This window comes from Antedon bifida, chromosome 1, assembly GCF_963402885.1.
Source record: "Antedon bifida chromosome 1, ecAntBifi1.1, whole genome shotgun sequence".
Taxonomy (NCBI): Eukaryota; Metazoa; Echinodermata; class Crinoidea; order Comatulida; family Antedonidae; genus Antedon; species Antedon bifida.
Window position 1 is genome coordinate 21,288,524 of NC_136226.1, and position 125,229 is coordinate 21,413,752.

General features: G+C 34.6%; 3 protein-coding genes across 4 annotated transcripts; 1 reads left to right on the top strand and 2 right to left on the bottom strand.

Annotated features, from left to right (window-relative positions):
• Positions 1–10,057: 10,057 nt before the first annotated feature.
• Positions 10,058–106,499, bottom strand: LOC144845843 (large ribosomal subunit protein mL45-like). Of its 2 annotated transcripts, none has more exons than XM_078703313.1 (7): positions 106,359–106,447; positions 92,048–92,243; positions 84,313–84,377; positions 45,821–45,972; positions 23,349–23,397; positions 11,912–12,061; positions 10,058–10,482 (listed from the first exon to the last, which is right to left on the bottom strand). In XM_078703313.1, exons 1-7 carry the CDS (start codon positions 106,404–106,406, stop codon positions 10,258–10,260), a joined length of 885 nt encoding a protein of 294 aa, XP_078559439.1. In that variant the 5' UTR covers positions 106,407–106,447; the 3' UTR covers positions 10,058–10,257. The 2 variants fall into 2 exon arrangements, with proteins under 2 accessions (XP_078559439.1, XP_078559430.1); XM_078703304.1 differs by having other exon boundaries at positions 10,059–10,482; positions 106,329–106,499.
• Positions 67,563–70,150, bottom strand: LOC144852923 (zinc finger protein 862-like). The gene is made up of 3 exons (XM_078710980.1): positions 69,916–70,150; positions 69,476–69,677; positions 67,563–69,177 (listed from the first exon to the last, which is right to left on the bottom strand). The coding sequence occupies exons 1-3, from the start codon at positions 70,148–70,150 to the stop codon at positions 67,563–67,565; spliced, it is 2,052 nt and encodes a 683-aa protein (XP_078567106.1).
• A 105-nt stretch (positions 106,500–106,604) lies between the features above and the next one.
• Positions 106,605–107,469, top strand: LOC144835340 (uncharacterized). The gene is made up of 3 exons (XM_078690429.1): positions 106,605–106,626; positions 107,018–107,241; positions 107,329–107,469. The coding sequence occupies exons 1-3, from the start codon at positions 106,605–106,607 to the stop codon at positions 107,467–107,469; spliced, it is 387 nt and encodes a 128-aa protein (XP_078546555.1).
• The last annotated feature ends 17,760 nt before the right edge of the window (positions 107,470–125,229 follow it).

A 125,229-nucleotide genomic window follows, 5' to 3' on the forward strand; every position in this document is an offset into this window, starting at 1 on the left:
TTGAATCTTTTTAATACAAATAAACAAAAATATGTAAATTAGTTGCATAGTGATCTTTATTCACAAACCTATATTTAGTATACTAGTTTTAATAAAATCACATGCGAACTGATGTAGTATGATGATTTACTATGCAATGTTCATTCATTTATTTGCTTCTTAAATTATTAGTAAATCCAACAAAAAGGAGGATGAGTAAATAACAATAATGTCCTTTATGATTATTATAACATAGTCATACTAGTAATGGTTTACTTTGATTTGTCTTTAGATTTTCATAATCCTAAATACAAGCAAGAAAGAAACTGGGTATAGTTTTAAAGTGAAATATCGCAAGAGTTTAAATTTGGTATTATAGCATAATGATTTGGGCAGTCTATGTGTGTGGAGACGGCGTGACTTTCCCTATCCATAAATTAAAAGTATACAGTACAAACAACATTAGTGTTAAAGAATTGAGAAGTTTGATACGATTGTACTAACTAAAAGGGCCATATTTCCATTTTCGTACCTCAGCCCCAACCATGACGGGACTTAGGTGGTGCAGAAGACCCCTTCACTTAAGCGCCCCTACCATTGAAATTGTCTCGACTTATGTGTATTTCAGATTCAACTATCTTTTTAAGGTTGCATACAATTGACTCCAAGCTGAAACTTTGATACGATTTTTACAGGCTGAGGTTGAGAATTCCCTTCTAATCGCCACCTCTTCCACTGAAAACCATCATCCACAGAGCCGGTGTATTTGAAATTGAATACACATACAAATTAATCGTAATTGGTTGGTCTATCAAAGGCTTCCAAATTCGAACCCCTCTATAAAAACTAGTTTACGGGCCTGGAGTAGCCTGCCGTATGGTGTATCGTGGGCAACGCATTTCAATTCATCATGTGATACCTGAAAAGAAAGGCTCCACTTTTTGATAACTTGTTATTTCGTTTTTAAACATATTCATTCCTAGTCTTTTGATTTTGACTTTTTGACCTGGTTGCTAAATATTTCTATGGTCATTTTCTTGATCAGTGGTCATGATATGTCTTTTGGCACTTGTTCATTAGAGTGATATCAATATTAGGCTATGGCAATCTATCATTTTGAGTGAAAGAAATTGCAAACAGAGATTTTCTTTTTCTTTTTTAAATGGTTACATATGATGAGGAGATCAAAATCTGAGCATCACACCTCTGTCACTCATCCCGATGATATGCAAATTAGCTTAAAAATGCAAATTAGGGTGAAATTACAGGGATACCATATCTCAGAAACTACTAGTCCGAGAGAGTTGATTATTTCACTGATTTATTCAACATGTATATATTTATATTTACTCTAGAAACATTTTACGAAAAAATGACCGGAAGTATTACATTTGACCCTCGACCTCATTTCTCAATATTGCATATATAATGAAACTAAAATGTCTGTAGAGACTTTGTTTTGCCTTCAAATGACTCGGATACAGGTTTCTAATAGCCAACATAGGACTGTATTAGTAAATCTCAAAATCACACCTGTATCACTCACCTTCAAAGTATGCAAATTATTAGTACAAGTCACATGAAATATGCAAATTAGTGGGTGAAATTACAGGTTCCTATATATCGACCACCATGGCTAGAGGGTCGAGGGTCAAATGTTATAATTCCGACAATTTTTGCGTAAAATGTTTTATTAGAGCAAATATAAATATTTACATTCTGAATAAGGCTTTGAAAAAATCAACTCTCTGGCATTAATGGTTTTCGAGATATGGGAAGACTGTAATTTCACCCCCTAATTTGCATATTTCATGTAATGTGTACTAATAATTTGCATACTTTGAAGGTGAGTGATACAGGTGTGATTTTGAGATTTACTAAACAGTCCTATGTTGGCTATTAGAAACCTGTATTTATCATTTGAGGCCAAAACAAAGTCTCTACAGACATTTTAGTTTCATTATATAAGCAATATTGAGAAATGGGGTCGAGGGTCAAATGTCATACTTCCGGTAATTATTTTGTAAAATGTTTCATTGGAGCAAAATATGTACATTCTGAATACGGCTGTGAAAAAATCAACTCTCTAGCATTAGTAGTTTTCGAGATACAGGACAACTGTAATTTCACCCCCTTATTTGCATATTTTATTTAAATTGTACTACTAATTTGCATACTTTCGAGCTGTGTGACAAAGGTGTGATTTTGGAAATTACAAAGTGGTCCTATTCTGGCTATTAGGAACCTATGTCTAGGTCATTTGAGGGCAAAATAAAGTCTCTACAGACATTTTAGTCACATTGTGTATGCAAACATTGAGAAATGGGGTCGATGGTCAAATGTTGTACTTCCGGTCATTTTTTCGTAAAATGTTTCATTTGAGTAAATATAAATATATACATTTTGAATAAATCAGTAAAAAAATCAACTCTCTCGGACTAGTAGTTTTTGAGATATGGCAACACTGTAATTTCACATTAATTTGCATATTTAAGCAAATTTGCATATCATCGGGATGAGTGACAGAGGTGTGATGCTCAAATTTTAATCTACGCATCATATATGACCATTTAAAAAAGAAAAACCTCTATTTGCAATTTGTTTCACTTTGGGCTGTTTTTTTTTATAGATTGCCTAGCCTATATGAGTGTATTTTGATATTAAGCAAAGACAACATTCGCTAGTTATTAAATGTATATATATATATTTCTTTTCCGAGGTTGTGGGATACCCTCCCAATTGAAGTTAAAGTTGAAGTTTTCCCTTTTTTGTTCGTCTAAGTTTTTCCCTGCCTTATTTAATGTCATTTGCTGTTAACTTTATTGTTTTTGTCTGCACCAGAAGGAGAGTATTTTGACTTCGTCACTTTTCTACAATCCGCCAGACTGGTGTCAGTTTTTTTAGTGTTTGTATTTTTGATTGTATTATATGTCTTCTGGAAAATAAATGAATTGAATTGAATTGTAAGTGTGCTCCGCGCACAAATGTTTGTACCAGCTATAGGTTAAATGTCAAAATAAGGTGTTTTTTAACATTTTGTGTATTTCTGTAGTATTAGAGCAAATATAAATATATGATATTTTGCGAGTAATTTGAGATTAAAATTATAACTTTCTGACTAGTGGTTGCTGAGATATTGATATGGCTATTTTCTTGACCAATGGTCAAAAATAAAATTTCATTGTCATTTTTGGCAAAAGTTGTCCATCAAAGTGAATAGAAATATGTATCTTCAGAGTATTTTGACACCAACTACGACCATATCCGCCCAACAATTTCCGAGATATGAAAAATGTGCTCCAAGCCAAAAATATTTGTGCCGGCTATATGTCATTGTCAAAGGTCAAAATTAGGGGTTTATTGACAGTTTTATGATCTTTATTACATTAGAACAAATACAAACATATACTTTGCGAGTAATTTGAGACCACAATTATCACTTTCTGATCAGTAGTTGATGAGATATTCATATGGCCAATTTCTTGACCAGTGGTCAGATAAGGGTTTCTGTCCACTTTTGGCAAAAGTTTGCCATTAGAATAGAAATATGGATCTTCTGAGTAGTTTGGCACAAAAAATATTTCAATACACCCAGTAGTTACCAAGTTATGCACAGTCCTAACTTTGACCATATTGACCTTTTGGCCCCTGTACTGACCAAGCATCTTTATTTTTTTTCGGCCAACAGCAAAAAATTGATTTGTATTGATATAAGGAAGCGCAGCTAGCATTAATTGGCTGGGCCATCAATGGGAGCCGCATCCAGAAGTTCCGACAATATTATACCAGTAAAGGTTTTACTCACTTTTAAAAATGAAAATCCTTGAAACAGTACTCAATGGGGTATTGTTTTATATTAGGAAATATCATCATATTGTCTACATATACTCCCGAAAATAGCCAATTGGGGAGAGGGGATGGGGGGCCGGACAGACTCCCTCACCCATCCCATATGATCTCCTATCCCTATACCCCTCCCCACTGGCACCACCAATGTTGTAATATATTGCTATAACAGTACAAATGTAAATGAACTGATTTATTATTGGACACCGTAATCCTATGCATTAAGCATAGGAAGGACTGCGTTTTATATATTATTATAACAATAGGGATATATCTAGATACTTAAACATTTGTTTTGCGGTCATTTTCTAATTAACAGCACATAAAATAATGTGTATATTGTAGTTCAGATCTTTGAAACTGTAAAGAAATATAAAAATCATTGTAAAACCCGCTATAAAGTGGTAATTAGATCTACTATTTATGTTTTTTGTCCTTTTTTAGGCATTTTCGCCATTGGCGGCCATTTTGTTTAAAAACACCTATTTCCCCTACCTGGATTTTTCTAGACTTTTAATATGTTCATATAGGGACCTTATAGAAATGCATTGTGGTGAAATAAATTCTGTTGCAATTTTTTCAACCATATTTCATAGTTTTCCTGTACTATTTTGGTTACCCGCCCTTGACATCTTTTTTTCAATCTTATTCTTTCTTTCCACAAATGTTGTTGCAGCTGTATCTCTAACTCTTGTCAACCTAACATTTATTGCTTAACTTTGTCAGAAGATTAACCTCTAAATGTAGATGTGCAAGAACCTTCGTTATATGACGTTAGAGTCGCGCAGCGTCATTTACGAGCGGTTTTATGAAATTTTATGGTTGATCATAAATTCTGAAAGTTTACAAAAGTATACTTCATAATTTGGAGCAATTTTTTGAAAAATAGCAGGTACGCGTATTTAAAATTTTAAAATACGCAAAATTAATTTCTAATGAATTTCCTGTAGAAAAATGGTTTTTGCAATTGACTTTTTGTTTTTCATAGCCTCTGTAGTAGATTTAATTTTGTGCAAAAATATATGTATGTTTAATCAATTATAGCTCCTTAGGATGGCTGGTGACCCCCATTTTTTAAAACTTATAATGGAAGCTGATTAGTTGTACAATTCAATTCATGTAAAATTTGTACTCTATCAGATGTTCTGACATCACCTCATGCAACACTCATCACTTTTGTAACAATCTAGACTTATCAAACGAAACAAGACACAGTATCCAAATACAGTATACTTTTTATTTAAACTTCAAAATTCAAAACAATTCCTGAATGAAATTAGACCAGACAATAAGAAATACACCAAATATTGCCACTATTGACATGAAGATTAATTACGCAAAAGCACACTTCGCCATAAGTTAATCATCTTTGCACTTGACCATCAAATTTGTATTAGTATAGGTTAAAGATATATTGTCTCTCTGAAAAAATAATTGTTTCAACGTTTTTTTGTTGAATATGCCATTTGCTATATAAGGGCTACCTACCAGTAACCTATTAGTAGACTATAAACAAACTGATAATAAACTATTAATAAACTATTTATTTTATATACTTAGGCCTACTAAGAATTATTTCAAATAGATAGATATAGACTAGATACTGCATTAGAAATCTATTATTAATATCAAAGTTGTAATATCTATCAACTGCTTACTTACAATAGCTATACTAGGGCTACCAATAATAACCTATTAATAGACTAGGCTTAGGCAGGCCCGTAGCCAGGGGGATTTTTATGGTTCGGGCGAATCCTCCCCCCCCCCCCCCCTCCACCCCTTTTACAGCGAACCCCCCTTAACCGACTGCGAACCCCATCCCCGACACGGCCAATACCTCACCCCCATCTCTGAAAATCCTCCAAATACGTGGCCCACAGTACAAAAGGTTATTCGTAAATTGAACAAATTCGTAAACTCGTTCGTGGATAACTCGATACCTTCAAGTGGGCAGGCAGTAGTGCTGCAAACATCACAGGTTTGATTTCACGCAGGCTGGGGAAAACACAATTAATAGAAGGGCATTTGCTTACGTTGCGTAGATTGCGTTACGTTGCGTCGCTAGTGGGAACCACGCTTCACAGGTGGGAACCGACGACGCAACAGCGCTACAAACATCGCAGGTTTGATTTCACACAGGCGGGGGCAAACACAATATTGGAATGGCATTTTCTTACGTTACGTAGGTTGCGTCGCTAGTGGGAACCAAGCTTAATGCTTGGTTCCCACTTGAGACGTAAGACAAGGACGTAACGCAACGTAAGTGAGTTGACCAATCACAAGCAATGTATTATTCTAACGGTCGCTTGGCATTGGTCAACACGTTTGCGTTGCGTTTACGTCCTTGCGTTACGTCCTAGTGAGAATCAAGCTTTAGCGTACTCGAGGGATACATGTCTGTAAATTTCAAAGAGTTGCAAATGAATTGCCGATTTTCACCTGAAATCCCTGGATGTAACACGGGATATAACATGATATTGACGCGTGTATCGTAGTCATACAGCGAGCTGGCGCACGAAAGATTCGTACGAAAGACACCGCCAGACAACCGCGTACCTATATTATTTAAGCTTGGTTCCCACTAGCGACGCAACGTAACGCAATCTACGCAACGTAAGAAAATGCCCTTCTAATAATTGTTTGCCCCTGCCTGCGTGAAATCAAACCTGCGACGTTTGCAGCACTAGCGTCGTCGATTCCCACTTGTGATTACGCAAACAGCACTTTGCGTCAATACGTGACGTGTTCTAGTGAGAACAACGCTTTAGATCACGGCAGTCAGCATGCATAAAGTATATAGCCCTCCGACGAACATACAAAATGGGACGCCGCGGTTACCTACAGTATTTATGTGTGGCTATGAAATATGTGTGTCATCATCATAGAGGATTAATATAGTGAATGTTAATATTACACTATATACTATCTATGGTATCATGTACTGTAGTTTACATTATAGCATCCGAGTATTTTTCCAGGGCTACCAGGCGATACGTACTCTATTTGGGGAAAATAATAAATTTGCTTTAATCGTCAATAATTATCTAACTAAACTTAATTAGTAGGCCTAATGGTTTTCAATTTTTTTTTAGAGCCAATTCATACTTAAGTTGGTTACTACCCACCAAAGTTTTCTGCGTTTAGGGCATGTGATCCTTTGTACTGGTAGGCTTATCCTCTACTGGCTTTACAACGCTACTCATGTCAGTGACAGGGAGGGTGGTAGTGTGGGTGGTGGTTTAACTGCAATAGCTCATTATCAGTTTAAAAAAAAATACATATAGGCCTATCCAACCTCTGCAGCACAGATTGGAAAAAAAATGGATTGAATTTCTGTTAGGAGTGTACTTGCCTTTACAATGCCTGAGAGAATAGACACTTGTGGAACAGAGATTGGAATGTTCCATTTATTGCAAATCAATACATTTGTAAAAACGTATATTAAATCTATCAAAATAGTATTTTTTAAAGAAAATTATTAAACATTATGATGCTGTACTCGAGCTGTACAACCGGTTTTCAGCTATTAAAAACAATTATCGTAGGAGGAGATAGTAAAATGCGAAGCATCCTCGTATTATTGTGTGTGTTTTTCAAGATGGACTTCCATTAGACAGTGTATACCACGATCGGAAAACGCTCCTATTTGGGGCAAATCGTTGAACCTAAATTCGTTTTAATTGTCAATAACTAATTATCTAACTCAATTTAATTAGTAAACAGGGTTACATCATAATCATAATAAAATCAGTACCGAAAGTACGAACCAACTTTATATTCCATCGATTAAAAATTCTAGAAGTAAGGCGCGATTTACCGAATTTTTCCCTTACATAAATTTATATATAACGATATCTTCAAATATTCTTGTTTCTTCAGAATAGGAAATTATTGTAACAAAGATAGTTACTTTGTTATTTTTTGCTAAATTAATTTAGTCAATCATTCAATCAAGCTAGGACGCAGAATTAACAGTTTTATGATATTCATTAATGTTGATCGTTCTCAATGCATGTACAGTTCAGATTTATATTGTATCTGCTGTAGTGTTTAATAGTTAAGAGCTTGAGTTTTTTACTGTAAAGTATTGTAGCGACTTTGACAATTGTTTTTAACCAGAAAAATACAGATTGTTTCAAGAGGGCTAACCTAATATTTAATTAGATTACGCAGTGATGCAATCAATTACAATCTCGTTGTGCTATCACTTTTAATATAACGTAGTAATTGAAATTTGCCTTGACTAATTAACAAATTCATAGCCTGTGGGTGCTCATAATGTATAGCACACAAGGGAGTAATGATCAATGATCAATTTTTTTGGTCAATTGCTGTAAAACTGTCCAAAAAGCAATTTTCTAATTAAGTAATTAATTTGAAGGTAAACATTACAAATTACAAAATTTAGATTAACCATATGTCTACATGACATTAGTATTTTGCATTAAATTGGTATGTTAATTCTATATTAAGCCTAATCATCAGGGGCGGATACGGCATCGTAGTGAGCAAATACACTGAGGAAAAAATATGTTTTATGGTGTTCTAGAAGATCACTAATGTACTCTGTGCATAGCCACGTGAAAACAAAACATTGATGTACGATTGATTTGCCGGCTTGAACATGTGTGAAAGACCCCTTAAATAGACACTTTTAAGACCCTTTATACAAATCCCCAATGATAATAAAGACAATCATCATTTTAGCAAAAACATTGCAATATAGCCTAAAATACAGTAATAATTATAAAAGTAGTACATGATAGTAAAACTAAGGAATATAATTACTACGTTACTGCCGGGTTATCACTATCAGCTGAAAAGTGTGTCAGCGCAGTGGTGCCACTTGTCCACGATGAGAGGCGTGTAAATCAAACTTGTTAGTTGTTACACATGCTTAATTACGCCGTATACTTAAAGATGTATTATCCCTTGAAAGACAAAAAATGAAGGTCAAAATATTCTAAACTTAAATTGGCCATATCAAAGTCGAAAAATTCGAGCCAAAAACAACAAGTTTACGTAATTAACAGGTAAATTAATTTGATTACATTTCGTCTGGAAAATCGTCGCGAGCGAAAGTAAACAAAGATTTCAAACCACGAGTATGCATTATGCTATTAGGATTGTTTACAACTCGTCACGGTTGAGAAGGTGTTTTCAAACAGATCGCGAGGAAGTTTTATGATTATGCATACTAGCAAAACAAGCGCGTTGCATTATGAGATATGTTTTAACAAAAAACGTCTGTATTTCAGTTAAATGAATTTTTTGGGACTAATTTTTGGTGAAAGTTAATAACTATTATGATGCTTCAAATGATCCACTTTTTGTCAAAATCTTTATTTTCTATTTTTTTGGAATTAGTGAAAGGGACAATACATGTCTCTAGAAGTAGTAGTGCCAGTGCAATGTTTATTGAACATGGTGTCCCTTCCTTTAATGAGTACATGCGAAAATCTACCTAAGGTTTCATGCAACGTATGTTGAATAGTGGTAACATCCTTGTTGCTTGTGTTTGCAAACATATGCTCCATAACTCCAAAATGTATTGTAGATGGAGAAGCATTCTATATACTTAAGTTTAGAGTTTACAGTTTATAAGTTTATTAATATGGATGATATTTCCGAAATAAAAAGAAAATAATTGATTAGCAATAGTTCGCACTGGTTGTTGGATATGTCTGTACATACAACACGTGTTTGGTTGTCTAGACAATGATGTGTCTCGTTCAGATAACTTGCATTTCGGCAATTAAACCAGACTGACAGTACCCAGCCCCTGTGTTTAATAAGTTGCATGGATTGAGAAAATGGTTCAATAGAACAAAATGGTTTATTTTAATTGTTTTGCAATTGCTCAAAATATTTAATTTCTGACATTTGAAAAATAATTTATTTTCATGAAATTGAGTTCATGACAATGATTCTTCAAGCTCAAATGTTTGTTTTCAGTCTCAAGACATTTTTTAAACCAATAAGACGCTTATACACCAAAATCTGCATGATCTGTAGTATTTGTATGAACTAGGAGTGTAGCTCTCATACCATTAACGCCAACCATCAATAGTATTATGTTTGTCATTTTTAATGCAGTGAAGTGCACATATTATCGTAAGCAGGGCCATCCACAGAACCTCAATTACTTCAAGTGCATTTTTAATAATGTGCTTTAACATTTATCTTACGACAGAAAACCCAATAATATTTTCCTTTCTTAACATCAGTTTAGATATTCAATTTAATGGAAACACTGGATGGTTCAATGTTAACATAATTTAAGAAGATAAGATGTATCCTTAAACTTGAAAAATTAAAAAACTAATAATGCATAGTAATCTCTGCAGTTAGTAGTAACTGATTTATTTTTAGTTTAAACAAATGTTACTTATAATTCAGTCATAATAATTCGTAATATATAATTAAATAATTTCACATATTGTGCACCGATTTAAACTCTTCCTCATTTGCAAGAAGTGTTCTCAAAATTGGTTCATGTGAATTTACCAACCAACTCGGGATTATTTTTCCATGGATACGCCAACTACCATATATATTAACTAAGTGTTTTTCAAAGACTATGTATTCAAGAATGTCTTTTGAAACTCTTTCACTACCAATCATCAACCTTCCAAAACGATCATAAATAGCAAGTGTCTGAAAAATATAAACATACTTTATTAAAATCTTGAAATAAACCTGATTTTGATTTGTCAGTTTGATAAATTATAGATGATCTTTCTGATTGAAGATCAAAAGAAATAATATAATATTAGGCTATTTATGCAAACAGAAGTGCACTATAAGTTGATGTACGCCAACCAATGACCTGAAGTATACTATAGGGCCTGTTAGGATGGGTTGAAAATGACAGCTTATTCACACTGTGCAGTAATGTGTGGCAATTCACTTTTGCCCTAGGCTAAAAGAAAATTGAAAAACGATAAAAATGTGAAATATAAGTCGATCTTAATAATTCAAGTGGCCCACTATAAATACCAGCATGCATTGCGTGCAAATTAATATTTTCGAGTTGCTTCTGTGATGCAGAACTTTTGATCAATTGTGAAGGCAAAACAAATGGAAGAACCTTAAAATTTTCAGCGTGTCGTATCTTCCCCAATTTGTATTAATGTATTCTGCTAAAAAAAAGAGACAATACAGCAACTAGACAAAGCCAGGCTAGGTTTATAGCTAGCATAGGATGTTCACACTTTACCGATGTTTACCAGCTATGCCTGCAAAACTAAGCCAAGCTAGGTTAGGCCTAAGACCATCTTAGGAGATTTGACGTGATCTACTTAGGTAGTGCAATGTTTTTCTCTATTGTAATAACCATAAAATATACATTTAAGACAAGGAATGACCTGGTTTGTATTAATGTTTTTTAAAGTAATACATATGCATTATATTACAAAACATCAATAATTTTCTTTAAAATCAAATAACAGCAGGAAAATAATACAGATGGAGTAGGCATGGTATAGGAATGAATATTGGTATAATCCTTATAAGGTGAATTATATTATGTGAATGTAAAAGTTACGCACAATTTAAAATAGCCCAAAGATGTTGTTTCGCAATTTTAATCTGCACAATAACATTATATGATATGAATTGAATTTATTTTTTTACTTGCATTTTATTTTTTAGAAATATGTGTAACAGATTTACCAATGAGCTTTGATTTTATCAAATACTGAAAATACATTGATGGAGTATTTTGATACAATTTGCACACAGAAATCCTCGCAATTTAAAATTGCATACGCTAAATTGTTTAAATCTTGCACAACACAAAAATGCCCTTTATATAAAATGTAGAACATTTTAACTAGGCCTATATGCCTAAACTTATTTTGGTTGAAGAAATTTATTTGCACATTTGTAGAATGCACATTTAATTTAATTAACTGATCAATTTTACATTTAGCGACATTTGCACATTAGTGGATTATGAATGTTGACACAGATTTGCACATTTGAGGGTGCCATGCACAAATGTGATTTTTTGCACATTTCACAGCTCAACAAGGGTTTTAAAATCTTTGGAAGGATTAATAATGATATAGGTTTAGTGTTTTACCTGTTTTGTGTGCATTCGTACAGTAACTTGACCATACAAGTTTCCCTTTGACAGCATGTCTGTTGTTCGAACATGTACAACTTTTGGTTTCTCAATTGATTCCATTAAGTTCCAGCGAATTGTTTTGTACCTGAAGCCTGAAATCATGTCCTAAATTAAGAATTGAGATGTTATAATAATAGAAATAGAAAAACTATTATAGTAAACTGTAATATTATACTCATCACTCATGTTTCCAGAACAAGATAATTGATTAAATTTAATTGAATGTTCAATTCAAAAGTCATAGAAATTGGCGCAGACCTGTTTGGGGAGACAAAATAAGATCTATATAATTATATATATATTTACACAATTTGCATTAAATTGTCTATTTTCAAGCGCATGATTTTTAAAGATTGACGTGCATGTGTGTCATTAGTTTGCATTTGAAGTTCATGAAAATGAATAGAATTGAACACCAAAAATATGCAGAACATAAATCAAGGGGGAAAATGGTCCTTCTATATTACTTGCATGTAGTGCGCGATGCAAAACGCAAAAACATTTCTGAATTTTGAAATTGTCAAAATGATCTGAAACATGTGAAAAGTTTAGATATTAGCATATTTAATTTTTAAATGCACATGTGCACGTAATCACCTTTAATCTACAAGAAGATGACACTTGATATGAATTATAATTTTATTAATTTGTAATAAAAAAGCTTTTTGGTTTTTAAATTATGATAAATCATATTGCCCACGAGCAACAGAAAATCTCCTGTCAGCCTTTAAGAAGATTACAAAATATGATTACAGACCGCCGTGCAACTATGCACCAGCGTATATAACTTTTATAGAATGTTGACCTTTGATATGGAGTATACCAATGAAAATTATTTGTTGGGTTTGACTTAAATGATTAATTATACGAAAGCATAAAAGTGTATGCTTTGGAAAATTAAGAAACCTAGAAAATAATTTGACACTCTGATATAATGACAATTGGACACTATTGTATTATTTGGTGGTCTTAAGACCTCATTATAAACTTGTAGGTATACAATACATAGCTGGCATTATGTTACTTATGGGAAGGAGCTTTTTAAAATTTATTAGTAAAATTATTCTATTAATCTTGTTAATTTCATCACAAAACTTAAAAACATATAGTATAAAGTGTGCTTCAGTTTCGAATTCAGATGAATTGGTTTATGTACTTAGTTTCAGTTTTTATATTACTCTTTCCATTATTAGCTTAACTGAGATCTTGTCTCTTAAACATTCAAATTTAAGATTGTTCTAAAATTATATGATGTACAATTTCCAATAAAAGCTGTCTTCTTGCTACACAGCATTTTTTCAATGGAGCCATAAATCAAAAGAGACATGTAAACTAGGAAATTGCAGTAATAAAGAAAGATTGCACAATTAATGTTATCAATAACAATGCTGGCAACCTACCTACATAGTGACCAAAAGAAAAATGATCAAAACAAATCTTTGTTTTTATTTTCTTCTAGTTCCAAGCAAAAGTATATTAAAAGATTAATAATGATAAGATAATTTGATAATACTTGAGGGTGAATGAGCGAAGACAATGGTTCTCTGAATGTGTAATAATGGCTCAGGTAAAAACCTACAGGTTGTAGAAGGATGTTCTGGCAACCGTTTCGGCAACTGGTTTTGGCCCATTTTCAGGGGTCGGCTATATCATATGATTTTTTTTTAAATGCTTTTATGAGATATTCAATTTGTAAATACACTGGATATTTATTGGTCAAATAAACCTAATAAAGCATGAATCTTTGTACATTACCTGATGAGTGTAGCCAGCTTAACTGGTCATATAAAACAAATTTGTACCATGAAGTACCAAGTTTTTATTTTATTGTATATATTATTTATATATATAAACTCATCAGGCAATGAACATTAATTCTAAACCGCCCGGTGATATACTGAAATTGAATTAATTAATTTGAAACGATAAAGATGAGGAAATCTGTGAGAATGAGAAAAAGTCGCCCCAACCGAGACTCGAACTCGGACCGCCTGCTTGATATGCAGATGTCCTAACCATTAGACCACTGGGGCTTTCATGGTATTGTTCGAACTCCATTGGATAGCGACTCTTTAAAGCATAATGTATGTTTTATGTCATCAGCATACATAGGTGCAAAAATGTGGAATGAAATTAATGATGATCTTAAAAATTTATTTAAAAAACAGATTATGACAACTTTGTAAATGTGTATTTTAATGGAAACATTATATCTCTGTCAGTTATATTTTTAATCTATTCAGTAGTTATTTTTAAGCATAAATGAACATTAAAAACAGTAGTTAAGATTGTTTATTAGTATTTATAATTCAGTATAATGTATTGTAGTTACGATTTTTGTTTGTGAACTTTTTGTTTTTATATTTTCCGGCCATCTTGGAGTGCCAGTGAACTAAATTCGCTTCATCACAGGCCTACATGAGGGGGCTGTTCTGTTTTGGCTGCCACAGCAGAACATCTGCAATGATTTCTTCATTGTGACGACATTGTCCTGCAAATGTCAGTCTTCACAGCACCAACATCACTAGCATCAATCATTAACAAGAACAAATTGCGGATACAGATTGAGGAACCTCAGCAAAAACGTCTATAAAACCCAGCCATTTCCAGAAAATGCTTACTCTTTGGAACTGGGAAATTAGACTGCCTTTATCTTGGCAATTAATGGTTACACTTTTCCGCCAACTTATGTCCCGAGCATACAATTTCTGCACAGGAAAATTTGTTTTTAATCAAATTTACTGTCAACTTTGCAGCCGATAACCTATCAAACAATGCCTTAAAATGGATATGAAAGGGTTCCTAGCAATATTATTGGCTAAACGTGTAGATCAATCAGTTTTAAGCTTGCCGTAGTCATACTAAATGTTTTGGACAACAGCAACCCCTTCAAAACACAATTTTGATAGTGGACAAACAAGTACATGATATTAATAAAGACGGCTAGCAGAACCATGTTACTTTGGGGCTAGAAAAGATCGTCTTAGTTGAAACCTAAACTATGGTGAGAAAGCCATAGTATTGGAAATGTGGCAGGGGAAAGTCAGAGATTAAAATTGTCCAGCAAAGAGTTAAAATGTCATCGATGTGGAATCACGGGACATTTTGAAATTGTTTGTAGAAGTAAAAATAAATCACCTGTTAGAAAGAAGAAGGGACACACTAATAGAAAGGTTAGGAGTCAGTTGGGAAAATTAGATGAATATGAAGATTGTAAATACGATAGCTTTACCAACTAGTAAAGTTTGTAATGACATATACCATGAATTGTTTACTACCATCTAGGTCGTGCCCACAGATGGACGTTACGTCCATGTTCTCGAATACACAGTAATTTCAGCGTAAAAAAACTGGCGATTTCAAATGTACGTACCGCAGGACTAATACATTGTCGTTTACAGAAACGAATAAATAGACACGATGATTAATGCAGTCAACTAAAATTAACACACTGTGAATTACTTCCGAAAGAGGAACCAATTTTTTTTATTTTTGGGCTCATTTAAACAAACCCAATTTGTGTTTTGTATGTAACATTAAGGTTGAGGGAAGGTACAAAGAGGAACCATTTAAAATATATTCTTTATCCACTCAGCAACGAAATATTGTTTGTAAAACATTTGCGACTGTCACAGTCGATTGAAATAGTAAAGTACATGTGACGATACACCACTACAACGTTTATAACGTTAAAGATAGACCCATAATTAAACCATCTGATGCTAAATTGAAAACATACACTGGAGAAGAAATTGAAGTAGTTGGTGTTTGTCATGTAAAAGTGAAATGTACGGAGGGTAGGCCTATTATTAAAATTAAAGATGTATGTCTATACAATGGCATGGCGAATGCAAATTCCAATGAAAACTAGGTGTAGGCCTGGACCTACTTTTAGATCTGACATTTATCACTGTGTCTATTTGTAGCATCTAGCTCACACAGAACTTCTTCTCCGATGATGAAATTGTATTTATATATATGGTGTCCTTCAATTTTTTACTTTAAACTTCCTATTTTTGTTACAGACATTACGTACGCAGAAGGCTGCCAAAAGATAATTTAGGTATTTGGATCAAAATTTCAAAAGTTTTCGTCAATGTCTCTATCAATAATTTCTGTTACGGAAACATGGCTGGACTCTACTATACCATCTACTTTAATTTTGGATACCGATAGTTACGCAGACAGAAATCGTCATGGAGGTGGTGTGATGCTAGCTGTCGCTTATGGACTTTCACCTTCCATTATAGATCTTCCACCAGATGTATACAACCAAAGTAGTTTTTGTTCCAATAAAAATTGAGAAAAGTGGATTTGTGGAGCTTACTATAGACCCTGTTCGACACTGGTAGTATCGATAGCCTAGAGGATATCCTCAATAATCTTGATTTGGACTCCTACGCAGGCGTCATCTTGTTGGGTGATTTTAATATCGACTTTTCGCCTAATATTACTACGAAACTAAAGTCTATCTGAAGCGCTATGTTTTGATCAACTTGTTTGTGACGTTACTCGATCATCCGACGATTTCAACGATGTTAGAGCTGAGGCTGGTATTGGCAACTCACAATATGGTGTCATTTAGAATATGTGCGACTCTTCTGGAAAGCTTCCAAAGATGAATTCTATCAGTACCATAAAGCTGATATTAAGCATTACCATAGCCTTATTTCATTGACTCCATGGGAATTAATCGACTTCAGTGACATCAATTCAGCATGGGATCAATTCGCAGATTTCTTTTTTGCATGTGTCCATGATAGCATTCCTGTCCGTCATTCCCGTAAAAAGGCAAAACCTTGGATTTCGCCTGATATTCATAAACTTATCCTTCAGAAGCGTGCATGGAATAAATATAAGATTATACGTAATAAAGTTTGTAATGTCTCCAAACGGGCATACGGTGATTCCATCACTAACTTATTCAAGAGGATCGGAAGTCATTTTAGGCCGTAAGCAGTAGCTCAAAAAAGTCCTAGAAAATGGATTTCATTCCAACGTTCGGGGTCTAGATTTTGAGATTTGATATTTTGAAATGAACATATTTCCCACACTATTATCAAAAGTTATGCCACAAAATATCCAGTCAATTACGAGCAATTGCCCCTAAAAGGTACCCCACTACTGCAAAAATAGCTTTTTGAGGTCTGGACCAATTTTGATGTAATAATAAATTTACAAATACTTCACCAAGTGTTATTAAATTTACCATTTGGTTAGTCAAGTGGATTGTAAACACATCTAAAATTCCAAATTTAAAATCTACGTATTCTGTATGTGAGAAAAACTGAAAAATTTAGATTATATAGTCAATTTGAGACTTTTTGGGATTTTTGAGATGCAGTATCTTCATAAATAATTCACATACCATGTTTATATTTTCTGTATGACTTCTTGAGAGGGTTGGTAAACAGCATATGAAATTTGGCATTGTAATCTTAAATAGGTTTTTATTGAGGAATTAGCTGCAAAAAGTGTGATTTTTTACAAATTGTATAGATAATTTTGAAGTTTGGTCATTTTTAAGGAGTGATCTTAGAAAATAGCTTACCATATGTCTTTATTACGCAATCAATTATTGTAACTGAAAAATTGCGTTTTTTTGGTTTTTAGTGTAAATTTAAAAACATAACAAATGAATCCCTTAGTAGCTAACCTGGTTGTAATTGTTACTGTCATGATAAACATTGGCCAAAATGTATTTAAATCATCATGGATGATAATTTTGTCTCAGATACTAAGGTAAAGGTTGTTATACAGTACATACATAAAGCCTATAGACATCCCCACACACACAAAGTGCAATAACATTTAACTATCTGGTAATGAATAATATGACATATTTTTTATTTTCCACAAATAAGACTGTCAAATCTACAAAGTATTTTAATTATTACAAAATGCTTTAAATATAATCAACCAATAATGAATTATAAATATTATAGAAAATATAGTATACAACTTTATACAACTGTTGCTTATGTCCAGTACTACAAACATAATATAACATTTAGAATATTGAATCAGCTTTAAAGCTCAGGTACAGGCATGAATTTTAAACATAATATCTGGTTATTGTACATAAATCAAATATTTGTAATAGAAATCTAGACGAAAAAACATTAATTTCCCTTAAAATGGTCAAATACAAAATTTGACAAAATTCTGCTATAAAAACCAGGAAGACTTTTTTTCAGTAGTTAGGTAGTTTAGCCTAATGTAATAACATGTCTTGTGACTCCCTAGAAGGTCAAAAAATGATGGTGGATATACAGTGGATAATTTTTGCTATAGCATAAAAATAAAACTCTGAAGTTGAATAAAAATACTAGAAACGTAAAATTCAAGTTATATTACCTATATTTAGTCATCTGATAAGATTTTTTACCACATCGTTTATTTTTTATAGCTTTTTAAAAATGCCTCTATATTTACAACAATTGTGTACAAAAGAATAGGGATTTTACCGTGTAATTTGAACTATCTACTGATAAGAAAGTGCTTATTTTCAACAAGCTTAGTGTAACAGAAATAAAATCCCAAAAATGATGAAACATAGGGAAACTATAGATCGATAATTATTAGAATGTATGATCAATAGAAACTTTTTGCCCGCACCTGGCCTTTAAAAACTATCTACCAAACAATATATATATATATACAATATAGCCCTAATACCGGATGTGAAAGGTTAGTTGCTCCAAAAGTTTTGAACTTGGCTGATTATTTTTCATTTGTATTTAGAGTTTTGCTTATTTATTATATCATCTCCAATGAGAGAGAGAAAACCAGCCGGTCACTGATATACCTACAGCATTGTCCGATCTGTTTTTCAGTAATTTTCGTATTGGATTTATGCAGTACTGTAAATGTAGAAACCTTTCACCATCAAAGAAACAACACAAAATATGTATAATTTTACTGTACTAATAAGCTGTATAATCATTTTGTAGGCCTGGTACCATTTCTGTAACAAATAATGTTCCATTATTATCTAAGTTGAATGAATATTTGGTTTATATAAAACATTATTAAAGTTTTAGGTTTTGAATCATCAATTAGAGAAACATTAACATTTCCAATGTGTGATATGCTTTTACTGTGCCAATGATTTTGATCAAACCATGGATACATAGATCAGATGATTTCGATCCAAGTCGGCCCTAAACCGTCTCGGCCAAAGTCAAGTCGGCCCCAAGTCAAGTCGGCCTTAAGTCAACTCGGCCTTAAGTCAACTCGGCCTCACGTCAACTCGGCCAAAAAATAATCGGTCAACTCGGCCCCATTAAAGTATGGAACGCAAAAAGTGCAAAGGAAGGGGATTGATATTTCTTCACATTTTTTTACCTATGACTTTTAATGAATATTAATATTTAGACAATGATACATTTAGCAACAAAAATAAGAATGATAAGCAATCATACTATTATAATTGATTACAATGAACATTTGGATAATAAATAGGAACACATTGTAGGCCCAATAATGATGATGCACGTACGTCGGCGCGTATGTTCGTTCGTGCGTCAAAATTCAATGTCCGATATGCAAGGACATGAATTATTAGGTGTAGTAAGATTGTTTGGTTGAATCATTGAGGTATAAAATATTAATGTTAACTCCATGGTTGAATCACGCGTAGATTTTTTTCAGTGTATGCATATCCATTTGATTAGGCGACATCTGAAACCAATTCGTAGCTGCGCCTCCCTGCGCCTTTGGTAGCTATTTCGATATCTACAACTGCTACGTGTTTTCACTGACCGGGGGATTCCCCTTTTTTAAAAACGAAAATCATGGACAAAAACGAGGCACGCCAAAACGATGTACGATCATTTTTTCTATGGCCAAATGGTGGAACGTAGGCATACGTCTTCGATTTACTAAAATGCGGTACCTGCACGTGTTTTTGTAACACGCGGGTACTTCTATTCATATCGGCAATGAGATCATTTTTTTATGAGTATTTTTCTTATTTCTTCATTTTTTTTTAAAGCGTGGATAGTAATAATCATAATAATATTAAGCACTTTTTGCGTTCCATACTTTATTGTGGCCGAGTTGACCGATTAGTTTTTGGCCGAGTTGACGTGAGGCCGAGTTGACTTGAGGCCGAGACGGTTTGGGGCCGACTTGACCTGCACCCGATCAGATATTCTCCATAGTCAAATACATCCATTCAAGACTTACCTCGTGCCTATTAGTTTCAAGAATATTTTTTATATTTTTTGTCAGTCAGTCTTTTCTGAAGGAGTAGTGGTAGATTTGTTTTGCATTTGTGTCTCCTCAACCTATACACAGTACAAAGAAGTAAAAATAATGACAATAAAGTACCAATCAGTAAAATCATATAAAATAATGGGAAAACAACTGTAATAAAACATCCTTTAATTACATTTAAGTATTAATTTCTAAGAAGAAAAAAGGCTGAAGTGTGTTATATTTCGTATGTTATGTTCATCTACTTTTTAATACTAAAAGTTTTTGTTGGGAAATAATAAAAGCTCATTGAAATTGAATTGAAAAATAGTGTGGTACACATATAATAGGCCCACATCCTAAGGATGACACCCAAACGTAGCCTGGTTTTGTTTAGCCTAACTAGGCCAACAAGCTGCATTGTCCACTAAATAGTAATAATACTACTATTAGCCTACAGTAGGCCTAGAAATACCATTAACTCTTTTTTTCTCAACAGGGGCCTAAAGCACTACTACTAACGAAGAGTTATATAGGCCTAGCCTATTGCTATTCTCACCTGTTTTGTATGGTTTTCTTGCAAATATTAATCATCTGTTTATAATTTTCGGTTTGACTGCTGTTATTAGACACCCAGCATTATTAGCCTAGAGTAGTATGCTGCTACCCTGTCAGTCCAAACCAGCTAGTAGGAAGTATATTGAAAGTCAGTAGCCTACTACACTAGCTATCTAGTTAGTCTAGGGCCAGGCTAGGACGTCGTGTGGATCTTTTATTTTAGGCTAGGCTAGCTATCTTTTGGCCTCTTATTTTCTCTAACAAACCATAATCATACACCATGTTGAGCAGGAAATAATTTTCATACAAGCATATTATCTTTTTTCGCTGAATGTTTGTTTAAGTAGCAAAAATAAACCAAACTTCCTTGACTCGCGAAGGATACATGTGTTGATTCTGTACACACTGCTTCACTTCGTGCATTTTGGGGGATTCCCCAATCTGTAATCATAATATGATTGGTAAAATACAATCACGTGGTACATATTTTTGGACGTTTCTGATAATTTTGAACATGTTTCCTTTGCGGGACCAAATCACCCACGGCGATACATCGCGATGTATATCAAAATAGAGTACCAAAATCAATCGAAAATTGACACGCACGATTCTGGAGAACTTGTTGTTATGTTGATAACTATAAAATTAACATTGTGAATACGTTAAGAAATTCTAGACCCCTAACTCTGGGACGAGATGAAACGATACGATTTACTGCTTACGGCCTATTTTGGTCCTTGGTGAAAAGCAAGCGTAAATCATCCGATAACATCAATTTGTTTGTGATTAATGGCTATCAAGGATCCTACTCTGATTGCAGTATCATGTCTCCCACTTTGGATATATCGTCGTTAATGCACTTCAGAGTCTCCTGTTGCCAGAATGAGGTGGAATCTGGTATTAAAAACTTTGCAGCAAATAAAGCATGTGGCCCTGATAGATTAAGCACTCGCATGCTAAAGCTAGAATGTCCAGTGATTACTAACTTTTTCAATCAATTGCTGTCTTGTGGTCAAATTCCTAGCATGTGAAAACGAGCGAACGTTCGTTGTTGCCGCGTGATTTGTGACTTCGACTTATATGATTATAAATCACTAAAGAATATGTGTATTCGGACCGCAAAAAGACGTCGACTTATAAAAATTCGACTTGCAAATAAAAATTACACAGTAATGTATAGGAAAGAATTGGGGCTTTCATAAAAATTTGACTTTCGCGATTTTTCGACTTACGCGAATTACTGTATAACCTTAGACCTGGTGGTTTCACATTTAGATAAGAAGGGAACTTAATGCTCAAGGGCTATTCATAGACTTTTCATCTGCATTTAACTTGATTCAGCCTCATATTTTAATGAATAAAATGTCTGAATGGAAGGTTAATCCTTACCTTGCTCTGTATGTTGGCGATTTTCTTACAAATCGGTTACAGTATGTTAAAGTTGGTAAATCTATCTCAGAGATGAGAAAGATCACCACTGGCGCACCCCAGGGGTGTTGTCTGTCACCAAGTTTATTTACAATATATACAGTACTAACGAATGTCGATCTTCATGTAGCATGTGTCATATAATTAAATACGCAGATGACATGGTACTGATTGGTCTGTTGAAAAATACTGTACGATTATACAGCCGAGATAATTAAAAAAGGTCACCAAAGGTTATATTTCCTCAGAAAGCTAAATAAATTTAATAGCTGTGTACTTTGAAATTATTCTATGAAACAGTTATTCAATCAGTAATAGTTATCTCTTTCATTGCCTGGTTCGGTAATTAAAATGAAACACACAAGAAAGGTCTCATTAGAATTAGATAGCATCAAATATAATTGGTTGTACGATTAATGATTTAAAATATCTTTATGAAAAACAGGTCCTAAGTAAATTAGGTAAAATTTTAGAAGATAAGAAACATCCATTACATATGAGATTTTATAAGAACAAGTCAGGCCGGCCATTGGCTCCTAGAGTTGATACATCAAGAAACCGACTGTCATTTGTACCAAATTCCATGCATATTTTTAACTCAAAGATTGTTAGATCATAATAGCACACATGCAATATATATTTAAAAGTTTTGCAGTTTTTTAAATGGGAATATAATTTTTAACCTAAATATAACATACTTTTAATTGTAATTTTGTTCTATGTATGATGTAATTGAATGTTTTACCATATTTTCTGTTGAGGAAAACAATTTTTCCATGTACACTTATAAGTGTAATAAATAAAGATTTGATTCAAATCGGTGGCATACGCTCATACTCATAAGAATACAAATACGAACAACAAACGGATACAATGGGATCATGTCCGGACCAATAAAATAATAATAATTATTTCTTCTTTAGCGTCTTTTATTTTTGTCTAAAGTTGCATATCCAGTAAGCAGTATTGCTTTCATTTTTTAGCTTACATATATTTCAAAGTGAAGGGATAGTGTATGACAAAATCAATGGCCGCAAATAGTTCCGAATTTTATTCTTGATACAATTTGTTTTTATTTTAATAATTTGTCAAAATACTTTTATCAGAGTACGCTTTTATTATATTGAGGCGGAAAAAGACCGCGCAGAGCACGGTTTACTGCTACTTATTATCATTTAGGTACAAGTCATTGATGTCTGCTACTTACAGGATAGCATTTCTCTGTAACAAGACTGTGTAGTTCAGCACGGTCAAACCTGCAAAAAATAATAAGATATTATTCTAGACAAAGTATATTGGCCATATAAATGAATGAAAACGGCTTTTGATAAACAGTAAATCACATTATTCTTCTCACTCAAGTTGTTATTAAATGTTTTGATTGATACATTGATATTTTATTTATAACACTTTATATAAACATCGCACAGCCTGTGTATACTGTATTTTTCTAGTTAAGCCTGCTAGCCTGGTCTAGATTAGTCTAGGAAAGGCCTAGCTAAGCTAGTGACCACCTGCATGCTATACAAAGTAGGCAAACACGGCAGCCTTTTTAGCTACTATCTACGTATTTGGGGGTCAATTTAAGGTCAACTTGGATTTTAGGAATCCCATGTTTTACGCACGCCTTTCGGTCTCGTACTGTACATAAAATAAAAGTTGTACTGTATACATATCCCGTTTGAAAAAAGTTTGATGTCGAACTAGCAGTTAGTTGCAGGCAGTAATTCAATAGCATTTAGACAATGCGTAGATACTATAGTACTTTGACGATATTAAACAATAGAAACATGCCAAGACTAATTGGATTTTTTTCTCGCCGTCACATAGGTGACTTTCCTTACCCACCTGATAAGGAGAAACGCTCACACAATGTGCCGTGTTGACCGACTATCATTTAATCGTCCGGTGTTATAATCTTTGCGCGAGTAATGACAGACAACAAACTTTGACCGTTCGACGGCCTGTGCAGAACTGACATTTTTTGTATATATACAAGTAGGCTTAGCTTGCCAAGTGCGTAGCCTATTTATTTATTCTTCTGCAGGCACTTTCAGTACTAGTGCACTGATTTTCAAAGTGGTACAGTAAATTGAAAATATCATAACATACTAAAGTAAAGACAAAGAGTAATCAAAAATATAAATAGAGACTAGATTTGAACTAAATATGAAACTGCTATTCTAATTAAGTTTTTTATGCAATATCATGCAATCTATACATTAATGCTACTAAATTTTTCGCATATTTTACGTATCTCCTCCAAAACCACTGAACGGTACATGCTCACATTTGGCACACTGATGTTTATTGGTAGGCCGCACACGATAGGCTATGTCACTTTCTTAAATTTTAAGGATAAACACTAAAAAAGGCAAAAAATAGCAGTAATTTGACGTCTCAGCAACCATGTTACGTCACTGTATAAACTACGCAACCTCCTATGTTGTGTACCGCCATGGCCGGATCCACAAATCCTATGCCGGGCCGCTATAAAAACAGTCTTTAGTCAACCGTATCGAATGACCGCGTTGAAGTTTTAATTAATTTCACCTATTCTTTGAACAGAATGACCGTAAATCACGGTTTGGCTCAGTGAGTAAAACACTATGGCCATTGATATCAATGCTTAATACATTTGAGTTCAATCCGTGACATGTGTAATTATTAAGTATCACTGGTTAAAGCTAAAAATCAAAACTAGACCACAATCTGATGACAAAACTAGAAAAAACATACAAAACCTCGTAAAAAAAAAATTGCAAAATAGAAAAAACCATGAAAAAAACACACACACAAATAAAACGAATCCAAATGGGTGTTGTGTTTCCACAAGATATCAACATCCAAAAAAAAGTCTGAGCGCAACATTTAATTTCGAACAGCTGTAGTTTTTTTATTCTATAACATATTTCATATTCATATTTGATCATTAAAATGTTTTAATCTGCCGTCTGATTGGCATACTTCAACGTGCACCTCTCATGCACTTTCATATCCCATATCCAATATTGCGCTTTTATACTTAATCATCCCATGCAAATTATTATTAAGGCAGACAAGACCGTGCAGAGCATGGGTTACTGCTATAGACCACAATTTAATTACAGAAGTAGAAAATAGCTAACGAATCTCCAACACAAAAAATTGTAATATATCAAAACCATTTAAATAAAAATAAAATGTAAATGAAGAAAAATTTACACATACAAACAAAATGATTCCAAATGGTTTTATATATTGTTGAACATGAGAACAACTTAACAATTCGTGTTTCCACAGCAATGTATTTTTTAATCGGTTTATGTTCAACTTTTTTATTTTATCTGTATGTATCAAATAATTAATACACCACTAAAAAACCCAAAATAATATAGTTTGGCATTTTATACTTTGGTTAGTGTTTGTGTGCATCATCTAATTCACAAAGCACAAGTTTTCTTTAGCGTCTTTTATTTTAGTCTGAACAGTCAAAAGCAAAGTATAAAGTTCCATATCCAGTATTGCTTTCCTTTTGTAGTCTACATATATTTCAAAGTGAAGGGATAGTGTATAACAACATCAATGGCTGCTGTTTTTACTTTAATATGCTTTTATGCAAAGTATATAACAACATAGGGCAGAAAACTAGCAAAAAAGATAAAAAACCTCACACAAAAGAAAATTGCAAAATATTAAAAAAAAACATGAAATAAAAAATATGTAAATTAACAAAAAAATAATATTAAGTCCCATATTGCTTTCATTTGGTTGCTTACAGATATTTCAAAGTAACAAAACCAATGGCCGTAAATAGTCCCGAATTATATTCTTGAAAATTTGTTTATTTAACATGTATTAAAACATAATTTGTCAGGGGCGGAAGAGTGCGCATATACTTAAGCAATCCATGCGAATTATTATTAAGGCAGAAAAACCGTGCAGAGCACGGGTTACTGGTGACCACAATTTAATTCCAAAAGTAGCAAGTATAGTCCAGGCAATCTATGAAAGAGTGAAAGCTGAGAAATGCGCGTTTGTACAAAAGGAAGTAGTCTACATGGGACGTAAGCTATTAGCCGCAGGAATTCAACCGACAAACGATAAAGTGAAAGCCATCAAGGATGCACAAGCACTACAGAATGCAACAGAACTAAGATCCTGGTTAGGACTAGTTAACTATCACGCATCATTTATTCCACGATACAAAAAGTTATAATGGTGAGAATTACTCACATTTGTTAATTATATGAGGAACCAAATAAGAACTATCTGGAACTATAGAAGCAGTAATTTAATCACGATGATTACCCTATTTTGAATAACAAGATAATTAACGAAAGTTTATTGTGTATATTGACATAATGTTAACGTTAAAATAAGAAAGGAGGAGTGTAGTATATGCATGCGCACATTGCGTACCCCGCATGGCGGATAACCCCTTGTTATTGTCAGGATCTTTTTTTTTTTTTTTTTTCTTTTTCTCTTTTTTTTCTATTTTCTTCTTTCTTTCCACGAATTTTGTTGTGCGTGTATCTCTAAATCTTCTCAACATAACATTGTATAACTTTATCAGAAGATTGACCTCTATTAGTAGAGCAGTTAACGCCATAAAAATAGCCAAGTTGTGCACATTATTACCAAAGCATGAAACTTTCCACAAAGTTTCTTTGATGTATATAGATTCAAAATATCGGGGGGTGCCAAGTGTCCAACGTCCGGTATGGCGGCCATCTTGATTTCAAAATGGCCACCATAAAAACAAAAAGTGTTCATATCTTGGCAACTATAAACAGTAGAGACTTGATTCTGGTGTTAAATTGTTCACAAACCACATATTTCTATTAGCTCTAATGAAAAGTTTCGTCCAAAAATGACCGGAAATGACGTTTCTTCCAGTTTGACCTTTGACCTCTTATCTGTATATCTCGGTAACTAATGATCATTTTCAATCGATTTTGGTGTCATTTTGTCCAGAATAGAGACATTTATATTTGTAGTAATGAAACATTTTCACATAAAATGACTGGAAATACAATTTATAACCTTTGACATATATAATTATGTGAACATACTGTATGTGGTTTACATTGGTATAAATGCACCTAATTTTTTTACCGAAATAAATGACCAGGAATTATTATTCTGAATTTTTGACTTTTGATGTGATAGGATAGGCATAAAGTATGACAGATCACTGAGCTCATCTATGCGGACTTGTTTGCTAAACTGTGATGTGTCAATCGTTAGATAAAAGTTTTAGTCCTCTCTCCTTCATCTTTTCTTTTTTTTTTTGTAATGTATTATACCATATGGACAATTGTCTGAAATAAAAGTTGAATTGAATTGTTAGATGCCATTTGGAAATATTTTTTATGTAAAGTAGCATTCTTTCGTTGGCCTCTTTGATGTTGCATATGAGACAAGTTCGGAAAGTTCTCATTTTCATGAGTTAAGAGACACCGTCTTTCTAAGTACTTACTACAAACTTATCCTGCATTTGCGCAGTAGACCTACTTTCATTAGATATTTCTTGTTCATTTTCGTTGCATCTAAAAAAATGTACTCCATTTTTATGGTAATAGGGCCTTTAATTGCTGTAAACCTTTCATCTAAATCCTTTTTCTCGATTTTCTCTAGTCATTGATTTTTTAGCAAAATCCGAACCAAATCAATTCGTAAAAGACATCTCAATATAATTATTCAAGTAATGCTCAAATTAGTGACATGGACCTACAATATACTGTTCTGTACAAGACCTTTTTAGGCATCCACCTTTAAAGGTCTTGGTCTCCTAATCATACAAGAAACAATGTCTGATTTAATCAATCGAAGTAGTGGGTCCAGACAAAGAAGGGGGTGTAAGACCATCCATGGACAAAGAAGGGGGTGTAAGACCATCCACACACAAAGAAGGGGGTATAAGACCATCCACAGACAAAGAAAGGGGTGTAAGGCCATCTACAGACAAAGAAGGGGGTGTAGGACCGTCCACAGACAAAGAAGGGGGTGTAAGACCATCCACTGACAAAGAAAGGGGTATAGGACCATCCACAGACAAAGAAGGGGTGTAAGACCATCCACAGACAAAGAAAGGGGTGTAAAACCATCCACATACAAAAAAGGGGTGTAATACCATCAACGGACAAAGAAAGGGGTGTAATACCATCAACAGACAAAGAAGGGGGTATAAGATCATCCACAGGCACAGAAGGGGTATAAGACCGTCCACAGAAAAAGAAAGGGGTGTAAGACCATCCACAGACAAAGAAGGGGGTGTAGGATCGTCCACAGATATTACAGGTTTTTTCGGATCTTTTATCGTAAACTACAAGTTTATTGTCTGACTTATGTCTGTTCCACATCATTTATCATATATTGGATAATTTTGGGTATACTGGTCTACATGGTGTCTTAATAATCTACGATCTAAATACAAAAATATTGTAGGCTCAACCTATCATTTATAGCTTGCTTGCTTCAGTGATTTCTTCAATAGCTGCCTAGGATTTCAACCACTCACCATAACAAAGAACTGTCTTAATTGGCCTAGCTGAACAATGCACTATACTCCTACAGTGCTGTTAGCACTCAACGTACAAGCATGTACTAGGCTGTCCACAGGTGTTTGGAACACGCTTAAATACCTTGACATTAATACTAAAAAGCCAACTCATCGTGGTAAAAGAGGTGGTAAAAGAAATCAACATCCTTTCCTACGGGTGATAATTGCTACTCTACAAAATGTACTAGAAAAGCCGACACTGTGGGAAACTTTGCACCATCACTCGAACCTACACATTCGAATCCAGTAATCGTAATTGCAAAAAACCTTACATTTGCAACATGGAATACACACTCAATTTGCAATAAAGCTCTTGAAATTTCAGATTATATAGTTGAAAAAGATATTGACATTATCGCCATTACAGAAACATGGTTACGAGAAATTGATGATGAACCTATTATTAATGAGTGTACACCGACTGGTTACTCATTTCAACATTTTCCACGCACATCTACAAGTAAAAACGCAACAGGTCCTGCTCATGACGGTGTTGCTGTTTTGTATAAATCTACACTCAAATTGACATCGTGGGAACCAATCCATAATGTGAAATCTTTCGAAGCTGCTGATGCTATTTTCCAACATAATGGTTCCAATCTGAAACTTAATATCGTTTATCGTCCTCCTCCGAGTGTACCTAGAAACTTGTTCTGCCTGGAGTTCTAAATTAATCATTGCTGGCGATTTCAACTTCCACGTTGATGATCATACTGACAACTACACCAAGAGATTTTTAGAACTTATTAAATCATGCAATCTGACCCAACATGTACAAAATTCTACGCACAAGTGTGGTCATACATTGGACCTAATTATTTCCAACGATAACTCTTTTATCTCATCAGTACTTGTTGACGACCTAAAATCCTCAGATCACCACCCAATCATTGCAGAATTATGTCTCTCTAAACCATCACTTCATAAGAAGAAAATAACGTTCCGTCGTATATCATCCATATCTGATGATGATTTCATCCGAGATCTAGGCACAATAGACGGATTTAACAATCCTCCTAATAGTCTTTCAGAATGTGTGGATATATACAACACCAACTTGTCTGCTCTTCTGGATAAACATGCACCGCTCTGCACACGCACTATCACTGTTCGTCCAAGCTGTAAGTGGATAACGCCTGCAATCCTGGAAGCAAAGAAGCAGAAACGATCTGCTGAACGAAAGTGGCGTTCAAATAGATTGGAAATTTTCAGACAATTACTCTGCAAGTCACGCAACCACGTGAACAGTTTAATTCGTGAGGCCAAGACTAAGTACTATACTGACCTTATTAATGATAACTATCTTAATCATAAATCGCTTTTCAAAATTGTATCCACCCTATGTTGCTCTTCTGACTTTGACAAACTCCCTTCGCATACATCTGCTCTAGGCCTATCAAACAGATTTAGTAACTACTTTCACCAGAAAATTACTGACATCCGAATCCAACTAGACGAACAGGAGATTACCACTGATTATAGCGATCTTGAACCTCCAACACAATCACACATTGATGCTTTTTCTCCCGTAACGGAGGATGAAATGTGCGCTATCATTACAAAGTCGCCTACCAAGTCATGTGTTCTAGATCCTCTACCCACATCTATTGTAAAGCTATGTAATGTTAAGTTAACTCGTATAATCTCACAAATTACGAATCTGTCAATAGAATCGGGTGAAGTACTCGACTCAATGAAATCTGCTATTGTCACACCCATACTAAAGAAGCCAACACTGGATCCTGAAATTCTGAAAAACTTCAGACCTATATCCAACCTTCCTTTTATCTCCAAGATAATTGAGAAGACTGTTGCAGCTCAGATACATAAGTATCTGAATGAGAATGCCTTGCTTGAACCTCTCCAATCAGCTTACCGAAAATTCCACAGTACAGAGACAGCACTACTCAAAATTCACAACGATATTTTGAATTCCATAGATTCTGGAAAATGTGTTCTGCTTGTCCTATTAGACTTGTCAGCTGCATTTGACACCATCGACCATGCAATACTTCTTAAACGCCTTTCAACTCTCGGTGTTACAGGAAGCGCACTTTCCTGGTTCCGCTCATACCTAACCAACAGGCTCCAATCAATAGTCGTCAATGGCAAAACATCTGACCCTAAACCTCTGCATTTTGGTGTACCACAGGGGTCTGTTCTGGGCCCTCTGCTGTTTACCATCTATATTTCACCCCTTGGACAACTCATTAGACGCCACAATTTAAGCTTTCACCAATATGCCGATGATAATCAACTGTACCTGTCATTTGTTAAATCGAATTCTAGCTCTGCTGTCAGTTCTGTTGAACAATGTGTAAATGAAATTAAGCAATGGATGACCGTTAACAAACTTAAACTTAACGACCAGAAAACAGAAGTCATTCTTATTCGCTCTAAGTTTGACATATCATCTCTCCCATTCGACCATATTAATGTTGGCAGCTCTACTGTTCAACTGGTGAAATCAGCAAAGAATATTGGCGTCACTTTTGATGAAAGACATACCTTTAAACAACATATCTCTAATACTTGTCGAGCGATTTACTTTTATCTTAGAAAAATTAACCACATCAGGAAATATTTATCTCCGGAATCATGTAAAACCATAATCTACGCTGTACTCTCTGCTAAACTCGACTATGGAAACGCACTCTTGTTTGGACTACCGGATTCACAACTATCTCTTCTTCAGCGTGCTCAGAACACTGCTGCCAGAATCATCACTCGTACTAGAAAACATGAACACATCACACCAGTACTTCGGAACTTGCATTGGCTGCCCGTTCAATTCCGTATTAAATTCAAACTGCTTCTCATTACATACAAAGCTCTAAATGGACTTGCACCTCAGTATGTTGCTGATCTTCTTGTTCCTTACTCCTCGTCTCGTTCACTGCGTTCATCTAATAAACTTCTCCTTCATGTTCCTAAATGGAAACTTCAGACATATGGCCATCGTGCATTTTCCTGTGCAGCACCCATTTTGTGGAATAAACTGCCAATCGACATAAAGACATCTGAAAACATCAACAATTTTAAAACACGACTAAAAACCCATTTTTACACAGAGGCATTTCCTGCTTAACTTTGTCAAGCGCCTTTGAACATTATTATGGATACTGGCGCTATATAAATCTGATTGATTGATTGATTGATTGAGACAAAGAAGGGATTATAAGACCACCAACAGACAAAGAAGGGGGTGTAGGACTATCCACAGACAAAGAAGGGGGTGTAGGACCATCCACAGACAAAGAAGGGGTGTAAGACCATCTACAGACAAAGACAGGGGTGTAAGACCATCCACATACAAAGAAAGGAGTTTAATACCATCAACAGACAAAGAAAGGGGTGTAATACCATCAACAGACAGAGAAGGGGGTATAGGACCATCCACAGACAAAGAATGGGGTATAAGACCATCTACAGACAAAGAAGGAAGGTTGATTGATTGATTGAAATATTTATACTGGGTAACCTCTTCAGTCAAAGACTGGTCTCCCAGAGGGCCCAGTTGGTGATCAGTGGCTGTGATGTACTAATACACCGGGGTAACCCCCTACTCATCTCGAAAGATGTACTAGGTTCTTTAAAGTGCACACGAGCTAGGCTAGTCAATCTAGCAAAAAAAACAGCCCAAAGTGAAACAAATTGCAAACAGAGATTTTTCTTTTTTAAATGGTCATATATGATGAGGAGATCAAAATTTGAGCATCACACCTCTGACACTCATCCCGAAGGTATGCAAATTAGCTTAAATATGCAAATTAGGGTGAAATTACAGGGTTACCATATCTTAAAAACTACTAATCGTAGAGAGTTCATTTTTGCACAGTCTGGTTCAGAATATATATATTTATATTTGCTCTAATGAGACATTTTACAAAAAAATGTCCGGAAGTACCAAATTTTGACCCTTGACCCCATTTCTCAATATTTACATAAATATGTGATTAAAATGTATGTAGAGACTTTATTTTGGACTCAATGACTTGGATATTGTTTTTCAATACCCACCATAGAACTGTATTATAATTCCTAAAATCACACCAATATTATTATCATGTGTTTTTTTCTTGAATTATGATTTTACAGCCTTTCTTAGTCATTTTAAAAAAGATTTACATCATTTCAAATTAAAATGACGTCATACGAACACGTTGATTTAGACCATTTGCACGCGTTTTAGTTGCAAAAGTGACAACATATTGTCATAATTAAGCCTATTTTTAATCTATTATAGCTCCTCAGGATCATCCACGACCCCCAATTTTTTTAATTTAATATGTAAGCAGATATGTTGTAGATATGAATTCATGCAGAACCTTTACCACTCGGATGTTATGACGTCATCGTATGGCCACACGAATGTAAAATATAGGATTTTTTACTCTTTCGTTATTGCTCATCACTTTCAACAAAGCGCATCTCGCTTATACGTATTGTCTACGTCAATCAACTATCTTTCGCATGAATTAAAAATATTTTAATTTTTATAACGTCATCATGTCTAAAAACGTAAATAACGGTGGTCACTTATTTTCATCTTTACAGTAAAGTTCAATCTGTTATAGCTCGTCAGAATAAAAAGTGATAATCATGATTAAAACGTTTTCTGGAAGCTATTGGATTGCAGATACAAATTGATGTGAATATTTTGCCAATCAGATGCTGTGACGTCATCATATGGCCAGTTGAATTCAAAAAGTCATATTTTCATCTCTTGCGTAAAAGTTAATTGCGTTTAAACGAGAGCGCATCTCACTTTTTTGTGCCCAAAATTCTTCAAATTTGTTTTAATTTAATTATTTAGATAATTATCTTCTAAAATTGTTATCTTTATATGTCAATTTGATGATGTCATCGTGTTAATAATTGGATTTAAAAGATGGGTCTCGTAATTTTGTCTATGCTACACTGTATATAACATATACAGTTTATTCTGTAAAATACTGTAATGGTGTATGCTACATAATAGGTACAATTCAGCACTGTAAACATATTTATTTCATGTCATAGGATGGCATAATAATTGTCGAGGTTCATATAGTTAAGTATGTGCATGTTGTGTTTGCGCGGATAACCCGAACTCGTTAAAGTGACGAGTTCAAATCTAGTTGGTTATCCGCAACTTAGTTGCGGATAACCCTTGTGATTGTAAATATCTTTTTTTTTCATCTTTATTCTTATTTCTTTCCCGGATTTGTGTGCGTCGCATATCTCTCATCCTTGTCAACATAAGATTATATAACTTTGTCATAAGATTGACCTGTAGCTGTAGATGTGCAAGAAACTTCGTTATATGACGTTAGAGTTGCGCAGCGTAAGTTACGCGCGATTTTATGAATTTCAATGATTGGTCATAGATTATAAACCAAAAGTCGTTTTGTATTGACACTTGGTGAAAATTTAAGTCATATCAAGGGCAAACTTTCTATGAATTAAAAATGACATGTTTCACAAGAAGTTACGCGGGCACGCGCATTTAAAATTTTAAAATGCGCAAAATTAATTTCTAATCAACTTTCTACGCTGATCATGACATTTTGAGCATGTCAAAAATTCCCACGTGCGCGAAAAAAATTACGCGTAAGGAGCGCACGGAGCATGAAAATCTTGTGTTTTTTTCTTGAATTATGATTTTACAGCCTTTCTTAGTCATTTTAAAAAAGATTTACATCATTTCAAATTAAAATGACGTCATACGAACACGTTGATTTAGACCATTTGCGCTCGTTTTAGTTGCAAAAGTGACAACATATTGTCAAAATTAAGCCTATTTTATTTTACGTATTCAAATTTTAATACGTTACGATACATTAATATGTTGTTCCTGAGATAATTTCCTTCCGAAATTGCTATCTTAGTGTTTCATTTTGATATCGTCGCCATGTTAAAAATATGAATAAGTAGCGTGTCCCGTAATTTCACCTATTTTAAACTGTATGTAATATGTATACAGGTTATACGTTGATTAGGCTGAATATACTATATGATACAAAATACACAGAATTCAGCACTAACAACATATCATGTTCTTCAGTTCAGGTCATAATGCCATAATCTTTTTTCTGTGTGCAACATTCCAACGTATAACGTGCACGTGGCGTTTGTCGTGCAGATAACTAACTCGTCAAAGTGACAAGTTCAAATCTAGTTAGGTGATCATTTAGAATAAAATGATCACCTATTGTTATTGTATGAAATCTTATTAGGTGATCATTTAGAATAAAATGATCACCTATTGTTATTGTATGAAATCTTATTCCGCTTTATTTCTTTCTGTACAGATTTTGTGTGTCAATTATCTCAAAAAGTAAAATGTCAATGTTCACAAAAATTTCACAATATCTTTCAAATACTGTAACTTAATCCTAATAAGCTTTTCAGCGTGATCACTCAACCGTGACGTCATTTATACGCCATTTTGTGAAATCACATTATCAATCATATCTCCATAATTCATTATCACATATTAATGAAATTCACTACATACGTAAACTTCAGGTCAAGGGTAAAAATATTAGCAAATAAGAACTTGCGCGTTTCAAGGTCATAAGCGTGAAATCACGTGTTAAAAATTTAAAAAGCTCAAAATTAAGTTTTGATCAATTTAGAGCATGAATTAGGCCATTTGCGTGTTTCAAAAAATTACTGCGCAAAAACACGTTTTTGCGCACGCGAATCTTAGAAAGCGTAAAAAATAAAATGTGATGTATAAATAATATTCTACTCACAATTCTTAGTACATTCACCGATTTTGAGTCCATTCTGACTTAAAATAGTGCTATACGAGCACGTTAAAAATGACAAAATGCGCACATTAATTGTACAAAAGTGCTAAAAATGGTAAAAAATAAGACCTTTTTAAAATGAATATAACTCTTCAGAATGGAAGGTGACCCCCAATTTTTTTAACTTATTATGGAAGCTACTGAGTTGTAGAGATGAATTCATGTACACATTTGACGTACAAAATTTTGTGACGTCATCAAATGGCCACTTGAATTTAAAAATTAGGATTTTTTATCTTTTTTTGTAGATTATCACATTCAATAGAGCGTATCTCCGTTATTTGAGCCCGATTTTCACTCAGATTTCAGTATGTGCTTGCTATATTAATTATCTTTATCATGAGTTGCCATCATTTCATTTTGATGGCGTCATCACGCGTAAAAACTTGAATAACGTAGGTTGTGTAATTTGACCTTCACCGTAAATTTGAATATCTCACAGCTTTTAAGAATTAAAGGTGACCTTGATGATTATAATTATAACTTTCATAAAAGTTATACAAATTTCAAAGAGCGTTCACCGCGCTTCTACATGCCAAATTTTCTTCCAATTGTTATATTTTATTGCTTAATTCATTATCTTTCGATCTTGTTATCCACAAGTTTATTTTGATAATGTCATCATACCAAAAAAATTAGAACATGATGTGTGTCTGTAATTTCACCAATGCTACACTGTATATAGATATACAGTATATACTGTACATAATGTATATGGCATATAATAGGCACAACTCAGCACTATAAGCGTATATAATAGGATGGCATACATCAACATTTTCCGATCGTATGTTAACATACATGCATGTTTAAAAATATTAATGTCAATAAAAATGATAAAAATGATCACCTATAATTCGTCAAAGTGACGAATTAAATTCTAGTTCCGCTTTATTTCTTTCTGTACAGATTTTGTGTGTCAATTATCTCAAAAAGTAAAATGTCAATGATCACAAGAATTTCACAATATCTTTTAAATACTGTAACTTAATCCTAATAAGCTTTTCAGCGTGATCACTCAACCGTGACGTCATTTATACGCCACATTAAATCACATTATCAATCATATCTCCATAATTCATCATCACATATTAATGAAATTCACTACACGTAAACTTCAGGTCAAGGGTAAAAATATTAGCAAATAAAAACTTGCGCGTTTCAAGGTCATAAGCGTGAAATCACGCGTTAAAAATTTAAAAAGCTCGAAATTAAGTTTTGATCAATTTAGAGCATGAATTAGGCCATTTCCGTGTTTCAAAAAAATTACGATTCTTAGAAAGAGTAAAAAATAAAATTTGATGTATAAATCACATTCACAATTCTTAGTACATTCACCGATTTTGAGTCCATTCTGACTTAAAATAGTGCTATACGAGCACATTAAAAATGACAAAATGCGCACATTAATTGTACAAAAGTGCTAAAAATGGTAAAAAATAAGGCCTTTTTAAAATGAATATAACTCTTCAGAATGGAAGGTGACCCCCAATTTTTTAAACTTATTATGGAAGCTACTGAGTTGTATATATGAATTCATGTACACATGTGACGTACAAAATGTTGTGACGTCATCAAATGGCCACTTGAATTTAAAAATTAGGATTTTTTATCTTTTTTTGTAGATTATCACATTCAATAGAACGTATCTCCGTTATTTGAGCCCGATTTCCACTCAAATTTCAGTATGTGCTTGCTATATTAATTATCTTTATCATGAGTTGCCATCATTTTATTTTGATGACATCATCACGCGTAAAAACTTGAATAACGTAGGTTGTGTAATTTGACCTTCACCGTAAATTTGAATATCTCACAGCTTCTAAGGATTAAAGGTGACCTTGATGATTATAATTGATTATGAAAGCTGATGAAATGTAGATATGAATTCATTTAAAAGTTAAGCCTTTCGGATGTTGTGACATTATCATATGGCCAGTTGAAGTTAAAAAGTAGTTTTTTTTATCTCTTTCATAAAAGTTATACAAATTTCAAAGAGCATTCACCGCGCTTCTACGTGCCAAATTTTCTTCCAATTGTTATATTTTATTGCTCAATTCATTATCTTTCGATCTTGTTATCCACAAGTTTATTTTGATAATGTCATCATACCAAAAAAATTAGAACATGATGTGTGTCCGTAATTTCACCAATGCTACACTGTATATAGATATACAGTATATACTGTACATAATGTATATGGCATATAATAGGCACAACTCAGCACTATAAGCGTATATAATAGGATGGCATACATCAACATTTTCCGATCGTATGTTAACATACGTGCATGTTTAAAAATATTAATGTCAATAAAAATTATAAAAATGATCACCTATAATTCGTCAAAGTGACGAATTAAATTCTAGTTAGTATAGTGTTTGGTATGATAAACCGTCGATATAATTATTGCAAAATAAGGCATTTATTTTAATACTGTATATGTTTTGGGTGGGGGCAGCTGTATGGTGGGGGCGGTTGAATGGTTTGACAATTAGTATTGTTTTGAAAAGTATTAAACAGCCAATAGTAGGACGTTCTTGTACAACTTAAGAGTGCTTGTCACCAAAAATCAGACATATTCGTAATTTAGTGGCAAGGGTCAAAATTTCGAATTGGCTCATATTTTGCACATTGGTAGACCTTGATTTAAGTAAACCTGATGTGTAGTTTGTTTGGTAAAATATCGCTTAGTTTTCTAGAAAATCGAAAAATAACGATTTTTGGCCAATTTTGTTAATTTTTGGTGTATAATTTACATTAAGTTTAACAGCCTCTGGAAGCCAAACATAGCTACCTAGCGTTTTAATATTTTACACTTATGTTAACTAGCATCTTGACAATAATTAAGTAAAGTTTCAAAAAATGTGATGAAATTCTAAGATTTTTACTAATTAATTATTAATTAGCATATATAAAACTCCTAAAAAGTAGGGTAAAAACAAACACGTTTTTTTTCATGTGCGACAAATTTTTTTTAAATAAAAAATTCATCAATCTAAAGTTTAGATACTAATATTTATGAATAAAGTAAAAAAAAATTGGGGAAACTATTTTGCGCTCCGCGCCAGAGCCACAAAGTTGTAAGAAATTCAAAGATTTTATCTGTCGGCAAGTTCAATCAGATGTACCTATTGCTATTTACAGATTTAAGGTAAATTTTACTACGAGAAACAAACTTTAAAGGTAAACTGAAAGGTCCTGAATAATTTGGAATTACGTTTTAATAGAAACACAAACTAAAAATAAATTTCTAGTAAAATTTAAACGACTAACCCATGATGAAATTAAGCAATTACTATCTGAGCTCAACATTATAACTTGCTTAGCTTCATCAAGCCTGTTATGATTTCCACAAGAAACCACAAAAAATCATTTCTTTTTCGTTTTGAACTTTGACCTTGTGGGCAAATTATTCCCAAAGTTGAAACTCATCATTTAAGTTCATCAATGCATGATTCAGCTATGTTCCAAATACCAGTTTGGTGTCTCTATTCCTTATGTCCAAATATGACTATGAAATGAAGGCGTTTTGTGTTTGTATTTGTAGCAATTTCAATGTAAAACGTGTTATTTTATGTGTAGTGTTTAACAAAGTATCTAAATATGAATGAGTTGAGTACCAAAGCTGTAATTTGGTCTATATGTAGATCCAATATGTCTGATTAACTGGTGTAAATTTTAAAACAAGTTTTCACTGTCCACATGACTAACCGTTAATAAGAAATATAGGCGTTTTTCACTTTTTTAGATCTGATCCCAACTTTGAATAGATAATATTCCATTTCTATTCATTTAATCAGCCTGTGCTTCTTTGTGGCTATAGACAACAATCCACAGATAATATATTTGCAATATGAAATGTATCTACCCACTCTTACAGACACAGGGTGACCCCGAAAAAAAATCTGCGTTGTTAAACGAAATGGCTATTTTGAGTGCAGATAACTTTAAAAGGGAAGAGTTAAGAGTTAATCTCAAAACATATTTCTATAATATGGCCAGAAATAAGTTGAATTCCAAGTTTGAGCTTGATAGCTATTTACCAATCGTGAGTTATAAGCTTCCAAAGTCCGAGGAAATTGCATTCGCAAATTTTTTACAACCACGCCCTTTTTTGGGACGTCAATATCTCGGAAACTACATATCGTATATGGTTAATTTTTTTTGTGAGTTGGTTTTTCACATAATGGATCATTTTTTTGAAGTTTCGTCAAAATCCAAGACGGTGGAGCAGGGACCTCTGGTTGATTTGACATGGAATGACCCATAAAAGTTAAGCCTTTCGGATGTTGTGACATTATCATATGGCCAGTTTAAACGGCCAATTTTGTTAATTTTTGGTGTATAACTTACATTAAGTTTAACAGCCTCTGGAAGCCAAACGTAGCTACCTAGCGTTTTAATATTTTACACTTATGTTAACTAGCATCTTGACAATAATTAAGTGAAGCTTCAAAAAAGGTGATGAAATTCTAAGATTTTTACTAATTAATTACTAATTAGCATATATAAAACTCCTAAAAAGTAGGGTAAAAACAAATGCGTTTTTTTTCATGTGCGACAATTTTTTTTTAATAAAAAAATCATCAATCTAAAGTTTAGATACTAATATTTATGAATAAAGTAAAAAAAATTTGGGGAAACTATTTTGCGCTCCGCGCCAGAGCCACAAAGTTGTAAGAAATTCAAAGATTTTATCTGTCGGCAAGTTCAATCAGATGTACCTATTGTTCTCTATTTACAGATTTAAGGTAAATTTTACTACGAGAAACAAACTTTAAAGGTAAACTGAAAGGTCCTGAATAATTTGGAATTACGTTTTAATAGAAACACAAACTAAAAATAAATTTCTAGTAAAATTTAAACGACTAGCCCATGATGAAATTAAGCAATTACTATCTGAGCTCAACATTATAACTCGCTTAGCTTCATCAAGCCTGTTATGATTTCCACAAGGTGAATTTATTCGCGCGAATTAAACATTCTTTGCATTATACGCGCGCATGCGCAGTTTATTTTTATGAACAATGTTTTCCATTGGGTGTGCGCGTATACGCGAAAATGTTTGATTTGCGCGAATAATTTCGCCTAGTGGAAAACAGGCTTTACAACATAATGTTCTTATCTTCTCATATAGGGAGTTTTCGCACGAGCATGTTAACGCTATTTTCCAAGCTCCGCCCATTTTGTAAACAACTTCATCTGTGCGTGCGCAAGCATTACGAAAAACTTTAGTTACGTGCGTCGAGAACCTTATTTTTGAAAAATAGCGTCAATGAAAAACGTTAACCAAAACATGATTAAACATGCCTGGCTAGGCTTAGTCCCTAAACCCAAGGTATTTCATGATTTGTTTTAATACTTGTGGCGTATGTTGCGTGCGCTACACATGTGTTGCGTTCTACACTTCTCATCAATAAGGTAGGTTTTCTGTGGAACAGAAAATCAGGTTTTTTTTGCAGAGGACTTTAACGCCCAGCCCATTTGCAGGTCGGGGCCAATGTCAAACCGTGGCAAATCGTTGGTTCTTGTTGGTTCTGGATTTTTAGAAGTACCCTCTTCTAGTTGTGTTGCGTATAATTTCATTGCCCTGTCATATAGTGTTTCATGTTCTAGTGCGTTCTTGTGATTTTCATAATCTAAGTGTTTCTCTAGGGAAGAGTACCTCTGATATGACCTAATGCAACCTTGTAAAGAACAGTTTGCTGGGGGTGCCAGGACTTTCTTCACTTTCTATTTGGTCGTCGTCATTTATATCATCTTGTTCTTCATGAGATGTCTTGGCTTGTATTCTTGCTTTTACTGTAATAAATGATACTTGAATTTGATCAGACGTTGTATCTTTGTTATGAATTAAATTTGGTAGTTTCGAGGGCACACAGAATTTACTCAAAAGTAGATTTTGTCCTGCACCAATACCATACGCCATCCACACCTTCATGGACCTGCTTCCGAACTCTATGTTGTTGATGTGACTCACGCCTTTCCATTTCCCTACTGCACAAATAGTACAAACTATGACTTTCACTCCAGGAATGCCTCCAAAGGACTCAATTGCTGCCTTCATCTGCTCTGGATTTTCAATATCTTTTCCTGAATTAAAATATTTATTCATGTGATTTTTGATATGGCTGCCTTGCGGTCACATGCGCCCTTCCCCCCTTGAGGGTCCGAAAAATCAATACGTCGGATTTTGATCTTGTTTCTTTCGCTATCTTTGGTAACGAGAGTAATGTCAGGGCAGAGTGGTAGCATCCTGCATTATCTTGACGCAGATACACAAAGTGTATATCGGGTGCAATAGATGGCAGCTGCCTCAACACATCGTCGATGATTGCCACAACAGTAGTACTATCCTGACTGCAAGATTTAAAAATATGCACAAACGTAAGCATCTGTACCTCTCTATCTTTATTCTTTTTCGTCAAGACCGTTACGTGCCACGGAAGTCCACGCTTTCCAAACCAGTCTCTTTGGCTTTCGCGGTATTTACGTGGTACAAACTTCATCGCCCAGTCTAAAACAATTAGGGCACAACCAGGATTCAAATCTCCTAAAATATCATGTCGTGCAGCGTCTTGGTTAATGGATCTTAAGATATGCGCCTTCCACGTCTCGATGTCTTGGACTGACCGTGTAATTACGTACTCCATGTCATCTTTTTCTTCAGAAGAGCAGCGCACTTCGTTTAAAGCTTCATGAATTTCAGATAAAGCTTCTTGAAATATACGACATCTGTCACATCTTGCATTGTGGTCATGATCACAGACAGTCTGGTAATATTTGTCTTCGCAAGAACTAAGAGCATACGCCCTACAATGATCGGCAACTTCAGAATGGTTAGAAATGTGAATCTGCAATAATATATAAAAGGAATTGTATAAAAAATGTAATTAGTCTTGAATGTTTCTTACATGCTTTACTGAGCAACATAAAACGTGCTACTTTGCGTTTTTTTATTACATTGTTTTTTTATTTAAACTGTAGCAGTTATCAAGATATTTAAACAAGATTGTTATTACCTTATAGTCACCTTTTAGGTAGCGCTTGGCATCTTTAAGTTTTTGGTTTTTTTGTTATTTACAGAGTGGTGTAAAGAAAACTATCTTATTTTAAATTCTAAGAAAACCAAAGAAATGATTATCAATTTTAGAAAGAAACAAAGTAATCATGATGATGTAGTAATTGATGGTGAATGTATAAAAGTTGTCAAAGAATACAAGTACTTAGGAACAATCATAGATGATAAATTAAAATGGAGCAAAAATACAAACATGCTATATAAAAAGGGTCAGCAACGACTGCACCTAATGCGTCAACTTAAGAAATTTAAAGTAGATAACAAAATTCTAACCATGTTTTACAAATCGATGGTACTTAGCGTGATATCTTTCTGTTATGCTGTGTTGGGAAATAGTCTCAATGTAAAAGATAAGGGAAAACTACATAGAATCGTACGAAGAGCTAGTAATATGCTAAATATCCCTGAAATAGATCTTAATATAAGATTTGATGAGTCAGTGTTATCACTTGTAAAACGAATAATGGCAAATACAAACCATCCATTATATGCCGAGTATAACTTTTTAAGGTCAGGGTGCCATTTACGGAGTATTCTCTCACGAAATACGAGATATAGTAAATCCATGTCAAAAATTCCCATGCGCACGAACAATATCGCTAAAAACAATTTTTTTTTGCGTGAATTATGTTTTTCCAGCCTTTTATAGTAATTCTACCAATTTTAAAACAATTTTGACTTAAAATTACGTCATACGAGCACGTCGAATTGTACAATTTGCGCATGTTTTTAATGAAAAAGTTCAAAAATTCGTCAAAATTATGCCTTTATTTAAACAATCATAGATTCTAAACTACGAGGTAAACTTTTTTTTACTTACATATTCGGGAAGTCGATGAGTTGTAGATATCGGATCATTAATCAATATTGCTAACCGGACATTGTGATGTCATCGTATGGCCACACGAATGTAAAATATATGATTTTTGTCTCTTTCGTTATTGCTCATCACATTAAATGGAGCGCATCATGCTTATCTGTATTCCTTTTTCTCCGAGATTTTAATATTGTCTAGGTCAATCAACTATCTTATGCATGACTTAAAAAATATTTTAATTTTTATGACGTCATCATGCCTAAAAATTTAAATTACGTGTATACAGATTATACTGTGTACTGTAAAATGTATATACTATATGACACAAAATAGACAGAATATAGCACTAACAACATATCATATTCTTCAGTTCAGGTCATAATGCCATAATCTTTTTCTGTGTGCAACATTCCAACGTATGAGGTGCACGTGGCGTTTGTCGAGCGGATAACTAACTCGTCAAAGTGACGAGTTTCATATCTAGTTCTTCTTTCTTTCCACAAATTTTGTTCGCAGCGTATCTCTAATTCTGGCCAACATAAGATTGTATAACTTCTTCATAAGATTGACCTATATCTGTAGATGTGCAAGAAACTTTTTTTTTATTTTCGAGTCGCGCAGCGTAAGTTACACGCGATTTTATGAATTTCAATGATTGATTATAGATTAAAAAGCAAAAGTCATTTTGTATTGAAACTTAGTGAAAGCGCAAACTTTCTATGGATTGAAAATGGCAGGTTGCGGAAAAAGTTACGCGCGCAAGCGCATTTAAAATTTTTAAATGCGAAAAATCTTTCTACGCGTTTCAGGTCATTTTAAGCATGTCAAAAATGTATGCGTAGCGCAAAAAAAACATTTTTTTTTGCGTGATTTATGTTTTTCCAGCCTTTTCTAGTAATTTTATCAACTTTTCAAACAATTTAGACTTAAAATCACGACATACGAGCATGTTGAATTAGACAATTTGCGCGCGTTTTTGATGAAAAAGTTCACAATTTTGTGAAAATTATGCCTTTTTTTCTGTCAGATTCTAAACTACATGGTGAACTTTTTTAAAATTACAGATTCTTGAAGGTGATAAGTTGTAGATATCGAATCATGAACCAAAATGGCTAACCGGACATTGTGACGTCATCATATGGCCAGTCAAATATAAAATATAGGATTGTTGTCTCTTTCGTCATAGCGCATCACATTTAATAGAACGCATCTCTACTTATCCGTATTCCATTTTCCCCCATTTCTTTATATTGTCTAAGTCAATCAATTATCTTTCACATGATTTACCATTTTTAAAATTGTGATGACGTCATCATGTTCAAAAGCGTCATTAATTTTGATCACTTATTTTCACTTATTCTGCACTGTATGTAGTACGTATACAGTATATAGTGTATACTGTATATACTTAGACGTGACACAAAATAGAGGGCACACTAAAATTGTGTCAATGGCATAATCGTTTTTCTGTTTGCAATATTCTAACGTATGTCGTGCGCATGGCTTTTGCGCTGCGGATAACCTAGCTCGTCCGTAGTGACGAGTTCAAATCTAGTCTATGTTATTAGTTATCCGCTTAGTAGCGGATAACTCCTTGTAATCGTCCTGTTACTTTTTCTTTTTTTTATTTTCTTATTTCTTTCTCCCTCATTTTTGTGTCTCACGTACCTCAAAAACTTGTAAACATAACATTTCATAACTTTGTCAACATATGGGCATTTACGTGAAGTTGTGCACCTCCTATTTTTGAATGACGTCAGTTGCGCAACGTGACTTACGTGCGATTTTATGATTTTTTATGATTGATCATAGACTAAAAACCAAGCATAAATTTGTTTTGACACTTTGTGAAAATTTAAGTCATATCAAGGGCAAACTTTTTGTGGATTAAAAATGGCATGTTTTACAAGACGTTACGCGCACACGCGCATTTCTCCTCTATTTTTGTGTCTCGCGTATCTCAAAAACGTGTAAACATAACATTTCATAACTTTGTCAACATACGCGCATTTAAAATTCAAAATGCGCAAAATTAATTTTTAATCAACTTTCTACGCTGATCATGACATTTCAAACATGTCAAAATTTCCCACGCGCGCGAACAATGTTATGTGCGTGGTGTGCACGTAGCGCTAAAAGTATTTTTTTTTATTGAATTATGTTTTTCCAGCCTTTTATAGTAATTTTATCAATTGATAAATTACAGTAAACGGTACTATCAACCGTTTTCCACTAATATGCTACAAGCGTCGTATGACGCGTTGTACGCTAATCCCCAACTGTTCAGACACACATTCTTTTAGAATCATACGCTAAAACGGTCTAACGCTATGGGTCTGAACAGGGCCATAATGTATATTATATGGCCAACACACATGGTTAGTGTCATTTGTACAGACTGTGTGTGTTATATTAGACATAATACAAAAAGTCTTACTCTTGAAGTGTTTTATTTGCCTTTATGTAGATTTGTTGTGCTTTCCAAGCAAATTCAGATGGCATAAATTCTGGCTCATGGCGTCTTATTTTACGAACATGTACTTGGGACACTCCAACATTTTTTACCCTTTCTAGACGCTGCTTTGCTCCCTAAAAATTAAGGGGAAAGATATTAATAATTATTGTAAATTTTAAATATTACATAGATATTGCCTGCTTAGAGGTGAAATACAAGATTTGACATTCACGAGGGAATGATATTTTGCTCGAGTGAATATATATTTCCCGAAGCGCAAGCTGAGCGAAATATATATTCCCTCTAGCAAAAAGTTATTCCTGAGAGTATATAGCCAACAACCAGTAGAATATCTGCTGGGTCGACGTGTAGCTAGGCCTCCTTATGTATATAAACCTGCCCAATTAGGCGTACACCTTACCTTGCGAAGAATAATATACAGATAATAACGGAATCACCAGATGTTCAGCGCACTGCGCGTACCTGGTTACCCCCATGAGTATTGACCAATCACAAATGGTCTTTTGTCCCTCTATAGAGGGCGATTAACAAAATGATCACTATGTATGCATAGTTTGCCTCCGCCAAGGAAGTATATGTAATCAATTGCGTGTGTTTGTATGTTTGTTTGTTAGCAGGATTACTCAAAAAGAATTACAAGATCTTTCCCAAAATGTAAATACAGATAGATATGTGGTCAAGGACCACTCTATTAAATTTTGGAGGCAATCCGGACCACAGTCCCAATTCTGGACAACTTTTTAAAATTAATTATGCTAGTGTTAAAAAAACGATCGGGAGTCCCGGAATCCCATCACGATCCCGCTTGAATTTAAAAAGAAAAACGATCGGGATTTCTGCGGGATCCCGCCAGGATTTGTGTAAAATCTCACTAGGATTTACGTAAATCCCGTCGGGATCCCGCTTGAATTTAAAAAGAAAACGATCAGGATTTCCGGACTTTCGTCAAATTTATGCAAATTTTAAAGAGTGCGCAGTGCGCTTCTACGTGCCAAATTTTCTTCCAAATATTATAATAGTTTGCTCAATTCATTATCTTTCGAAAATGTGTTCTTCAAGTTTGACAACGTCGTCATACCAAAAAATTAGAACATGATGTGGTTCCCATTGTCAATGAACTTTAGTTCCTTTCTCTGATCATAGAGCATTTGCTCTATGCTCTGGCGGTAAACTGCTGTTGATAATGTTTATTATCGAATTAGTGAAAAATGAATAAAATGGGTTGTATCCCAGGACAGCCATCATCATCATTTATAATTACACGTGCTCACAATTCCGAAAATATATTTAAACACATGCCTTAGGCTACATTAATTTCAAACATATTTAAGTCAATTACTTTGTTTAATGTAGTTGATGGCACCGATGATATATGGCTGTTTCGATCCTCGTTAGGGAGGTGGCTATTGATCGGATCTTTTGCATAACAAAACATGAATTTTCTATGCAGGCGTATATTGCACTCATCATCACCCTCAACATTGCAAAACAACTCAGCAATTAATTACAATTCGTAGTAAACGTTATGAAACAAAGTTAAAAAATTAGAAATATAAAAGAACTTGTTAATAAAACCGTATGTTAAATAGAATGAGATGACATTAAATACTCACCCTAAAAATGACCAAAGAAGCCACGGCCGGGTATAAACAAAGGGTTTTCCCCTTTTCCGTGTACGGAACGTCACGGCCGAGTTCAAATCGGCGGCTCTTATCTGATCATTTACGATGTATTAAAAATAAACCTGAACAATAGTGTGGGACTAATAACAAAAACCAACTAGACATGAAACTCGTCACTTTGACGAGTTTGGTTATCTGCCGCGCAATTGGTGCAACATGGACGTTTAACGACGTACCTTTTAACATTAAGGGAATAGGTTGAGGACAAATGGAAGTGTTCACGTTGGCATTATGACCTGAACTGAAGAATATATGTTGTTATTGCTGAATTTTATTATTTTGATTCATATATAGTATACACAGTATAATCTGTATCCATATCGCATACAGTGTAGAATAGGTGAAATTAGGGAACCCGCTATTTATTGCAATTTTTAACATGTTGACGGTTTTAAAATGAAACGCGAAGGTAGCAATTTCGGAAGGAAATTACCTCAGCAACAACATATTAACGTGTAGAAGAAATTTGAATACGTGAAATATTAATGCGCGCTCGTTTAAATGTAATGAATTATGACGCAAAAGATGAAAATACGACTTTTTAAATTTAACTGGCCATATGATGAGGTCACAACATCCGATTGGCAAAATTTTCGCATGATTTCGTATCTACAATCCAATAGCTTCCAGAAAACGTTTAAATCGTGATTATCACATTTTATTCTTACGAGCTATAACAGATTAAAATTTACTGTAAAGATGAAATTAATGCCACACATAATTTAAATTTTTAGGCATGATGACGTCATAAAAATTAAAATATTTTTAACTCATGCGAAAGATAGTTGATTGACCTAGACAATATCAAAATCGGGGTAAAAATGGAAAACGGATAAGTGGAGATGCGCTCTATTAAATGTGATGAGCTATGACGAAAGATACAAAAATCCTAAATTTTATATTCGCGTGGCCATACGATGACATCACAATGTCCGGTTAGCCATATTAATACATGATCCGATATCCGTGCAGTTTAGAAATTACGACTGTTTAAAAAAAGGCATAATTTTGACAAATTTTTGAACTTTTTCATCGCGCGCGCATTTTCTAATTCGACGTGCTCGTATGACGTAACTTTAAGTCGAAATTGTTTAAAAGTTAGTAAAATTACTAGAAAAGGCTGGAAAAATATAAATCATGCGAAAAAAATATGTTTTTATTTGCGCACGCGTGGGAATTTTTTACATGCTTAAAACGACATGGAACGCGCAGAAAGTTGATTAGAAATAAATTTTGAAATTTTAAATGCGCGTGCACGTGGTAACTCTGTGTAAAACACGCAATTTTTTTTTTACAGAAAGTTAGCGCATGATATAAATTAAACTTTTGCAAAGTTTCAATTTGAAATGTTATTTGGTTTTCGACCTATGTTAAATACGAGAAAATCGTTAAATCGCGCGTAAGTCACGTTGCGCAATTGTAAACGTCATGAAAAGCCTCACTTGACGACGTTACGTTAATGTCAATATTGATGCGCACTCTGTTAAATGTAATGAACTATGACGCAAAAGATGAAAATACGCCTTTTTTTTATTTAACTGGCCATATGATTACGTCACAACATCCGATTGTCGAAAAGTTCACATGATTTCGTATTAGCTTCTTATTCTGACGAGATATAACAAATTAAAATTTATAAAGATGAAAATAAGTGACCCACATTATTTACATTTTTAGACACGATGACGTCATAAAAATTAAAATATTTTTAACTCCTGCGAAAAGTAGTTGATTGACGTAGACAACATTAAAATCTCGGGGGAAATGAAATACGTATAAGCAAGATGCGCTCTGTTGAATGTGATGAGCAATAACAAAAGAGACAAAAATCATATATTTTACATTCGTGTGGCCATACGATGACGTCATAACATCCGAGAGGTAAAAATTCTGCATGAATTCATATCTAAAATTTATCTTCTTGCATAATAAGTTAAAAAAATTGGGGGTCACCTTCGATCCTGAAGAGCTATAATAGATTCAAAATAGGCATAATTTTGACAATATTTTGTAACTTTTTCAATTAAAACGCGCGCAAATGATATAAATCAACGTGTTCATATGACGTCATTTTAATTTGAAAAGCAATTTTTTTTTTTTAATGACTAGGAAAGGCTGGAAAAAACATGATTTTCATGCTCCGTGCGCACCATACGCGTACATTTTTTTCGCGTGCGTAGGAATTTTTGACATGCTTAAAATGTCATGATCAGCGTAGAAAGTTGATTAGAAATTAATTTTGTGCATTTTGAAACTTTAAATGCACGTGCCATTTTTAATCCATAAAAAGTTTGCCCTTGATATGACTTAAATTTACACCAAGTGTCAATACAAAATGACTTTTGGTTTATAATCTATGATCAATCGTTGAAATTCATAAAATTGCAAGTCACGTCAGGTTAATGTCCATATAATGACACAGTTATACAAAAGGGGTTCTTTTGTGGAATTTTTAAAAAGTGCGCAAGTAAGATAGACTTGGGGATTTTGTCCAACTTGAGCGGGATTTTTAAAACAAGTGGGATAGAACTGGGATTTTATCCCACTTAAGCATAATTTGATAAAGTAATATACTTAGTAGCTAGATCAACTTTCGATGCATGTGGCGGGGCGTTTAAATCAAGGGAGGGGGAGCGTTTATTCCACATGATGTTCTATTGGTGGAGGGGTGGCGTTGATTTGAGGGAGGCTTTTATTCAAAGCGGGTGTTTATTCGAATAAATCTCTAATTTTAATAATTATATATAATTTATTTCTCAACTGATAAAAGGTACTTCATGATTCGTTTTCCTCTTTATGCTTTTGTAACGAAATGTTTCTGTCTTTTAGAATAAAAGTGACACTGTCATAGGTTCCATTAAATGGATCTTCTCCAGGTGTCAGTATAATGACACATCATTATCCTGAGACACAATTGCAATTGTCAACAATCAACACTGTCTTTTGCATATTTTTAAATGCCAATACATATGCCAATGCACATACATAGTTTCATTACTATTGTACAATATATGTCCAGCTTTCCTGAAAACACCCTTGTGTACTGTAGTACAGTGTTGTAGTATGATTTTATCATGATAACTTTGGATGCTGTTATTGTCAATGCATTCAGTACCTAAAACATGTGAAAGTTTCTAGTGGTATTGATAGGAAATCTCTAGAAATATATATTGTTTTATTATCTACACTTCAAGCTCGACGTTTCTATCAAAATGTTTGATCTTCCTCAGAGGTTAACAATACTTTCTAGCATTATTATAAGCAAAGGTGCAATTACAGTAAACCATTAAAGCATCAGTTATTGCATAAAATTACTGTCTAAGGAAAAGTTGTGTAGATTTTTAGTTTGAAACATAAGTAACTAGAGGGTACTCCGAAAGTACAAACCTCCGCCTACTGTAAAATTCCCCTACATAAAATGCCCCCTGAATATATTTAAAAAAAATTGTTTTTATTAGTTCTAAGTGTAAATATGCTAACTGCACACTACAAAGTTGTGGATGACAGTGTGGTGTAATGGTTATGTATCCAGCTTCTCACAGTTGAGATTGCTGGTTCAAGTCCCACTGAGGGTTTTTTTTTTTATTTTTTTTTTATTTCTTTTTGTTTTGTTTTTTGTGGACCTTGATCTTTGACCCTGACCCTTCAAAATTTAACCACAATTATATGATGTGTCATTGATCATTGTGGCTAAGTTTGGTGAGAATCGGATAAAAACTGTGGTCTCTAGGCAGTAAAATAGTTTTTTGTTAGTTGTGACCTTGACCTATGACCTTTTCCCCTCAAATTCGAACTCGTCTGAGCTTTTTGGTCATAGATCATTGTTGCCAAATTTGGTGAGAATCTGATAAAAACTGTGGCCTCCAGGCTGTTCACAGACACACACACAAACATACAGGGGTGAAAACATAACCTCCTTGGCGGAGGTAATTAATAGTATTTCTGGTCATCTTTTATCAAAATTTTCTGTTAGAATGAATGTAAATATGTGTATTTCTAACAATTTGATACCAAATTTAAGTTTCTACGACCAGTACTTACAGAGATATGAAGATGCCCTGATATGTGGGTCAAAGGTCAGAAATGGCATTTCTGATGATTTTTGACTAAAATGTCCCATTTATTAAACTGAATATGAATGCATGCCTTCTCAACATTTTGAGACTAAAATTGACTTGCTGCGATCAGTGGTTGCCGAGATACAAGTACCTATTTGTGTTTGTTCATATAACCCTTGACCCTTTGTAACATTTTTCAAAATGTGAAATAACACAATGTATATTTCAAACAATTTAAGACCAAATTCAAGTGTCTACGACCAGTAGTTACGGAGATACACACATGCCCTGGGGTGTGGGTCAAAGGTCAGAAATGGCATTTCCGGTCATTTTTGACTAAAATGTCCCATTAGACTGAAGGGTCATTCCATGCCAACTCAACAAATTTTCTGAAAATCATGGCTGGGTACCCCCTCAGATTTTCTTGAAACTTTCATATAATATGCAACTATATGTCTCACGAACACACCAAAAATTTCAGTTGCCAACTCCAAGTCGTTAAAAAGTTATGGCCATTTGAAAATGTGTCGTCTGTAGAATTTTTGGTCTTAATAAATTACCTTTTTGTAAATTTGCATTTTTAATTAGCCATATTTTAAAAACTATTAAGAGTGCTTGTCACCAAAAATCAGACATATTCGTAATTTAGTGGCAAGGGTCAAAATTTCTAATTGCCTCATATTTTCCACATTGGTAGACCTTAATGTAAGTAAACCTGATGTGTAGTTTGTTTGGTAAAATATCGCTTAGTTTTCGAGAAAATCGAAAAATAACGATTTTCGGCGAATTTTGTTAATTTTTGGTGTATAATTTACATTAAGTTTAAAAGCCTCTGGAAGCCAAACGTAGCAACCTAGAGTTTTAATATTTTAGACTTACATTAACTAGCATCTTGACAATAATTTAGTAAAGTTTCAAAAAAAATTGAAATTCTAAGATTTTTACTAATTAATTACTAATTAGCATATATAAAACATGTGCGACGAATTTAAAAAAAAAAAAAAATCATCAATCTAAAGTATAGATACTAACATTTATGAATCAAGTAATAAAAAATTGGGGAAACTATTTTGCGCTCCGCGCCAGAGCCACAAAGTTGTAAGAAATTCAAAGATTTTATCTGTCGGCAAGATCAATTAAATGTACCTATTGTTCTCTATTTAGGAATCTAAGTCGCGTTGAGCCAAACTTTTATTACGAGAAACAAACTTGAAAGATAAACTGAAAGTTCCTGGAATAATTTTGAATTAAGTTGCAATTTAAACACAAACTAAAAATACGTTTCTGGTAAAATTTCAATTACTACCGTATATTTCGGTGTATAAGTCGCACTTTTGACACACAAATTTGACCTCTAAATTAAATTAATAACCTCTGTTATTTATCTGTCTAAAATTGAATGTATTGAAAGCACTAGGAGATAAAATACTGAAATTATGATCTTCCGAAAATTGACGATAGCACGTTTTACATTGAAATTGCTAGAAATATACACAAAATGCTCTAATTTAATAGTCATATTTGGACATGAAGGAATAAAGACACCAAACTGGTATTTGGAACATAGCTGAATCATGCATTGATGAACTTATATGATGAGTTTTAATTTTGGGAATTATTGCCCACAAGGTCAAAGTTCAAAACGAAAAAGTAATGATTTTTTGTATTTTGTGTCCCGAGTGACTTTTTGATGCGCAGTGTACCCCTAGGATGAATTTTTAAAATGATGAACTTTTTTGTATTGATACATTTAACGGTTCTAGGACACCTACCCCCTAGACAGTTACCCCCCGGATGTTTACCACCCGGACAACTATTCCCCTTAGGACAACTATTCCCCTTAGGACAACTATTCCCCTTAGGACAACTATTCCCCTTAGGACAACTATTCCCCTTAGGACAACTATTCCCCTTAGGACAACTATTCCCCTTAGGACAACTATTCCCCTTAGGACAACTATTCCCCTTAGGACAACTATTCCCCTTAGGACAACTATTCCCCTTAGGACAACTATTCCCCTTAGGACAACTATTCCCCTTAGGACAACTATTCCCCTTAGGACAACTATTCCCCTTAGGACAACTATTCCCCTTAGGACAACTATTCCCCTTAGGACAACTATTCCCCTTAGGACAACTATTCCCCTTAGGACAACTATTCCCCTTAGGACAACTATTCCCCTTAGGACAACTATTCCCCTTAGGACAACTATTCCCCTTAGGACAACTATTCCCCTTAGGACAACTATTCCCCTTAGGACAACTATTCCCCTTAGGACAACTATCCCCCTTAGGACAACTATCCCCCTTAGGACAACTATCCCCCTTAGGACAACTATCCCCCTTAGGACAACTATCCCCCTTAGGACAACTATCCCCCTTAGGACAACTATCCCCCTTAGGACAACTATCCCCCTTAGGACAACTATCCCCCTTAGGACAACTATCCCCCTTAGGACAACTATCCCCCTTAGGACAACTATCCCCCTTAGGACAACTATCCCCCTTAGGACAACTATCCCCCTTAGGACAACTATCCCCCTTAGGACAACTATCCCCCTTAGGACAACTATCCCCCTTAGGACAACTATCCCCCTTAGGACAACTATCCCCCTTAGGACAACTATCCCCCTTAGGACAACTATCCCCCTTAGGACAACTATCCCCCTTAGGACAACTATCCCCCTTAGGACAACTATCCCCCTTAGGACAACTATCCCCCTTAGGACAACTATCCCCCTTAGGACAACTATCCCCCTTAGGACAACTATCCCCCTTAGGACAACTATCCCCCTTAGGACAACTATCCCCCTTAGGACAACTATCCCCCTTAGGACAACTATCCCCCTTAGGACAACTATCCCCCTTAGGACAACTATCCCCCTTAGGACAACTATCCCCCTTAGGACAACTATCCCCCTTAGGACAACTATCCCCCTTAGGACAACTATCCCCCTTAGGACAACTATCCCCCTTAGGACAACTATCCCCCTTAGGACAACTATCCCCCTTAGGACAACTATCCCCCTTAGGACAACTATCCCCCTTAGGACAACTATCCCCCTTAGGACAACTATCCCCCTTAGGACAACTATCCCCCTTAGGACAACTATCCCCCTTAGGACAACTATCCCCCTTAGGACAACTATCCCCCTTAGGACAACTATCCCCCTTAGGACAACTATCCCCCTTAGGACAACTATCCCCCTTAGGACAACTATCCCCCTTAGGACAACTATCCCCCTTAGGACAACTATCCCCCTTAGGACAACTATCCCCCTTAGGACAACTATCCCCCTTAGGACAACTATCCCCCTTAGGACAACTATCCTCCCGGTCAACTATCCCCCGGTCAACTATCCTTCCGGTCAACTATCCTTCCGGTCAACTATCCCCCGGCCCCCGGTCAACTACCACCCCAGTCAACTACCACCCCAGTCAACTACCACCCCAGTCAACTACCCCCCGGTCAACTACCTACCCCCCGGTCAACTACCTACCCCCGGTCAACTACCTAACCCCCGGTCAACTACCTAACCCCCGGTCAACTACCTAACCCCCGGTCAACTACCTAACCCCCGGTCAACTACCTAACCCCCGGTCAACTACCTAACCCCCGGTCAACTACCTAACCCCCGGTCAACTACCTACCCCCGGTCAACTACCTACCCCCGGTCAACTACCTACCCCGGTCAACTACCCCCCGGTCAACTACCCCCCGGTCAACTACCCCCCGGTCAACTACCCCCGGTCAACTACCCCCGGTCAACTACCCCCGGTCAACTACCCCCCGAACAACCACCCCCCCAACCCCCGGACAACTACCATACCCCCCACCCCCGGACAACTACCAGACCCCCCCCCCCCCCCCCGGACAACTACCCCCAGGACAACTATTTCCCCCCCATTCCAAAAGTAGACAAATATATAGGACCGGTTTCTGTAAAAATGAAATCATCTGTTTTTAACGGGTGTTTCGAAACTAGAGACCAGAGACCTGACACGAGACCCAATACAAAAAGGGAGACCTATATTTGGGTCTTCCTTTTCGTATATTAGGGTCTCCATTTTCGTATAGTGTGGTCTCTCTTTTCGTATAGTGGGGTCTCCCTTTTCTTATAGTGGGTCTCCCTTTTCTTATAGTGGGTCTCCCTTTTCGTATATTTGGGTCTCCCATTTTGTATATTTGGGTCTCCCTTTTCGAATATTTGGGTCTCCCTTTTCGTATATTTAGGTCTCCCTTTTCGTATATTTAGGTCTCCCTTTTCGTATATCAGGGTCTCCCTTTTCGTATAGTGGAGTCTCCCTTTTCGTATAGTGGGGTCTCCCTTTTCGTACGTGGGTCTCCCTTTTCGTATATATTTAGGTCTCCCTTTTCGTATTGGGTCTCTGGTCTCGGGTGTCTAGTTTCAAAACACCCGTTTTTAACCGATTATTCTGTTTAACAGCACGCTAGACCCTAGATGTGCTAGATTTAAAGTACCGTATTTATTGAAAAAACGGCCTGGGCTGTTTATTGTTCAGGTGGTTTTTAGGTGGACATTTATTGGAAGAAAGTTGTTTATTCGATGGGAGGGGGTATAATCTAATGGAAATAGACGCCGATTATTCCATATGATGTTTCATGGGAGTGACATGGTCACCGTTTATTTGAGGGGAATATATTTAAAGATCGCCGTTTATTTGGTGAGTGAACATTGAGGTCAAATATCAAAAGTGATATTATTCATCAAGTGTACAAAAATACATATGACAAATTTGAGACAAAAATTAATTCTTTTAAGACCAGTGGTTATCGAAGCATTGTCCTGACGCAAAAATTATGTCAACAATCAAAGGTAGCATTTCATGTCATTTTTTATGAAACATTTTTATTGAAGTACATAGAAACATTGATATTTTGAACAATCTGAGACCAACATTAAATTGGGCATCCCTTAATTTGGGCATCTGGGAAAACTTGCCTAAGGGCGTTTCTTGCCGCCATTTCATAGTCAATCCGTATTGTCGTTGGGTTGAAGTCGCCCAGCTGTCGAATGACTTCCAAAACACGTATGTATGTAGGCTGTGTCTTGTTTCTTAGGAGGGCATAGACAAGTGGTACTACATGGCCCTCGTAAACACCATGCACTGTTCACAGTTGGAAAAATATCGCTGGGACGACTTTAAATGTTCCGTCCGCAAACCAGTGGTTAGACGCTGATAGGACCTATACATGCAAGAAAATTTACATTTAGCGTGACTCATTACTTATTATAATAACATCTGCACGATTTAATAGAATAGGCCCTATAATGTATTTTATATTATATAAATACATCAGGCACAGAACAATAATTCTAAGCCGCCCGGTGATATACTGAAATGTTTAATTAATTAATTTGAAACGGTAAGATGAGATACCTGAATGTTTCTTTCTGTGGCAAACAGGAGAATGCGCTGAGGGTCATCTCTGCCAGAGTCGTGACATAAAAACGGCTCCCCGGCTAGCGGCATTGTCTGGTTTGGTGCTATGTCGAGCTCGTCTATGGTCCTTGGTGTAGGCAATGCATTGGGGTTGTTCAACTGTCGTTGTCTCCTAATGTTTCGTCGAATATTATTCACTTCTGGAAGAGCAACTCGGCCTTCTTCAGTGGCCTGAGGTAGTGTCCTCATTAATATCTGCTGTGGGCATTCATTTGTTGTTGTGGCTCTTCGTTTGGTTGCGGCTTTCACTTTTTCGGTGTTTACCTTTCAATGGGAAGGCGGATGTGAGTGTTCAGTCTGTCCTCTAAACCTGTTGTCACCTAAAACCTAAAACAAAAACAGCTTAAAATTAAAATTGATAATCACAATGTTTGATTAATTCAAAATTAAAACAATTTCATTAACACATTTTTAAGCATAATATTTAAACAGGTACAGGCCGAGTCTTCTCGGATAAGGACTATAAACCGTAGGTCATGTAAAGAACCAGTAGATCTTTCGAAGCAGAGCATGGCATGACTCTTTATGGGAAAAACATGTAGCCCAAAAGTGTAGGCCTAGCTTTTTAACATTTCTAGATTTTATGTATGCCACACATCGATCCCATATCTAGATTATAAGTTAGTATGTCACCATACGGTCAGACATAGATTTCGGTACTAAACATAGTGTCTAAAGTAAGCCTATTTCGGCCAATTATTGAGGCATAAATGATAAAAGCTAACTTTCAATACTGACCTGAACCTTTTCTCTACACTCTTTTTTATTTCTTCGTTCGATCTGTAAACAAAAAGGCAAAAAGGTCCGCCTGTGCCTGTGCGTAGCATGGCTCGCATGACGACAAAATTCATGTTCAGCATCTACAATTTCATTGCCAACCACAAAAATCACATGCTATACTTCTTATTGTTATTGTTCTTATTGTTTTTTAAAACTGTGTTAAAATTTGTAATTTTCGATTTACTTTATGAAATAATTAATATGGATATATATATTTTATACTTTTATTATTAATAATCCAATTTTTGACGATTATAAATAATGATTAATTACAAAATCCTGTAATTGTCCGGGGGGTAATGGTCAGGGGGTAATTGTTCTTAGGGGGTAATTGTCCTGGGGGTAGTTGTCCATGGGTTAGTTGTCCTACGGAGGTAGTTGTCCTAAAAGATTATTTGCCCTCGGAGTATTGTCCAGGTCCAGGAGGTACGGGAAGTATTGTGTCAGAGGTAGTTGTCCGCGGGGTAATTACCCGGGGGGTAATTGTCAGGGGGTAATTGTTCCTAGGGGGTAATTGTCCGGGGGGTAGTTTTCCTAAGGGGGTTGTTGTCCTAAGGGGGTAGTTGTCCTAAAGGGGTGGTTGTCCGGGGGGTGAATATCCGGATACGACATTTAACACCATATTAATAATGTATAGGAAAAAATCAATTTAAAAATGTATTTTCATATTTAAATATGGGGTAAAAATTGCCGAAGCTGTTTGCGACAAAATAAATTGGGGTTTCTAGGGACCAAAATCTCAAAAATTAATTGAGATACAGCAATTTTTCATATTTTTAATCTATGACCAGAATTATGTCAGTGTATCAATATTCAGCTTATTAGCTTTAATAGTTTTTAAAATATGGCTAATTAAAAATGCAACTTTACAAAAAGGTAATTTATTTAAGACCAAAAATTCTACAGACGACACATTTTCAAATGGCCATAACTTTTAAACAACTTGGAGTTGGCAACTGAAATTTTTGGTGTGTTCGTGAGACATATAATTGCATATTACTAGATGGTACGCTCGCTTCGCTCACGTACCATCTAGGTCGTGCCCACAGATGGTTCTCGAATACATAATAATTTCAGCGTTAAAAAACTGGCGATTTCAAATGTACGTACCGCAGGACAATAATACATGTCGTTTACAGGAACGAATAAATAGACACTGTGATTTATGTACTCAACTAAAATTAGCACCCTGGGAACTTAATTTGTGTTTTGTATGTAACATTAGGGCTGAGGGATGGGGAAGGGGATGGGGAAGAGGATGGGTGCAAAGAGGAACAATTTTTAAATATATTCTTTATCCATTTAGTAACGAAATATTAATTGTTTTCATGTTTTACAAATAATATACCACTAAACACAGTAAAACATTGCGATGTAATACTTTGTTGAACTATCACCGTCCTAGTCGATTGAAATAGTACAGTACATGTAACGATACATCACTACAACGTGTATGTTTATATAATGTAAAACAATTTGTGAAAACCACCTCTATTTGGGGAAAATCATAAATTCGATTTAATCGTCTATAAATATTAATTTATCTAACTCAACTTTAGTTGAAAAAAAAATGGATCGAATTTCTGTTATGAGTATACAGTACTTGCCTTTACGACGCCTGAGGGAATAGACACTTGTAGAACAGAGATTGGAATATTCCATTCATCGCAAATCAATATAGTAGAGGCTATATATGGTTTGACCTTGAAAAAATTCTAATAAAAGGTCTTTTGGTATTTTCTTGTAGCTTTAGGTGTGAATAATTACCAAAAAAATTTTGCAGCCTTCTAGTTGCTGCGTTAGTGAGATATTGAGGGTCAAAGGTCAGTGACCTTTTTGTGGCATTTGATGGCTCATAACTCCTCAACTCCTAGGTTTAAAAAGACAAATGTGGTGTCTACATCTATGTTTTAGTGGTCAAACAACAAAATACAGTTTTTGCAAATTTCGGGTTACTTGTGCCATTGGTCAGATAGTTGGGTCAAAGGTCATTGACCTTTATTCATTAATAACTACTGCTAGTCTAGGACCTGAGTAAGATTTGTATTCATTGGTTATCCGCAACGAAGTTGCTGGATAACCTCTTGTGATTGTACGAAATCATATTCTTCTTTTTTTTCTTATTGGTTATCCGCAACTTAGTTGCAGGATAACCCTTGTGATTGTAAATATCTTTTTTCATCTTCTTTGGTTATCCGCAACGAAGTTGCAGGATAACCTCTTGTGATTGTACGAAATCATCATCATCTTTTTTTAGTTATCCGCATTCAGCGGATAACTCCTTGTAACCGTCCTGTTTCATCATCTTTTTTTCTTCATCTTTCTTTCTGTCATTTTTGTGCAGAGCGTATCTCTAAAACGTGTAAAGTTAACATTTCATAACTTTGTCAACATATGGGCATTCACGTGAAGTTGTGCTTTTCTATTTTTGAATGACGTCAGAGTTGCGCAACGTGACTTACGCGCGTTTTTATGAATTTCGCGTATTTAACATAGGTCCCTTAATTTCACCTATTCTACACTGTATGTAACATGTATATAGATTATACCGTTTGCACTGTATATACTATATGACACAAAATTGACAGAATTCAGCACTAACAGCATATGATATTCTTCAGTTCAGGTCATAATGCCATAATCTTTTTCCGTTTGCAAAATTCCAACGTATGACGTACGCGTGGCGTTTGTCGTGCGGATAACTAACTCGTCAAAGTGACGAGTTCAAATCTAGTTAGGTGATCATATCATTTAGAATAAAATGATCACCTATTGTTATTGTATCAAATCTTTATTCTTCTTCTTATTCTTATTGGTTATCCGCAACGAAGTTGCAGGATAACCTCTTGTGATTGTACGAAATCATCATCATCATCTTCTTTTTTTAGTTATCCGCATTCAGCGGATAACTCCTTGTAACTGTCCTGTTTCATCATCTTTTTAGTTATCCGCATTCAGCGGATAACTCCTTGGAAATGTCCTGTTTCATCTTTTTTGGTTATCCGCAACGAAGTTGCAGGATAACCTCTTGTGATTGTACGAAATCATCTTTTTATTTGGCTTCTTTCTTTCTGTATGATTTTTGTGGAACGCTTTTCTCTAAAACTTGCAAACATAACATTTTGTAACTTTCTCAACATATCGTCATGCACATGAAGATGTGCTGCGAAGCTTTTCATGACGTTTACAATTGCGCAACGTGACTTACGCGTGATTTAACGATTTCCTCGTATTTAACATAGGTCGAAAACCAAATAACATTTCAAATTGAAACTTTCCAAAAGCTTAATTTATATCATGCGCTAACTTTCTGTTGAAAAAAAATTGCGTGTTTTACACAAAGTTACGCGCGCACGCGCATTTAAAATTTCAAAATGCGCAAAATTAATTTCTAATCAACATGTCGTTTTAAGCATGTAAAAAATGTCCACGCGTGCGCAAATTTTTACGTGTGCGGTGCGCACGTAGCATTGAAAACATATTTTTTTTGCGTGATTTATGTTTTTCGAGACATCATATTCTTCAGTTCAGGTCATAATGCCAACGTGAACACTTCCTTTTGTCCTCAACCTATCCCCTTAATGTTAAAAGGTACGTCGTTACACGTTCATGTTGCACCACTTGCGCGGCGGATAACCAAACTCGTCAAAGTGACGAGTTACATGTCTAGTTAGTTATCCGCAACGAAGTTGCAGGATAACTCCTAGTGATTGTACGAAATCATCATCCTCTTTTTTTTTAGTTATCCGCTTAGTAGCGGATAACTCCTTGTGATTGTAGTGGATCATTATTTTTTTTCTGTATTATTAGTTATCCGCATAGTAGCGGATAACTCCTTGTAATCGTCCTGTTACTTTTTTAGTTATCCGCATTCAGCGGATAACTCTTTGTAACTGTCCTGTTTCATCATCTTTTTTTTTTTTTTTTCTGTATTCTTCTTTCTTTCTGTCATTTTTGTGTCACACGTAACTCAAAAACGTGTAAACATAACATTTTATAACTTTGTCAACATGTGGGCATTCACGTGAAGTTGTGCACCTGCTATTGTGAATGACGTCAGAGTTGCGCAACGTGACTTACGCGCGTTTTTATGTATTTCGCGTATTTAACATAGATCGAAAACCATATAACATTTTAATTTGAAACTTAGAAAAAGTTTAAGTTATATCTTGCGCTAACTGACTGTGGGAAAAAAATGACATGTTTCACACAAAGTTACGCGTGCACGCGCGTTTGAAATTTCAAAATGCGAAAAATCAATTTCTAATCAACTTTCTACGTGTTTCATGTCATTTTGAGCATGTAAAAAATTCCCACGCGCGCGCATTTTTTTACGCGCGCGGTGCGCACGTAGCGTTGAAAACAATTTTTTTCCCGTGATTTATGTTTTTCCAGCCTTTTCTAGTAATTTTACCAACTTTTGAACAATTTCGATATAAAATTACGTCATACGGGCACGTCGAATTGGATAATTTACGTGCATTTTTTATTAAAAAGTTCAAAAAATCGTCAAAATTTGTCAAAATTATGCCCTTTTTTAAACAGTCGTAGTTCCTAAACTAAACGGTGAAAGTTATTTTTTTTGCATATTCTGGAAGTTGATGAGTTGTAGATTTTGGATCATGGGTTAATATGGCTAACCGGACATTGTGACGTCACCGTATGGCCACGCGAATATAAAATATAGGATTTTTGTATCTTTCATCATAGCGCATGACATTTAATAGACCGCATCTCCAATTATCTGTTTTCCATTTTTACCCAAATTTTTATATTATCTAGGTCAATCAACTATCTTTCGCATGAGTTAAAAATATTTTAATTTTTATGACGTCATCATGTCTAAAAATGTAAATAATGTGGGTCACTTATTTTCATCTTTACAGTAAATTTCAATCTGTTATAGCTCGTCAGAATAAAACGTGATAATCATGATTAAAACGTTTTCTGGAAGCTATTGGATTGTAGATACGAATTCATGTGAACATTTTGCCAATCGGATGTTGTGACGTCATCATATGGCCAGTTGAATAAAAAAAGTCGTATTTTCATATTTTGCGTAATAGTTCATCACATTTAAAAGGGCGCGCATCTATATTTTACGTATTCAAATTTCTTCTACACGGTAATATGTGGTTGCTGAGACAATGTCCTTCCGAAATTGCTGTCTTAGTTTTTCATTTTGATACCGTCGCCATGTTAAAAATAGGAATAACCGGGGGTCCCGTAATTTCACCTATTCTACACTGTATGTAATATGTATACAGATTATACTGTTTATACTGTATATACTATATGACACAAAATTGACAGAATTCAGCACTAACAACATATCATATTCTTCAGATCAGGTCATAATGCCATAATCTTTTTCTGTGTGCAAAAGTCTAACGTATGACGTGCACGTGGCGTTTGTCGTGCGGATAACTAACTCGTCAAAGTGACGAGTTACATGTCTAGTTAGTTATCCGCATTCAGCGGATAACTCCTTGGAACTGTCCTGTTTCATCTTTTTTTTTTCTGTATTCTTCTTTCTTTCCGTCATTTTTGTGCAGAGCGTATCTCTTAAACGTGTACAGTTAACATTTCATAACTTTGTCAACATATGGGCATTCACGTGAAGTTGTGCACCTCTTATTGTGAATGACGTCAGAGTTGCGCAACGTGACTTACGCGCGTTTTTACGTTTTTCGCGTATTTAACATAGATCGAAAACCATATAACAATTTCAAATGAAACTTAGCAAAAGTTTAATTTATATCATGCGCTAACTTTCTGTGGACAAAAAATGACATGTTTCACACAAAGTTACGCGCGCACGGGCGTTTAAAATTTCAAAATGCGAAAAATCAATTACTAATCAACTTGCTACGCGTTTCATGTCATTTTAAGCATGTCAAAAATTCCCAGGCGCGCGCAATTTTTTTACGCATGCGTGCGCACGTATCGCAAAAAAACTTTTTTTTCGCGTGATTTATGTTTTTCCAGCCTTTTCTAGTAATTTTACAAACTTTTAAACAATTTCGACTTAAATTCACGTCATACGGGCACGTAGAATTGGATAATTTTCGCGAGTTTTTGATGAAAAAGTTAAAAAATTTGTCAAAATTTGTCAAAATTATACCTTTTTTTAAACAGTCGTAATTTCTAAACTGGACGGTCAACTTTTTGTGGATGACATATTCTTGAAGTTGATGAGTTGTAGATATCGGATCATGTATTAATATGGTTAATCGGACATTGTGACATCATCGTATGGCCACGCGAATATAAAATTTAGGATTTTTGTATCTTTCGTCATAGCTCATCACATTTAATAGAGCGCATCTCTACTTATCCGTTTTCCATTTTCACCCCGATTTTGATAGTGTCTAGGTCAATCAACTATCTTTCGCATGAGTTAAAAATATTTTAATTTTTATTACGTCATTATGTCTAAAAACGTCAATAACGTGGGTCACTTATTTTCATCTTTACAGTAAATTTCAATCTGTTATAGCTCGTCAGAATAAAAAGTGATAATCATGATTAAAACGTTTCCTGGAAGCTATTGGATTGTAGATACGAATTCATGTGAACATTTTTCCAATCCGACGTTGTGACGTCATTACATGGCCAGTTTAATAAAAAAAGTTGTATTTTCATATTTTGCGTCATAGTTCATCACATTTAAAAGAGCGCGCATCTATATTTTACGTATCCAAATTTCTTCTTCACGTTAACATGTTGTTGCTGAGATAATATCCTTCCGAAATTGCTATCTTAGTTTTTCATTTTGATACCGTCGCCATGTTAAAAATTGGAATAAATGGTGGGTCCCGTAATTTCACCTATTCTACACTGTATGTAATATATGTATAAAGATTTTACTGGTTATACTGACTGTAACGGAATGGTATAGCCCAAATCATTTATTTCCTACCTATTTCTATAATGTAGCAGGCCAAATAAGACTAGTAGGTTCTGATTGGTTATTTTACTATTCGTGTGAAAACTACTCACTAATTTTTGGTAAACAACTTATCCAGGGACCTAGTAGGTCTCTGGCACTCTTCGTTTTGATATAAGGTAATAAATGCCATGATCTTTTTCTGTGTGCAATATTCCAACGTATGACGTGCGCGTGGCGCTTGTCGTGCGGATAACTAACTCGTCAAAGTGACGAGTTACATGTCTAGTTTTTTTTTTGTTTTTTCTTATTTCTTTCTCCCTCATTTTTGTGTCTCACGTATCTCAAAAACTTGTAAACATAACATTTCATAACTTTGTCAACATATGGGCATTTACGTGAAGTTGTGCACCTCCTATTTTTGAATGACGTCAGAGTTGCGCAACGTGACTTACGCGCGATTTTATGATTTTTAATGATTGATCATAGCTTAAAAACCAAGCGTAATTTTTTTTTTACCCTTTATGAAAATTTAAGTCATATCAAGGGCAAACTTTTAGTTAACTAAAAATGGCGTGTTTTACAAGAAGTTACGCGCGCACGCGCATTTAAAATTTTAAAATGCGCAAAATTAATTTCTAATCAACTTTTTACGCCATTCATGACATTTTGCGCATGTCAAAATTTCCCGCGCGCGCGAACAATTTTACGTGTGCAGTGCGCACGCAGCATGAAAATCATGTTTTTTTCTATTAAATTGTGATTTTCCAGCCTTTCCTAGTCATTTTTAAAAAGATTGACATCATTTCAAATTAAAATGACGTCATACGTACACGTTGATTTAGACCATTTGCATGCGTTTTAGTTGCAAAAGTTACAAAATATTGTCAAAATTATGCCTATTTTGAATCTATTATAGCTCCTCAGGATCAACCGTTACCCCCGAGTTTTTTAACTTAATATGTAAGCAGATATGATGTAGATATGAATTGATGCAGAATTTTTTCCTTACGGATGTTGTGACGTCATCGTATGGCCACACAAATGTAAAAAATAGGATTTTTGTCTCTTTCGTTATTGCTCATCACATTCAATGGAGCGCATCACGCTTATCCGTCTTCCATTTTCTCCGAGATTTTAATATTATCTAGGTCAATCAACTATCTTTCGCATGAGTTAAAAATATTTTAATTTTTATAACGTCATCATGCCTAAAAATTTAAATTACGTGGGTCATTAATTTTATCTTTACAGTAAATTTTAATCTGTTATAGCTCGTAAGAATAAAATGTGATAATCACGATTAAAACGTTTTCTGGAAGCTATTGGATTGTAGATACGAACTTATGTAAACATTTTGCCAATCGGATGTTGTGACGTCATCATATGGCCAGTTGAATAAAAAAAGTCGTATTTTCATATTTTGCGTAATAGTTCATCACATTTAAAAGGGCGCGCATCTATATTTTACGTATTCAAATTTCTTCTACACGGTAATATGTGGTTGCTGAGATAATGTCCTTCCGAAATTGCTGTCTTAGTTTTTCATTTTGATACCGTCGCCATGTTAAAAATAGGAATAACCGGGGGTCCCGTAATTTCACCTATTCTACACTGTATGTAATATGTATACAGATTATACTGTTTATACTGTATATACTATATGACACAAAATTGACAGAATTCAGCACTAACAACATATCATATTCTTCAGATCAGGTCATAATGCCATACTCTTTTTCTGTGTGCAAAAGTCTAACGTATGACGTGCACGTGGCGTTTGTCGTGCGGATAACTAACTCGTCAAAGTGACGAGTTTCATGTCTAGTCTTTATCTTCTTTCTTTCTGTAATTTTTTGTGTCACGCGTATCTGTAAAACTTCCAAACATAACATTTCGTAACTTTCTCTACATATCGTCACTCATATGAAGTTGTGCAGCAAAGCTTTTCAGCATGTTTACAATTGCGCAACGTGACTTATGCGCGATTTTATGAATTTAGCGTTTTAAACATAGGTAAAAAACCGAATAACGTTTTAAATTGAAACTTTGCAAAAGTTTAATTTATATCATGCCCTAACTTTCTGTTGAAAAAAAATTGCGTGTTTTACACAAAGTTACGCGCGCACGTGCATTTAAAAATTTGAAATGCGCAAAATTTATTTCTAATCAACTTTCTACGTGTTTCATGTCATTTTAAGTATGTCAAAAATTCCCACGCGTGCGCAAATTTTTACATGTGCGGTGCACACGTAGCATTAAAAACATATTTTTTGCGCTTGATTTATGTTTTTCCAGCCGTTTTCTAGTAATTTTACCAACTTTTAAACAATTTCGACTTAAAGTTACGTCATACGAGCACGTTGAATTGGACAATTTGCGCGCGTTTTTGATGAAAAAGTTCAAAATTTCATCAAAATTATGCCTTTTTTTAAACAGTCGTAATTTCTAAACTACACGATCAACTTTTTGTGGATGACATATTCTGGATATTCTAGAAAAATAGGAATAACCGGGGGTCCCGTAATTTCACCTATTCTACACTGTATGTAATATGTATACAGATTATACTGTTTATACTGTATATACTATATGACACAAAATTGACAGAATTCAGCACTAACAACATATCATATTCTTCAGATCAGCAGGGTTTAAGCTGGCAACATAAAATGGTTAGCAATTTGGCTAATTGGATATGAAAATGATTAGCCAAATTTTAATTTGATTAGCCAAACCAAAATTAACAAAAAAAAAGACATGTGCAATATTTTTATTTTAAAACAAAACTTTATTACTGCTGTCATTCATTACTAATACTATAGTAACTATACATTTCTCAAAGCACGGCGTGCCTTTTTGGAACTCCAGATTGCAAATGCCTCTTCAAAGTCAAAAGTGCGCCTGTCACCCCCATTGATTGAAATCATCATTACATTGCTCAAATGAGGGATTGTCATTCTGTTGCGCAAGGATGTCTTGGTTAAATTCATAACACTAAAACCCCGCTCACAATCAACAGTTGCCATCGGAAGTGAAAGGATAAATTCATACAAAGACACCATGAGGGGATAGAGATCGTTCAGAGATTGGTCATCTAAGAATTTCACCAACTCCTTTAATTTCATGGATTTGCACCTTACAACTAAAATTCGTTTTATTAATTTCCATTCTGCACTTAATTTACTGTGATTACCAAGGCTATCATGGTCCTTGAAATGCTCACACACCTTTACAAGATCATCATCCCCATAAGTAGCAAAATCGGCGCTGGTTACATCAGGGATACTGGAGGGCAGCAAAAAGATGAATTGAGCAATTTGGTCCATATTCCCTAACCGTTCCCCAATGTTTTTAATGATATGTGTCATAAATAAGGCAAATATTGATTTACACTCTTTACGCATAGACTCATTATCCCTGACATGATGTCCCTGATAGTCAAATCCCTCTGGAGTAGCAGTCTTTGGTACTTCATCAAGAAAAGCCATGTACTTGGTACCAGTTTGGGTTTCAGATATTGATTTCAACTCGGCAACACATGCTTCTACTTGACTTAAGACTGTGTTTAGGTTCAAGTCTTGCTTTTGAAATGTCAAGCATAGTTGATTAAGGATGTACAGTACATCGGTTAAAAAGGCAGAGCATGCTAAAAACTTATAGCTGGTCATAGACTTTAACAGTCCTTGCCCAACTGCACTTTTATCCTGAATTAACAGAGACACAAGAGCAACCCAGTTACAGTTTAAAGCCTCTAGTGCACCAAAAAATGATAACCAACGTGTATGAAATATTTGGACAAATTTCTTGTCTGCTTGATCTAATACACTCTGCATTGCATGTAGAGTTCTAGTGCGCTTGCCACTATATTCAAAATATTTAAACGTTTTATTCATTATCTCTTGGAACTTAAGCAAGTAGGGAATAGTATCGGCAGCTTGTCCACTAGCCAAAGCCAGTCGATGGGCTACACAATGGATCGGTATCATGTATGCATTGTGCTGCTTGAATTTAGTAGCAACACCATTTCTGCAGCCAACCATGACACTAGCCCCATCACTACCTACACTTGAAACCTTCTTAAAATCTATGTTAAATTTAGTTAACACATTGTACACAGCTGTGTATATGTCATCTGCTGTAGAACCAGTTAAACTTTGCAATTGCAAAAAATCAGTGGTAAGTTGCCCTTTACATACAGATTTTAAATATATTATGACACTTTGTGTGACAGAAACATCGGTGCTTTCATCAATGCATACCGAATACCAACTACTTTCTTTAATTTTGTTTAAAATATTATTTTTTATAAAATTCGCCATAGCATCCTCCATGTCATGTACAGCGTCGTAAGACTCGTAGTTGGTATGTTTATCCACTTCCAAGTCTCTCAGGTTGTCACCACCAAGATCACAACACAACTGTTTCAATGATTTTATTTTTCTGAAAATAAATAAAATACAGAGTATTATAACCATTGAATAAAGATATATTATTGTTTATATTATATTCTAGTAAATCCATGTGTAATATTTAAATTACATTTTTTGTATGATGACATTTTAACTAATTATTATATAATTAGTTAAAAGGTTACAAAAAATGTAATATATTACACACAGATTTACTAACTAGAAGAATTTTTTTATTAATAATCAATAAATTAAAAATACAAAATGAAATCACAAGCTCATCGAGTATAGTAAGTTTAGCCTTATATTATATATTATATAACACTTACCTGGTAGCAATGTTTTCTTTGCACTGAAAGTAGACAATGTTCATAACCGCTTTCACTGCAATTGCAGCTTTGGTGTTGGCACTCACAACTGCTGACTTCCAGCTCTTTGTAGGCTCCTCCGAGACGAATGCAATCTGAGCATATTTGTGATCTTCAATCTTTTCATGCTTGTTAAGAACATCAGCTTTGGTCACACAGACCCCTTAAGAAAATAAATACAGTGTTATTTTATTAATATTAAAAAACTTTCGTAGGCCTAGGCCTAGGCTAGGCTAGGGCTACTAAAACATGTGTGAATGTGTACTGGCCTAGCTAGCTAGGCCTATCCTATAAAATATATTTATTTCAATAATTAATACTAGGCCTAGCCTAACTAAAAAAGCCTTGTGTTGTACAATCTTCACAAGTCCCATTTTTAAAAATACAACATTTAAACCAACCTTTAGTGAATGTGTTGACACGTTTGGTGTCCGAACACCATTTACAGAAACATAACTGCTCACCATCACCAGCATACTCCACTCTGAGCCATTGGTATTTGGATAACCATTTCCCCATGAGCTCCCTGCTGGCGTTAGTATTTCTCGTGGCCTCATATGCAGGCTTCCATTTCTTATTATTATTAGGAGGCCTAGCATTCTGACTCGATTCTGGACAGATCAGCCACTTATCCATAATTATAATGTCGCAGGTAAAAAAAACACACCAAGGCGCGCGAACCTCGATAGTCGATCACATAGAGAGGAGCAAAGTTTTAAGAACAAACAAACAAACTTTGTCATGTTGGCGGCGCTGTTTATAAACAACTGCAGAGCATGCACAGCAAGCGCGACGAAGTTGTTGTTACAACCTGTTTCAGTACTGATGATCGAGACGCGATCTCTGCCCGCGAGACATGAGAAGCTAGCGGCTTAGCAATGATAGGCCTAGGTTTGTGCCGATTGAACATTAGCTATTTGGCGAATTGCAGCCAATGTTTTTTCGCCAAATTCGGCTTTGATGGTGCATTTGGCGATTTGGCGAGCGACAGCTTAAACCCTGGATCAGGTCATAATGCCATACTCTTTTTCTGTGTGCAAAAGTCTAACGTATGACGTGCACGTGGCGTTTGTCGTGCGGATAACTAACTCGTCAAAGTGACGAGTTTCATGTCTAGTCTTTATCTTCTTTCTTTCTGTAATTTTTTGTGTCACGCGTATCTGTAAAACTTCCAAACATAACATTTCGTAACTTTCTCTACATATCGTCACTCATATGAAGTTGTGCAGCAAAGCTTTTCAGCATGTTTACAATTGCGCAACGTGACTTATGCGCGATTTTATGAATTTAGCGTTTTAAACATAGGTAAAAAACCGAATAACGTTTTAAATTGAAACTTTGCAAAAGTTTAATTTATATCATGCCCTAACTTTCTGTTGAAAAAAAATTGCGTGTTTTACACAAAGTTACGCGCGCACGTGCATTTAAAAATTTGAAATGCGCAAAATTTATTTCTAATCAACTTTCTACGTGTTTCATGTCATTTTAAGTATGTCAAAAATTCCCACGCGTGCGCAAATTTTTACATGTGCGGTGCACACGTAGCATTAAAAACATATTTTTTGCGCTTGATTTATGTTTTTCCAGCCGTTTTCTAGTAATTTTACCAACTTTTAAACAATTTCGACTTAAAGTTACGTCATACGAGCACGTCGAATTGGACAATTTGCACGCGTTTTTGATGAAAAAGTTCAAAATTTCATCAAAATTATGCCTTTTTTTAAACAGTCGTAATTTCTAAACTACACGATCAACTTTTTGTGGATGACATATTCTGGAAGTTGATGAGTTGTAGATATCGGATCATGTATTAATATGGCTAACCGGACATTGTGACGTCATTGTATGGCCACACGAATATAAAATTTAGGATTTTTGTATCTTTCGTCATAGCTCATTACATTTAATAGAGCGCATCTCCACTTATCCGTTTTCCATTTTCACCCTGATTTTGATATTGTCTAGGTCAATCAACAATCTTTCGCACGAGTTAAACATATTTTATTTTTATGACGTCACCATGCCTAAAAATTTTAATTACGTGTGGCATTAATTTCATCTTTACAGTAAATTTTAATCTGTTATAGCTCGTAAGAATAAAATGTGATAATTACGATTCAAACGTTTTCTGGAAGCTATTGGATTGTAGATACGAAATCATGTGAAAATGTTGCCAATCGGATGTTGTGACGTCATCATATGGCCAGTTAAATAAAAAATGTTGTATTTTCATCTTTTGTGTCATAATTCATTACATTTAAAAGAGCATGCATCAATATTTTACGTATTCAAATTTTTTCTACACGTTAATATGTTGTTGCTAAGATAATTTCCTTCCAAAATTGGTATCTTCGCGTTTCATTTTAAAATCGTCAACATGTTAAAAATTGCAATAAATGACAGGTCCCATAATTTCACTTATTCTACACTGTATGTAATATGTATACATATTATACTATATATACTATGACACAAAATTGACAGAATTCAGCACTAACAACATATCATATTCTTCAGTTCAGGTCATAATGCCATAATGTTTTTCTGTGTGCACTATTCCAACGTATGACGTGCACGTGGCGTTTGTCATGCGGATAACTAACTCGTCAAAGTGACGAGTTACATGTCTAGTTGGTTATCCGCAACTTGTAAAGTTGCGGATAACCCTTGTGATTGTAAATATCTTTTTCATCTTCTTTGTTGGTTATCCGCAACTTAGTTGCAGGATAACCCATGTGATTGTAAATATCTTTTTCTTCATCATCTTCTTTGTTATTCTTCTTTCTTTCCCGGATTTTTGTGTGTCGCATATCCCCTATTGCTTGTGAACGTAACTTTGTATAACTTTGTCAAATGATTGGCCTGCAGCTGTAGATGTGCAAGAAACTTCGTTATATGACGTTAGAGTCGCGCAGCGTAAGTTACGCGCGATTTTATGAATTTCAATGATTGATCATAGATTATAAACCAAAAGTCATTTTGTATTGACACTTGGTGAAAATTTAAGTCATATCATGGGAAAACTTTCTATGGATTAAAAATAGCATGTTTCACAAGAAGTTACACGCGCACGCGCATTTAAAATTTCAAAATGCGCAAAATTAATTTCTAATCAACTTTCTACGCTGATCATGACATTTTGAGCATGTCAAAAATTCCCACGCGCGCGAAAAAAATTATGCGTAAGGTGCGCACGGAGCATGAAAATCATGTGTTTTTTTCTTGAATTAAGATTTTACAGTCTTTCCTAGTTATTTTAAAAAAGATTGACATCATTTCAAATTAAAATGACGTCATACAAACACGTTGATTGAGACCATTTGCGCGCGTTTTAGTTGCAAAAGTGACAACATATTGTCAAAATTATGCCTATTTTTAATCTTCTATAGCTCCTCCGGATCATCCATGACCCCCAATTTTTTAAATTTAATATGTAAGCAGATATGTTGTAGATATGAATTCATGCAGAATCTTTACCCCTCGAATGTTATGACGTCATCGTATGGCCACACGAATGTAAAATATAGGATTTTTTACTCTTTCGTTATTGCTCATCACATTAAATAGAGTGCATCTCGCTTATACGTATTCCATTTCCACAGATATTTTAATACTCTCTAGGTCAATCAACTATCTTTCGCATGAGTTAAAAATATATTAATATAATTATATAATATATATATATATATATTAATTTTTATGATGTCATCATGTATAAAAAAGTAAATAACGTGGGTCCCCTATTTTCATCTTTACAGTAAATTTCAATCTGTTATAGCTCGTTAGAATAAAAAGTGATAATCATGATTAAAACGTTTTCTGGAAGCTATTGGATAGTAGATACGAATGTATGTGAATATTTTGCCAATCAGATGTTGTGACGTCATCATATGGCCAGTTGAATTCAAAAAGTCATATTTTCATCTCTTGCGTAAAAGTTAATTGCGTTTAAACGAGAGCGCATCTCACTTTTACGTGCTCAAAATTCTTCATATTTGTATTAATGTAATTATTTAGATAATTGTCTTCTAAAATAGTTATCTTTATATGTCAATTTGATGATGTCATCGTGTTAATAATTGGATTTAGAAGATGGGTCTCGTAATTTCGTCTATGCTACACTGTATATAACATAATACAGTGTATTCTGTAAATACTGTAATTAATATGCTGTATGCTACAAAATAGGTACAATTCAGCACTGTAAACATATTTAATTCATGTCATAGGATGGCATAATAATTGTCGGCGTTCATATATTTAAACGTATGTGCATGTTGCGTTTGCGCGGATAACCCGAACTCGTCAAAGTGACGAGTTCAAATCTAGTTGGTTATCCGCAACGAAGTTGCAGGATAACCTCTTGTGATTCTACGAAATCATCTTTTTATTTGGCTTCTTTCTTTCTGTATGATTTTTGTGGAACGCTTTTCTCTAAAACTTGCAAACATAACATTTTGTAACTTTCTCAACATATCGTCATGCACATGAAGATGTGCTGCGAAGCTTTTCATGACGTTTACAATTGCGCAACGTGACTTACGCGTGATTTAACGATTTCCTCGTATTCAACATAGGTCGAAAACCAAATAACATTTCAAATTGAAACTTTCCAAAAGTTTAATTTATATCATGCGCTAACTTTCTGTTGAAACAAAATTGCGTGTTTTACACAAAGTTACGCGTGCACGCGCATTTAAAATTTCAAAATGCGCAAAATTAATTTCTAATCAACTTTCTACGCGTTTCATGTCGTTTTAAGCATGAAAAAAATTCCCACGCGTGCGCAAATTTTTACGTGTGCGGTGCGCACGTAGCATTGAAAACATATTTTTTTTGCGTGATTTATGTTTTTCCAGCCTTTTCTAGTAATTTTACTAAATTTTAAACAATTTCGACTTAAAGTTACGTCATACAAGCACGTCGAATTGGACAATTTGCGCGCATTTTTGATGAAAAAGTTCAAAAATTCGTTAAAAATATGCCTTTTTTTAAACAGTCGTAATTTCTAAACTACACGGTCAACTTTTTGTGGATGACATATTCTGGAAGTTGATGAGTTGTAGATATCGGATCAGGTATTAATATGGCTAACCGGACATTGTGACGTCATTTTTGTATCTTTCGTCATAGCTCATCACATTGAATAGAGCGCATCTCCACTTATTCGTTTTCCATTTTCACCCCGATTTTGATATTGTCTAGGTCAATCAACTTTCGCATGAGTTAAAAATATTTTATTTTTTATGACGTCATCATGCCTAAAAATTTAAATTACGTGTGGCATTAATTTCATCTTTACAGTAAATTTTAATCTGTTATAGCTCGTAAGAATAAAATGTGATAATCACGATTAAAACGTTTTCTGGAAGCTATTGGATTGTAGATACGAAATCATGTAAACATTTTGCCAATCGGATGTTGTGACGTCATCATATGGCCAGTTAAATAAAAAAGGTCGTATTTTCATCATTTGCGTCATAATTCATTACATTTAAAAGAGCGCGCATCAATATTTCACGTATTCAAATTTCTTCTACACGTTAATATGCTGTTGCTGAGATAATTTTCTTCCGAAATTGCTACCTTCGCGTTTCATTTTAAAACCGTCAACATGTTAAAAATTGCAAAAAATAGCGGGTCCCGTAATTTCACCTATTCTACACTGTATGTGATATGGATACAGATTATACTGTGTATACTATATATGAATCTAAATAATAAAATTCAGCAATAACAACATATCATATTCTTCAGGTCATACGTGAACACTTCCTTTTGTCCTCAACCTATCCCCTTAATGTTGATGTTGCACCACTTGCGCGGCGGATAACCAAACTCGTCAAAGTGACGAGTTACATGTCTAGTTAGTTATCCGCTTAGTAGCGGATAACTCCTTGTGATTGTAGTGGATCATTATTTTTTTTCTGTATTATTCTTATTTCTTTCCCGTTTTTTTGTGGCTCACGTATCTCTAAAATGTGTAAACATAATATTTCATAACTTTGACAACATGTGGGCATTTACGTGAAGTTGTGCACCTCCTATTTTGAATGACGTCAGAGTTGCGCAACGTGACTTACGCGCGATTTTATGATTTTTAATGATTGATCATAGCTTAAAAACCAAGAGTAATTTTTTTTTTACCCTTTATGAAAATTTAAGTCATATCAAGGGCAAACTTTTAGTTAACTAAAAATTGCGTGTTTTACAAGAAGTTACGCGCGCACGCGCATTAAAAATTTTAAAATGCGCAAAATTTATTTCTAATCAACTTTTTACGCCGTTCATGACATTTTGCGCATGTTAAAATTTCCCGCGCGCGCGAACAATTTTACGCGTGCAGTGCGCACGCAACATGAAAATCATGTTTTTTTCTATTAAATTGTGATTTTCCAGCCTTTCCTAGTCATTTTTAAAAAGATTGACATCATTTCAAATTAAAATGACGTCATACGTACACGTTGATTTAGACCATTTGCATGCGTTTTAGTTGCAAAAGTTACAAAATATTGTCAAAATTATGCCTATTTTGAATCTATTATAGCTCCTCAGGATCAACCGTTACCCCCGAGTTTTTTAACTTAATATGTAAGCAGATATGTTGTAGATATGAATTCATGCAGAATTTTTTCCTTACGGATGTTGTGACGTCATCGTATGGCCACACAAATGTAAAAAATAGGATTTTTGTCTCTTTCGTTATTGCTCATCACATTCAATGGAGCGCATCACGCTTATCCGTCTTCCATTTTCTCCGAGATTTTAATATTATCTAGGTCAATCAACTATCTTTCGCATGAGTTAAAAATATTTTAATTTTTATAACGTCATCATGCCTAAAAATTTAAATTACGTGGGTCATTAATTTTATCTTTACAGTAAATTTTAATCTGTTATAGCTCGTAAGAATAAAATGTAATAATCACGATTAAAACGTTTTCTGGAAGCTATTGGATTGTAGATACAAAATCATGTGAAAATTTTGCCAATCGGATGTTGTGACGTCATCATATGGCCAGTTAAATAAAAAAAGTCGTATTTTCATATTTTGCGTCATAGTTCATTACATTTAAAAGAGCGCGCATTAATATTTCACGTATTAAAATTTCTTCTACACGTTAACATGTTGTTGCTGAGATAATTTCCTTGCAAAATTGCTACCTTCGCATTTCATTTTAAAACCGTCAACATGTTAAAAATTGCAATAAATAGCGGGTCCCGTAATTTCACCTATTCTACATGTACACTGTATGTGATACGGATAGATTATACTGTGTATACTATATATGAATCAAAACAATAGAATTCAGCAATAACAACATATTCTTCAGTTCAGGTCATAATGCCATAATCTTTTTCTGTGTGTAATATTTCAACGTATGATGTTCACGTGGCGTTTGTCGTGCGGATAACTAACTCGTCAAAGTGACGAGTTTCATGTCTAGTTTTTTTTTTTTTTTCTGTATTATTCTTCTTTCTTTCTGTCATTTTTGTGCAGAGCGTATCTCTAAAACGTGTAAAGTTAATATTTTATAACTTTGTCAACATATGGGCAATCACGTGAAGTTGTGCTTTCCTATAATTGAATGACGTCAGAGTTGCGCAACATGACTTACGCGCGTTTTTATGAATTTCGCGTATTTAACATAGATCGAAAACCATATAACAATTTAAATTGAAACTTGGCAAAAGTCTAATTTATATCGTGCGCTAACTTTTTGTGCCCTAAAAATGGCATGTTTTACACGAAGTTACGCGCGCACGCGCATTTAAAATTTTAAAATGCGCAAAATTAATTTCTAATCAACTTTTTACGCCGTTCATGACATTTTGCGCATGTCAAAATTTCCCGCGCGCGCGAAAAATTTTACGCGTGCAGTGCGCACGCAACATGAAAATCATGTTTTTTTCTATTAAATTGTGATTTTCCAGCCTTTCCTAGTCATTTTTAAAAAGATTGACATCATTTCAAATTAAAATGACGTCGTATGTACACGTTGATTTAGACCATTTGCATGCGTTTTAGTTGCAAAAGTTACAAAATATTGTCAAAATTATGCCTATTTTGAATCTATTATAGCTCCTCAGGATCAACCGTTACCCCCGAGTTTTTTAACTTAATATGTAAGCAGATATGTTGTAGATATGAATTCATGCAGAATTTTTTCCTTACGGATGTTGTGACGTCATCGTATGGCCACACCAAAGTTAAAAAATAGGTTTTTTTCTCTTTCGTTATTGCTCATCACATTCAATGGAGCGCATCACGCTTATCCGTCTTCCTTTTTCTCCAAGATTTTAATATTATCTAGGTCAATCAACTATCTTTCGCATGAGTTAAAAATATTTTCATTTTTATAATGTCATCATGCCTAAAAATTTAAATTACGTGGGTCATTAATTTTATCTTTACAGTAAATTTTAATCTGTTATAGCTCGTAAGAATAAAATGTGATAATCACGATTAAAACGTTTTCTGGAAGCTATTGGATTGTAGATACGAATTCATGTGAAAATTTTTCCAATCCAACGTTGTGACATCATCATATGGCCAGTTGAATAAAAAAAGTCGTATTTTGATCTTTTGCGTCATAATTCATTACATTTAAAAGAGCGCGCATTAATATTTTACGTATTTAAATTTCTTCTACACGTTAATATGTTGTTGCTGATATAATTTCCTTCCAAAATTGCTACCTTCGCGTTTCATTTTAAAACCGTCAACATGTCAAAAATTGCAATAAATAGTGGGTCCCGTAATTTCACCTATTCTACACTGTATGTGATATGGATACAGATTATACTGTGTATACTATATATGAATCAAATTAATAGAATTCAGCACTAACAACATATCATATTCTTCAGTTCAGGTCATAATGCCAGGTCATAATGCCATAATCTTTTTCTGTGTGCAATATTCCAACGTATGACGTGCACGTGGCGTTTGTCGTGCGGATAACTAACTCGTCAAAGTGACGAGTTTCATGTCTAGTTATTCTTCTTTCTTTCCCGGATTTTTGTGACCAGCATATCTCTATTGCTTGTGAACATAACTTTGTATAACTTGGTAAAAAGATTGACCTGTAGCTGTAGATGTGCAAGAAACTTCGTTATATAACGTTAGAATCGCGCAGCGTAAGTTACGCGTCATTTCATGAATTTCAATTATTGATCATAGATTATAAACCAAAAGTCATTTTGTATTGACACTTAATGAAAATTTAAGTCATATCAAGGGCAAACTTTCTATGGATTAAAAATGGCAAGTTTCACAAGAAATTACGCGCGCACGCGCATTTAAAGTTTCAAAATGCGCAAAATTTATTTCTAATCAACTTTCTGCGCTGATCATGACATTTTAAGCATGTCAAAAATTCCCGCGCATGCGAAAAATTTTACGCGTAAGGTGCGCACGGAGCATGAAAATCATGTGTTTTTCTCTCGAATTGTGATTTTCTAGCCTTTCCTAGTCATTAAAAAAAAGATTGACATCATTTCAAATTAAAATGACGTCACACGAACACGTTGATTTATACCATTTGCGCGCATTTTAGTTGCAAAAGTGACAAAATATTGTCAAAATTTTGCCTATTTTTAATCTACTATAGCTCCTCAGGATCATCCACGACCCCCAATTTTTTTAATTTAATATGTAAGCAGATATGTTGTAGATATAAATTCATGCAGAATCTTTACCACTCGGATGTTATGACATCATCGTATGGCCACACGAATGTAAAATATAGAATGTTTTACTCTTTCGTTATTGCTCATCACATTAAAAAGCGCGCATCTCGCTTATACGTATTCCATTTCCTCAGATATTTTAATACTGTCTAGGTCAATCAACTATCTTTCGCATGAGTTAAAAATATTACTGTAATATGGTGTATGCTAGGGCTACATAATAGGTACAATTCAGCACTGTAAACATATTTATTTCATGTCATAGGATGGCATAATAATTGTCGAGGTTCATATAGTTAAGTATGTGCATGTTGCGTTTGCGCGGATAACCCGAACTCGTCAAAGTGACGAGTTCAAATCTAGTATTTATTTCTTACCTTCCACCCTTCTACTCCATTTTTTGTGTCACGCGTATCTCAAAAACTTGCACACGTAACGTTTCGTAACTTTCTCAACATATCGCCATTCACATGAAGTTGTGCAGCGAAGGTTTTCACGACGTTTGCAATTGCGCAACGTGATTTTCGCGCGAATTTATGAATTTCGCGTATTTAACATAGGTCAAAAACCAAATAACATTTTCAATTGAAACTTAACAAAAGTTTAATTTATGTCTTGCGCTAACTGACTGTTGAAAAAAATGGCATGTTTCACACGAAGTTACGCGTGCACGCGCGTTTAAATTTATAAAATGCGAAAAATCAATTTCTAATCAACTTTTTACGCGTTTCATGTCATTTTGAGCATGTCAAAAATTCCCACGCATGCGATGCGCAATAAAACTCCTTTTTTGCGGGATTTTGGTTTTTCAAGCCATTTCTAGTAATTTTACCAACTTTTAAACAATTTCGACTTAAAATCACGTCATACGAGAACGTAGAATTGCACAATTTGCGCGCGTTTTTTGTTGAAAAAGTTCAAAAATTTGTGAAAATTATGCCCTTTTTCAAACAGTCATAAATTCTAAACTATGTGGTGAACTTTTTTTAAATTACATATTCTGGAAGTAGATGAGTTGTAGATATCGAATCATGCATGAATATGGCTAACCGGACATTGTGACGTCATCGTATGGCCACTCGAATATAAAATATAGGATTTTTGTCTCTTTTCTCATAGCGCATCACATTTAGTAGAGCTCATCTCTACTTATCCGTATTCTATTTCCTCCTATTTTTATATAATGTCTAGGTCAATCAATTATCTTTCGCATGATTTACCATTTTTAAATTTGTGATGACGTCATCATGTTCAAAAGCGTCAATAACTTTGGTCACTTATTTTCACCTATTCTGAACTGTATATAGTATGTATAAAGATTATACTGTATATACTGTAACGGCATTTGGTATAGCCCAAATCATTTATTTCCTACCTACTGCTATAATGTAGCAGGCCAAATAAGACTAAGTACTGATTGGCTATTTGTGATAAACAAATAGGTCCAGGGACCTATAGTATAGTATAGTAGTCATAATAATCTTTTTCTGTGTTCAATATTCTAACGTATGACGTGCACGTGGCTTTTGGGCTGCGGATAACCTAACTCGTCCGTAGTGACGAGTTCAAATCTAGTTGTTATTCTTCTTTCTTTCCCAGATTTTTGTGACCAGCATATCTCTATTGCTTGTGAACATAACTTTGTATAAAAAGATTGACATTGAAGTGTAGATGTGCAGCCAAGCTTTTGGACGATGTCAGAGCCGTGTTGCGTAAGTTACGCGCGATTTTATGATTTTCTATAACTGATCATAACTGTAGAACCAACAAATATTCTTTCATGAAACTTAGTGACAATTTAAGTCATATCAAGGGCAAACTTTCTATGGATTAAAAATGGCACGTTTCACAAGAAGTTACGCGCGCACGCGTATTTAAAATTTCAAAATGCGCAAAATTAATTTCTAATCAACTTTCTAACAGGTTCATTTAGACCATTTGCGCGCGTTTTAGTTGCAAACGTGACAAAATATTGTCAAAATTATGCCTATTTTTAATCTATTATAGCTCCTCAGGATCATCCATGACCCCCATTTTTTTAATTTAATATGTAAGCAGATATGTTGTAGATATGAATTCATGCAGAATCTTTACCCCTCGGATGTTATGACGTCATCGTATGGCCACACGAATGTAAAATATAGGATTTTTTACTCTTTCGTTATTGCTCATCACATTAAATAGAGCGCATCTCACTTTTACGTGCCCAAAATTCTTCAAATTTGTTTAAATGTAATTATTTAGATAATTATCTGCTAAAATTGTTATCTTTATATGCCAATTTGATGACGTCATCGTTTTAATAATTGGATTTAAAAGATGGGTCTCGTAATTCCGTCTATGCTACTCTGTATATAACATACAGTGTATTCTGTAAACACTGTAATATGCTGTATGCTACAAAATAGGTACAATTCAGCACTGTAAACATTCGTAATTCATGTCATAGGATGGCATAATAATTGTCGAAGTTCATATAGTTTAAAGTATGTGCATGTTGCGTTTGCGCGGATAACCCGAACTCGTCAAAGTGACGAGTTCAAATCTAGTTCTTCTTTCTTTCTGTAATATTTTGTGTCACGCGTATCTGTAAAACTTGCAAACATAACGTTTCATAACATAACATATCGCCATTCACGTGAAGTTGTGCAGCGAAGGTTTTCACGACGTTTGCAATTGCGCAACATGACTTTCGCGCGTTTTTATGAATTTCGTGTATTTAACATAGGTCAAAAACCAAATAAGATGTTTAATTGAAACTTAGCAAAAGTTTAATTTATATCATGCGCTAACTTTTTATGGATTAAAAATTGCATGTAACATTATAAAGTGTGCGCATAAACGGCGTTTGAAATTTTAAAATGCTTCAAATCAATTTCTGATTAAATTAGAGCACGTTTCAGGTCATTTTAAGGGTTCTAAAAATTGCCACCAGGTGCGCACATTTTTACGCGCGCACGGCGCAGGGAACACGTATGAGCATTTCTTTTGGACAATTTGTGTTTTTCAATCTTCGGTTAACAATTTTACGTTATTTTATTCACTATTCAACTTGAAATGACGTTCTATGAGCACGTTAAACATGACTGGTTGCGCACGTAAAATGTTAAAAAATTGTGAAAATGTTGCAAAATATGTCTACTTTTAAAACGATACAGTTCATCAGAATGCAAGGTTACCCCCATTTTTTTTTAATTTTCTTGCAGTGTATGAATCGTAGATGTGATTTATTATAGTGTTGAATGTTAAAACGTGTTTGGTGGCTACATTATTTGCATATTAAATATAATTTTTGAAATTTTTACAATCAAACCAACAATAACATTTTCAAAGAGCAAAACAATAAACATACTGGGCTCGCACTGGCCGATCGCCAAGTCGCCATGGGCGAAAACGTTTCCAGATTGGCGAAAAATAAAACGGCTACTTTAGCCATTTTGGCTATGACATATGATAAAATAGATAATAAAATAATCATTTTGGCGAAAGCATAAAGTCCAACTAAAAGGTCCATTTGTCGATCTTCAAGCATTTATTTTGTTCGTTATCATGTTGTTTACTTCAAGCTCCATTTTTGTCAACTTGTTTCGTTGTACCAGGCGTCTCTTTGTTATTTCAATATGATGGAGATAGCAGAGGTAGACTGCACAGAGAGACAGACATTACACGACACATGGATGATGGAGTCTACCCAAACTATCACGTGTTGCGCTGCAAAAGCGAACGACGACTCGACAGCCGACGGTCGGCTATTTACCGGGATTGTCTATTTTTCGATAAGGGTGTTCTTTTCAGATTAAAAAAAAACATAGTATCTTCAATGAATGATCTTATCGAAATCAATATTTATGCGTTATGCATTTTAGGCTCCAATAATGTAGTTTCATATTTTACCCTTAATAAAGTTTCCTTGTGCGTGCAGTGCGTCAGTAGAGTAAACAAAACAACATTCGGGAAATGGTAGAGTCTAACGGGGATTTAGCTAAACACACACGTGCATTTATTGCGGACTATATAAACAGCAAGGCCGGCCGCCGGCTTCTGTGTTGTTGGGTAATAAATAATCGAGCCGGGATGGTATAAATTTCTCCCCCGACAGGAACGCCTTTTCCCTGTGCTTTGGCCTATATTATCTGCACGTTCAACAATGATACGAGTGTTCGTTTGCTAGAAATATTTTTAGCATATAGGCCTACAACGTATCGTCGTACATAATTTTGTAGGCCTAGGCCCCTAGCCTAGGCCTGCGCTACTGCACTTTCGCACCTCTTGAGCATACCCAATTTAAAAACATTCACCCGCTGCGCGGCGGTGACGGTGGGTGACCGTGAAAGTCTTAGGACACGATTTTCGCGTGGTATAGTACGGAAGCCACCAGCCAAGCGTAAAAAACAAAAATAACATACGTTCAGGGGATTTCAGAAAACTGTAAAATGTTTCTTATTAAATTGATAACTGCATGAATGCTGTATGATTAAAAACAATTTGAACAATTGTTTTGATCATATAAAATACAACAATTATTTTTTTTTAAATCAAATATACAGTGATTTAGGCATGGCTCTCTTTCCCCAAATGCCTTACAAAAACGTTCAGGGAACAGTGTATAGACCTATTGACATAGATAAATTAACTAAAACGTTTTTACCATTATATTTCAACAATTTTTAATTTTGGCTATAAAAAAATAAAAAAATTGAACTTTAGCCATTTTGGCTATAGATAAACTGATTTGACTAAAAAAAATATTTTGACTTTCGCCAAATGGCTAAACAAAATGAAATGTTAGTGCTACCCCAGACATAACGTTTATCTTTTTTCTTCATATTGTAATATATGGATTTCAAAGTGCATACGAAAGTTGATCTAGCTACTAGAGTAATACCTCTGCACTATACATCCATTTACAGACTTGTGTATTCTGCATTGTACCAGGGAAGAGTGAACCGGATTGTACTACAGTATATTACTGTACTCCATTGTACGGGTAACTGCTAGTAACTATAGTATAACAAAACACATCACATCGATATATTATAATAACTATAGTAACTAAATAGTGTTTGGATTTGGTTTGAAAACAAATAAACAATTAACTGTATTACCTCAGTGGACAAAGCTGACACTTTACCATCACCTTCAGGAGGAACATACTCTTCAAAAATAGCACCTGTAAACAACAAATCATTAGGTGATCATTTTTATAATTTTACTGACATTTAATTTAAAAAAATGATGCACCTACGTTACAATATGATCGCAAAATGTGGCACATGCAAGCAAAATCTAACATAAGTCGCATGTGTAGATTTGTAGAGACAGCCAGAAACAATAAATGGCTGAAAATTACCTTTTTTTTTTTTATTTTTACAGAAAATGATAGCTGAAACAGTATTTATTTACATTACCTTGGTGTTTTTCTATTTTGAGACAAAAAAATGAATAAATTTTAACATTTTGTGTGGTATGTTGGTTAAAAAGATGGTGTAAATTATGCACACTTGTCGGTAATACCCAAACTGAGATACAGCCTAAAATAGGTAAAATCATGTTGACATGCCCAAAATGTCGTAGCTGTCAAAATTCCACCCACGTGTGCAGTGGTTCGGAGAAGGAAGCAGGACACAACGCGACAGCAGTGTATACTGAGATTTTGCATATTACTAGAGTAATATAAAAACAAAATAATTCCGGAATTTGATTAACATCTGATAACTAGAACATTAATAAAACCGTGTTCTCCGTGCCATCTTGTCCGTTGCTAGTGAGTTCATTCAGCCTCGCTGTTCAGCACATTTCTCTGAAACATAATCCAGAGAGTTCCAACACATACATGTTTTAAATTTCACATAACTTTGTAAGTAAAAGTCGGATTACAATAATTTTTTTTACCATTATAAAACAGATAAATAGCTGCACAATAATATATTAATTATCTCAAAATTAAATTTGCGACAGATCTGGCTTGTCCCTGCCACATATGTTTTAGTATGCTTAAATTGAAAGTGTTCTAGTGGCTTGTTTTTAATGAAAGTTTTGCATAATAATAAAACAATATATATTGTTTGAAGGTTTGCATGGCGAAATCAAATGTTGATATAAAATTTGCGGTACACCGTGTGTATTAGTTCTAAAAAATAAATATTTTTCGGTCATATTTAACGTACGTGCATGTTTTTAAACAAATTAAATATCAGACAAATTCTGAAAATGATCACCTATAATTCGTCAAAGTGACGAATTAAATTCTAGTTTTTTTTTTGTATTTGTCATTTCCTTTTACTTGCGGGCAAAATATTTTTATTGATCATACATTCCAATAATTATCGATCTATAGTTTCCCCTATGTTTCATAATTTTTGGGATTTTATTTGTGTTAAATAACCTTTTTGAAAATAAGCACTTTCATATCAGTGGTAAATTAGTTCAAATTACACCAGCAAACTCTCTATTCTTTTGTACACAAATGTTGTAAATAGAGAGGCATTTTTAAAAAACTATAAAAAATAAACAGTGTGGTAAAAAATCATATCAGATTACTTAATTTAGTATTTTTGGCTATGATCAATGACGCTCTAGTTAACGTCAATAATAACAAAATGAAAGTCTGGAAATATGTTGACGACCTCACACTTGGTAAAAATAGGACTAATGGTGATACATCGATTCAAACTAGTTTAGACAATCTGTTTGAATGGAGCAATATTAATAAACTTAAACTAAATCCAAATAAATGCCTTGCAATGCATATCAATTTTAGTAAACATATATATCCCCCTATCCTGATTTGCATATATCTAATCACTCTTTGGCTGTAGTTCAGGAAGTTAAATTGTTAGGTGTAATCATTCAAAACAATTTAAAGTGGCAAAGCCATGTAGATAATATTTGTATTAAAGCTAATAAGAAAATGTTTGATACGTAAGTTGAGAGAAGCAGGTCTTAATAGTAATGAACTTATTTCTGTTTATAAAGGTTATTTGAGACCGGTGCTTGAGTATGCAGCCCCTTTGTGGCATGCAGGTCTTACGCAGGGACAGGTGAATCAGGTGGAAAAGATTCAGAAGCGTGTCTGCAAGATTGTGTTGGGCAAAGAGTATACAACATACTCGGATTCTCTTGCCATTTTAAATCTTCAACCACTACACACTAGAAGATGGCACTCTTGCAAGGTTTTTGCCTCTGGTCAATTCTCCACCTGGTTCCCTGCCCCTCAGTATAGATCCTGCATGACCCTTAGACATAATCGTAAAGTGGAAAACTATAGTTACAAAACAAAACGTTTCCAAACTAGTCCTGTCCCTTTTATGGTTGAACTTTTGAACAAACTGTAACTTTTTTATTTTTTTGCTTGTATTATTTGAGGTAACTGCAGTCTAACTTATTCGTTTTTATATATTTATGTATTGTTGATAGTGACTATAGTTTAAATTGTTTTTAAAGTGTAATACATATGCAATTCAGCCATGTGCTGCCATGTATGTAATTTGTATGTGAATTTTGAATAAATATACCGATTTGGGGCATTCCACAGTATTTTTTTGTTACGGACGGGACATTTTTGAGAATATAACTAGACATATCTTAGAAATCAAAAAGAATACAAGATTCAAAGTAGAATAAATGTATACATATATGGCCAATGTTTATTATGAAAGTCAAAAAAAGAAAAAAGACTGTACAAAAAAAATGTTATTATGAAAATTGTATGCGTCGCGGATGGGACGGAAAATGGACATGACTTTTGAGAAGGTTTACGTATTGTAATATTTCTCCTCATTTAAAAGAGATTTTAAAATTTGTTTTGTATTATTATGTTGCCAGATAGTTGTTTTAGATAACTGAATGTTAATTATAAAAATTGAACTGAAAATTTATTAATAAATATGATTTATATGTCGTTACGGACGGGACATTTCTAACGTCGCGGACAGGACAACTTTGTCCACGTTAAAAAATATATATATGTATAATTTTGCTATTAAAAAAATTAAAAAATAAGTTTTACATCAATGTAATCTTTTATTTACAAGTCAAAATACAATTCAACCTTTGAAACACTGTTTAAAAGTTTATGTCAAGTGAAAATATTAAAATTCATAAATATGAAATATTATTTATAAAATTAATTATTCGAAGAGTTATAACGAGAAGCAATATTGTAAAATGTTATCAAAATATTTATTTACACTAATATAAAAGTTATGCTTGGCATATTAAACAAGACTTCAAGATATTAACACATTTAAGGCGAATCTTTAAAAATTGGTGTTGGCGTTTGACGTCTGAATTTGTTTTAGTGAATAATGGATCCAAGTTGCATCTGAAATTTCCTTCTATCCTTTCTTGGATTTAATAACTGTAAGCCTACTTCTATTAAAATTCAATCTTAATTATTTAGTATCCGATTTATAAAAGGTTTTTGGTTGCAAATTCACCAAAGAATGAAATCTACAAAGCGATGACCGCACACAATACTCCCATTCATACTGGTCATGTTGTTTTGGATTTAGGTATTGTTCTTTTGTGGGTTGTTGTTTTAAATACAGACCACAATGTTTTGTGATTAATAAACAACAGTTAACACCTTTGTACAGTACTTCTCAGCCTACAGTACAAAAACACTTTTTAATTCTTACAATAGTGTCATCACATCCATAAAAAAAATGTCCCATCCGTAACATTCAATAAATTTTGATAGTAATGTTTTTTTAATAAAAAAATACAAGTTTTAAAAAACTTGTTTAAATCTATTGCAATTTAATATCCTTAGGAGTTGAAAATTAAGATTTAAAATTAGGAATTAAATAACAATTTTAAAGCCATTACTTCACAAGTGAGGAAAAACCCCCAGTTGAAATGTCTCAGAAGTAACAATTATGAATTTTGAAATGCAAGTATGAAATTAATAAACAATTTTAATATTATGAATAATTGGAGCTTACTTTGAAAAAAAAGTAACTGCAGTATATTTATGGGCAAAAATGTTAACAAGATGCATGGTTTTATTATGAAATAAAAAGGATTTAAATGATATGTCCCGTCCTTAACAAAAATGTCTGTCCCGTGCCTACGAAAAATGTCATCAATATATTTTTGAATATGATATTTTCACCAAAAGTTTCAAAATATTTGTTTATAATGTATTGCATATAGTTTTAAAAGGAGAAAACAAAATATTAAATTGTGGTATCAATACTTTTAACTGAAATGTAAAAAACACCATAAAACTACTATTAAAATGTCGCGGATGGGACAATTATGAATTTTGAAATGTATATATAAAATTTAATAAACAAAATATGTTATAAAATGCTTGAATATGTACAATAGGGACATAGAGTAACTATATCTGGCAAAAAAATGTTTAAAAGATGCATGGTTTGTGAAATAATTAGGATTTAAATGATACGTCCCGTCCGTAACAAAAATGTCCCGTCCGTAACAATATATTTTTGAAATATGATATTTTCATCAAAATCTAAAATTTTCAAAAAATTTGTTCATAATATAATGAGATATAGTTCTCAGGAGGAGAAAATGAAATATCAAGATTTTTGCATCATTACTTTTAAAATAAATGTAAAAAAACCGCCTAAAACGTCGCGGACGGGACATTTATGAATTTGAAATGGATGTATGAAATTAATAAACAACAAAATTTTAATTAAATACTTGATTATGTATCATTGAGACATAAAGTAACTATATCTGTTGAAAAAACAGTAATAAGATGCATAGTTTATGAAATAAATAGGATTAAAAATGTCCCGTCCGTAACGCCAAATATGACTTTGTCTACTTTAAGAAATGGCCAAGAGTTACATCAAAATCAGTAAATGAAATTTTTAAACCCACGGACCAAATACTGTGGAATGCCCCATATATATAAATTTAGGTAATATAACTTGAATTTTACGTTTCTGGTATTTTTATTCAACTTCAGAGTTTTATTTTCATGCTATAGAGTATCACTGTGCTGACGTCACGACGGTAGGTCAGAGGTCCCAAGTCCCCGAAATTTGCAGGTTTTCCGATTTTCACCGATTTTTTATGCAGAAAATTGGTTATTTCCCCCCGAAAATCTGGACGATTTAGGCCTAGGCTTAGCTAGGCCTAGCCTAAAATAACCGAAATTAGACAATATTTTCACAAAACAAACATGATATTTCACAATTAAACACTCCTGGCACTGTTTATAATGACGCCCAGTATTTAAACAAAGGCATTTATTAGGGCTTTGTTTCACAAATAACAGCCATCCATCAACTGCCTGCCAAGCCAACAAGCCAATCACACATGTGACATTGTATTGTTATTGTATTAATGTCACACATGCAACAATGTGTGCGTCAATACTGTAGAGAGAGTCGGGTGGTGTCCCACCACGTGAGGTGAAAAGGACTTTTTTTACATGCAAATGTCTGTGAAACACTAGTGGAGAAAAAGTCTACTTTATTAACAAAATTACTAGGTGGCTAGGTTATGCCACACTGGAAAGGTGTCTGACATTACCCATTGTTTATTACTGAACACCATAAACCTGCAGGTAGGCCTAGGCCTAGTAAATTTGGTATTGGATATCCCAGATGACGATGTTCGAGATTTATTGTATAACTTAATATTAGCTTATATAGCGCCCTCTATATAATTTTTAATTATTATAGGATGCCCTCTATTGTTTACCCGAAATTTCATTTTTTCAACTTGGGACCTCTGGTAGGTGGAGCTGCGAGGTTGCTAGCCAACCAAAAAATGCGTTCAACCTGCCTGAGTGATTCTCAGGTCACCAATGGTTTGGAATAAGCTTATTGAAGTAGTCATTTTAAAACTTAATAATTTTCAATAAAATAAAACTAAAATTTCAAAAGATCACTAAATATTTATTTTTCAACTACAGTTTAAAATTAAAAAAGAAATATTTCTTACAAAAAACAGCGCTCGACATTTTAAAATTAATCATTGTTCTTTTGATTAATTTATGATTAATTATTTAAAAGATGTCCTTTAATCGCAAAGATACATACAAATCACAGATAGTTCTCACATTTGAAACGATAAAGATGAGGAAATCTGTGAGAATGAGAAAAAGTCGCCCCAACCGAGACTCGAACTTGGACCGCCTGCTTGATATGCAGATGTCCTAACCATTAGACCACTGGGGCTTTCATGGTATTGTTCGAACTCGATTGGATAGCGACTCTTTAACACTCTCGGCGTGGTACGGCGGAACAGCACTAGACTTTTTCTCATTCTCACAGATTTCCTCATCTTTATCGTTTCAAATTAATTAATTAAATTTCAGTATATCACCGGGCGGTTTAGAATTAATGTTCTTTGCCTGTTCTGTTTATATATATAAAAGTATCTCTTCGGAGATCCCGCCTCGTGAATAAAAATACTGAAAGATGAGGGCGTATCAATTTGATCTCTGTTGCGCGTGCGTACTCGACAGTCCGTATGCGGACTCGACATTTGAATGAGTTTGGATAAAGCCATAGCATAAGAACTGGCAAGTGCTGCCTGGGTGGACAGGAATAAAAGAAATATAACAAAAGAGACAGGATGGTGAATAGTGGATGGAGACTGAATAAGAGTAGAAGATATAAACAATTTTGGAATGGAACTAAAAACAGCTAAAATGGTAGTTAATATTGAAACTTAAACTTTGGTAGTCAATGGAATAATTTTACCGATCTGGCAGTATGTTCCTAGTGTTAAGTCCAAAAGGTTTTGTGGTTTTAAGTAGTAATTCCCAGTGGTTTTCTTTGTCTTTGCGATTTTTGGAATACTTTAATAAATTAAGAAGATAATAGTAGTATAGTACAGTGTATAGTCATTCTATTAAAATATAATTGTTGTGTACTGTAAAATAGGATTTTTAAAATAATACAAATTACAATAATACAAGTCTGAGTGGAAAAAAGAGGATATAAATGAATAGGAAAATTTCCCTCTTTCTTTAGCTTTGAAACATAATATTAGGAGGAACTTACATTTTTGACTAGGTAAATTTTTTTCTTCTTACCAGAAAATCCTCCTCGTTTAATGCCGCAGCTGATCAGTGCAGCCCAAATACGCATTATAACTGATTTGAGAAATGTTCAATGAATGATTCCTGGCACGACATTATATTGCTATTTCATATCATACATTTGTATTCTTTAATCATTTACAGAAATAAAGTTATTGGTTGCCTCTGATAGTCTTACTGTTGTACAAGCAGTTTGCGTTAGTGTTTTTTTTGCGTGTGGGGGGGGGGGGGGTGTTTGTTAAAAAAATTTAAACTACGGATGTTTAAATGTAATTTTCTCTTTATATGATACATTTGTTTATGTCTTATGTTATTACTTTTAAAATATTATTAAAATAATTACTATAAGATGTTTGTTTATTTACCAAAAACGTGCTAGGTGCACATGAGCCAGATGTGTACACTGGACCTACGGTTTATAGTCCTTATTCAAGAAGACTCGTTCTACCACCAGAGTCATGGAGAGAGTGAGGCTCGAACCCTTGCCGATGTTAATATGGCAGGGTAACACAGTTCGCCTGCTTGGCCACTCAATCGTTGGGATGCTTGTGTAACGTGTGCAAAATAATCTCAAATCACATCACTTATTTTTTTTATAAAATTTACCGGCGGTCAGCGTCTTTATTTTTGGAGATATGAGTTTTGGAAATTGTAGTTTTACCGACTTATTTAGCATTTATTTCAAAATAATGTGATTGTGATGTGTAATTAACCAATAAAATAGCCAGAATACAAGCACATATATAATAATAACCTAATAATAATATCTATTACAAACTAGTTTGTGTAACATATTTTAACAGTACCTGTACAAGTAATTGTGACTGGTCTGTGGTTGTCCGGAAGAGCAACTCTGAGTCCTGCTTTCTTTAACATATGTTTCACCATTTTTGTAGGGTCTGCACGGAAAGCGTCTCGTTCATCAATGCGTTTTTTATCCTTCTTTAGAAGCATGCCTTTAAACGACCCATGTCGAACAACAATAGCAGGCATGCCAAGTACCTAAAAAGATATCAATAATTTTGCACAATCATTGTAGTAGAAGTGGGAAGGGTGTTATCTCTCATGAATCATATTGCCTAGTAGGACTGAATTGATGGCCAGGTTATGTTGGCTAGAATCATTAATCAGCATTGCTGTCTGTAAATTTAGCCTGGGGACACCAAATGAGAGGGGTAAAAAATGGAATTAATTATGTGAAAGCCACATGAATAAAAGTTGTTGAACTTTATGTTCAAAATAAACACACTACATAAACTATGCCAAATTTCTTTTGAGTGGATACTGCTGTTAAAGATGTATTGTCCCTTGATTGAAACACAAAAAATGAAGGTCAAAATATTCTAAATTTAAATTGGCCATATCAAAGTAATATTAAAGTTATTCACTTTAAGTCGAAAATTTGAGCCAAAAACAACAAGTTTATGTAATTAACAGGCAAATTAATTTGATTACATTTCGTCTAGAAAATCTTCGTGAGCGAAAGTAAACAAAGATTTTTTGTGAAAGTTAATAACTATTATGATACTTCAAAATGACCCACTTTTTTTTTAAATTTTTTTAAAAAATTTTTTTGGAATTAGTCAAAGGGACAATACATCTTTAATCAAATGCATATTAAATAGTAGCTGGACTTTGTCAATCTTTAAACATTTTATTTAGATTTCCATTAAATTAAAAATATATATATTGGCATTTTTCATGAGCTCGTAAGGATGTTACATCCCCTATTTTTTTTTAAACCAAAGGTTATCCAGATAATAATTTATTATTATAATATATGCCACAGTATACAGATTTTTCTTTTCTTTCTTTCTTTTAACTTTAAGTATTTTTTCCAGTCGACGTAACATTCAAATCATTAAAGTTAAAAACCAATTAACAAAGTACATATAATATTTATATAACAGTTTAATATTAATAATTATGTTTCAATATGCCCAAATAAAGTACATTAATCTCAACAACATGAAATATCTAGAACAAAACAAAATCGGTTCATAGAAATGAACAATAGGTGGCCAAAGATTGTCTTAGATTCTATGGTAGAAACTGACTGTAACTTTAATAACATAAAATAAAAATCCTTAAGTAGTTGTGTTGATATACTTGACAAATGTACATACGATAATGTGTTTAAATGTTAATAATCTGTCATTCACACCATTTTCAGTCTGTTCCTCTTGCTAATAAATCATACAATTCATTTGATAAATTTTGTTCTACATGGGAGAAACAATCCCAATGATCAATTTATAGTATTGTATTGCTTGTACAGTACAGATAATAAATACTGCAACATTTGGACGCGTAGACTACGTTTCGTACGCGTGGCAACTTCGTAGGTTTCGCGTGGCATAACCTACGCAAGCTAACATGCTACGCGTAGGATACGCGTAAACTACGAAGCGATAGCTAGGAGGGGAAATCCCAATGTTCAGATTATTGTGTACTGTGCTGCATGCACCACACACAGAATTTGAATACTAGTTTTCATCAAATTTAAAATGCGAGTTAATTACTGTGAAGTAATAATAAATGTATTAATATTAGTATTAATTACTGTGTGTTGTGTTAAAATGGGACATTTATTTTTATGAAAGAACAACAAGTGTACATCTACAGTATCGGCCAATGTACACTAAGGACGGCGGTCGTTGTCTGTTTGTGTGAAATGGCCTCCGACTAGGCCTAGCTAGCTAGCTCAAAAGGTAGGGTTACCTACCGACAGTTTAATTTTAAAATAAGTGGTACGCCTAGTTAGTAGTACTGTATGATAATCCATACTGTGTACAAGCATTAAATATGATGTATGTAAAATAATGTGGTATAGCCTAGGTGCCAGAAGGATATTTCCTCGATACGTCAGTTTTCGCTGTGTAGCTGCTGTTTACCAACGTGTGTGTATCGCGCAGTACTACTCTACTGTCTGAACTATGTTTTTTTTTCACTACTACTAGGCTATATAATTAACGATGTTTCGTTTTAAAATTGCGTTTAAATTAAATATTATGGTTATTTAGTACTATGGGATAATATGGACTGTTGAAATACAGCAAATGTCAAAATAATAGAATACAATTCGATATTATTTTTGTTCCAGTGGAAATTGAGACGGATCACTCCATTCGTAATTCATTCGCCCAGTGTGTTTATATCCACATGTTTATGATACGCGGATGGATACTCTCTCTGAACTGTACTTATTATGTTTTGTTTAACCTTCAATTTAGTGAAGTTGAACTTTTAAATAAAGTCTTGCATATTGTTATTTGTCCTCCGATCCTCAGTCTCTGCTGATGATGATGTTCTAAACGACTTTGTTACGGTTTTGTTACAATAGCTAATAATGGAGTTTGATGTACAGTTACGACAGTTTCAAGTCTGGATATTTTTTGTTCAAATGAAATATCCTGACGTACTCTATTAATTACTTATAAAAAATTAATCCACCTGTTCCAGCATGCATGCTAGGCCTCTAGCCTGGGCCTACTCCTCGATCGATCGATGTCTCTGGTTGGGAATTTCCCCGCGATAAGAAATTGGCGAAATATGGCTAATAACAGCCTGATTTTAATGTTATACCTTTAATGCCAGTGTGTAATTACGTATGGATAAACAATATAAAACTCAATATTTTTCATCTGGAATAATATGTTACTCGCGTAATGTAGCATATAACAACAAGGAAATAGTTTATTTCGATCTTGATTATTTTTGGCTTTAAAATGGATACAGCCTACTACTAGGCCTAGCAGCCCTAGGCCTATGCCTAAAAAAGCTTTTTCAAACTTTTGTTGAAAAAATATTTATTATTTATATTTATTGTATTAATTACTTATAAAAAATTAACTTGTAATTTTAGGCCTACTAATACTACTAACGGTCCGCCATCAATGAATTTTGTACAATACTGGCCGGCGATGAATGTGAATGTACAGTCCAATCAGCAGTAGGCCTAGTTAATAAGACTTTTAGCGTCTAGCCTGGCTTTGAGCAGTTTTTAATTGCTATTTTCTTTAGAAAAATTTGAATGTTTAATGATGACGATATTATTGTATTGGCGAAACAATCGTATCATTTCTATTTATTCAAACTTTTCATAGCCTGCTTAGCCGTCGACGATGTACGTGTACACAGTTGAGTTTGGGGAATTCCCACACACAGTTGATCACAACGTAGGCTACGCACTACGAATGCTACACCACGCAACCGCCACGCAAAAGTTGCAGTAGTTTTTATCTGTACTGTAGAAGAAAAACCCGCTAATTGGACCAGCCATGTGGCCTGATCCAATTAGCGGTAGGTAGGTTTTTAATTAATATTTTTTCATTATTGTCACATTAAATATGTAAATGTAAACATATTTTCAATAAATTTTAAACATAATAAACAAGAATTAATATTAAAGTTTACTCGAGCGGCGTATCAATTAAAAGCATTACCGCAAATTGGGTACTACAAACTGGTGCACAGTTACCACTGTTTGGTACACATCAGCCATCCTTAGTATTTAACGAATTATTATTAATTAAGTGACCATTGTTTATTTTACGAATTAAAAGACGTTTACTATATAATTTCAATATAAAATTTAATGACAAAAAGAGAGATCGACGTTTCGGTACCATCATAGAACCATTTTCAAGATCAAGTGAATACAAAACAATAATAATTATGTGCACTAAGCACCAAAGTTGGTGACAGGAAATGCTAATTGAGGGCTAATTAAGTAATTAGCTCCTCCTACTGAGTTAGATAAACAATTTAGCTTTGATGGAATCCGATTGTTTATTGAGTGTAGGTTTTATCTCTTTGATCCACAACATCTCCTTAATTAGGCAATCAAACTTATTGTTACATTTAGATAAGACTCTAAAGTATTCCGAGATATCACCAGTTATGCCATGTTGTTTTAGGTGATCGCCTATAATACTTTTGTTATGTTCATTAATGAGTTTGTAAAGGTGTCGGCAAGTGTAACCGACATAGTTTGTATCACACAAACCACATTGAAATTTGTACATATATCTCTTGAAACCAAAGTATATAAGAAATCCACTAATAAAGGCTTATTATTACATTATGATAGCCATGTGGATATCAAACATAAACGTAATCTAATTCACACAACGCTTAATAGGGCCTACAAATTGTCATCTACGCATGACATTTTCCTATCAGAGGTTGATAATGTAACAAAGATTTTTCAAAAGTTGAATTATCCTTTAGATCTTATTAGTAATATTGTTAAGGCTTTCAACCAATCCATTAATACTTGTGTGACTCCTAGTAATACTAATGAAGATATGCTAACTGATGAATCTCCCCAGCCTATTAGGATTGTACTACCGTACAAGGATCAAACTTGTTGTAACACGGTTACTAAACAACTTAAACAACTTAGTGCAAAGATTGAAAATGATATTTTACCAGTATTTACTAGTCGTAAGATAGGTGACACCTTAAAACCTAAAGAAATGAAACCCAGAATCATTAATTCACAATGCGTTGTGTACAAATTTCAATGTGGTTTGTGTGATACAAACTATGTCGGTTACACTTGCCGACACCTTTACAAACGCATTAATGAACATAATAAAAGTATTATAGGCGATCACCTAAAACAACATGGCATAACTGGTGATATCTCGGAATACTTTAGAGTCTTATCTAAATGTAACAATAAGTTTGATTGCCTAATTAAGGAGATGTTGTGGATCAAAGAGATAAAACCTACACTCAATAAACAATCGGATTCCATCAAAGCTAAATTGTCTAAAATCTAACTCAGTAGGAGGAGCTAATTACTTAATTAGCCCTCAATTAGCATTTCCTGTCACCAACTTTGGTGCTTAGTGCACATAATTATTATTGTTTTGTATTCACTTGATCTTGAAAATGGTTCTATGATGGTACCGAAACGTCGATCTCTCTTTTTGTCATTAAATTTTATATTGAAATTGTTTATTTTTTTATGTATTTTAATCAAGGATATACATTATTAATAATTGACAATTATTATATTCACTTACAACTATAACACATTTAACGTAATAATAATGATTTAACCTTTCACTAACCGCAAATTGATACATCTATACCTTATTACCTCCGCCAAGGAGGTTATGTTTTCACCCCTGTATGTTTGTGTGTGTGTTTGTGTGTGTGTGTGTTTGTGTGTCTGTGAACAGCCTGGAGGCCACAGCTTTTATCCGATTCTCACCAAATTTGGCAACAATGAGCTATGACCAAAAAGCTCGGACGAGTTCGAATTTGAGGGGAAAAGGTCATAGGTCAAGGTCACAACTAACAAAAAACTATTTTACTGCCTAGAGACCACAGTTTTTATCTGATTCTCACCAAACTTAGCCACAATTATCAATGACACATCATATATTTGTGGTTAAATTTTGAAGGGTCAGGGTCAAAGATCAAGGTCCACAAAAAACAAACAAAAAAGAAATAAAAAAATAATTTTTAAAAAAAACCTCAGTGGGACTTGAACCAGCGATCTCAACTGTGAGAGGCTGGATACATAACCATTACACCACACTGTCATCCACAACTTTGTAGTGTGCAGTTAGCATATTTACACTTAGAAATAATAAAAACAATTTAAAAAAAAATATTCAGGGGGCATTTTATGTAGGGGAATTTTACAGTAGGCGGAGGTTTGTACTCTCGGAGTACCCTCTAGTTATACTTATTATTGTAGTAAGATATTAAGTAAGATCAAGAATAGGCCTAGGTAGGCTAGTTAGTTAGGCCTAGGACTAAACTAGGCCTAGCTAAGCTGGTTTACAATGAAATCGGTTTACAATGAAATCGGTCGCGTCTGAAATCGGTCGCGATAAAATCAACTTCGGGTATTTTGTATGGCGCGTCGCTAGCGCTATACTTTTGATGATATCGGTCACTTTAAAATAGGTCGCGTTTAAAATCGGTCACACTATTTTGTATGAAGCGGGATGCATGCTAGTGGGATATACATTTTCTTCATTTATATAGATTTAATTGATATTTTTTAGGAACTAGATTATTAATTATGTGGATATTTTTTATTTGGTTAATAAATATTTCTTATCAATCATTTTTTTTTTATTTCACAGGTCTCGGTGAAGGACTGTGTCCTTTCAAAATGGCCATTTCTAAGCACGTTTAAAATATTATATTAGGCATATAATAATTTACCTCTATTTTATTATGTACTGTAATTAATATTATTATATAGAGAATATACGTCTGTGTCTTTTATTATGCAAACAATTATGTAAAAGAGAACAATTTATTTAAAAACAATAATTGTTACAATGTATAGCCCGTAAAGCCAGCGTATCCATTTTTATACTTATACATACTGTGGCAATCATATCCATGTCGTTAACAACTTACTATTGGATCACCTTATTTTTATTAGGTGATCATTTAGAATAAAATGATCACCTATTGTTATTGTATAAAATCTTTATTATTGGTTTTCCGCAACGAAGTTGCAGGAAAACCTCTTGTGATTGTACGAAATCATCATCATCATCTTTTTTGTCATCTTCTTTCTTTCTGTATGATTTTTGTGTAACGCTTTTCTCTGAAACTTGCAAACATAACATTTTGTGAACTATGTTAACATTTTGACATTTATGTAACGTCGTCAAGCGAAGCTTTTCATGATGTTTACAATTGCGCAACGTGACGTACGCGCGATTTAACGATTTTCTCGTATTTAACATAGGTCAAAAACCAAATAACATTTTAAATTGAAACTTTGCACAAGTTTAATTTATATCATGCGCTAACTTTCTGTTGAACAAAAATTGCGTGTTTTACACAAAGTTACGCGTGCACGCGCATTTAAAATTTCAAAATGCGCAAAATTAATTTCTAATCAACTTTCTACGTGTTTCATGTCGTTTTAAGCATATAAAAAATTCCCACGCGTGCGCAAATTTTTACGTGTGCGGTGCGCACGTAGCATTAAAAACATATTTTTTTCGCGTGATTTATGTTTTTCCAGCCTTTTCTAGTAATTTTACCAACTTTTAAACAATTTCGACTTAAAGTAACGTCATACGAGCACGTGGAATTGGATAATTTGCGCGAGTTTTTGTTGAAAAAGTTAAAAAATTCGTCAAAATTATGCCTTTTTTTAAACAGTCGTAATTTCTAAACTGCACGGTCAACTTTTTGTGGATGACATTTTCTGGAAGTTAATGAGTTGTAGATATCGGATCATGCATTAATATGGCTAACCGGACATTGTGACGTCATCGTATGGCCACGCTAATATAAAATTTAGGATTTTTGTATCTTTCGTCATAGCTCATCACATTTAATAGAGCGCATCTCCACTTATCCGTTTTCACCCAAATTTTGATATTGTCTAGGTCAATCAACTGTCTTTCGCATGAATTAGAAATATTTTAATTTTTTTGACGTCATCATTCCTAAAAATTTAAATTACGTGTGGCATTAATTTCATCTTTACAGTAAATTTTAATCTGTTATAGCTCGTAAGAATAAAATTTGATAATCACGATTAAAACGTTTTATGGAAGCTATTGGATTGTAGATACGAAATCATGTGAAAATTTTGCCAATCGGATGTTGTGACGTCATCATATGGCCAGTTAAATGAAAAAAGTCGTATTTTCATCTTTTGCGTCATAATTCATTACATTTAAAAGAGCGCGCATCAATATTTCACGTATTCAAATTTCTTCTAGACGTTAATATGTTGTTGCTGAGATAATTTCCTTCCGAAATTGCTACCTTCGCATTTCATTTTAAAACCGTCAACATGTTAAAATTTGCAATAAATAGCGGGTCCCGTAATTTCACCTATTCTACACTGTGTGATATGGATACAGATTATACTGTGTATACTATATATGAATCGAAATAATAGAATTCAGCAATAACAACATATCATATTCTTCAGTTCAGGTCATAATGCCAACGTGAACACTTCCTTTTGTCCTCAACCTATCCCTTAATGTTAAAAGGTACGTCGTTACACGTTCATGTTGCACCACTTGCGCGGCGGATAACCAAACTCGTCAAAGTGACGAGTTACATGTCTAGTTATTAGGTGATCATTTAGAATAAAATGATCACCTATTGTTATTGTATAAAATCTTTATTATTTTTTTTTTTTTTCTTTTTATTGTTTCTGTACACTATTTTGTGTAACAATTATCTCAAAAAGTTTAATGTCAATGATTACAAAAATTTCAGAATATCTTTCAAATAATATAACTTAATCCTAATAAGCTTTCCAGCGTGATCACTCATCCGTGACGACATTTATACGCCATTTTGCGAAATCACATTATCAATCATATCTCCATAATTCATTATCACATATTAATGAAATTCACTACACGTAAACTTCAGATCAAGGGTAAAAATATTAGCAAATAAAAACGCACGCGCACGTAGGTTCATGCGCGTGATATCGCGCGTTAAAAATTTAAAACGCTCAAAATTAAGTTTTGATCAATTTAGAGCATGAATTAGGCCATTTGCGTGTTTCAAAAAATTACTGCGCAAAAATGCGTTTTTGCGCGCGCGATACTTAAAAAGCGTAAAAAACATGAATTTTTTTTACAAATCTCATTCTACTCACCATCCTTAGTACATTCACCAAATTTGAGTCAGTTCCGACTTAAAATAACGCTATACGAGCACGTTAAAAATGACAAAATGCGCACATTAATTTTACAAAAATTCTGAAAATGGTGAAAAATAGGTCTTTTTTAAAATGAAAATAATTCTTCAGAATGCAAGATGACCCCCGATTTTTTTAACTTATTCTGGAAGCCATTGAGTTGTAGATATGAATTCATGTACACATTTTACGTACAAAATGTTTTGACGTCATCAAATGGCCACTTGAATTTAAAAAATAGGATTTGTTATCTTTTTGTGTAGATTATCACATTCAACAGAGCGCATCTTGGTTATGTGTGCTCGAATTTCGCACAACTTTCAGTATGTGCTTGCTTAATTAATTATCTTTATCATGAGTTGACACTATCTTCATTTTAATGACGTCATCACGCGTAAAAACTTGAATAACGTAGGCCGTGTAATTTCACCTTCGCAGTAAATTTGAATATCTTACAGCTCTTCAGAATTGAAGGTTACCTTGATGATTATAATTTATTATGAAAGCTGATGAAATGTAGATATTAATTCATATAAAAATTAAGCCTATCGGATGTTGTGACGTTAACATATGGCCAGTTGAAGTGAAAAAGTAGTTTTTTCATATTTTTCGTCAAAGTTATACACAATTCAAAGAGCGCGCACAGCGCTTCTACGTGCCAAATTTTTTTCCAAATCTTATATTTTTTTGCTCAATTAATTATCTTTCGAAATTGTCATCTTAAAGTTTAGTTTGATAACGTCATCATGCCAAAAAATTAGAACATGTGTGTCCCGTAATTTCACCTATGCTACACTGTATATAGATATACAGTATATACTGTACATATTGTATATGGCATATAGGCACAACTCAGCACTATAAGCATATAATAGGATGGCATACATCAACATTTTCCGATCGTATTTTAACGTACGTGCATGTTTAAAAAAAATTAATTTCAGTAAAATGATAAAAATGATCACCTATAATTCGTCAAAGTGACGAATTAAATTCTAGTTTTTTTTTAGGTGATCATTTAGAATAAAATGATCACCTATTGTTATTGTATAAAATCTTTATTATTATTTTTTTTTTTATTATTTTTTTTCTTTTTATTGTTTCTGTACACTATTTTGTGTAACAATTATCTCAAAAAGTTTAATGTCAATGATTACAAAAATTTCAGAATATCTTTCAAATAATACAACTTAATCCTAATAAGCTTTCCAGCGTGATCACTCATCCGTGACGACATTTATACGCCATTTTGCGAAATCACATTATCAATCATATCTCCATAATTCATTATCACATATTAATGAAATTCACTACACGTAAACTTCAGATCAAGGGTAAAAATATTAGCAAATAAAAACGCACGCGCACGTAGGTTCATGCGCGTGATATCGCGCGTTAAAAATTTAAAAAGCTCAAAATTAAGTTTTGATCAATTTAGAGCATGAATTAGGCCATTTGCGTGTTTCAAAAAATTACTGCGCAAAAATGCGTTTTTGCGCGCGCGATACTTAAAAAGCGTAAAAAATATGAATTTTTTTTACAAATCTCATTCTACTCACCATCCTTAGTACATTCACCAAATTTGAGTCAGTTCCGACTTAAAATAACGCTATACGAGCACGTTAAAAATGACAAAATGCGCACATTTATTTTACAAAAGTTCTGAAAATGGTGAAAAATAGGTCTTTTTTAAAATGAAAATAATTCTTCAGAATGCAAGATGACCCCCGATTTTTTTAACTTATTCTGGAAGCCATTGAGTTGTAGATATGAATTCATGTACACATTTTACGTACAAAATGTTTTGACGTCATCAAATGGCCACTTGAATTTAAAAATTAGGATTTGTTATCTTTTTGTGTAGATTATCACATTCAACAGAGCGCATCTTGGTTATGTGTGCTCGAATTTCGCACAACTTTCAGTATGTGCTTGCTTAATTAATTATCTTTATCATGAGTTGACACTATCTTCATTTTAATGACGTCATCACGCGTAAAAACTTGAATAACGTAGGCCGTGTAATTTCACCTTCGCAGTAAATTTGAATATCTTACAGCTCTTCAGAATTGAAGGTTACCTTGATGATTATAATTTATTATGAAAGCTGATGAAATGTAGATATTTATTCATATAAAAATTAAGCCTATCGGATGTTGTGACGTTAACATATGGCCAGTTGAAGTGAAAAAGTAGTTTTTTCATATTTTTCGTCAAAGTTATACACAATTCAAAGAGCGCGCACAGCGCTTCTACGTGCCAAATTGTTTTCCAAATCTTATATTTTTTTGCTCAATTAATTATCTTTCGAAATTGTCATCTTAAAGTTTAGTTTGATAACGCCATCATGCCAAAAAATTAGAACATGTGTCCCGCAATTTCACCTATGCTACACTGTATATAGATATACAGTATATACTGTACATATTGTATATGGCATATAGGCACAACTCAGCACTATAAGCATATAATAGGATGGCATACATCAACATTTTCCGATCGTATGTTAACGTACGTGCATGTTTAAAAAAAAATTAATTTCAGTAAAATGATAAAAATGATCACCTATAATTCGTCAAAGTGACGAATTAAATTCTAGTCTTTTTATTGTTTCTGTACACTATTTTGTGTAACAATTATCTCAAAAAGTTTAATGTCAATGATTACAAAAATTTCAGAATATCTTTCAAATAATATAACTTAATCCTAATAAGCTTTCCAGCGTGATCACTCATCCGTGACGACATTTATACGCCATTTTGCGAAATCACATTATCAATCATATATCCATAATTCATTATCTTACATTAATGAAATTCACTACACGTAAACTTCAGATCAAGGGTAAAAATATTAGTAAATAAAAACGCACGCGCACGTAGGTTCATGCGCGTGATATCGCGCGTTAAAAATTTAAAACGCTCAAAATTAAGTTTTGATCAATTTAGAGCATGAATTAGGCCATTTGCGTGTTTCAAAAAATTACTGCGCAAAAATGCGTTTTTGCGCGCGCGATACTTAAAAAGCGTAAAAAATATGAATTTTTTTTACAAATCTCATTCTACTCACCATCCTTAGTACATTCACCAAATTTGAGTCAGTTCCGACTTAAAATAACGCTATACGAGCACGTTAAAAATGACAAAATGCGCACATTAATTGTACAAAAGTTCTGAAAATGGTGAAAAATAGGTCTTTTTTAAAATGAAAATAATTCTTCAGAATGCAAGATGACCCCCGATTTTTTTTAACTTATTCTGGAAGCCATTGAGTTGTAGATATTAATTCATATAAAAATTAAGCCTATCAGATGTTGTGACGTTAACATATGGCCAGTTGAAGTGAAAAAGTAGTTTTTTCATATTTTTCGTCAAAGTTATACACAATTCAAAGAGCGCGCACAGCGCTTCTACGTGCCAATTTTTTTTCCAAATCTTATATATTTTTGCTCAATTAATTATCTTTCGAAATTGTCATCTTAAAGTTTAGTTTGATAACGTCATCATGCCAAAAAATTAGAACATGTGTGTCTCGTAATTTCACCTATGCTACACTGTATATAGATATACAGTATATACTGTACATATTGTATATGGCATATAGGCACAACTCAGCACTATAAGCATATAATAGGATGGCATACATCAACATTTTCCGATCGTATGTTAACGTACGTGCATGTTTAAAAAAAATTTATTTCAGTAAAATGATAAAAATGATCACCTATAATTCGTCAAAGTGACGAATTAAATTCTAGTTTTATTTATGTCCGTACGTTATGTAGGATAATATTAAGTATATGATTAATGTTGAGGCAAATCACATGTATATTTTTATTTCTAATGTTTAAAATAGTTTCTAGTAAAAATGATTATTATATGCGGATCGTTAAAAGGCGAGTTACTGAAATAAACCCCCAAAAAACATGCACTAGTGTGTCAAATCATGGACAAAACATCGTTGTCGTTGTCCATGGCCAGGTAAAGATGACGTCTATTACTAATAACCATACGTTTGAAACGTCTATAGGATAGGCCTCCTACACGTGTTTTTGTGAAACCTAGTTCCATGGTGAAACGATGTATATAATTTACGTATATACGTCGGCGATACTATAGTTTTTAATTTGAATATTTTTTATTTCTTTATTTATAATAATCATTTAATGTAAATAATTAAGTACAACTCAGTGTCTCACATCCATACGACATTCGTAAATCTAAATGTTTAAATATCAGTGCAAGATCACCTCTTTGAGAATTGTGTCCACCTTTGTTATCCATCCATTATTATTCTCACATCTATCATTGTACATCATAGTCCTACTGTATACGCCCGGTAGATTGATTTATAACAGCATATTATCTATCTATTTTATTATTTAATTATCCTAAAACTATGCTCACGTCAGAGTGGCCGATATCGAACGTAAAAATCATCGGCATGCATCATCTTCCTTTATTGCATAAACCTCATTGAGCTGGTATCCACTTGCAGGTATAGAACGAGTTTCGTAATTAACTGTGATTAAAAAATATGCAATAGGCGCGTCTACTTGCGGCATGTCAATCTTTTCAAAAACTTACACAATATTCAATAACACATTTTTAAAACAATTTTCTAAACGAACACATTACAATTATTCATTGACATCTGTAAGATAAAATGAAAACACAAATTATTTATAAATAATGAGATAAATATTTTTATTTACTGTACTTAAAAAATAATGATCGAGGTAAAAAAATCTTAAAGATGTATTGTCCCCCAAAAACATGAAAAATGTAGATTAATTAAATCAGACTTTGAATAGGTTGTTCTGTAGTTTTAATAAAGTTAATAACTTCCGTAGAAAAAAAAACGGAAAAAATAATGTTTTCACTTATAAAATAACATAATAAATGGTTAAATTCAACCAAAAATCCATTGGCTGGCAGCCAATTTGACCATTTTTTGCTTTAAATTTCATTTTTTTTAGGTAAATACATTTTTTTGGGATCCAATTTTTGGTCGAAGTCAATAACTATTATGTGACATTAAAATGACATATTTAACAAAAAAAAATTTTAAAAATATTTTTCAGGGGGACAATACATCTTTAATAGTATTATTAGAATTCTATATTCAAAATTAACTAATAAACATAATTAAATTAGCGTTTTCATTAAAAATGTATCTAGTGCGTGCCATACAAATTAGCATGACCAAAATAAAATGCGACCGATATCAAACGTAACTAATATGATAAAAAGCGTATCTAGCGGCGCTCCATACAAAATACCGGATGTTTTTATCGCGACCGATTTCATCTGATACTCTAGCTATTAGGCCTCCTAACTAGCTAGGCCTAACCTCTAGTAGGCTAGTATAGTACTTAGTAGGCTCCTACTAGCTAGTAGTGCCGGCTATTTTATTTTTACCTTCTTTGGACAAAGGAAGTAAACATGCACCTGACTTCTTCCAACCGACACAACGCTTCTTATGGACGACAGCACCATTTTATACTATGAATAGGTTATACTGTACAGTAGATTCTTTGATTTAGAGACTAGAGGCCTACTACACTAGCTAGTAGTAGTTATAGCAGAGAACATGTGCACATTCGTATTATATCCACATTATATGTGTGTATTATATACTATAGAGGGGGATAGACTGAGATTCAATCTTTAGAGCGTCATTCTGACGACTGGAGCATGGAAGAGTCAGGAATTGAAGGTTAAACAAGAAATATTTCTTACAAAAAACGCTGCTCGCTTCAATTGACGTAACAGTTTTAAAGATATATTTTTATTTCAAATTTGTTTTTCAATTTATTGTCACATAATAGTTATTTTACCTGAAAAATGTAATTTAAAGCAAAAAATACTTAAATTGTCTGTCAGACAATGGTTTTTGAATTATAATTAAACGTTTCTTTTCTCTTTTTATACGTGAATTTTGTTACAGAAGTTTGATATGAAACACAGACTCAATTTAGTTTATTTTATTGCTAAGGTCAAGTCTGGGGGTCACTTCATCACGCCTTTTTGGTTTTTTTTATACTGTAGAGATCTGATGGAACTTTATTGGTGAAAGAACCCTCTTATCAGCTATTTTTCATCAACAGCTTCATCAAGTCTGGGACGGCGCAGAAGCAAGTACCACTGGTTTTCGTCATCATGTCGGGAAAAAACATATGACTACACTGCTGTGCTGGAAGCAATTCTGATGTTGATTCACAGAACGTCTGTGAGAAAGATTGTGGTTGACTTCGAGGCAGCATTGTGGCAAGTCATTCGGGCGTTGCTCCCACGAGTTAGAATCAGCGGTTGTTTTTCCCACTTTACACAGGTAGGTTTCTTTTACGATTAAATTACCTTTGTAAATATATTACATATACTTATAGTATTTCACAGTTTTAAATTCTTCTTGTTGCAGGCTGTATTCCGTAAGGTGCAGGAATTGGGGCTGCAACAAGCTTACCGAAGGGATCCTGGAACACAAGCGGTCGTCCGAAAACTGATGTCTTTACCCATCCCCGTATTGGTCCTGTCTACGCCGCAATCGAAGAAGATGTGATTGCAGTTGAAGCACTTGCGCCATTGATGGAGTATATGCGGACAACATGGATAGATGGTCGTATTTTCATGCCACAAGACTGGGTTGTCTACCGTCAACTTGTGCGAACCAACAATGACATCGAAGGATGGCATCGACGCATAAACTATCGTGCTAAAGTCCAATTTGAATAAAAAATCATTTCTTAACAACTATTTAAATGTGTTAATTTAGTACAATTGCTTATTCGTCTTTTCTTTCTAACAGGAAATCTTCAGTTTGATCTCATGTGCCAATTTCTGTATGAGGAGGGAGTGTCGGTAACGTTGGCCGCAGAACTGGTATTTAGAGAGGACGTCACTAGACTTTCATCCATCAGCGCTATCAGAGCAAACCAACTATTTGTATACTTACTTTGCTATGATAAAAAAAAACCGAAATTGTACATTACAGTATGTCATTTTATATATTGATTAACTGGTAAAAACAATAAACTTGTATACGTTACTTTGTTAAACAAAATGAAGTAGGCCTACAGTATGTAATTATATATTTTGATGGTATTAGATTAACTGTCAAAACCTTGAAAAACAATAAAATATTATACGTTACTTTTTTGCACGTTTGTATTTTGCATTTTAAAAACGCCAACAGGTCGTACTTTTACTGTAGGCCTACTACTTGACGGCGTAATCATTACACGGAATATAGTAAAAGACGCGTTGGGCGTTTCATAGAAACTAGCGGCGGCTCAACTTGTCGGCGGCCCAACCGGTCATATCCCCTCAGCCCCAGTAAGTGACCATGGTGGACCGAGGTCTAGAGACTCTTAAATACAATTTTATTTCAAACTAGAGGGTACTCCGAGAGTACAAACCTCCGCCTACTGTAAAATTACCCTACATAAAATGTCCCCGGAAAATATATATATATATATTTACATTTTTTTTATTCTAAATGTAAATAGGCTAACTGCACACTACAAAGTTGTGGATGAGAGTTTGGTGTAATGGATATGTATCCAGCCTCTCACAGTCGAGATCGCTGGTTCAAGCCCCGCTGAGGTTTTTTTAATATTTTTTTTGTGGACCTTGATCTTTGACCCTGACTCTTCAAAATTTAACCACAATTATATGATGAGTCATTGATCATTGTGGCTAAGTTTGGTGAGAATCGGATAAAAACTGGGGTCTCTAGGCAGTAAAATAGTTTTTTGTTAGTTGTGACCTTGACCTATGACCTTTTCCCCTCAAATTAGAACTCGTCCGCGCTTTTGAGGCATAGATTATTGTGTCCAAATTTGGTGAGAATCGGATAAAAACTGTGGCCTCCAGGCTGTTCACAGACACACACACAAACACACGCACACGCACCCACACACCAAACATACAGGAGTGAAAACATAACCTCCTTGGCGGAGGTAATAAGTGCCATTTCCGGCTATCGAGCAGCTCTATTTTCCCAAATGTTCTAACCTCAGCCCCAACTATGGTGGGACTGAGCTCCTGAAGACAGCTCCTTGGGGGTGGGTGCACCCCAAATATTGGGAATTATTAGATACATCCCATTGACGCCCAAGTTTATTTTGCTCCCCCTGGGACCCAAAAAGCATATGTCACATAATTAACCCTAACTTTTTTTTAAAAAATTAAAAAAGAAAAATAATGCAAAGGACATTTTATTTTCAAATATGTTATCAAATTTGTGTTACAACTTATTTTGGCGGAGTATGGCCTATCGGGAGCCGCCCCAGCGTCGTCGCCGCTGTTTGTTCACCGGGAATGTTAAAAAAAACATTCTCACGCGCACCGGCATCCCTCGGGAGCTTAGTCCGCTATTTTAGATGTGTAGCTTGCAGAAAATTAGACGAAAATGCGTCGAAAACTTATGAAATTAATACAAGTTTGGTATCAAAATGTTTGTCAAAGTTATGCTTCAATAAACTGACCTTTGCACCAGTGTTGCCAGCGATAACATTTAAATTATGCCGTAGCCTGTCTCAAATAATGCCAGATTGGGAAAAATAATGCCAAATCCCCAAAATGTGGCCCTAATTAAAAAACGTCTGTAAAACCCCAACTGACACAAAGTGGGCCAAAACTTTTATCCCATGTCGTTACAAATTTATATTTTTAGTTTTGTGTGTAATAATAATTCCCAATATCTGAGGTGCGAAGATGGTAATTGCAAATGTCACCAATTTCAAATCCTGCTACAGCCACGGACATTTTAGAATTTTTTTGATGAAATATGTTTGGAAATATCCTAAAAATATATTAATGTCTTCAAGACCTCAGCCCCACCATGGTTGGAAAATTGGGGGAAATAGAGCTGCTCCTTGGAAATGGCACTTAATTTCAAATGAAATAATTAATATATTTATTAGTGCCTCCAGGATCTCAGCCCACCATTTTCCGAAAATGGCACTTATAATTTAAAAAATAGGAAATAAAAATTTATATTAGTGTCTCCAGGACCTCAGCCCCAATTATGGGGGTGCTGAGGTAAGAAAAATAGACCTGCTCGATGGCCGGAAATAAGAGTCTCTAGGACCTCGGTCCACCATGGTCACTCGGGCTGAGGTAAGAACATTTGGAACAAGGAAATACATGGCTGCAGTCGCGTGCTAAACTTATAGCCTAGGCAAAAAATGTGAAAAAAATGAGTTAGGGGGAGTGGAATGTCAACATAGCCAGATATCCTAATTAAACCCTTCTGATCACTCTAAGCCCTGTTGACACTTAATTTTTTGCCTCGTCTTGAAATGGCGGCCATTTTTCAAAATGGCTGCCAATTTTATATAAAATATGCATAAAATCAGATCTAAATGGGGTAGATACACAATCTTGGTGTCTAAACACATGTACTTCAGACACGGAATCCATTAGGCCTTGTTCACTCAGTTTTTGCCTCGTATTGAAATGGCGGACATTTTTCAAAATGGCTGCCATTTTAATATAAAATGTGCATAAAATCAGATCTAAATAAGGTAGATACACAATCTTGGTGTCTAAACACATGTACTTCAGACACGGAATCCATTAGGCCTTGTTGACACTTCAGTTTTTGCCTCGTATTGAAATGGCGGCCATTTTTCAAAATTTTTATATAAAATGTGTATTAGTGTTTACCGACCAACCGACCGACATAGTGAGCTGTAGAGTCGCGTTGCACGCGACTAAATAGGGCTGATACGATGCAAATGGAACTGAATTTGAAATATACAAAACAAATTCTCTAGGAGAAAATGTTTTTGGTTATCCGCACTTCGCGGATAACCCATTGTTATTGTCAGGATCTTTTTTTTTTTATCTTTTCTTATTCTTCTTTCTTTCCACGACTTTTGCTGTGCGTGTATCTCCCAATCTTCTCAGCATAACATTGTATAACTATATCAGAAGATTGACCTGTATCTGAAGATGTCGTAATAAGGTTTTCGGTGCTGTCCAAGTTGCGCAGCGTAACATACGCATGATTATACAATTTTTTTTAATATCTTAAATTCAGAACAAAAAGACATTTATTATTGAAACTTAAGAAAATGATTCATATCAAGGGTCAAATTTCTATTTCTGCACGCAAAATTACGCGCGCACGCGTGTTTAAAATGTTTAACAATCAAATCAAAGTGCTCTAGTAACTATCGTTTGGATTCTCTCAGCTATACTAGCTGGGGTTCGAATCTGTATGCATTTTTTAAAATAAAATATAAAATGTTTTTCTTTTATTTTGAAAGAGAGATATTTAGAGAGTCAAGTTAATTTAGGATAATAAATGTAAAAGATTAATAACATCAAAATTCAACAGTGTGGCGTGTTGACCGCCGCGAATGACTAACAATTTAATGTCAGAAAAAAAAGGAATTATAACTTTCTTCGTCACGTGTTTAGTAAAGAATTTATATCTCCTCGTTGGTATGTCGGCGTTGTTATGCAAATGAGTTTGTGCTGGTCAACACGCCATACTGTTAAATTTTGATTTTTGTGCTAAACATAATATTTACAACATCAAAAATCGGGTGGGGAAAGCCACAGAAAAATAAAAGATGTTATCGTGTGCTCTTCCCGCCTCAACACTAAGGCCAATTGAAGCCAAATGTGCTCCTTCATTTTTTAGTATTCTTGGGCGGGCTTCTTTTCCAGATGGACTTCTTTCCGAGATTACTTTCAAACTAAATGAGGGGATCTGCTAGGTTCCTGCCCGGAGAACTTATTTTTTTACAAGATTTGAATAATCTTCTGATGTAAAGATTAACAACATCACAATTCAACAGTGTGGCGTGTTGACCGCAATGACTAACAATACCATCTTTCCCACTACACCTGCACCAACTCATTTGCATAATAACGCACGGCATACCAACTGTTCAATATTTGTATAGGGGTAGCAATCAATGGGTTGGTTGGATGGCCAGGCTTGTTCAGGCTGCTATTGTTCATCATTTAATTCATTGTATCAGTTGTTTTGATTTCTCATTATCAATTATTCACTTAATTCAATATCATTTATTCATGCTCAAACACAGTAAAATGTAGTACATGGTTTGAAATCCTTTCCGTTTGTTCAAAGTTAAAAATTCATAACAAATTGTGAAAATTATTTATTACAATAATGCATATGTATTTAAATAAATAGAGAGAATACACTGGCCAGGCCAGGCATCGGCATCTTTACACATTTCTATTTATTTGTTCCTAATTTTGTGACATAACTTAGGTGTTCTTAAAATTGAGGGCGCCAAACATAAAATTTACGAGATCGGAAAGAGGCAGGGTAGCCAAAAAAAAAATGATGGTGTGCTCCCTTGCCTCTAGCACGGTAAAGCTCTCTCACAGCCTTGGGTGTACCACACATCAGATGTTTTGATGTTATTGCCTTATGATGTGTGGTGGAAAGGGGGACGTTTAAATCTGTGAACCCCAAACACAGAAGCTCGCATAGCTTTAACTCTTTTCCACCGACCGGCATGGGGTTTGAACCCACGATAATCGTGTTCCACGACGCTCTACCGACTGAACTATCCGGCCCTCTGGTTTACAGCACGGTTAAAACTAGATTCGTTTCCTCAAAATTACGTCATGAATATGCAAATTTATGACGTAACGATTAGAATGACGTAATATGAAGCGCGTATAAGACTATACTAATGTCACCTTTCATTACTCGTGTACATTGTGGCATAACGGGTAGTGCTCTAGTAACTATCGTTTGGATTGGATTGTCCCAGCTCTACTAGCCGGGGTTCGAACCTCTACGGATTTTTTTTTAAAAATAAATATAAAATGTTTTTCTTTTATTTTGAAATAGAGATATTTAGAGAGTCAAGTTAATTTAGGATAAAAAATGCAAAAGATTAATAACATCAAAATTCAACAGTGTGGCGTGTTGACCGCCGCGAATGACTAACAATTTATTGTCAGAAAAAATGGAATTATAACTATCTTTTTTTTTTTGGCTACCTGCCTCTTTCCGATCTCGTAAATTTTATGTTTGGCGCCGTCAATTTTAAGAACACCTAAGTTATGTCACAAAATTAGGAACAAATAAACAGAAATGTGTAAAGATGCCGATGCCTGACCTGGCCAGTGTATTCTCTCTATTTATTTAAATACATATGCATTATTGTAATAAATAATCAACTGATACAATGAATTAAATGATGAACAATAGCAGCCTGAACAAGCCTGGCCATCCAACCAACCCATTGATTGCTACCCCTATACAAATATTGAACAGTTGGTATGCCGTGCGTTATTATGCAAATGAGTTGGTGCAGGTGTAGTGGGGAAGATGGTATTGTTAGTCCTTGCGGTCAACACGCCACACTGTTGAATTGTGATGTTGTTAATCTTTACATTAGAAGATTATTCAAATCTTGTAAGAAAAAAAGAATTTCTCAGGGCGGGAACCTAGCAGATCCCCTCATTTAGAAATCTCGAAAAGAAGTCCATCTGGAAAAGAAGCCAACCCAAGAGTACAACAATTGAAGGAGCACATTTGGCTTCACTTGGCCTTAGTGCTGAGGCAGGGAGAGCACACCATAACATCTTTAATTTTTCTGTGACTTTCGCCACCCGATTTTTGATGTTGTAAATGTTATGTTCAGCACAAAAATCTAAATTTAACAGTGTGGCGTGTTGGCCGCGAATGATTAAAAATATCATCTTTCCCACTACACCTGCACAAACTCATTTGCATAACAACGCCGACATAGCAACGATGAGATATAAATTCTTTTCTAAACACGTAACGAAGAGAGTTATAATTCCATTTTTTCTGACAATAAATTGTTAGTCATTCGCGGCGGTCAACACGCCACACTGTTGAATTTTGATGTTGTAAATTTTTTAAATTATATTATCCTAAATTAACTTGACTCTCTAAATATCTCTCTTTCAAAATAAAAGAAAAACATTTTATATTTATTTTAAAAAAAAAATCCGTAGAGGTTCGAACCCCGGCTAGTAGAGCTGGGAGAATCCAATCCAAACGATAGTTACTAGAGTACTACCTGTTATGCCACAATGTACCCGAGTAATGAAAGGTGACATTAGTATACTCTTATACGCGCTTCATATTACGTCATTCTAATCGTTACGTCATAAATTTGCATATTCATGACGTAATTTTGAGGAAACGAATCTAGTTTTAACCGTGCTGTAAACCAGAGGGCCGGATAGCTCAGTCGGTAGAGCGTCGTGGAACACGATTATCGTGGGTTCAAACCCCACGCCGGTCGGTGGAAAAGAGTTAAAGCTATGCGAGCTTCTGTGTTTGGGGTTCACAGATTTAAACGTCCCCCTTTCCACCACACATCTTGAGGCAATAACATCAAAGCATCTGATGTGTGGTACCCCCAAGGCTGTGAGAGAGCCTTACCGTGCTAGAGGCAAGGGAGCACACCATCATTTTTTTTTTGGCTACCTGCCTCTTTCCGATCTCGTAAATGTTATGTTTGGCGCCCTCAATTTTAAGAACATCTAAGTTATGTCAGAAAATTAGGAACAAATAAATAGAAATGTGTAAAGATGCCAATGCCTGGCCTGGCCAGTGTATTCTCTCTATTTATTTAAATACATATGCATTATTGTAATAAATAATTTTCACAATTTGTTGTGAATTTTTAACTTTGAACAAACGAAAAGGATTTCAAACCATGTACCACATTTTACTGTGTTTGAGCATGAATAAATGATATTGAATTAAGTGAATAATTGATAATGAGAAATCAAAACAACTGATACAATGAATTAAATGATGAACAATAGCAGCCTGAACAAGCCTGGCCATCCAACCAACCCATCGATTGCTACCCCTATACAAATATTGAACAGTTGGTATGCCGTGCGTTATTATTCAAATGAGTTGGTGCAGGTGTAGTGGGGAAGATGGTATTGTTAGTCCTTGCGGTCAACACGCCACACTGTTGAATTGTGATGTTGTTAATCTTTACATTAGAAGATTATTCAAATCTTGTAAGAAAAAAAGAATTTCTCAGGGCGGGAACCTAGCAGATCCCCTCATTTAGAAATCTCGAAAAGAAGTCCATCTGGAAAAGAAGCCAACCCAAGAGTACAACAATTGAAGGAGCACATTTGGCTTCACTTGGCCTTAGTGCTGAGGCAGGGAGAGCACACCATAACATCTTTAATTTTTCTGTGACTTTCGCCACCCGATTTTTGATGTTGTAAATGTTATGTTCAGCACAAAAATCTAAATTTAACAGTGTGGCGTGTTGGCCGCGAATGATTAAAAATATCATCTTTCCCACTACACCTGCACAAACTCATTTGCATAACAACGCCGACATAGCAACGATGAGATATAAATTCTTTTCTAAACACGTAACGAAGAGAGTTATAATTCCATTTTTTCTGACAATAAATTGTTAGTCATTCGCGGCGGTCAACACGCCACACTGTTGAATTTTGATGTTGTAAATTTTTTAAATTATATTATCCTAAATTAACTTGACTCTCTAAATATCTCTCTTTCAAAATAAAAGAAAAACATTTTATATTTATTTAAAAAAAAAAATCCGTAGAGGTTCGAACCCCGGCTAGTAGAGCTGGGAGAATCCAATCCAAACGATAGTTACTAGAGTACTACCTGTTATGCCACAATGTACCCGAGTAATGAAAGGTGACATTAGTATAGTCTTATACGCGCTTCATATTACGTCATTCTAATGAAAAAATTTGCATATTCATGACGTAATTTTGAGGAAACGAATCTAGTTTTAACCGTGCTGTAAACCAGAGGGCCGGATAGCTCAGTCGGTAGAGCGTCGTGGAACACGATTATCGTGGGTTCAAACCCCACGCCGGTCGGTGGAAAAGAGTTAAAGCTATGCGAGCTTCTGTGTTTGGGGTTCACAGATTTAAACGTCCCCCTTTCCACCACACATCTTGAGGCAATAACATCAAAGCATCTGATGTGTGGTACCCCCAAGGCTGTGAGAGAGCCTTACCGTGCTAGAGGCAAGGGAGCACACCATCATTTTTTTTTTTTGGCTACCTGCCTCTTTCCGATCTCGTAAATGTTATGTTTGGCGCCCTCAATTTTAAGAACATCTAAGTTATGTCAGAAAATTAGGAACAAATAAATAGAAATGTGTAAAGATGCCAATGCCTGGCCTGGCCAGTGTATTCTCTCTATTTATTTAAATACATATGCATTATTGTAATAAATAATTTTCACAATTTGTTGTGAATTTTTAACTTTGAACAAACGAAAAGGATTTCAAACCATGTACTACATTTTACTGTGTTTGAGCATGAATAAATGATATTGAATTAAGTGAATAATTGATAATGAGAAATCAAAACAACTGATACAATGAATTAAATGATGAACAATAGCAGCCTGAACAAGCCTGGCCATCCAACCAACCCATCGATTGCTACCCCTATACAAATATTGAACAGTTGGTATGCCGTGCGTTATTATTCAAATGAGTTGGTGCAGGTGTAGTGGGGAAGATGGTATTGTTAGTCCTTGCGGTCAACACGCGGGAACCTAGCAGATCCCCTCATTTAGTAATCTCGAAAAGAAGTCCATCTGGAAAAGAAGCCAACCCAAGAGTACACAAATTGAAGGAGCACATTTGGCTTCACTTGGCCTTAGTGCTGAGGCAGGGAGAGCACACCATAACATCTTTAATTTTTCTGTGACTTTCGCCACCCGATTTTTGATGTTGTAAATGTTATGTTCAGCACAAAAATCTAAATTTAACAGTGTGGCGTGTTGGCCGCGAATGATTAAAAATATCATCTTTCCCACTACACCTGCACAAACTCATTTGCATAACAACGCCGACATAGCAACGATGAGATATAAATTCTTTTCTAAACACGTAACGAAGAGAGTTATAATTCCATTTTTTCTGACAATAAATTGTTAGTCATTCGCGGCGGTCAACACGCCACACTGTTGAATTTTGATGTTGTAAATTTTTTAAATTATATTATCCTAAATTAACTTGACTCTCTAAATATCTCTCTTTCAAAATAAAAGAAAAACATTTTATATTTATTTTTAAAAAAAAATCCGTAGAGGTTCGAACCCCGGCTAGTAGAGCTGGGAGAATCCAATCCAAACGATAGTTACTAGAGTACTACCTGTTATGCCACAATGTACCCGAGTAATGAAAGGTGACATTAGTATAGTCTTATACGCGCTTCATATTACGTCATTCTAATCGTTACGTCATAAATTTGCATATTCATGACGTAATTTTGAGGAAACGAATCTAGTTTTAACCGTGCTGTAAACCAGAGGGCCGGATAGCTCAGTCGGTAGAGCGTCGTGGAACACGATTATCGTGGGTTCAAACCCCACGCCGGTCGGTGGAAAAGAGTTAAAGCTATGCGAGCTTCTGTGTTTGGGGTTCACAGATTTAAACGTCCCCCTTTCCACCACACATCTTGAGGCAATAACATCAAAGCATCTGATGTGTGGTACCCCCAAGGCTGTGAGAGAGCCTTACCGTGCTAGAGGCAAGGGAGCACACCATCATTTTTTTTTTGGCTACCTGCCTCTTTCCGATCTCGTAAATGTTATGTTTGGCGCCCTCAATTTTAAGAACATCTAAGTTATGTCAGAAAATTAGGAACAAATAAATAGAAATGTGTAAAGATGCCAATGCCTGGCCTGGCCAGTGTATTCTCTCTATTTATTTAAATACATATGCATTATTGTAATAAATAATTTTCACAATTTGTTGTGAATTTTTAACTTTGAACAAACGAAAAGGATTTCAAACCATGTACTACATTTTACTGTGTTTGAGCATGAATAAATGATATTGAATTAAGTGAATAATTGATAATGAGAAATCAAAACAACTGATACAATGAATTAAATGATGAACAATAGCAGCCTGAACAAGCCTGGCCATCCAACCAACCCATCGATTGCTACCCCTATACAAATATTGAACAGTTGGTATGCCGTGCGTTATTATTCAAATGAGTTGGTGCAGGTGTAGTGGGGAAGATGGTATTGTTAGTCCTTGCGGTCAACACGCGGGAACCTAGCAGATCCCCTCATTTAGTAATCTCGAAAAGAAGTCCATCTGGAAAAGAAGCCAACCCAAGAGTACACAAATTGAAGGAGCACATTTGGCTTCACTTGGCCTTAGTGCTGAGGCAGGGAGAGCACACCATAACATCTTTAATTTTTCTGTGACTTTCGCCACCCGATTTTTGATGTTGTAAATGTTATGTTCAGCACAAAAATCTAAATTTAACAGTGTGGCGTGTTGGCCGCGAATGATTAAAAATATCATCTTTCCCACTACACCTGCACAAACTCATTTGCATAACAACGCCGACATAGCAACGATGAGATATAAATTCTTTTCTAAACACGTAACGAAGAGAGTTATAATTCCATTTTTTCTGACAATAAATTGTTAGTCATTCGCGGCGGTCAACACGCCACACTGTTGAATTTTGATGTTGTACATTTTTTAAATTATATTATCCTAAATTAACTTGACTCTCTAAATATCTCTCTTTCAAAATAAAAGAAAAACATTTTATATTTATTTTTAAAAAAAAATCCGTAGAGGTTCGAACCCCGGCTAGTAGAGCTGGGAGAATCCAATCCAAACGATAGTTACTAGAGTACTACCTGTTATGCCACAATGTACCCGAGTAATGAAAGGTGACATTAGTATAGTCTTATACGCGCTTCATATTACGTCATTCTAATCGTTACGTCATAAATTTGCATATTCATGACGTAATTTTGAGGAAACGAATCTAGTTTTAACCGTGCTGTAAACCAGAGGGCCGGATAGCTCAGTCGGTAGAGCGTCGTGGAACACGATTATCGTGGGTTCAAACCCCACGCCGGTCGGTGGAAAAGAGTTAAAGCTATGCGAGCTTCTGTGTTTGGGGTTCACAGATTTAAACGTCCCCCTTTCCACCACACATCTTGAGGCAATAACATCAAAGCATCTGATGTGTGGTACCCCCAAGGCTGTGAGAGAGCCTTACCGTGCTAGAGGCAAGGGAGCACACCATCATTTTTTTTTTTGGCTACCTGCCTCTTTCCGATCTCGTAAATGTTATGTTTGGCGCCCTCAATTTTAAGAACATCTAAGTTATGTCAGAAAATTAGGAACAAATAAATAGAAATGTGTAAAGATGCCAATGCCTGGCCTGGCCAGTGTATTCTCTCTATTTATTTAAATACATATGCATTATTGTAATAAATAATTTTCACAATTTGTTGTGAATTTTTAACTTTGAACAAACGAAAAGGATTTCAAACCATGTACTACATTTTACTGTGTTTGAGCATGAATAAATGATATTGAATTAAGTGAATAATTGATAATGAGAAATCAAAACAACTGATACAATGAATTAAATGATGAACAATAGCAGCCTGAACAAGCCTGGCCATCCAACCAACCCATCGATTGCTACCCCTATACAAATATTGAACAGTTGGTATGCCGTGCGTTATTATTCAAATGAGTTGGTGCAGGTGTAGTGGGGAAGATGGTATTGTTAGTCCTTGCGGTCAACACGCCACACTGTTGAATTGTGATGTTGTTAATCTTTACATTAGAAGATTATTCAAATCTTGTAAAAAAAAAAGAATTTCTCAGGGCGGGAACCTAGCAGATCCCCTCATTTAGTAATCTCGAAAAGAAGTCCATCTGGAAAAGAAGCCAACCCAAGAGTACACAAATTGAAGGAGCACATTTGGCTTCACTTGGCCTTAGTGCTGAGGCAGGGAGAGCACACCATAACATCTTTTATTTTTCTGTGACTTTCGCCACCCGATTTTTGATGTTGTAAATGTTATGTTCAGCACAAAAATCTAAATTTAACAGTGTGGCGTGTTGGCCGCGAATGATTAAAAATATCATCTTTCCCACTACACCTGCACAAACTCATTTGCATAACAACGCCGACATAGCAACGATGAGATATAAATTCTTTTCTAAACACGTAACGAAGAGAGTTATAATTCCATTTTTTCTGACAATATATTGTTAGTCATTCGCGGCGGTCAACACGCCACACTGTTGAATTTTGATGTTGTTAATTTTTTAAATTATATTATCCTAAATTAACTTGACTCTCTAAATATCTCTCTTTCAAAATAAAAGAAAAACATTTTATATTTATTTTAAAAAAAAATCCGTAGAGGTTCGAACCCCGGCTAGTAGAGCTGGGAGAATCCAATCCAAACGATAGTTACTAGAGCACTACCCGTTATGCCACAATGTACACGAGTAATGAAAGGTGACATTAGTATAGTCTTATACGCGCTTCATATTACGTCATTCTAATCGTTACGTCATAAATTTGCATATTCATGACGTAATTTTGAGGAAACGAATCTAGTTTTAACCGTGCTGTAAACCAGAGGGCCGGATAGCTCAGTCGGTAGAGCGTCGTGGAACACGATTATCGTGGGTTCAAACCCCATGCCGGTCGGTGGAAAAGAGTTAAAGCTATGCGAGCTTCTGTGTTTGGGGTTCACAGATTTAAACGTCCCCATTTCCACCACACATCATGAGGCAATAACATCAAAGCATCTGATGTGTGGTACCCCCAAGGCTGTGAGACAGCCTTACCGTGCTAGAGGCAAGGGAGCACACCATCATTTTTTTTTGCCAACCCGCCTCTTTCCGATCTCGTAAATTTTATGTTTGGCGCCCTCAATTGTAAGAACACCTAAGTTATGTCAGCAAATTAGGAACAAATAAATAGAAATGTGTAAAGGTGCCGATGCCTGGTCTGGCTAGTGTATTCTCTCTATTTATTGAAATACATATGCATTATTGTAATAAATAATTTTCACAATTTGTTGTGAATTTTTAACTTTGAACAAACGAAAAGGATTTCAAACCATGTACTACATTTTACTGTGTTTGAGCATAAATAAATGATATTGAATTAAGTGAATAATTGATAATGAGAAATCAAAACAACTGATACAATGAATTAAATGAACAAGCCTGGCCATCCAACCAACCCATTGATTGCTACCCCTATACAAATATTGAACAGTTGGTCCGTACGTTATTATGCAAATGAGTTGGTGCAGGCGTAGTGGGGAAGATGGTATTGTTAGTCATTGCGGTCAACACGCCACACTGTTGAATTGTGATGTTGTTAATCTTTACATTAGAAGATTATTCAAATCATGTAAAAAAAATTTTTTAGGCCCGGAACCTAGCAAATCCCCTATTTTAGTAATAGTCCATCTGGAAAAGAAGCCCACCCAAGAGTATAAAAAATGAAGGAACACATTTGGCTTCACTTGGTCTTAGTGCTGAGGCAGGGAGAGCACACCATTGACCACCGTGTTGGCCGCGAATGATTAACAATATCATCTTTCCCACTACACCTGCACAAACTCATTTGCATAACAACGCCGACATACCAACGAGGAGATATAAGTTCTTTTCTAAACACGTAACGAAGAGAGTTATAATTCCATTTTTTCTGACATTAAATTGTTAGTCATTCGCGGCTGTCAACACGCCACACTGTTGAATTTTGATGTTATTAATCTTTTACATCCTAAATTAACTTGACTCTCTAAATATCTCTCTTTCAAAATAAAAGAAAACATTTCATATTTATTTTTAAAAATGCATACAGATTCGAACCCCAGCTAGTATAGCTGAGAGAATCCAAACGATAGTTACAAGAGCACTTTGATTTGATTGTTGCGCGCGTAATTTTGTGTGCAACACTCCATTTACTCAATAGAAATTTGACCCTTGATATGAATTATCATTTTCTTAAGTTTTAATAACAAATGTCTTTTGGTTCTGAATTTAAGATCAATTTAAAAAAATTGTATAATCATGCGTATGTTACGCTGCACAACTTGGACAGCACCGAAAACCTTATTACGACATCTTCAGATAGAGGTCAATCTTCTGATATAGTTATACAATGTTATGTTGAGAAGATTGGGAGATACACGCACAACAAAATTCGTGGAAAGAAAGAAGAATAAGAAAAGATAAGAAAAAAAAAACGATCCTGACAATAACAAGGGGAAGTGCGGATAACCAAAAACATTTTCTCCTAGAGAATTTGTTTTCCATATTTCAAATTCAGTTCCATTTGCATCGTAGCAGCCCTATTTTTAGGACTCTACAACTATGTCGGTCGGTTGGTCGGTAAACACTAAGTTTAGCATGCGACTGCAGCAGCCATGTATGGCCTTGTTCCTCAGCCCCAGTGACCATGGTGGGCCGAGGTCCTAGAGACTCTTATTTCCGGTCATCGAGCAGCTCTATTTTTCCAAATTCCAATTTTCCAACCATGGTGGGGCAGAGGTCTTGAAGACATTAATATATTTTTATGATATTTCCAAACATATTTCAGCTAAACAATTCAATTGTTTGGTGATATTTGCAATTACCATTACCATACCATCACCTCAGATATTGGGAATTTATAGTTATTACACACAAAACTAAAAATATAAATTTGTAACGACATGGGATAACAATTTTTGGCCCACTTTGTGTCAGTTGGGGTTTTACAGACGTTTTTTAATTAGAGCCACATTTTGGGGATTTGGCATTATTTTTCCCAATCTGGCATTATTTGAGACAGGCTATGGCATAATTTAAATTTTATCGCTGGCAACACTGACACTACTAGCAAAAGCCTATGGATTACACTAGGCCTAGGCCTAGCCTATCTTTGGTATTAATTATTATTGTCTGTGGCCGAAATTGTCTGTGGTTGGCCTAATCCAATGGTAAGACTAATATCGACTAAGTTAATTAAAAGCAAAAAGTGGAAGTCGAACTAAAATAAAAAGACCTGTTTAGTTAGGCATAAAAAGGTCTATCCTCTAGTAGTCTCTAGGCCTAGGCCTAGTCTAGGCTAGTACTAGTAGGCTAGAGTAGACTCTAGCTAGCTAGCTACTAGCTAGGCCCCTCCTAGCTAGGCCTAGGCTAATGCTAGGTCAACTCGGCCCTAAATTGTCTCGGCCAAAGTCAAGTCGGCCCCACGTCAAGTCGGCCCAAAGTCAACTCGGCCCCAGGTCAAGTCGGCCTCACGTCATCTCGGCCTCAAACCAATTCGGCCACATTAAAGTATGGAACGCAAAAAGTGCTAGCCTAACACTATAAATAGGCCCTAGTAATAGTTAAAATGGCAGGATTAGTAAGGTTAGGCCTACACAAAATAAAACGTAAAATTCAATATAAATTATAACACACTCTGTCGTTTTTCGTTTAATTGATATTAAGTAGTATTTATCTAGGCCTATATTAATAGTTAGTTGTGATGTACAGTTTCAGTAGGCCTAGGCTATGTGTTTGTTAGTCCGGCTATATATTTTGATACATTACAAGGATGTTCCCAGAATGAATGATAGATATTATTAGATAACAGTAAAATAAAAATGTTTATAAAAAATAATATATTTAAAATTATTTTATTCTTTTATCAATTCGCATCACTTTTTGCGTTCCATACTTTACTGGGGCCAAGTTGACCGATTAGTTTTTGGCCGATTTGACGTGAGGCCGAGTTGACGAGGGGCCGAGTTGACTAGGGGCCGGCTTGACTTTGGCCGAGACGGTTTAGGGGCGAGTTGGATCGAATTCGTTAGGCCTACTAGGCTACTCCTTCCTAGGGCTAGGCCTACCTAGATCGGATGTCTGGTAAGGCCTAGCTAGGTACCTTCATTGGCTAGGCTACTTATAGGCCTGGACTGATACTAGCTAGGGCTAGCCTAGGGAAAAGGGGGATTTATCGCAAAGTCACCCCATACAAAGTCACTCCATCGCAAAAATCACCCCGGCACAGTCTCCCTATCGCAAATTCGCTCCATTGCAAAGTCGCCACAAAGTTAATGATAGATTCATGCAATATTCAAACTATTACATTGGTTCCAAATTAATTCCAAGCTGTAGAGCTTAAAATTAGGAAAAAAAAGAGGTGTCTCCCATCCGATTTAGCGGTCCTACGTCCTTACTGCATTCGAACTTCGTAACAGTAACAGTAACGCGTTCATCCGTGTCTATTGTGTATTGTATTTGGCGGTCAACTATGAGGTGCTACCGATGCATTTATTTGGTCAAATAAATCACTATAACATTTCAAAATAAATAACACGTTTGTTACTCAGTAAACTGCTCTCACAGCATTTATTTGGTCAAATAAAATAAGAAATTCTTTTTGTACAAATAACATTTAAAAATGAATAAAACTTAATGCAACTAGGCCTATATTCTTTTGGTTGATATTTTGTTCGTCCTAATGAAACCATACAATTGGCTACGGTCATTCCAGTAATCCGACAATCCCTTCTGTCAGTGATGGTTTTCTGTATAATATAAGTTTCGTTACCCAAGGTGAGGCTTGATCTCGGTACCTTGAATGCCATAGACACGAGCATAGACCACCGAGCCATACACAACTGACTAAAACTTGTAGAAAAATTCCTTCGTGTATATACTATTCAGTAGCCACTTTGGTGCAGATAGATTATTACATACCGCAATGAATTATAATTTGTTACTATGATTTTTTAAATGATGCACTGTCAAACTATATACTTTTAACTTTAATATATGAACTTCTTAAGAAAGAAAGTTAATGTTAAGTTTGTTATTTCGTCCTAAGAAAATGTCATAATTTGTTTGATTGTCGAAATTAATTTTTTTAAATTTAAAATGCAATTAATGATGACTTAATCAACTTTTGTTCTCTTAATTTGATAATAAATCATACATATGATACATACACTTCAAGAAAATGAAATAAAAAATAGGTGTTCCCCAGCATTCAAACTGGGCGACGCCATTTCACAGCATGGAGCAGCGCCCCCTCCAAACTAGGAAGTCAATTACTCGACCCCCCTAGAGTATTAGCAGATCCCCTCTATGATTTTGACTTTCTAATTTGATGCGGGCGCCCTACTCCTCAGTCAATTACTCTACCCCCCTAGAGTATTAGCAGAACCCCTCTATGATTTTGACTTTCTAATTTGATGCGGGCGCCCTACTCCATGGCTCACAATGGCGCCACCCATAGCTCTATTCTATCCCACAATGCCTTTCGAAATTGTTACGCGCTTCGGACGAACAGGAGATTCTTGTGTTATAAGTTCTTTGATATAACCTAATTATTATCGTCATGTTTAATTAAAAATGATTGTGTTAATTGTAATTTTTAGTCAAGAGTTTCATCTCACATTTTTCAAAAAATTGGTACAAAAAAATACACCAATCGATTGCGCGATTTCTTTCATTACGGTTATTTTGTTTTTATC

Excerpts from the sequence above, each read along its gene's own strand:
- LOC144845843 (XM_078703304.1), bottom strand. The coding sequence starts at position 106,406 with ATGGTGCTGTCGTCCATAAGAAGCGTTGTGTCGGTTGGAAGAAGTCAG. Across the intron at positions 23,398-45,820 it reads GCAAATAAAACACTTCAAGA|GTTTGACCGTGCTGAACTAC; the intron begins GTAAGACTTTTT and ends TATTTTTTGCAG. Across the intron at positions 10,483-11,911 it reads TACGAATGCACACAAAACAG|ACACTTGCTATTTATGATCG; the intron begins GTAAAACACTAA and ends TATATTTTTCAG.
- LOC144852923 (XM_078710980.1), bottom strand. The coding sequence starts at position 70,150 with ATGGATAAGTGGCTGATCTGTCCAGAATCGAGTCAGAATGCTAGGCCT. Across the intron at positions 69,678-69,915 it reads TGTCAACACATTCACTAAAG|GGGTCTGTGTGACCAAAGCT; the intron begins GTTGGTTTAAAT and ends TATTTTCTTAAG. Across the intron at positions 69,178-69,475 it reads AAAGAAAACATTGCTACCAG|AAAAATAAAATCATTGAAAC; the intron begins GTAAGTGTTATA and ends ATTTATTTTCAG.
- LOC144835340 (XM_078690429.1), top strand. The coding sequence starts at position 106,605 with ATGGAAGAGTCAGGAATTGAAG. Across the intron at positions 106,627-107,017 it reads GGAAGAGTCAGGAATTGAAG|CTTCATCAAGTCTGGGACGG; the intron begins GTTAAACAAGAA and ends TTTCATCAACAG. Across the intron at positions 107,242-107,328 it reads GTTTTTCCCACTTTACACAG|GCTGTATTCCGTAAGGTGCA; the intron begins GTAGGTTTCTTT and ends TTCTTGTTGCAG.